Source organism: Phaenicophaeus curvirostris, chromosome 6 (genome assembly GCF_032191515.1).
Source record: "Phaenicophaeus curvirostris isolate KB17595 chromosome 6, BPBGC_Pcur_1.0, whole genome shotgun sequence".
Lineage (NCBI taxonomy): Eukaryota > Metazoa > Chordata > Aves > Cuculiformes > Cuculidae > Phaenicophaeus > Phaenicophaeus curvirostris.
In genome coordinates, this window is record NC_091397.1 from 36,733,427 (window position 1) to 36,855,322 (window position 121,896).

Consider the following 121,896-nt stretch of genomic DNA (forward strand, 5'->3'; position numbering starts at 1 on the left):
GACTGACTGAACATGAGCCAGCAGTGTGCCCAGGTGGCCAAGAAGGCCAATGGCATCTTGGCTTGGATCAGAAATGGCGTGGCCAGCAGGTCCAGGGAGGTTATTCTGCCCCTGTACTCAGCACTGGTGCGACTGCTCCTCGAATCCTGTGTTCAGTTCTGGGCCCCTCACCACAAGAAGGATGTTGAGGCTCTGGGGCGTCTCCAGAGAAAAGCAATGAAGCTGGTGAAGAGGCTGGAGAACAAGTGTTGTGAGGAGTGGCTGAGGGAACTGGAGTTGTTTATCCTTGAGAGGAGGATGCTGAGGGGTTACCTTTTTGCTCTCTACAACTACCTTAAAGGAGGCTGTAGAGAGGAGGGAGCTGGCCTCTTCTCCCAAGTTGTAGGGGACAGGACAAGGGGCAATGTCCTCAAGCTGTGCCATGGGAGGTTCAGACTAGATATCAGAAAGAATTTTTCGTGGAAAGGGTCATTGGGCACCGGAAGACGCTGCCCAGGGAGATGTGGTTGAGTCATCATCCCTAGAGGTATTTAAAAGACAGGTAGACGAGGCGCTCAGGGACATGGTTTAGGGGCAGATAGGAATGGTTAGATTCAATGATCCAAGAGGTCTTCTCCAACCTGGTGAATCTATGAGTCCATGAAAATGTCAGAAGCAGCTCAGCAGTCAGGTGGGAAGGAGGTAGACTGAACACTCCAGAAAGCCAGGTGTGCAGGAGAGTTTTCTGCCTTTAGCAATGAGTAAGGCAATGAGTAAGGCAATGAGAAATACTTCTAGAATCTCTACTGACCTGGGTATTTGTCGACAATTTCTCTTTATGTTTAAGCCAGAATATAAATACTGAAAGACGTTTGGCTATAGGGTGAAGATTTTCTTGGGTTATTGAGCTCCCCTACCCCCTTCTGTCAACCTCCTATGCATACACAATTTTCTTCTGGGAAAAAAAAGATATAGATAGCTTTTTAGAATAGCTATTCCATAACATCTATTTCAGAAATATCTAAGTTTAGAAAAGCCATGGGGATGTTTTCCTCTGAGGCCCAGCTCTGTGAGGTGCCAATGTCCCTTAACTGCTCAGCGTGTAGGAAGGAGGCTCTTCATATGCATCTGCATTGCTCAGTCTCTGTTTAATATACCACCAAGATACAGAAACAGCCTATAATTTCTGAGAAGCTGAAACAACAGAAGCTTCCTGTGGTCCTGTATTAATGTTTCAGAGGGAAAAGCTGCAGGTGGATGTTCACTCATTGCCCATTCTCATTCTCCAGCATGTGCCTGTATCAGTTATCCTATACACCTCTGTTGGCTGGAGATTTCCTGCTGTTGAACTTGACCTTGGAAGGTACTTTGTACACTGCTTTGCTTGGAAGAGAGGTCTTAGAAGAAAACACAGATGCTAATCTCAGTAAGCTTGTATTTTAGGTATTCATTCACTAGTAGACATGATTTCGTGCTTTAGAAGAAAACTTCCAAAGGATAATAGTGGTGTTTATTACACGTCAAAGTGATCAGTTTGATGCTAGACGTAGTAGTCTTTATGTGAGCAGAAATAAAGCAAGCAGGATGCCGCAGGAAAACAGGAAAAAAGATAATTATGACTGTGGCTATAATGGAACCTGTGCCCACCTGACTAACATAACCATGTGTTTGCAGCAGATGCAGTACAAATGGAAGGGTAAGCAGCACATAAGGAAAAAAGAAAACAGGGCTTGCTAAAGTAGTGCTGCACAGTGCCATGGGAGCTTTAACTTTCATAATGCTATTACGAGATCAGAAACTTAATTTTTGATCCACTAACCATGATGTACATAATTTGTTTTGTCAGTATTGCAAACAAGTGAATCTGGCATGTGACATTGAAAGCATGATATGAAGGATTCTGGAATTATTATTTTTTCATGAATTCTAGGACCATGAGTTTCCCCAAGATATCTTTGATATCTACATGAAATGTTTTCTCATCCATTTACTTGCCTGGGAGAATCTATTGCTCTACAGATTTAATTATATATTTAGAAAACAAGATCTCTCATTATCAGTTTTCCTTTGCTCAATCCAGTGATATGTTCAACACACCATGAACAAGAACAATACTGTACATTTTGCTAACAAAGCCATTTTTCCCCTGACATTAACATTAGAGATGCTTTTTTAATCCCTGATGATTTATTCAAGCTCTAAAAAATAAAGTAACCTTAAAGACCTATAGAATGAAATATTAATCCACTGAGTATTTTATTACCTTTTGTTCTGCTGCAAAGTAGTTGAAACTGATGGGAATGTTCTAGTACTTCTAACAGCATTGGATCATGCTCTTAAACATAACAAAAAAATGCCAAAATTTTACAAGCAAAAAATTCTGAAACAAGAATTTGAAGCAGAGGGGGTTGGGCCCTAATCTGAGCCCCAGCATGCAGAAGAGTTCGGTTATAAAGTTGGAATGTCACATTCTCCCCTGTACTTCCATCAGCTCAGATCTCACAAAAAGAAATGCACCCTTATATCATTTATGTGTATATTTAAACCAGTGTTATTCACTTAGGCGAAGTCCCCAAACTCATAAAATAAAAAAAAGAAAATTAAACAGGACAAGAAGAAAAACCCTCATGTTTACATAGCAGATAGACTAGGAAAGGATGTGCAGGATCAAGTCCGTCTCATGATATCACATACTATAACATATATTCCCAATTATAAATTAACTATATTTTACTGCAATCAGTTTTCTGGACTTAGCTTGATTAGTAATTAAAATTTGGCCCAGAAAAGGTAAGGACATGACTTGTGAATTAAAGTGTTTATGAGCAAGGTGAGATCCGAGATTCTACCTACTTCTAAATAAGTTATCAAGTTTGTGATACAGGCTCAATTAAAATTGTACACCCAAACTTATGTGGGATAGACAGTGCAGTTTGTAAGAGGACTGAGAGGCCAGGGAAGAGTGCACAGAGAACTTTGGTAACAGGGAAGCAGGATGAGAGAGAACACTGAAATTTTACAAGCATACTGGAATTGAGCCCAATAATCAAGCAATAGTTGTCTAAGTTTCTCCAAATAAGATAGGTAACAGACACAGAAAAGAAAGTGATCATGATTTGCCATTTATTACAAAATCTTGCTTTCAGCTTGGTAGTCAAGTACAAAAGATAGCAAGAAATACTTTATTGTGGGGTTTTTCAACAGCATCAGCAGTTTCAAACACAGTGTTCATCATCCTGTTCTGGCCAGAGCTCAAAAAATAATAAAACATCTAAGGCTCTGTTTTGATGTATAGTCCACATCTGCTTAGAGGGTATACATTCAAACCCATTGACTAGTATTGGATCTGGAAGGAGGGCTCCAGAAGAAATAGTGTTGGGCTAACTCAAACAATTCTCTAACAGCCAAAGTCCTGATGGAAGTAAACTGGAGTTTGTACTCCTGAGAATTTAAGCTGCTTTGTGATGCAAAATAACAACCTGGTATGAGAAGAGGAAAGAGAATTCTGGAGAATGGCCAGCTGGCATAATGCATTTTAGACGTAAATCTCTTCTGATAATCTCTGCGTATTTTCTATTCTAAAACTGAAAAAAAAAGAGAATCCAAGAGTTACATTATTTCTCATCACAGGAAGTTTTATAAAAATAAATGCAAAAGTTTCCATAAATGACTAAGCCACTTCTGAAGTGGTTAAGAAAGATACATAAATGTCCCCGTGGTATTAACCCCATTTAACAGATACCTCAGCTGAAGCAGAAAGAAGCTACATAGCATACGCAAGATGCAGGGATTATGTGGCATAGCAAGAACAGAATGTGTATGTCCTGGAACTATGACTGTAACCAGTGTGTGGATATGTCTGCTTTGCTAACAGCTAATTCTTTCCGCTCCCAATTATATAGATACACACACATACATCCTAAGAATGTGATATGTTACAGAAAAATGTGCTGAAGACAAGTAATGCCCCATCACAGTTAATAACCTTTGAAAGCTTTAATGTGAACAATAGCATGTGTCTGTTCTGCAGATTTTTTCATTAAAGTACATAGACCAATCTTGAGGAAAAAATTAAAAAGATATTTGAGGAAATAATAACCCAGAGGTTAAAAAAATATTGATTAGGAAAAATATTTTCTTCATAAAGATAATATTTCTCTTTTAGCAAAAAGAAGCTGCTTAGTCTCCAGGAAAAGAAAACCAAGTATGTTCTGAAGGAATCCATTTCATTTGTTGTGAGCTTTGTTGAATAATGAGCAAAACTGTCATTCGTCTTACAACCTTCTCTCACCTTACCTATCACACTGAAAGATTTAAAATTCTTCTGGAAAGTCTGTGCCATTTCATTTATTATATTGAAAAAGACTAAACACCAACTTCTAAATACTTTTAGCATGTTTTTTTTTCAGTCTAACTACATGCCCTTTGGTGCCTAATATCTTCTTAGAAGACATGACCTGGTAAATTTAGTACAGATTACAACAGACTGCATTTACTTCTAATGAGACATAGTTTCTCCTGATCTTTTTCATCTATCTTCAGAGAAAAAAGATAAAAAAAAAAAGCTTGTTTCTGTCAGAGTTCGTTCTTTGGTGTCAGAGAAACACGCTGGGTTTTTTCCTTCTCCATTTTCTAAGTTTCCACCTTGATCTTGTGAAATATTACAAATAATCCAAATGCATATATTGCACTGCTGCTTTGTAAATTCAAGCTGAATAGTCAAACAGTCAAAGATAATGATAATGATAATGATTACTCGAGAACATATTTTTCCATCTTCGAGAAATGCATTGGGTGGTACATTTCCAAATTTCAGGAGACTGGTGGGTGACTTGCAGACTAAGGCAAATGCAAATTAAGATAACTGAATCAAGGGCCTTCTCAGGACTTCAAAGGGCTTTGGATTGAGCCTCAAGTTCTTAGGACTTTTCATCTCTAGTTTTCAAAATACTTCACAACAATCAGTACATTTCATTACTTCTGTTTCATTGATGGGGAAACTGAGGTATTGAACAGTGAAACAATTCTCCCCCTATCTTTTAATGAATCTGTGGTACATCACAGGATAGCAGTCAGCTCATGTGACTTCCCCTTTCTGCCATCCCCATCAAGTTTTCTCACAAAGATTGCCTTAGGAAATAATAGGCTTGTTACTCTAGTAATTTTGCCTTCTGCCTAAACTCTGAAGTAACATGTCATGCATCACTTGACAGAGGAGATCTGTATCCTGATCCCCCAGGACTAGTGCTACATGTATTAGAAAACCTCCAAAATCCCAGTGTGCTGTGCCTGCCACCACCAACTCTCATTGTGGCAGTTCACTTGCATCTTTTCCTATCACCCTTTGATCCTCCCCATCTCTTACTAATCCCAGCTACTTCAAGGGATTAGACAGAATTCAAATGAGATCCTGTGTCGATTTAGAAGTCTGTTCTTCCAGACAGAAATTGTATCCTCTAATCTGTGTTCAAAAATAAGTAGCATTATCATCACCACCACAATATTAAATGGGTAATTATGACAAGGACCTGGATACTCATAAAATAAATAAAAAGATCTTTGAATGCCCCTGTCCTGTTTCTTCTAAATGGCATCATCTGTTTCATATGTTGGGGGCTGGACTGTCTACATGATGTTAAAAAAAGAGATGCCTGGCACTTTGTCATATAGCAGCATCTTTAATAGCTGCTGTTAAACCCATACCATGGGAAAAAATGGTTGTGAGTGCTTACTGGATGCGCAACAGCAGTTAACTAATAAATACTACTCCCAAGTGATTTACAAACAATGGAGTAACCAAAAAGAGCCATGTTAATTTCTATTCTGTTTTCAATCAGGAGAACAAAATCAATATTTGCTTAATGGAAAAGGACAATACTTGAGGCAGGACATCAGGGATGGAAGGGCTGTCCTGTAGGTTGGGAACCAGGAAACAGAGGTTTTGCATTTGAATTGAGTCGTTGTTGCTTTTTGCCTCACTTTCCTCACTTGAAAAATGGGAAGTTGCTGCTCCTGGGTTCTGCGTGAAGTACACGGATGATAAGTTTTGAAGCACTGTGGGTATTCTCTGGCCTGGCAGTGAATACTCTGGAGAAGTGTTGGTGGTGACCAGCCACCATCACTGCTGACAGCAATCCAGGCACAGATAAAACTGAGGCTGCTTCTTAGTACTGTATTAAAAATCTACTTAAATTAAATGGGAAGGTGAGGACTAGCATTCTGCTGCTGCTATGCACACTTAGCACGCAGTGGGTATAGCCTCTCAATATCCAACTCAATAGCTTGTAGAAGTATTATTATCCAAAAAAATACCTTTTTTGGAGACTAAAGACTGAGGAGAATGGAAAGAATTTATTTCAAATTAAAAAAAAAAGGCTTTTAGGGAGGATATTATCCTATTATTGTCATATGGCAACTGTATTTATCCACATTGATTGTCAAAAGCAATCATCTCATTAACATTTATATACTATAAACACATGCTGTAGGAATGCTGTGTAGCAATGCGATGCACCAGGTATAAAATCTATGTGGCCTTTTTCCTGTGAAATACTCATATATTTTAAAGCCTTCAGAGATGAACCAATTCCTTAGTAGGTTCCATTGACTTCAGCACGACTGTTAATGTTTCATTAGTTTTGTTTCTGTATCAGAGGTCAGTGGACTGTATGGCGTTTTGTTAAATCCATAGACTTTGGATAACTTAACATCAACAGCCATACATTTGAATTAGCTGAAATCTGCTGACACATTACCAGATCTAGGTCTGTTTCCCAAATCAAAATAAAATTCACTGCAAATGTATTTAACTATAAAGGTATTCCACTCCAAAATGGAGGGAGATAAGGGGAGATAAATAGTCTGTATATTACCTCAGGTACCACTCACTGGCACTGCGCTGCACCCCAGAGACCTGGATTTTGACTCTGGCATTGCTTCATAATCAAGGATTGTCCCAGGGTGAACTGTAAGACTTCAGCGACGTGGTCAAGGGTCAGCTCCTGAGGGCATGTAAGAGGATGGGAAAAGACGGCAAGGAAAATACAGCTGTGTAAAGAAGCAGGTAGATAAACACAGCTAAAGATGTAATGAAAGAAAGAACTTGTTTTTAAGAGTTTTTTCTAAACTAGGTTATTATTAGAGCATCAAATAAGAGAACACACAGTGAGAATTTTGCTTTCAGTTAATGGAGAGTTTGTGTCATAGCTACGGGAATTTGTGATTAAAAGGCCTGATAGTAATAAACAGATGGCCTGATTCTCAGTTACACTGAAGCCTGGTTTTGTTTGTATGTATGTTTGTTTGTTTGTTTGTTTGTTTCCGGTGAATGTAAAAAGAGGCTGAAATTTAAATTAATATTTGTGTTTACGTCATAAACAACTGGAAAGAAAGGGGTGTTCATTGAGACAATCAAGGGCTTGCTATGCTGGCCAAGATCCATTCTGCACCTCTTCTCAAACAGCGTAGTATCTTTGTATTGTGGTAGCACTAGTCAGAGGGACTGTACAGGATTGTGACACATTTCATTCAATGTTTTGGGCTGCAGGAAACTTAATTTGACATCTCTTGTGAACAAAATTTCAGGTTCTTTACCCAAATTAAGATGGTTCAGTTATGCTCTAATAACTCGGAACAAAGGCTTACATTATCAGAAAATAAATGGACATTTTATTTTTTTCTCTTGCATCCAGCTATGTGCCTCTAATTCCATGTGTTCCTAATGAATGTTTGACAGGGAATATGGAATATTTTGGTGAAGTCTTAAACCCTTTTTAATGAACAGCAAAACTCTTTTTCATTTTAGTGGAACCAGAATTTCATGTCATATCTGTCAAATGGCAGTATCTGTAGCTATCTGCTTTGAAAAAGTCTTATTGTGGTTTAATTTATAATATTTTGTTGCTCCTCCTCCCTTTTCATGTTTTCAGTTCTTTCATTCCTTCCACTCTCCAGATCCCATTAAACAGGATATATATATATACACAATGATGGCAAAGTTGAAAATTCACTTCAGAATGTAAGAGTAATATGTTCTACAGTTCTAACCAGAATATTATGCATGGAAAACATACAGTATTCCTGAGGTAGGAACTCTGATAACCTCATCAATCATTTCCTGGACGTTATGTACACTATTTAAGTAAGTGGAAAGCTAGGTATTTTTCCTTGAGGTTAAGTGTATGTCAAGAAGAAGAAGAAGAAAAGCGTTTTTCACTGTAAATACAAAATAGATTTTCCAATGATCTGTTTAACATTGACTCCATTAAAAACCCTCAGTAACAGAGCGGATCAGAAGAAGTGAGGGAAAATAATTATCAGAAATAACACTTGTGAAGAAAAGGAATAGGAGAGAGGTTTACCAGGCGTTGGTGGTTTGACTCCTGAGAGTGAAAGGCAAGATACAACACAGCTGTAAAGAAAATGGAATTTTCTGCATCTATATGGCAATATTTTAAATATTTATTTCTTTTGTATTAATTATTTGAAGAATAATTGCAGATATTTTGAAAAGAATAAAATATTGTTCTAAACTTTTTCCTAATGAAATCAATAATAAAACTCCTATCAGCTTCACTGGCAGCAGGGATAAGTGGCTACTTCTGAAAATATTACTTTATAGGTGCTTTTCATTTGGAGTATGGAGAGAGAGGCTTGTTTTGAAAATACATGTAATCGATAGTTTTTTCACCTTGAAATCATATAAAATAGGACAAGTTTGAAAAGAATATTGCTTTTGTTTCAGGTGGAAAAGACTTCCAAGAGGAAGGACATGGATCTGTTAGAGTGAGTCCAGAGGAGGGCCATGAAGATGGTCAGAGCACTGGAGCACCTCCCAGAAGAGAGAGCTGGGCTTGTTTAGCCTACAGAAGAGAAGGCTCTGGGGAGACTTCATAGCAGCCATCCAGTACTTAAAGGGGCTTACAGGAAAGCTGGAGAGGGGCTCTTTATCAGGGAGTGTAGGAATAGGACAAGGAGTAAGGGTTTTAAGCTAAAAGAGGGGAGATTAAATGTTAGGAAGAAAATTTTTACTGTGAGGGTGGTGGAGCCCTGTATCAGGTTGCTCAGAGAAGCTGTGGATGCCCCATCTCTGGAGGTGTTCAAGGCAAGATTGGATGAGGCTTTGAGAAACCTTATCTAGTGGAAGGTGTCTCTGCCTACGGCAGGGGTGTGGGATCTAGATGCTCTTTAAGGTCCCTTCAAGCCTAAACCATTCTATGATTCTATGATTCTATGAAAAGAACTCGAAGTCTTTGAATGAGAGTGAGAAGATGTGACATGAACTGATTAACTATGTCTTCACAACAGGGCAAGTGAGGCAGCCCAAGCCAAATACAGAGAAGCTTCATATTCCAGTGACAACTCATCTATCCACTATATATATAAATATACCACATTACATTTTCTTCATGATTGTATTTGATGAAAATGTTGTTATTTATGTAGGTGGTTGAGTCACCTTCCCTGGAGGTGTTTAAGGCACGGGTGGACGAGGTGCTGAGGGATATGGTTTAGTGTTTGGTAGGAACGGTTGGACTCGGTGATCCGGTGGGTCTCTTCCAACCTGGTTATTCTGTGATTCTGTGATTCTGTGATTCTGTAATCTGTTCCTTCACTGTTTTTGCAAAATTCTTCTCTAAGGTACTCGGACTCCTGACCTTTTTAATGAACACCTCTTAACTAACAATGGAAAGACCTTCATCAGGCACAAAATTTAAGATTAAAAGAGAAATGGCTTATATTCTATTTTTTTATACTGTATTCTGAAAATTCGCTTTTCTTTAGATTTGAATACAAGTAGATCACTTATATCCAAGGTATGCCTGTGTATCACTTTAATACAGTGTATGTAGAAGAATGGTACTAAGATTTGGAAACGAGAGACATTTGTGATGTATCAGAATAGGTAAGCTATTTTGAAAAATGCTTTTAAAATAGGTAGTCTTCAAAAGTAAACTCACTGCACAGAGTTACTGAGAAACTTGTTACAACATCATCTGCTGGTTACACATGATCAATATATCTGCAGCTGTGGCAGGTATAACTGTAAGCAATAGTATTATTACTGAGCTGATACATACAAATTCGTAACAGCCTAAGGAAAATAAGAGCAAAATAGCTGGGTAATATCACCTGTCTATAGATAGACCACAGGAGCACAAAATTTTTCTTGGTATTGGTCCATACTCCCGGTGTGGGTCACTATCTCCAGTGCCCCATTGCCCTTATCACCACAACTGTGCATATGGCTGGTCACATCCAGCCCCTGCTCTGTAGTGAGCAAACTGGTGCCCTCTATGACAGTATGGGCAGACCCCAGAGAGTGTGGCTTTCTCCTCTTGAGACAGTCCTCCAGTGCTATCCCAGAAGGCTTTATGCCTTTGCATGTTCCTTTGTGTCTCCATCCTGGACATGAAAAATCTCCATACAATGCAAAATACTCACCTGACAGGCACAAAAAAATATCTTCACATGATTTTAGGTACTTAGAACTAGAAATTCACAAGAAAACAATGCCTCAAGACGTGTCTGTATCAATCTCCTTGGGAATCAGGATTCTCTTGCTGATTCAACCAGTAACAGAAGTGTCTTGATAATTCAGTAATGTCAAGGACTTCACTATGCCAGTAATGTACATAGAATCATAGAATCATAGAATGACCAGGTTGGAAGAGACCCACCGGATCATCGAGTCCAACCATTCCTATCAAATACTAAACCATGCCCCTTAGCACCTCCTCCACCCGTGCCTTAAACACCTCCAGGGAAGGTGACTCAGCCACCTCCCTGGGCAGCCTGTTCCAGTGCCCAATGACCCTTTCTGTGAAAATTTATTTCCTAATGTCCAGCCTGAAACTCCCCTGATGGAGCTTGAGGCCATTCCCTCTTGTCCTGTCCCCTGTCACTTGGGAGAAGAGGCCAGCACCCTCCTCTCTACAGCCTCCTTTCAGGTAGTTATAGAGAGCAATGAGGTCTCCCCTCAGCCTCCTCTTCTCCAGGCTAAACAACCAAAGCTCTCTCAGCCGCTCCTCGTAATACTTGTTCTCCAGTCCCCCCACCAGCTGGACTCGCTCCAGAGCCTCAACATCCTTCTTGTGGTGAGGGGCCCAGAACTGAACACAGTATTAAGCCTTATTGTAAGGCAGATAATTTGTAAAAATTATCTTAACCTAGACTGAAGTTTTAAGAACTGGGATTCTGGATTTTGAATTTCAGATTCCAGAAATGTTAATAAAACTGTAAAACCCAAGAGTCAAGATTTGAGGCTCTACTTAAATACATGTTTTATTTTAAGAATTAATCTCACTTATGAAGATAGACAGCAGTTCTCAATACATACAAACAAGACCAATTACTAAAAGCTCAGAAAACCTAAATATGAACATGGGGATTAAATTTAAGCTTGTTCTTGAGACTTTTGGGCCAAACAGTATTTTAAGACTATTCTAACCATTATGTACTAATTTAAAATTGGATCAAATCCAAATGTTTAATGAAAATGCTCATTACTCAAATAATATTTATGTGTGACAATGGAATACGGCTCATACTAGAAACAAACACTAATGCTGCTTTACAAAGATGAAACTAATGAATAACCAGTGTTCTGGTTTGAGCTAAAGCAGGACAACTTTTCTAACTTTACAGCTAAGCGTCCCGTAACTAACTACATTTTCTGAGAGTTAATTGCATGTTTTTCAGACAGTGTTCATCTCTAGAAGCAATAAGACAGGGCATTGATGTGAAGAAAGCCATTGTTAATATTTATCCCTAGTGAGACCAAGGCCATAGTCAAAAGTTGGTGAAATGCCATAAGTGAAAGTAGCTAGAAAAGGCTGCACCTGCAGGGATAAGCGGACAGGACAGGTGACCCCAATCTGACCACCACAGTATTCCACCCCATATACATCATACTCATACATATACATCATACATATAAAACTGAAGGATCACAAGGGCCAGTCTCTCTTCTTTGATTGCTGGCATTCAATAAGAACTCTGTCTTTCTGCCCAGTGATCCTGGATTTGTGCATTCCTGAATCCATTTCCTGAGTCCAGGTCCCATCTGCCACTGTGTCTAGTCCCAGACCTTTCCCCATGCCTGCTCTGCAGCATCAGTAGAGATGTACAGAACTTGGTGAGGTCAATTTTATCTATTTGTATATCTTTTATTATTTTCTTATTAATTTAAAAGAATAGTGAGGACTCTACCACAAGACCACAAAACACAAAATATCCTTGAGGGAGAAATGAAAGCACCCATTATATTTTTATATCTATATACTTTCATTTTTATATTTGGTTTGAAAGAGAAAAAAATCAGTGGCAGTAACTGTACATTAAAACATAGGAATCATAAAAATGCATACTACAGGAAACAGGAAAAAAAGAAGTCAATGTTAGAAGAATTAAAGACAAGATCTGCTTTAACTCTATTAGGAAGAAGAAGTAATCCTAAAAGTGGAATGACAGCTGGAATTGGTAGAGCTATTCACAATAATAAAATAGATGTAAAAGTGGTGAGTATCTTGCATAAGTTTAACATAAATAGTCATGTACCACTAGGCACAAATTAAGAAAGATGGTAACAGACTGGAAGTGTAGCAGAGTTTTAGGATGTAAAAAATCTTTTGTGAAACAATCAGTATAATCTTTCTATTTAACTTAACAAATAATGAAGAAGTGATTTCATGTTAGGCTATGAGTACTCACATGGAGAACGGAGATCTTTTAATACAGAACTTTCAAAAGCTGCTGACAGATGACACCATAGTGGACATGATGGAGTAGCTCAAAGCTGAGGTAAGACAAATTTAAATTCACCATAGAGATACGGAAACCCCATTACATAACAAATCCTGCAATACTAGTACTAAATGGGTGCTTTTCAAAACTGTTAGGAGACCCATAGCAGAGCAGTTTAAAACAGGGAAAAAAATGAAATAATTTCTTTAGACAGCCGGAAGAGAATTTCTGGACTTTGTTGCCTCAAGAGATCATGGAAGCAAGGAGTGCCACCAGGTCCAAAAGGGGTAAATTCATCAACAGCATGTTTCACAGATGCTAGAAGGAGCAGTCAGAGATGTGCCTTCTAACACCCCTAATGCTATGCCTGTGGATGCTGGGGTAACACACCACTGTCAGGGACCAAGCACTAGACTAGATGAACCACTCTCTGACTTGGTAAGACATTTCTTTCGCGTTCTTTATTTTTATGGCAGCAAGTATAACTGCCCTTGGCATGACTTATCAGAAGTGCAGAGAATTCTGTGTAATTAGAAATGTTATGCCAAGGCATGTATTATTTTTAAAAAGTGGTACAAAGAGGAATTAATTCAGGTAGATCTCATGACCCATATTAGGGAGGAGATCAAATTAAATTACACTGCTATACTTGTCTGGCTCCTTAATCTATAGAGCTATGACATTTTCTCGGAGTATAATAATTTTCCAGTTTCACACTTGCTCCTTCTTTACCAGGCCCTTAATATTTTTAACTATGAGGTTTTTTAAGAGGGTCCCTTACTACCTCTCCTTTTATACATGGCCCTTGTTTATCTTTAATAAATGGATAATTGTACCGGCTTTACGTTGTTTACTGTTCTTCACAGTTTTTCATCTTCTCTGTATACTCTACCTAGCACAAGGAGGTACCTTTCAATAAAGATTGCCTGAGAGTGAAAATGAAGGAAGGGAGCAAGAAGAAACACAAACACGGAGTGAGGGTCAGAGGAAGAAAGAAAAGATTATGGGAAATTTTATTCCTGAAGGATTTGAAAATAATTCACTATAATTTGGGAAAATATTTAAATGTCATGGAATGTAGATCAACTATTTTAAAGAATTTGTAATAATCTTTCTGATATTATTACCACTTTTTTTTATTAAAATAGGTGATCACTTAATTTAAATGTGCTGCAGTGGTGGGACTTTTTGGTGATATGTCATATTTCATAGGGTAATCTTTAGCTCCAATTAAAGACAGCAGTTACTATGATGCTTATACGGTACTACTACGTTTAACAAAAAGAAATTTATTTATCCTTGTTAATGATTATCCTATGAATATTTGCGTATGAGCATGAGCTTAGCTTTATGAGCATGGTTTCTCTATCTTCAAGTAGTTAAAGAGTATTTATCTGGGTTTCTTTCCTTTATAATTGAAATGTTTTTCATAGTCATTATCTCAATACTTTTTTCAGGAAGATATGTGTTAAATACATTTTAGAGGTGGATTGAGAAGTAAAGAGTAAACAACTGCAAAACAATATAGAGCTAGCAGGTGAAATAGGATCTTTTTTAAAGTATGAAGTTCCTGCACATATTCAAGATTATATTTATGGAAGCTATGGTACAAATTGAAAGCATCTTCACAGAAATAATTCTTTGATAGCAAAGGAAAACAAAAAAAAGAAAAGTCTTTGCAAGTTTCTTTCTACAAACAAACAAACAGAAAGAGGAAAGCCTTTGAACTTCCATTGTTCTGACAACAATATTAGCTATGTTTTATCCAGCACAGTGTTTTTAAATGCTATTAACTTACAGACAACATCACTTTCTTTTTTTCTTTCTTTTTTAACTGAATAAGTGGTGGTGAGAGTGGCAAGAGATAAAGATAACCGAACTAAACACCTTGTTGGATGAATCAGTCCTACATGAAAGCAACTGAGAGCTCTTGGGGACTGAAATACAGTAATCTCCACCAAATGGTGTGGATACTTGTTACGTTTCACAGTACTTGGGGAGAAAGTGCGTTAAAGCAAGAGATAAAAATTCTAATGGTATTTAGAATCGGGTTGTTGGTCAAGGTCCAAGTTTCAATGATAATTCTGATTTCTGCGGCAAAGGATAAATCAGAAACTCCTGACAGACTTGAATTTTAGAAAGCTGGATGGGGGTGCCAGCATCCTGTTAGAAGTGTCCTACAGAATTCCCATCAGCTGGAAGCTCTGCATTAAAGTAGGCACTAGGAACACTAGAAGTATCATGGTATCAAGATTCATGCTAAAATCTATTTTAAAAGACTTGTCTAGAGTACTGGGTTTGTGAACAAAGTTAAAACAAAGCAATAAGGTAGTGCAAGCCTATCACTTGAGATGGATCTGAGCCAAAAATGCTCTACCTAAACTTCAAAGCTTTCATAATCTCACCAGGGATCCCAAACCTCTCCCTCTTGTACAACAGACTTAACCGACATTTCAGATCTACATGCTGGCAGACAGTGAGAAAGAGTAGTTTTTAAGATTAGGACACAATATCTGCTTCCCTTAGGCAGTGCTATTTTTCCACTTATGCTGGACTACGCTTAAGGTTTTTATCTCCAAAGGTTGACTGGGATGTTCTTAGGCCGGAGTCTGCAGGATGCCAAATGCTTTGCAGGAGATGCTGAAAGATTTTGAAACCCACTGACGTTGTTGCTTCTTGATGGCTTCCAGCACTTTTGGAGGGTGAATGCGAGAGAAGTGGCAGAATCAGATGCCAACATGTTAAATTTTCCTGACACAATAAAAACCTATAATCACGGCAGATTGAATTCACATCTTAAGTCTAAACAAGAAAAAAAATCAGTTTTATGTGTTTCTGCCAGAAATAAGTAGAACACTGTAAGTAAATCACATTGTTTATAACACTTATTCTATGTGCAATGAAAACAAGAACAGCTGTTCTTTGACTGTTCTGTTTATGACAAATGTGCACAGTTAGTTGTTATAATAGCAAAGTTTACAAGATCTGCCATCCTTTCCCTTACACACTGTTTTTCTTGGCATTTATAAAGCCAGTTATTAATATTCATTCCAGATTAAACAATGCCCAAAATGTCTCTGTTGAGGATAAAAAAACAAAATAAACCCCCCAAAAAACTAAAAAATACCCCTAAGTGTCTTTTTCTCCCTGAAACTGGGGGGAAAAATTGTATTGGCCAAAGTTTCCTTTCATTAGATATGCAATCTTCAAATATCAGATAAGACAGTTTGCACAGTACATATTACAGAACAAATCCTGGCTCCGTTGACAGCAATAATATTCTTTCTTATTGATTGAGGTGCTGAAGGGCATGGCTTAGTGATTGATAGGAATGGTTGGACTCGATGATCCTGTGGGTGTTTTCCAAACTAGTGATTCTGTGGTTCTGTGATTTAAACAGGACTAAGATTCAAGAAGGTCAGAACGGGACTGGAGTAAGTTCTCTGTGTAAGCAACACAGTTGTGTGCAAGCATCTCAGTCTCTTCTGTAAGTTTACTAAGTCTTGTCTTGAAATCTGTCAAATTACTTGCCAGTGAGATTCCTCTGCGGACCACACTTGTCTGACACATAGGAATCTACATCTCATTTCCAACCCAAATGCACTGAAAATAGCTGATACGTATTTGATTTCATACCTCTTACTTCAATAGCTCTTCTTCCTCTTCGGCTCTTTTTTATTTCTAGACTGCAGAAGCCAAGCTCTTCTTTTTTTTTTCAGTCTTCTCCAACAGAAGAGAGTCTAAATTTCTGTGATCCATTTATCCTTTGTCCCCTTCAAGTTTGAATTAATCTTTTTTGCAACAAAGGTGACTTGAAATTTAGCGCTACATCCAGATGAGATCTCAACAATGTTTTGCACAACAGAAATCAAACATCTCCTTCTCTGTAGATATCCTTTGACTTATATGGCCAGGATGACATTTATACACTCCTTTGCCACAGTACCCCAGTAGTCCATAGATGTCTGGTAACAGACCACAAAAGGAAGTTTTTTCTTATGTCAATGGCAAATGAAATGTATTCATGAGAGTTATATTGATATGTTCTTCTACTGACACTGTTAACTCTGAAAGCTGTGTCTCATCCCAGTTTTAACTTCTCAGTGTGATTTTAAAGGACAGTTCTAGCTCTTCTCAGTGAAAGTTCTGGCAATTAGATTGTAAACACAGGGCAACAATACACAATTTTCATACCCAAGGTAATACTCTCTGCAGTTAACTTTATATGTATGGCTTTATTGTCCTCCAGTATAATATTGTAAAATTTCTTTCTTATTACTAAAATTGACCTGCACATTTTTCAAATTCTCAGCTGTGATTCCAAAGGTAAATAAAGACTGAGTATATCAGCAGTGTAGCTCCACCTTACATTTCAAATAGCTCCAATGGCAAAACCCAAGCGATAAAAAATGCAGCCTATTGCTTTTTATCTCTTGTTGTAGTTTTAATATATAAAGAAAGCAATTTGGGAGCAAATAAAGCATTCAAACCTTGGTTTTGAAGTATTAAAAGACAAAATACAGCAGCTACAAAAACCATAGAAAGATATTTAGGCTTTCCAAAATCCTTTTCCAGACACTAAAAGTGAGTGAGCAATTTCAATATTTACCAATTAAGTAAAAAGTACAGAGATCAGAGGTTCCTCCACATCACACCAGAGAATCTAATGGAAACCAGAGCGGTGCTCGGCCAGGTGCTGCTCAGATTGGTGCCAGTAAATGGGCCTTGTCCTGGAGAACTGGCAGTCCAGTGTGCAACACTGTGGCAGGCATGGATATGCTTCAAGTGGCTTTTAGCTTCACCTACACCCAAACCTCTGCTAACCAGGGGGCACCACATCATTCACTATGGTGGCACCCTTCATCCCCATCACAGCAGGGTGTGCCAAGCCACTCTACCCCCAGAAAAGACCAACCACAATGACAACAATAAAGAAGCATCCTTGGCAAGTTTTCTGATGACACCAAACTGTGTGGCATGATTGACACACTGGAGGGAAGGGTTGCCATGCAGGGGGACCTTGACAGGCTTGAGAGATGGGCCTGTACAAACCTCATTAAGTTCAACAAGGCCAAGTGTAAGGTCCTACACCTGGGTCAGGGCAATCCCAAGTACAAATACAGGGTGGAGAATAGACTGGGAGTGCTGGTGGGTAAGAAACTTGACATGAGTCGGCAATGTGTGCTTCCAGCCCAGAAAGCCAAACGTATCCCGGGCTGCATCAGAAAAGAGACCGGCACATCGGGGGAGGTTATTGTGCTGCTCTGCTCTGCTCTTGTGAGACGCTCCCCTGGAGTACTCTGCTCAGTTTTGGAGTCCTCAGCAAAGGAAGGACATGAGTCTGTCAGAGTGAGTCCAGAGGAGGGCCACGAAGATGATCAGAGGGCTGGAGCAACTCCCATACAATGCCAGACTTAGAGAGATGGGGTTGTTCATCCTGGAGAAGTCTCCAGGGAGACCTTATGGCAGCCTTCCAGTAACTGAAGGGGCCTTAGAGGAAAGATGGGGAGGGGCTCTTTATCAGGGATTGCAGAGGTGGGATGAGAGGTAATGACTTGAATCTGAAAGAGGGAAGATTTGGATTAGACATTAGGAAGAAATTTTTCACTGTGAGGGTGGTGAGGCACTGGCACAAGCTGCCCAGAGAAGTTGTGGATTTCCCATCCCTGGAGGTGTTCAAGGGGATTGGAACTGAGTGGGCTTTAAGGTCCCTTCTAGCCCAAACCATTCTATGATTCTATGACTCTATGATTCTATGATTCTTTAGCCTGGAAAATAGAAGGCTCCTGGGAGACCTTCCAGTATTTAAAGGGGGCGAACAGGAAAGCTGGGGAGGAGCTCTTGTTCAGGGACCGCAGGGACAGGAAGAGGGATGCTGGTCTGAAGCTGAAAGAGGGGAGATTTAGATTAGATATTAGGGAGAAATACTTTCCTGTGAGAGTGGTGAGGAACTGGAACATGTTGCCCAAGGAAGCTGTGCATGCCCCATCCTTGGAGGTGTTCAAGGCCAGTTTGGATGAGGCTTTGAGCACCCTCACTCAGTGGAAGGTGAACCTACCTGTGGCTGGGGGTTTGAATTGGGTGGGCTTTAAGGTCCCTTCCAAACCAAACTATTCTATGATTGTATGATTTTTTAACCCAGAAAAGAGAAGACTCCGTCAACACCATAGAGCAGCCTCCCAGTACTTAAAGGGGGTCTACAAGAAAGCTAAGGATGGACTCTTTATCAGGGATTGCAGGGATGGGATGAGCAGTAATAGAAGGAGGTGATGGGAGGGAGATTTAGAGTAGATATTAGGGAGAAATTTTGTCTTGTGACAGTGGTGAGTCCTTGGAAGAGGTTGCCCAAAGAATCTGTGGCTGCCCCACCCCTGGAGGTGTTCAAGACCAGGCTGGGTGAGGCTTTGAGCAACCTGATCCAGTGGGAGGTGTGATTGGAACTGGGTGATTTTTAAGATTCCTTCTGTCCCAACCCATTCCACAAGTCTCTATGGAGGTTATTCTGCCCCTGTACTCGGCACTGGTGAGACTGCACCTCGAATACTGCGTTCAGTTCTGGGCCCCTCAGCACAAGAAGGATGTTGAGGCTCTGGAGCGAGTCCAGAGAAGAGCAACAAAGCTGGTGAAGGGTCTGGAGAACAAGTCTTACAAGGAGCGGATGAGGGAACTGGGGTTGTTTAGCTTTGAGAAGAGGAGGCTGAGGGGAGATCTTATTGCTCCCTACAACTACCTGAAAGGAGGGTGTGGAGAGGAGGGTGCTGGCTTCTCCCAGGTGACAGGGGACAGGACAAGAGGGAATGGCCTCAAGCTCCACCAGGGGAGTTTCAGGCTGGACATCAGGAAAAAAATTTTCACAGAAAGGGTCATTGGGCACTGGAACAGGCTGCCCAGGGAGGTGGTTGAGTCGCCATCGCTGGAGGTGTTTAAAAGACGGGTGGATGGGGTGGTCAGGGACATGGTTTAGTGACTGATAGCAATGGTTGAATTTGATGATCCAAGAGGTCTTTTCCAGCCTGGTGATTCTGATTCTATGATTCTGAGGAGGAAGGAGGACGCATCCCCCCATTCGAAACTACATTTCCCAGGGTGCCTCACCCACCGCCTTCCTTCCCCCCTCCGTCCCTCCCTTCCCCCGTGACGCTCCCGGCCGCGCCATGGCGGAAGCCGAGCCGCAGGTACAGCCCGTGGGGCGAGCGGGGGCTGCCCGGGGCGGGCCAGGGGGGCAACCAGCTCTGGTGGGGTTGGAGGCCAGGCTGGATGGAGCCTTGAGCGCCCTGACCCAGCGGAAGGTGTCTCTGCCCGTGGCAGGGAGAGGTGGAACTGGATGATTTAAGGTCCCTTCCAGCCCAAACCGTTCTATGGTTCTATGGTTGTTTAGCCCTGGAAAGACCGTAGAGCGGCCTCCCGGTACTTAAAGGGGGTCTAGAGGAAATCTAGGAAGGGGCTCTTTGGCAGGGATTGCAGGGATGGGACGACGAGGAATAGTTTTAAGCCGAAAGAGGGGAGATTTTGATTACACATTAGGAAGACTTGTTTTTGACTGTGAGGGTGGTGAGTCCGTGGCACAGGTTGCCCAGAGAACTGGTGGATGGCCCACCTCTGGAGATGTTCAAGGCCAAACGCACGAGTCTTTGAACGGCCTGATCCAGGGGGAGGTGTTGGGACAGGAGGGTGTTTAAGGTCCCTTCCAGCCAGGGAAGGTTGCCCAGGGAAGCTGTGGATGCCCTGTCCCTGGAAATGTTCAAAGCCAGGTTGGATGAGGCTTGGAGCAACTTCATCCAGTGGAAGGTGTCCCTACCCATGGCAGGGGCCTTGGAACTGGATGATTTAAGGTCCCTTCCAATCCATAGCATTCTATAATTCTAAAGTCTTCCCTGCCTCGACTGCTTCTTCCTGAGGGAAGAAAGTAGTAAAGTTCCCAGCCCTTCCAGAGACTTTCTCAGTGTTTCTTTGTTGATCTAGGACTCTGATGCAGAGCTGAGCTTTGTGGTGCTTGACCGCCTTGAATTTGTAAAGGTGGGAGAATCTTAGAAAGACGTCAATTAATTAGTCTCTTCAATCGGAGATTGGTGTCTTGTTTCTTCTTTCCCTGCTGTCAAGGGTTGGAAGAGGCTGGCTTCTTCCAGGGAGGCTTCATCCCCTGGTTTGGGGAGTTTTTAACTGTAGCAGCATTTGAAAGGTGTCTCAGGATAAAACCAGCTCCAACAAGTCTTCTTACCTTCTTTAATAATAATAATATAAGAGAGTAAAATAACCTGTGTTGTGCTCTCTTTGGACTACCTTAGAAAAGTTACCTTGTTAATTTCTGTTTATTTCCTGTGGGGAGCATGCACACCCCTACTGAAAGGGATGTGTATTTTGTGCCTGTAGGTTTCTTTGAAACCCAGGTTTCATGGTTTTCCCTTCCCAGCACCTTTAAGTTATGGGCCTGTATATACAGTGGATAGCATGTGATGTTTGAAAAGGCGGGGAAGGGAAAACCCTGTATTCATCACACTGGAAAAAGCCAGCTTAAGTATTTACTGAGTTGGATCTGCCGAGTGAGAGATTATAATGGTAAGAAATTATTTCACATTTCTGCAACTTCCTCATCCATGTACCCTTTCTCTGTACTTAGTCTGCTTCAGCAACAGCATTTACCACCTGGTTGAGGTGTACTGCTGATTTTCCCCTAGAGTCTGAGACCTACCAGTGACAGCTATTCCTACATGATTTCATATTCTGGTCATCTGCAAATCCCTATTGAGGGATTTCCTTTTCACGGTTACACAGCTACTAAAAGGTAGAAGTGGGGGATAATTTACTCTGTTCATGTGATTGGAGGGAGAGGAGAGGAACCTAACAAAACCCCATGGCAGTAATAACTGCAGTTTACTCTTCCAGTTTGCCTGCGTGAGCGGGAACTTGGGCAAAAAGCTTTACATAGTAAGCTGCTAGTGAAGCGATTTAGTAGGTGTCAATTCTAAGCACCTTCAGATAAGTTCTTTTCAGGGAACAAATGCAGTTCCTGCATTTCTTTCTGAAGCCAAGACTCCCTTGGAATTCTTGCATGTTATTTTCTTCAGTAAAACATGAAGACCATGAGGCATTTGCCTGAATTTGTTTCCCATTTGTGAATTTTAATAGCTGCAGTTGTAGCTTGTGAATGCAGTAGGGATACCAGGGTGTGTATGTGTCCTAAAGTAAAACTGATTATTTGAATCAGCTTCTGATGTGCACTGGTTTTTGTTGGCCAGTATTTTCCAAGGATGCTCTTGCACATAGCAACTTGCTACTCAGTTTAATCTTTACTAAGTGACTCAGGTGGCTGTAGGGATCAGCTGCTGTAGCAGCAAGCATGCTGTTACTCCACCCTGCACTTCTGTGAGTCTGTCTGTGTGGTGTTACATAGTGAGCTCATCCTGAAAATTATTGTCACTGGCTTTCCCTGCATCTGTGTTCCCCTGAATAGCCAAAGCAATGAGAACAAGTAGAGAGAATGTAAGCAGTATAGCTGCACTAGAAAGCAAAAATGTCACTTGCTGTAATTGCTTATTCTGTTAGGCAGAACAGATGATTTTTTCTTTGAGTCTCCTGTTGATGCAAACTATGTGAACTGTATCAAAATATCAAATTGTAGCACTAGTAGTTTTGATTTATTAAGGCATTGAGTATGCAACTCTTGGTGTTTAGTAGAGAAAAGGCAAGGTTTTTTATTTGGAATCTAATATATTTTGATATTTTGCATTGGAATTTGTTACTCTGTTCTGTCCAGTAGGCTGGCAGTGTTACACAGGCAGTATTTTAGTTCTCTCCTCATTTGGTTATTTTTAATTGCAATTTAAGGTGCAAAAAGTTTATATGTAACAATTACTATTTCCTGAAAGGTAACTGCATCTCAGGAGTAGAGCTCATGAGACTGATGGGCAAACAGTTGTACTTGCAAAGTCAAACTTAAGCTTGGAAAGATGCCAGGATTTCTATCCCTCTTCATCTTCCCTTGACTCCCCTGTTCTTTCTACTTGCAATTTCCCAACTCATGTCGTAATTATAGACGACACAGATAACCCTTCTGCAATATGTGTGGACCTGGCTGTATTGAGTAAAATGGAGAGAAACATAGGGCAATAATCATGGTAACACCTTGCAATGAGATTCAAGTAGCAAGCAGAAATGCTGCTTTTCTTCTGCCCTGTCTACTGTGATGGTCACTATGGTCACTAAAGGTGAACTTCCACTAATACAACAGAGGCATTTGCTTTTTGTCTAGAGGTCACAATCAGTGCATTTTATAAACAGGGAAAATAAATAAATGTGACAAACTAAGAATGACGCTAGTAGTCAGTGCATTATATTTTGTTCCCTATCGATTTCCCTTTAAACTGTTGGTAGCTGTCTTTCTTTTTCTCTCCTTTTTTTTTTTTTTTATGCTCTTCTCTTCTCTGGTGAATTCTGTACCTATTTATCTTACTGTCCAAATGCTACTTCATAAGATTTGAAATGCTGCCTTGTCTCTTCCTTGTTGTTTGCTTATATCATATTTCGTTGTTAAAATGCTTACATTCTCTGTCAGCGTATTAGTTGTAACCGTTTATTGCTATTGATAACCATAAATACGTTAAGTAAATCTTCATTTTGCTGACCTCTTTGAGGAGGCATTGCATCAGCAGATTTTCTCAGTGGACAGGTGAGAGATTAGGAGGAGATGACTTACAAAATTTTTTTGTAGGACAGTGAGAATCATTGTCTTACCAGGAGAGAGATGTTTTAAAGGTACAGTTGCTTCAAAAGCAAGAGAAAGCCACACAGCTTACATGGACATGGGATGGGAAGGGGAAGGTCATTAAGTGCTGGATTTCTGTGGAAAATAGATTGAAATTGTTTAAGTTTAAAATAAGCCTAATAATAGTTGAATAGTTGAGTACTAAAGCTGGTTTGTGAATTACTTGAGAATCCTGTTCTGCCTTGGAAGTCCAGACATGGGCAGTTGTTTTGCAAAACTTGCTCCCACTTCTGGAAGGAGGGAAGCTTTCACAGGGATAGGTTTTCAGATGATCCAGTCACTCTATCTTTTATGGTAACTGACAATAGTATCACAATCAACTGGTGCCAGTTGAGTGTCAGTGTGGCACTAGATTACCAGTACCAGCACAAATTGGGGATGAATGGAAAGGATGGAAACTGAACTTTGAATCACTTCCACTTTGTCTTCTGTTTCTTAAAAAAGGTTTAGAAAGTTCCTTAAAAAAGGGAAGTACTTCTCAATTATATTTGTACTTAGCTAATTTGCCATTTGTTCTTCATGTCATTTTCAGGAAACCAGGTCTAATGAGGAATCAACAGATGAATCTGAGGTAAGTCCACTTAAAATTTTTCATGCCCAAATCTGTACTAGCTATTTGTCAGTATGGAGGGAAAAAAACTACCTCATAGTTTGCTTTTGGAAGTTTTGCTGATACTGTGTAGCAAGAAATTTTAATCTGGGCTTAAATTATTAAAAAGGAGCTGTGATTTGCCATTAGAAGCCTTTTTGTATTTAGAAAAACCCCTCAATCGCCCCAATATAGTAAAATAAACGTTGAGAGACAAATTTAAGTGCATGCACTTCTGTTTTGATCAAATGAAAATTTAATTGTCAGTATAATTATATATGCAGTAATACTACAGTCAAGTAATTATTATTAAAATAACTTCATGGTTTAGATTTAATCATGTTCTGTAGAGTCTTCATTCTTGAAGTGACATTTTGTCAAAAATTGTCTCATGTTCTGGAGAGGTCTGCCTACCCTGCTGTAGATGCCAGAAAAAGTGGACCAGGGTTAAGGAGAGAAAGGGAGCTACAGAAGGTTCAAGAATTTGTCCCTCAACAGCAGTGTACTAACTCCAAACTTGCCATCATTGAAGGAACCGTGAGAGATCTGGAAAGAAATATTGATTTTAGTGTGGTGTGGGGTGGTTGAGCGGCTTCATTTGTGGCCACAAGCAAGGGCAGATAATACAGAACAGCATATTACCTTGACTGAGTGCTTTCACTCATTACCTGTTTAAATGAAGGTGGTTCCTAGGCTTCCAGTACTTTAATGGACTTGGTGTTAGGAAGATTTTCTGTTCTTTACCTAGGGACTAATCTTCATGCTTGGGATCTGGGCTTAAGCACTAATCAGGCAGAAATCCTGCTTTCCAAGACACTGAATACTGCAGTGATGGTTTCTGTAAAAAATATTTTTGCAGAAGATGGTGGCTCTGTTCCTCATGGGATAACTTTTTTTCCCCCCTGTCTTTCATGAGTGGCTGCCTGCCGTGGCGTTCTAGGGCATTCCTGGTGAGAAGCAGAGGTTTCTTTGGCCCTTTAAAATTGCTGTGTGGAACAGCTGCGTGGCCCAGACATTTTTTGCCCTGTGTGAAATAGTTTTATTCTGGATGTTGCTTTGTGATGTAAAGCGCATATAGACAATGACGGAGCAATAACTGAGTATTTAGTACAATAGTAATCTTCTCATGAATTGACATTTACAAGGTAGGGAACGCAGATAGTTACCTGCTGAGATGTTTTTATTTCCTTTAAGGCCTATTGCAAGAGAGAACTTGTTTTAGTGGTCTTTCAATATTTCAGCCCATATTAAATAAGTATTTACAGCAGAATTATAAATGGGTTCCAGTTTGTCAAGGTTTTCTTTGTTTTCACAATCTTAGTGTTTACATCACTCAGTCTATTTCTAATGATCATTCAGGTAGAAACCAAAAATAGTAGTAGAATTTTAAAGTCTAAATGTTGTCTATGTTTGAAGTATAGTCAGGGATAAGATTAAACTGATGGCTTCGCTCTAAGTCTTGAGATTGCTATATGTTATACTATGATGAAGTAGTAGTTTATCTAACACCACATTTTAATTCTCAAGAGAAAAACCTACTTGATTGTTGGGTAATTCTTCTGCAGTCCTGAAGCACAGTTATGTTCTTCTATCTGCTGGTTTTGATTGTTTTGTTTTGCTGGTTTTTTTAGTTATGTTTGTGAAGTATATTTGCTTTACTTCTCCCAGCCCTGTCTAATCATCAAGTGTGCTGCATTTGGGGCTGAGCCTTAGCAGGTTTGTTTGGTTGAAAAATCCTAGTACAATCTGGTTTCATTGGCCTATTTAATTTATGTTACAGCACCTGGAGCTGCATGTATGGTTTGTCAAATTTGATGAGATCTTAAAAATAGACAGCAAAGTGATCTGACTTTTGGCTGTTTGTAAATGGTGGAGGTAAAAAGATCTGCATAAATTATGTACAACCTGAATCCAAATTCCTGTTTTCAAATTAATTTTCTTTCATGCAGTGTGTCAGCATTTGTAAAATCTTGAGTTGAGGTGTTTGCTGTCCAGCACATACTTATATTTTGTTGGGTAATTACCAAAAGATAACACTAATGAATGTATAAGTACATAGTAAAGCTTTCTTCAGTAGGAGTGCAACATGATGGTAAGGTGAGATGCACAATGGTATTTTTCATGCATTCAAGTTGATGCTACTGATGGGCTTGTAATTTTGTCTTTGAAAGTTTTGCTTTTAATGAGAGAATCCTGTTAGATTACCTAATGGGCTGTTGTTGAGTGATATAAACAAATTTTTATTTTAATTTAGAACAAATTATCTTCTCTAATTTAAGACAAGGAAAAGTTAGAATACAGTAGTGCATATATTATGAAATGCACCCATAAATTGCTTGCATTCTGTGAAGAAAGGAACTGGTTTTGTATCTCTTAATTCAAAAGAAAGCTTGCTTAAGAGCTAACTTGAGTTTCCCTGAACCTCCGTGCTGTTCTGCACTGTGTTGCTGGAGAGTGCATTTGTTTACAGTGTGTTGTAGTTGCACAGTGTGGCACTTGCCATTCATTATGTACACTGTGAAATCTTGTGAGGTCAGGTGAATGTTATTTATGTTTTCACAGAATATGTAGTATATAAAACATTCCCAATGAGACTTAATTTGTATTGATAAAAGCATGTATTGCACCCTGGAAAATTGATCCTCTGCATAAATTACTAACAGTTATCTCAAGTAACTTGCAAGTTGCAGAAAAATGTTTGGAACCTAAAACTTCTGTCTCAATCTCAGTTTTCATATGGAGGTTAATTATACTCTGTTTCTGCCTGTGTGCCTCTGAGCCCTGTGCTCTCTCCTCCCATAAAATGGGGCAATAATTTGCTACTCTTGAGAAGTCAAGGCAGGTTTTCAAGCCCCATTTGTGATTGTGAGCTATTGATGAAATTAAAGTAATAATGTATCAAACCCCAGAACTTTCTGACTTCATAGGGTATCAGAGCTAAGTTGTAATCTTGGAATTTACTAAGTTATTGTTAAAGCTGTCTTCTGCTTTCTGATTTACTGTTGAGGCAATGAGCAGATTGCCCTGCTCCAGTACGTGTCTTATTTACAGGCATCACCTTATCAAGAACAAGCGTCACTGGAATCATAAAATGAGTTCTATGTGCCATGAAATGATCCTGTGACTATGTAAGAAATTTCACTGATTTTCTTGTAGGTGCTACACTACAGGGTAATTTTTTGTTTGTTTATACTGCTAAAGGAAATCACAAAAAGAAAGGGCAGGTGGGTGCAGATGTTAATTTTCTGGAAAAAGTTATTAATTTTTTTTTATTATTTTTTTAGAAAAGTTGCATTATTATGTGCATTGCTCGGGGTTTTTTTAATAGGTGCTTGTGTGTGTTAGTCATCAGTGTTGCATGCGTTTCCGTTCTAGCACTTCCATTTTTGTCTCCTGCTCTTAATATTTTTGTGGCCTATTTTCTGATCTTTTATTACTGATACTCTGTTAAAGGGATATATTTATTGATTAGTTATTTAAACACTATATTAATAAATTCTGTGACAGTTTGTAGACAGGAAAGTATTGTGGAAATTCTTGGTTAACCCAATGCTCAAAGAATTTGTGGTGGTTTAGAAGTATCCCTTACTGATACAGTTTTACTACTGAAATTGATAGCAGTTTCGTTCTTTAAGGTTTTGAAAACTGATCAGAGCAGGAGCACAGTAAATGTGTAAGCCTTAAAAAGAGGCAACTAAAAATCCTTCATGCTTTCTTTTCTTTTTCAGTGCATTCCAGACCTTAGTCTTGTAGGTTGGGTCTGGATTAGGTCAAAGCAATTAAATCATTTCAAGTAAATAAAGCATCTGGTAAAAAAAGCTCCTTGTCATACTCCGTTTCCATCAAAACGTTCTCTTAACATAGTGTGGAGCATTGGGCTGGAAGAGGTGAGTTCTGTTGAGGCGAGTAGCTTTTGAAGGGCCATCACCATTGCAACAAAAAACGCATGGTTGAAAAGTAGATATGGCTTGTGTACCTTAGTCCAACTTGCCATTTTGTGTCTCCTGTCTGACCTTTTGCAAAGTACTTTTCATCATGCCTCTTCTCCTTGTTATTGAATAGCTCTACGCTAGATTGCCATTTTTCTCTTCCAGTTGTTTAAAAATATAAAATGGGAGAAAAATATTTTAAAAGCATGTTCTGTTTCATATATGTGAGAAACATGGCAAGAGATTGCTTCCCTCTACATGGCTTTAAGTGAACTTGGCCTCTTAAATGCAGAGAATGGAAGGAAAAGATATGTAAATTCCAAGTAGAAAGTTCTCCTTATTAATGAGAAAATGTATCATGCAAGTAATTTATCAATTTGAGTCAGTAGGATGAGCATAGTAAATTATTTATTGAAGCTTAAATGAAATCTTTTCATACATTAATTTGAAAAACAAGTTTGCAGACACTAGTAACCAACATTGTAATATACATCGTCAGAGGATTGACTTGCAGGAAAAATGGATTATTGCTATATTCTTTTAATATCTTCTGGTTTTGAGTAAAAAGTATATACTTCATTTAATGAGCTATTAATATTAACCAGGAGTGCTGTTCTATCTGTGTGTGGTGGAATGCATAAAAGTAAAAATGCTGCTGCGCATGCTACATAAATTAAATGCAATTGCAAAGCTAGTGTGCTAACAGAGTATGCAAATGTGGCTTTTCCGAAATACTAAATCTATTCCTCTAAATGGAATAACACTCTGGGCTGGAAAAAGGAAACTAGCAGGGAAATCCACTTGTTTGCCATCTAGCTCTTCCACTGTATTGAGTGGGTGAAATTTAAAAACTATTGTTCCCAAAACTGCACTGTAGAGTTTTCTTATGCAGTACATCACGAGGTGGCAACCGGGCTGCTTGAGTAGTGTTCACAGGGGAAACAAATGTTTGCCCAAATTCCTTACTCAGCAAAAGGAAAATAGAAGTACAAATGCGTAGTTTCATTGAGATTTGAACCGTGTTTGGATTTTTCAGTGTTGGAATTGGATTTGGACATGGAAGATAAAACAGCCTATCTTGTGCTGCCTCTTGTGTTGTGCACTGGATGTGGATGGACTGATCCTGTGCTTTTGAACATTGAAGATTTGAAAGTTTTCAGGTGTGCTTTGACTGCACAAAACTACCAGTAAAATGAAACAAATTGATGACAGTCAAAGTGATACCAAATTGTACTGTGTGGACTTTTTGTTTTTTTTTTTAACATGCCTTTTATATTGATTGCTCACGTGCATCTTTGCATTACTTCTGCTTCACAACTTGGCTGGTCCTTAGCTCCTTCAGACCTGTAGGAGTGAGTCTTCAATTGGTGTTCCACAGATATAGTGTGACATTCTGTATACCACAACAGTTCTGCAAAGAAATAAAATGCCTTCTCCTTTGCCTTTCATCTGTGTGTCATTTCATTCTGTGAATGCAGCCCATTTTGATACATATTCACAGGCAGCCATATCATCTTAATTCCTTGCTCCCGGTGTGTATCTGCATTTTCCCAAAGAGGTCAAGGTATTAAATAAATCTCTGCAGAAAATGCATGAGAAGAACAGAAAACTGCTGTGTGAAATTTTAACATCCTAATCCATATTTGCCAATTTTACAGCCATATGCTGAAAAGTATTGGTATTTTGCCTTTTGAGGAATCATAAAGGAACTGGATGAGAGATTATTCACTTCTCCTCCTTTGTTGAACCAACATTACTATATTTTTACCATAGAATCAGGGCAAAATATTTTCAGCAGCCTGTCACAAATCTGTTTTCATGGTTTAGAAATCTCTACCTTCCTGCTTTTTGTTGTCTTGTGTAGCAGTAGTTGCAAAATAGAAACTAATTCTTGTACAGGCTGGAAACCCAAATAGGTTTTTAGTACTTGTTCCAAACAATTGTAACATTTATTCAAAACTATACGTACAAAGCATCTATTTGTATGGGGTTCAAAGCCTGCATTCTTTTGTGCTGTCCTGCAAGTGTTCTACAAGACTTAATCAGGTCTTTTACCAAGATAATGATGTATCATCCAGGGTATTTTCTCTGAAGAATTTGGGGAGTAGGATTTAGCAAACCTAGAGTCAGGTTCATTTATAAATCAGTGCTTCAGCATCTCTTGACCCTGACTGAAGGGAGATAGCTGGTTCCTGTCAAAGGTCTGGGATTGGAATGTGAGGAGGTAAAAACTGAAAACAATCATCATTTCTGTACCAGGCCAAAGGAGGCATTATGACACATGTGGTAGTGTTCCTAGGTGCACTAGTAAGGTGAAGGTTAAGTAAAAAAAAAAATAGCTGTAACTTCCGTTGGGTAGTACTTGTTTCCTTGTGGAAATCTTGCAGCAGTTATTTTAGTTTGTAAGGTGCTTGGTGGATCCCCTTGTCTGAACTGAGGTTTGCACAACCTTCCTGGTATGGTCCTGCCCTTGCAGGCATGGTGATTCTAGGCCATCTGCAAACCCTTCCTAAGCATCAGGCAGCAATATAAATCCCTGTAGAAGATGAATATTTCATGGCAGTGTGATTGGAAGTCACCCATTTCGCTTCTCAGTGGGGTACCAGATGCTTGGATAGGTACTTATTGTTCCTATGTCAATTAGGGGATTTGTAGAGAAAAGATTCTTCCCAACCTATTGTCCCACAGGCCCTTGATACCAAACCCAAGGCAACCAATCCGCCCCCCTGGTTAAGACATCAGTTCCATTAAAAAATTAACAATTGGAGATGGCTGTGCTTTTGATCAAGTCAAGGTGTCAGGACCAAAAAGGTAATAGGTGATCTTGGCAACTGAGTTCTGCTTGGTATTTTGCTTTACTTTGAGTTTCTGTACATAAAGAAGAGAAGTAATTCTCCCTGGACACAGCGTTCTGGGGCCTGAGGGCTTTTTGTGTTCTTATTTTATTGTATTTATTGTTGATTTTTTGTAATAAGTGAAGCTGCCCCCAGAAGAGCACTAAGGATTTGTTTTTGCATAACAGGGTGTTCTGTGAACCTATATTTTATCTCAGAACCAAATGGACTTGCTTTCTACTTGCTTTTGGTTCTACTGGAGATTTTAATGTTCTTTGTAAAGGAATAACTCTGGAGCTGTAACTAGTTTAATTTTTTTCTTCTGTGTGATAATGATGACTGTTTAAATAAGTTAAAAGGGTGATTTTCTAGAAGCTCGTACATGGGTTTCCAAAGATCTGGCCTGTATTAAATGTCAAGAGAAGCTGCTCTTTCAGATTGCTAAGTAGACTTTTTTTCACTTTTTAGCAGTAACAAGGCAGTAGAGTGGGGGTTTTCTCTTTCTTTTTTTTATTTTTATTTTTTAATAAAATTTCAGAGTGTCCTGGACATTATCTAGTCAAGTACACAGAGGCAGAGCACTTGTAATGGCCTTTAAGGAAATGAGCTAATTTAACGTTTTTCTTATAATCTCTGAAATCAACTTGGACTTGAAAGAGAGCATGGGAAGAAAAAGAAAGTTAGCTGTGGCTGGTTGGTTATTGTGTCGTCTTTTTTTCAAGCCATGACCTTTTAGGAAAGCCTGTGACACCAGGGCCTTGTTGCAGTGGGGTATAAGTGTAAGTGTAACTCCTTTGAAATTGCTTGAGTGATGGACCTTGACTATCTTTGTATTCAAGTTTAAATGCTTTTCAGGGTCAAAACATCCAGGCATAAACAAGGCTGGAATGGCCACCTATAGTAATTGGGATTCTAGCTGGGACTGGACAGAAGATGTGAAGCAAAGAGGAAGGGCACTTGCTAATGTGTGCACCATTTATTTCCTTAAAGGCTTTGAAAAACTTGGAGGGTAAATTGTGCAGGAAGGATGACACTTCGCTGTCAGTGCCCGTAACGTAATTAGAGTATCCACAATCAATAGAGCATGTAGTTCATGTGACAGGCTGTCCTGTGGGCAGATCCTCTGCTGCAGGAGCAAATATGGGCTAATGGAATAACTCCACAGATCCTATCTATGGATACCTTCTGGAAATTTTCACCTCAAGGACCGATTTCAGGTTCTACTCGCAATTCCACTGCAGTTGTTCCTGTAGGCAAAGCTGAGAAAGACAGGGCAGAATATCTGAAGAACGTTGCAAACCTGCATCCAGAAAGGCAGATGAGCAGGCCTCAGAGTGGCACTGGCCTTTTGAGAGCGTATTGCGCATTTGCAGCTCACCTCAGTTCTGTAAATCTGCTCCAGAGGAAGTGTTGGTAGCAGGTTTCAGACCTACTACGTGTTAAGTGTGGGAAAAAGAATTTGCTTTCAATTCATGAGTTCAGCAATGACAAATGGAAGAGCTCTTAGTTGGAATGGATTTGTATTAGTCTGACTGGTTAATTAGAGTACTATGTTCAATTGGAAATGTGCTTTCAAAGAAGTGTTTATGAAAACCTGTTCTTTACAGGTTCTTTACAGCAATTTGATTGTTGGCTTCGGAAGTAAAAGACAAGTGCTAAAGACTAAGACTAAATGGAATATTAGTTTCAGTTTATTGCCCCTGTGATTCAAAAATGGTCATTACTTGTTTTGCACTACCATAAAGATAGCTTTGTCCGGTCAGCAATATGGGTCTCTTCCCTTTCAGAATTTATGGCTGCCATGTGTGGACCACTTTACACATTTTGTGTGGTATATATTTCTTTTCCTGTTAATATATTTGTCAAGAATTTTGAAATTCAGTGTTGTTGGGCTTGCTTTGGTTTGCCTTTTTTTTTCTTAGGCAGAAAGTACAGAAGAATTGCTTAGAGGTGGGACAAGAAGCAGTACTAAAAAAATTATTTTCAAATGTTTAGAATCCTCTAGGATGTTTTAAAGGACTTGTCTTTAATTAAAAGTGCCATACGCTTAGTGAAAATCCATGTTTGTTGAGAAATTGATTTCTCCCCCTCCCTTGAAAAAGGAAAGCTGTGAGTTTTCTTGTATGGGGTAAATGTCACTCTGTTTATATCTTAGCTTTAGTGCAAGTCAGGACTTGTACTGTTCCTCTAGGTTGTCATAGAAACGCAGCTAACTGTCATTTCAACTCAGACTGCTGATGGTTTTATTTGTGGGTTTTCAGGATTATTAAAATTTAACAAAAATTATTGATTTGCTTTTTATTAACACTGGCTTCTGTTTACTTTAGAAGTTCAGATGGCATAAAAGGTTTTCCTGCTAGAAAAATACCTTTAAAATAATTAAACTCTGATACTCTGAATACACGATCATCAAATGAATTTAGTATATGAAGGCAATCTGAAGCAGTAGAGAAATCTTATGTTTGTGCAAGTCACCTTTTTTATTTAATTTTGTTTTCAACAAGGTTCCCCCACCCCATTTCAATTCACTTTTTAGCTTGACTTTCACTTAACATAAAAGATACCTGTCAAGAAAGTGTGAAATGGGTACATCATCGTGCTTAATATTTGAAGTTTTCATTTTATTTATTTTTTCTGAAGCCTGACAGAATGCTTCAGTGCACTGACTCTGTAAAGTATATATTTTTTGTATATGCATGTGCAGGAAAAATTACTTAGTTTTCACTCATAAATATCACAGGCAAATCTTATTTACAGTAACTTTATCTAATGGTCCATGGATGAATGCTTTTATGCAAACTACTTAAGAGACCAGAATTAACTTTTCACGTTGGTTGCACATTTGATGTCCAGACTCCTGCAACACGTGGGATCTTATAAAAACTAGATGACTGGAGTTCAGTTTTTAGTTTTATGAATTTACTCAATGATTGCCCATGCATTTCAAGTGTAATCTTTGTAAGCAATGCATAAAATGCAGTAATGTATTAATTGCTGTAAAATGGACACATGCTTCCTTATGCCCTTCTGCCATCACATGTGTGTCTTTTTCTTTGACTTTAACTCCTCCCTCTATCCTCTAGTCATTTATTAAGGACCTGTGGGCACAAGGAATTTGGCTGATTTATATACAGGTCTGTAATTTGACATTGTCATTCTGTCTAGTAACAACTTTGATGTTAGATTTACTGAATAAAATTGTTTCTTTGTGGACATTTTGACACTTCACTTCAGACTGCTACGTCATGGACTGTTGACATCCCTATATTAATCTCATTTGTATTCTGTCTTAAAACTCTCAAATAACATTTTAAAAAGAACTTTCTTTGCAGTATACTTACATAGTCATGGGGCTAACTATTGGAAGTTTCCATAGGTCCTGCATTGCTTTTATGTGTTTTCTATGAAGGTATATACATATTATCTTGTGTGATGGTGGTGTGCATAGTAAGTGGCTGTAATATTTAACTCAGGAAAGACTGATTTTAGTGCTCCAAAGGCAGTTGAAACAAAATTTGTTTTGTTAACATATCTCTCTACCATTTTTTTTTCATATCATTAGCTGCAGGAAAATGTTGCGCAAATATAGTTCTTCTGCCATAGGCTGTCACTGTGTGTTTTTATTTTCTACTCTAGGGATTAGAGGGCAGTGCTTGGTGGGAAGGTCCTTTACTAGAGCACTGCACTGGCATATCCTTGTTGCTTAGAAATGAAAGACTATTTATGTTGAGAATACACTCAATGTGTTCATGAAAACTGATAGTGAGTGTAGAAGACTATTATTGCAGGTGTACAGTTTTGCAGTGAAGACCAAGGAATACATACAGGTTTGTGTATGTCTACGCATGTAGAGTATTAACTGAGGCTTACTGAAGCATATGAAATCTCTTGTACTTCAGTAGACCATCCGTACAAACTGGCTTGCACCTTGGATTTCTTTTTTTTCCTAAGATATAAACATGTTGTGTGTTCTTTGATCAAGGAATTTGTTGCTTGTGTTTCTTAGCTCAATCTCCTTTTTCTTTACTCAAGTGCTATTGATGCATCCTTTGCATCTAAGTAGTTATCAAGTGATAATACGTAACATGCTTGAAAAGAAAATCAGAGGAAAGCTTTGACATTTACCAGGGAGTTACTAACATCCAGATGATATAGGTGATCCATAGGAATATGCTGTGTCCAAATCCTTTTCCCAAATAGTTTTGCAAAAACATATTTATACTCTTTTTTTTTTTTTAAACATAAACCCACTGGTGGGGTTTATACAATTAACTTATTGCTAGTGGATTCCTTTTATTTTTCACAGCATTTTGCCTCTATCCTTCCTACAGAGGTGCAGCATCTTGTAAAGGTTTTGAAGTTTCTTGTAACCTGCGTGCTTCAGCTTAAAGTTAATTGTGGCTACAGTGGCACTTTATTTTATCATCATCTGTTTTTTCACATCCATCCTTTTTATGTTTTTCTTCTAAATTGGGAATGACTAACTTTATGTAACAAAGTACACATGTACATGTTTTCCTGCTTTTTAGGTATCAACTGAGTGCCTCTTACAGCTAAATTAATATGCTGTTACACAGTCTTTGTTTGCACCTGGAATTTTGGAGTAAAAAGAGAAATAGCAAAAAAAGCACAACGCAAGCTCCTTCCATTGATAAAAATGTGAAAATTTGGCTTTTGATTGTAATGGCTGTTGAGAGATAGCAGTGATCCATCTTTGCTTGTTGCTGTATGGTGGTTTGGGGGTATTTGTTTTTTATTTGAAATAAACTTATAAATCTTTGTTTTTTCTCTTGCACCCTTTTCCTTACACTCATAAAAATTTAGGAAGATGAGAGTGAAGAAGAACCTAAGCTGAAATATGAACGGCTTTCTAATGGAGTGACTGAAATTCTCCAGAAGGATGCAGCCAGCTGCATGACGGTGCATGAAAAGGTATTACTTGACTGTGGCAGAGGTAGAACTTCTGCTTGGTTTTATGTATTTAACTGTGCTTATAATGCATTGGTGTATATCTGTGTAGGAGTGCTGCCAACTTTCTTTTATTCAGAAAGGAAATTGGCATATACTTCGCTTATTTGTACAGCCTGAGTCACTGAAGGTGGACTTGATCGTGCTAGGGGCTAGCTTAGCATATATTCAGCTGTGGAAGACAGCTAAGTTTCTATTAGTACAGTGTAATGGAATGTATTTACAATATTCCTTTTTTTTGGTTGTTTCTTTCAAGGGGATGTCATTTAGCTCTTCTCTGATTCAATATATTAAAAACAAGAAGGAAATGCACGTTCTGTGGTACTGGTTAGGTTTGAAACATACAAGACAATAAAAGGAGAAAGTGATGGTCAATTCAAAGTAAAGAAACTTTATGAAGAATATTTCTTAGTTCATACAATGAAGAAACTTCACGTGTTTCTTTACTGCTTTAAGCAATTGCTTTTTATTTTCTGAGTTTTCTTCTCATTTCAACATTTAAAATATTGAGGAATGCTGAAGCATCTGAAAATACAAGTTAATGATTTGTCAAGTAACTATTAATATCTAAAACATAAGAGCTGTTTTGTGAATGTATAATTTTTCACAGCTGGTAGTAGCTCCTTATCAGTTATTGTTGAGGGATCTATATTATTTGGCTGTATTTTTAGATTGACTTCTGCTGTGTTTCTTTTACTCAAAGGACTGTTGCCATGGCTCAAGAGGCTCTTAAGATGAAGCTTGTATTTTAACCGTGCGAATGAAAACAATAAGTCTTTTTAAAATGCTTTTTGACAACTTAGAATTGCACAGATATTTGGAAAATGGGCAGGCATTTCATGGTGGTCTGTGCCCTGTTTACGTTACCTTTTTTTTCTGAGCCACAGGTAAATTTTGAAAGCTGAGAGATGAATGGAATTTTTCTGTAATGATGCGCACAGATAGAGCTTTAGTACTATACTGTCAAAAAGAGGGACAATGCAGGACAGCTATTTAAATATCCCAGCACTTTTAGTTTTCCAGAAAACTAGATACACTGTGCATGAGAAGGATCAATATTGTTAGAAACCAGGTACTGAAGTCTTTTAGGAATAGATCTCATACAACACAGAGAGGTTGAAAATAAAGCTGAGTTATAGGTTTTATGAGGTTGTTTTCTGTTTTGTTCTGATTTGGTTGTGATTTGGTTATTTGTTGTTTTGTTGGGGGTTTTATTGGCCCCTGCAAGAGCGGGAAGAGCCCTGCTTAAGAGTCTTCATTGGCAAAATGATACAGTACTGTGTAATATATGCCTCTAATTAAAGCAGTTTGACTTTGCTGGGAATCCTAAAAATCTGGCTTCTGTATTCAGACTAATTTCCCTCCAGAATTATTTTTTTTTTCCTTTGCGCTGCTAAAGCATCATATTTTCACCAGGCTTGCTGTCTGCACTGGATGACTAATCGTCATGGCACCTGGTGCATTCAAGCAGGCCTGTGCAGTGGAATAGTCATACCTAGTTATGTCTGCACACCTGATGTTTTATTAACCAGTATTGATTTTTTTACCCGGGGGACTTTTTTCTTCCTGAAAAAAGGCAACCTTGCAGGAGTGAAAGGCATTGCAGGGGATGAATTTCTAATGAACCCCTTCTTCCCCTTTTTTGACTCCTTTTAATGTAGCTTCATATTTTAAGTGCCTGAACTGAAATTTCATTTTAAGCAATTCCATTTTGATAAATCCTTTTAAACCTTGACTTTCTGTAAGGTTATTTTTTAAAGATTGTGCTGCCTGACTGACACGCTTAGCAGTGCCTGTAAATTTGAGCATTTCATTATAGGTTGCAATGAAGCATGCTCACATGCAGTGAAATACAGAGAATTGAGGAGCCTAGACTATTTGAGTAATGCTGAAAGGAGAGAAGAATAAAAGAAACCTCTTGTCATAAATCAAGTAGTACCAAAGTTCTTCCTTTTCTATTTGGGTGTAGTTCACATGGTTCAATTAACAGCAGATTTCTCAGAATCAATTTCCTTCTTGTTTGTATCAAAATAAGTTTCTGATAGCATGTATTTGTGTGGAGATTTCTTTATTTTGCTACTATTCTTCTTACAATGAAACTGCTGAGATTTCTGGAGAAGAGTTTTTGTCTTGCATTTGATCAATGTAAGAATGTTGCTACATGAAGGAAAGCAAACCCAGTGGTTATCTGTGTGCTCAAATGCACTGTCAGAGACCTTCTGTAATTCAGAAGTATTTTACCAGTGGCTTGCTGGTGGCCTTTTGCTGTGTTTGAGTGTTTTGGTTTTATGTTAATGATGAAGGAGAATTTAAAATAAAGCCTAAAGGAAACCATTATGATTGAAACAAAGCTGCAGAAAGGATCCAGGAACCATTTCAGGTCTATGTTGGTCCTTTCTTTCATGCTGCATTTTTAATTTGCTGCCACAGTCCATCAGGCAGTGTGTATGGACCGCAGACACACCATTAGTTGTCAGTGGATGAGGATCCTCATGACTCATTCTGACAGCTAACTTGGGCTATCACAGTAATATGGGCTTGAAGGCCTGTTTTATTCTTTAGGTGCAGTTAAAATAAGCTTTGTCCATAGAGGGACTGAGTTGTTTTTTTCTTCAGTATTCCTAATCATTATTCGGCTAAACATTTAGCATCGCTGTACTTTTGGTTGTGGTGTCTTTGTGTTTGTGTAATCAGACTCTTTCTTTTACAGTTTTTGGCACTGGGAACACATTATGGCAAAGTTTATTTACTTGATGTCCAGGGGAACATCACACAGAAGTTTGATGTTGTAAGTATGATGTTATTCAGAATACTGGGATGTAAGAATGCCGTGATGTACTAAGTAAGAAATAAATCTTGCTTCACCTGTAATTTTACTAAAGCATTTCACGAACTCCCTCCCCATAATAAAAGAAGCCATGTCTGGTCCTTGCAAAAACAAGTTACCCTGGATAGTTTTGTGATGAGCATATCTCAGTCTACTATATGTAAACTTTCTTTGTGAAGACAGATGTGGAAATACATATTTATGACTGTAAATGGCTATTATTAATTATGTACCCTAGGGGCTCATGACTACCGTAAGGCGGTAGGTGACCATTGCTCATTAGGTGACCATTGTCAGTTGTTAGTGTGTACGCTATCATCTTATCAGGTTGCCACAAGTAATTGAAAATTGATTGATTGCCTTGCTGGTTCAGTTTATCTACTGCAAATATATAACACTAATATTTTATGTGAATGTTTGAAGCTTTGACTCTAAAGGGATTGTATTGATTGAAGGAGAAGAAGCAGGCATTTTCCTTTTGTGGCTCCTGATATTAGAGGATGAATGAAATGCAAAATTTAAAGCTCTGTTCTAGAGTATTTAGAGTTCCTTTTAATTGTGGATACTTGTTGATTTTTGTTTTCTTTTTCAATATCTCATTTTCAAATTCCCTGTCTTCCACAGGAGGTGGGAGGAAAAGAATTAGCAATTTTTTTTTTCCTCTGGCATTGTCACAAAATCTAGTAGCCAAGCATCAGTTTTTCATAGCAGTGTCAGCACTTGTCAGTGTATCCATCACAAGATGTTGGCATGTTTGCAAAGTGAACGTATGTTCTAAAGCTGATGCAGCTAGCTGCATGAGAGGGGTGAAAGGTTTTATTTTTGAAAAATCTAATGATGCAATTGTGCAAGCAGGAGAGGAAGTCACAGGCAAAACCTAGCCCCCTCGGCACCACATTTGGAGGAAATTTTATGTATAGCATTGGTCAGATTGACAATTACCACACTGGGTATTAATGGAAGTCAAGCTAATTATGTTTTTCTGCTCTTAACTTTGTATGTTCATCAGGTCCGCAGAGGAAATGCTGGCTGCATTTCAAAAGAGGAAACACTTTTGGTGTCTCCCTTACAGTTCCTCATATATGTATATATACACACACTATTAGCTAAAGATGCAGTTTCTTTCTCCCTGAAATAATCTATTTGGGGCAGTCCAGATTAAAGTGTACCTGAATTCTTCTCTTCCATTTCTGCATTAAAATCCTGACCTAAAGACTCACTCAAATAAAATTGAGATTTTCCATTTAGTCAGGCATTAAATGTCTTAGATTTGTATTTGTTCCACTCTGTGTCAGGTACTTGGAAGTGCTCATTTGTAGAACTGCCTTTTTTCCCTTAAGTGTATCACCAATGCCCTATTCTCACACACTGGTTTCGAAAGGCGAAATCCCCGTCTTTCTATAAAGACTTAGGTTAATACCTTGGTGCAAAGCAATGAACAAGGGGACCTTTTGTCTACTAAAGACTGTAAAACAAAATCTCTGCATCCTCTTTATACCCAGCAATGCAAATCTGCTATTCTTTGCTTTACTTTTCTTTAATAAAATGTCCTCCCGGTGCCTGCTGGGAGATTGGTTTCTTATGAGGGAGTTAAGGTTGGGCTACATAAGCCACCTTCTGCTATACAGTGCCTGCTTCGTTATCCCTTTCTCAAACATTACCTGATTCAGGATGAAAATTTTTGTGACATATCTTTTTATAGAGTTTACAATGATGTTTTTTAACCTTTTGTTTGGATACAAACTTTTTTTTTGAGATGGAGAACAGGAAAAAGAAATATTTCTTGGATTTTATTCTTAATGTTTCTGTCTGTTTTGGTAACAGATATGACTCCAGTGCAACAGATAAATTAAATCACGGATCAGGTGGAAAGGGTGCTTCTTTTTTTCTTTTTTGTAGTTTGAAGAAAAAATATTTTGCTTTAGGACCACTTGTGTTTAGAGGATAAGTTTTCCAGGAAACTACTAGGTGTTGTAGAACAGAAAGGGCCGCCAGTGTAAGAAACAAACCAGCTCAGTGATATCCTTGGCTGCTTAAACAGAGACATTTTCTGAATGAATGTTATCAGCTATTGAACCCATGGGCAGTTTATTCTGAATTGGGTGCTGTGTGTTAGAATATTTTCCGTCTAACCTGAACTTTTTGAGATCTTGGACTGCAGACTAGAGGCATTGCTCTCAAAATGTTTGGTGGGATCTTCCTTCTGTTCTATCAGCGCTTGTTTACTGTCTTCCCTTTTGGAAGATTTGCATTAGTGCATTGCCATGTTGTAAATCCCAGCCTTTCTTGCAAAGAAAGTGAGCTGCTTCCTGAGGGCCTACAGATGCAAAGCATTCTTTGTAAATGTGCTGGGGCAAAGAGTATTTTCTATAGTAGTATTTTCTCTGGTTCTTTGTTGGGTCCAGAATGAGCAAAGCCCTTCTGAGAAGCATTTGCACTGGTGTACTAGCAGATGTCATTCTACCTTGAAATTGTAAATAAGAGAAATATCTGTTGTTGCTAATTTCTGGAAATTTGTAGTGTATAAAAATTGTTCAAGGTAAATGAAGGAGTCTCTCATTAAAGAGCACGCAATTTTTAATACTGAAATCTCAGCATTGTTTGCAATAAACGGTGGTCCTGGGGAGAGAATTTTGCATGTTTTTCTTTTTGAAAGAGTCTTCTCAGTGGATATTTTCTGTCTTATGAGGTGGCAGAAATGAATAGTAAGGATATTAATGTGAAGCCCTTTGTCTGGAAGAAATCAGTTATGTAGTTCAAGAAACCATTCTGCATATGAGTCTTCATCTGTATTTTTCAGAGTTTGGGGGTTTTTTTGAAGTCAAATAAAGCCAATAAAAAAATTGTTTTTTTTAATTACCTGTAAGTCTATCAAACGTGTTAACAGAAAAAAAGATATACGCAGAAAACTTTAAAAGTTAGTAGATATTAATAGTGTTCATATGTAAAACAGAATAGATAGAGGAGTGTTTATTTTCACTTTTTAAAAAATTTCTTTTAATAGCCAGTTCATATTAAATATATGTAGAAAATACCTTTACTGCTACTGTAGTCCTCTTGATTCCTTTTTTTCCCTTATCTCAGATAACTATAATAAATTATATAAATGGTCTTATAAATTGAAGAAGTAATAGTTTTGGTTTTATAATAAATCGTTTATTTTCCGTGTTAGCTCACATCTGGATTTGAACCAAATTGTAAAGCAGAAATGGAGACTAATCTCAGTGGATTTACAGCATAATTACTTGATCATGTCTCCAGTTCCTGTGAACTTTGTGGGAGAAAAATTAAAAGTATGTTGCATAGTTGCAAAGTATCCAGAATGGCCAGATTTTCAATGTTGGTCCTTCTCTTGAAGGCTGAATGCATTTAACATATTAAATTGCTCAAAGCAGCTGTAAGAAACACTGAAATGTTGTGGCATCCCTAGAAGTTCTGCTATTCTGACATGGGGTTTTGCTAGGTCTTTTTTTTTAAAAAAACCCCAAACTTTTAGGACTTCACTCTGTAACGTCCGTAGCAGCAAAGCAATGTGGATATCCTAAATTGCAAATATTCATCCTAGTGCTGCAAAGATTTAATCATGTGCTCTCGAACTTCATAACTGAGTGAAAATGCTTTGGAACTGGTGTGGGAGACTTTTTGGTTTGGGGAGAATGGAGTGAAAGGAGTTTGGGAGCTTTGGCCTTGGGTGGTGTGGTACCTCAGCAGCCACGCTTGTGCTCTTGCATAATCCCCCTTTCCTCCTTGCCTAGCATGTTTTTAGCTCTCACCAGCATGGCTGTCTTTGACAATGTCAGCCGCCCAAGATTAACTGATATGCATCCTCAAATAACGCATGTTTGACAAACTGGTGTTCTCTTATATTAGGGTTCAGTGCATTGAGTGAGATGAAATGTGTCAAATGCACTGAAAATTATTACTAAAAGGCAAAAGCAGGCTGCTAATGCCAATGACAAAGGATGATGCAGGACTGATTCACAGCATGTTAATTTGAAATGCCTCTCCATCTTTCTTTTCTTCTTAGACTGTCTACAATTTATTAATATAATTATTGCTTCAACTGACATCTTGTGGATTAAGGACTTGTAGATATGAAGAAAGCTGTACAAACATGTTTAGTTAAGTAACAAATCAAAACCCTTTCAAAGGGCAAGAAAACCTGCCCCCATTCTGGTCTTCTAATAAACATCTAGCTTAAAACAGAAGTGGTAAGAAGTCTTGGCTGATGCCAGTGATATTCCGCAAGAAGGGGAAGCATCTATTTTACAAGTAGGAGGGATTTAAATGTTTAATGCATCAGAGTTGTTTCAGAGGTGATGCATGAGCCTAGAAAACCATGGAAGTAGTGTTTAAAAGCTTCTATTAGTGCAAAGAAATTGAAGTCCTTTTAGTATGCAACATTTGTAAACTCTTCAAGACTGCTGGAATTTCAGAAAGAATGAAACTTTAAGTAGTGGTCCCTCCTGGTAGCGTTTCTTTTTACCACTTATTTCTTGCCTTGCCTCACCATTTTTTTTCTAATTGTCTCACATCGTGTAATATTAAACATTTCTTTATTTTGTTATAATTGGAGTGGCAGAAATTCAAAATCACTAGGTTGTCTCTGCTACCTTGAAAAATTAAAGGAGAGTTCCTTCTACAATGTTACTGTTTCCCTTAGATCTGTTAAAGTTACAGCACTTGCCAGCCTCTGGACCAAGTGTGTTGCTTGCTTGAAGGTCAGTGGCCTGTTGGTTTTGCTGATACCCAGGCAGACAAAAAACAAAATGTCAGAGATTTCTGTGGACTTGATATGCTTTTGAAAGAGTTTAATTGCTCACAAGAAAAGCGTATTTCCTAATGAAGGAGCAGGTGTTGTTAAGTACTAAGTGCTGTTGCTGGAAAGGATGCAGAGCCGGCTGACTGCTGTGACAGATAATGCAGCATCTTTCAATGGGAAAGGTAACTTTTAGCATTTGATTGTATAATGAAGTTACTTTGAATGGAACTTTACAGGAGAGTTTAAGACTAAGATGATATAAATGTCACTTATTTTGACAGGCTACTTAAAATTCCCTGTTTATTACTTTAACTACATCATTTTAGTTGTCACTGTCAGACTATGAAAGAAGACTTAGTCAGGAAATGAAATGAAGCAACACAATTTAGAGTAAAGATCTGGGTAGCTGTGTGTTAGTATTTGCAGGGTGTCACTGCACCTGTTAAATTTGAAGCTGAAATCCTCTCTTTTGTACAAAACCAGGTATGCAGCTATAAATGTAGTCTCCAAAACCCCAAAATTAAGGCTTTGATAAGAGTGAGTGTCTATGTGGGGAACAGGCTTTCATCCCCTCCGTGGCAATTCCCACCCAAGTGGGTGGTCCAGTCCTGCAGCTTAAATGCTTTAAGTTAACCCGCAGCTCTGCCCAGGGGAAAAATCTGGAGAGAAGTTACAACCTTCAGGATTTTGCTCTTAAGACTTGGATGTCTACACCCAATTTAGAATCATAGATTCTTTTCAGGATTTTGCTCTTAAGACTTGGATATCTACACCCAGTTTAATAGCCTTTCTTGTACTTTAATCTACCTGTCTTTTTATCTTAACTGCAGATGATTTGGGAATCCAGAGTTTTTGCAGTAGCTGTGGGAGTAACTCAGATGGCCATTTGAGTTTTGACTTTTTGGATTTTATAAAGGCTTGAAAAGTATGTCTTATGATGCTTATTCTGTATTTGTTAAGTTGTTTGCGATAAGAAGTGTTTGCAATGAGAGCTGTGGAGCTATTGAAGATTAGAACTGTTCCTTTGCAGGAATCGTGGTGCATCTGGGTGTCTCTCACTGGGTGAGAAGTCAGGTAGCTTGCCTAGACCAGCAAAAATCGTGATGTCAGGGCTATTATTCTGTAGGTCTAGACAAGTTTCTTGTCTGACACGACTCTCGTAGATGTTTGGCACATCATCTTTGTATCCACTGTATCTAACTTTCCTTTGAAGAGAGCATTGCTTAAGTTTTTACATAAACAAAGAGATCATATGGATGTGGTAGGCATTTGTTAGTACTAGAAACATTGTTTGGAGCATGGAAGAAATACACTTAACACTTAAACAATGCATAATTCATTTTTTATAAGCTCAAAACCGAGGAAGGCATGACTGTTCATTCAGCTATTCTTTGAAGCTTGTACCTTGCACTAACTCTGTAGGTTAAAGAAATGTAAAAAGTTTAGTTGGAAGTATGATCTCAGCTACAGGAGCTCTTGTATGGTCAAGCCGTTTATTTCCTCGGTGCTGTTAATTCATACAAGTCCAACATGCTTGTGCAGTCACAAACAACAAAATGTATGCTCTAGATTATATTAATTTCATTTAAAGTATAAGGCCTAAGTATTTTTTTCAGCTGTTTCTGGGACTGCAATTGTTTCTCCTTCTCTTTTAAACTTTTCACTATGTTGCCCAAGTAGCTTCTTTCGAGAAGGATGTCCATCCTTAGACTGAATATCTCTGTAAAACTTCATAACTCTCCAAATGCATGTTGTTTTCCCTTTAGTTTTTTGACACAGAAGTGTAGGAAGAAGTTTCCTTTTTGTTCACTAGTATCAGTCTGTCAGCTGCATTTCCTGTCCAACTCTAAAAGTATTACCTTTAAGGTATATTCGCAGCCCTCTTCAACATCTCTGATTTCAGTAAGAGTTTGTACATGTCACCTTTTAATAAGGTAAAGGGCTGTGACTGAATACTGTTTCGTCTCAATCATCTAGATTCAGCAAATAGTTCTGTTTCTTTTGACTTAGTAGGATCCTATCATATTCTGTGTTTTCTCAAAAAAAATGAAATCTGGAAAATTTTAGAGGTATGGGTATCTCATTATTGGAGAATGCAAAACATGAAGGACATCCTACTGTAGTATTTAATGCAGCATTTCTGGTCTACGAAAGGGCAAAGTTTCCAATGTTTTGGGTTTGGGGTGGTTTTTTTTATCAGACCTTGTAGGGGTTCTGTGTCTATTTTTATGAAAGTTCAAGTAGAGGACCTTACTGTGATTCTGCTAAGTGAATTTACATGTGGCATTTTCAAACATTTTTGAATAAAATTATTTGTGACATTATGCAGAAACATCAAAATCATCAAAATTACTTTTTTTGTCCTTCTAGCTCTTTCACCATGCAGGTTTGGTAACATTTGTAGTTTGAATGCATACTACATCTTGTGATTATTTAGAGACTGTAATTTGTGTTTGTAGCTGTTACTGACCTTTTTTCTAAAAAATTGCCCTATGCACCATAATTTGACAATATTAGTTTATTTGCTTTTAAGAATAACACAGAGACATAGTTTCTAATTTCAAAGACATATTAAACAATCATGCATGATAATATGTTTTAATCTCTAATTTAAGCAAAAGATTACTTTTTCTAGAATGTAATTGGCTCTTAAAATAAACTCAAAAGGCTCCCAGCAAATTTCCAACAACTATTAAATATGGAACATACTTCTCTGTGCCTTCAAGGGGCTAAGTCCCTGACAGGAAAGACTAGATGCTTCTAGGTTGTTATGTCTTTTAGTACTGGTTGGTATTCAAAGAATCACAGATTCTCACCATCAGGGGTGTCCCTGCCTGCTGGGAACTTTCTGGTTTGACCAGGAAGTGTTGACTGACAGTCATTCGCCGTTTCCTTCTTCCAGTCATCTTGGAAGCATATTGTGCCACAACTGTCTCTGACACTCTCTAAATGCTCTTTGCTGATATGTAGCTGGACCACTAGGCCAAGTTGCTCTAGACTTTTTGTTAGCAGCAACAAAAAAGTTAGTTTCAGGTAGCACTGAAGAAGCCTTCTTATAAAAGACTGGTTACATAGATGTGCGTTTTCTAGACCCTAACCACCTTGAAAAGCATAGGGAGGGTTTGGAAAGATTTAATTCCTAAAATGGTTGTATACTGCTGATTCCTGGAGCTGTTTTCTTTTCAAGTGGTACATACCTGGATGGCATTTTCCTGTGTATGGAAGGCAGGCACTTGCGTGCACATATACAAAATAATAGCAGTTTGCTTGTCAGAATTATTCAGAGTTCTGGCATTAATAAAATATTATTTGCATTAGAAAATGTTTTCCTAGTTAGAAAGTCCAAAGCAACTGAGTTCTGGAGGACAGTGTTTTTTATACAAGTTGACATTAATGATAGAGCTACAGCCCTTTGTTTCCATTAACAATAAAAATGCAGCACTATTAAAAACACAAAATGACATAACAGGGGCATAATACGATGAACAGAACATGAAGGCAAAACTAAGTTTTTTTTCCCACAGGGACTAAGATATTATTGATAATTAACTTTGTAAATCTAAAAAAGATTCCTTTCTGAAGGATGAGACTTATTTGTCTTAAAAGACATGACAGTGTGTTTAGCAATTTTTTGTTGCACTCCTGGCAGAATGCTAGATGTGGACAGTTCAGATTTGACCAGTCGTGGGTGTTAATGTCCTCAGAGTGGCTGCTGACAAAAGTAGGTACTTTCAAGGTGACCATCTCCACTGTGATGCCACTGAGGCAGCTAGCTCCGCTCAGTGTCCTGTGACAGTGAAATAAACGTACAAGAAATTTCAGAAATCAGTTTTTTGGTGTTGGAAGGTTCACCACTGTAACCATAAACTGGCTGCTAATTGAAGTCTGTAGTTGTGGCAGATCTTGGCAGTTTTGAGCTGTGAAATGTGAGCAATGTAAAGATGGAGGAATGAACGAATCTGTTTGTTTACTTTTTTGATCTACTTTATTTAAAGTTTATTATAAGCAATCATATCTTCACTGGTATTGAAATAGAGCCTCTTTGTATGTAAATGCATTGAGGAAGTTGTACAGTATCAATTCATCTTCACATTTAGCTTTACCTGTCTAACTGTCACAGTGAGGATATAACACTTCGTGATTCATAGTTTCTACTTGTGTGAGTACTCTCCTCCCTCTCCTCCCATCTTTCGACTTGCAGATGTTTCTAGGATCTTGTCAAGAATCAGATGCCCAACATTGATCTTTGTTGAGTATCTCCAATGGATTTGTGCAACTTTCCCAGATAATATAATTGTAAATAGAGGGAATTCCAGAGTTGGTGTCCAAAAAGAATACAGTGCTTTCGGTACACAGGAAATGTATTTGTTATTGCATATAGCTCTGATTTATGCCAGTCTGTACCAGCATTGATACTTGAATGTTTACGTGGAAAATGGCTTTAGTTCTAGCTGTTGGCTGAACTTCAGCATTCATCACCTAGTGTAATATTTAACTGTGCCAGGAATATGACCAGTGATGTTGTTTTCAGCCAGGAAAAGGAGTTCCTTCCCTTACAATATTTCTGCTTCTGTCTGATTCCATCAGTGAGAAATGTTTTCACTGATTTCAGTAGCCATTGAGTTGGGATAATTGTCTGTAGTGGAATGGTTGACAGGCTAAACTAACTGGAAAAAATATTTAGTGAAGTTTTTGATGGCTGGAGCTGGTAGAAGGAAGAAAACTATGTAGTTGTGGAGAAAATAATGGCTACATAATTGAATGTATGGAGAAGCAGGGATACTAGGCTCCACGTGGTCATGTCCTCTGTACTGTGTTAGGTCACGGAGGGGAATGAGCATCTTGGCTGTTACGAAAACCATCCTGGAAATTATATTGGCACAAAGGTGTGTGACCCCTGAGAAGAATAGTCATGAGCTTTTTGCTTCTTTAAAAGTCGTTTTGTCAAAGCACCAATAAAATAATCTGTAAAAAGAATACCTATCCTGACAGGAACTTACACTGTATAACCTCGTTGGCATCTCATCAGTCACATCTCTGAAATGTGGCTTATTAAGAAATGGAGAAAAATCTCATACTTAGGGGGCAGAATTCTGCAAAATTCTGTGTGTTGATGACATTGGTGATGGCATTCTGTTAGAAAAAAGCTGTGAAAGCACTGTGGTAAGTTTCATCCTCAGAGGTTTAGGTATGTTTTTTTGGATTGTTCTTCAAAGTCTGATTTATAGTTCAGTAGCCTGAGTGGAAAGTTAATGCTCAATGATGAATTCTCCAAGTTCATTGTGCCTAGGGAGCTGTTCTTCAAAGGGAGCGGTTAGAGAAATCAGCGAGAGGTGAACCTCCAGATTGCCTAGTACAGTCTTCTCACATGCTGTGATGGGTCTTCCAAAAAAGGTGTGTGTAGTTATCTTCTGCAGCCCTTTCTCAGCCCCCCACCTACACTTCAGCCCTCCCTATGGGTGTGATAGGGAATATTGCTTCATATTCTCAGATTGCTTTAATACACAGATAGCAACAAAGAAGTAGAAGCAGTTTTAGGACATACCTTTATTGAAGCCCTGCAGTCACACAGTGGATGGCAAAATGGACCTGGGGAGAGAGGAAACAAGAGTAATTTGCTTACTTTGGCACAGAGCTCCCAGGAGGATATCTGCTCACACACCAGTGTTTTAATAGAAAAGAGTTTCTGTATTGGATCCATCAGGAGTTAGCTAACAGTTAAACTCTGCTAAGAGGCAGTGTAGGCTTTCAATACGGATTTGTTTTCAGTAATAGTTGTATCATTCCTACACAAGCATTTTGATTATCTAACAACTACTACAGACTTAGGGAGATCCCTTGTTAATTTTACGGTTTTTTTCCTTGAACATTTGGTTTGGTTTTTTTCCTTAATCCTTGTAGTTGACAAACAAGATTAAGGGATTCACTGATGTGGAAGATATTGAAATCACTACAGGCTTTTTGTCTATAGTCTGTGTCAGACTATATGTGAAAGACTCCTTTTCCTCGCATTCCCTTAGTTTTAGACAAACTTATGAGACCTTCCATTTTTTTCTAGGCAAGGTCTGCCTTCCTGCAGTCAAAATAAATTTTAATGTCATTATTGTTCAGTGTCCCAGACCTCATCACTCTCCTCAGCTTTCCCTTCTCCCTTTTCTTCTAACCAATGTAATCTTCCATTTTTAATCTGGAGAATGGCAGGTTCAAGAGTGTCATAGGAAGAGCTCTGGAGCAGGAATCCTCGCTTACCATAATTTCGCGGTCAGTATTGTTGAACAAAAATTCTTCAGTGTGCATATTATTAAATTTTCATCAAATTAAATTTTACGTGTTGTAAATTGAGAGTATACTAATTCTGTTGTAGGCAGTGGTGAACAGCTTATTCTGTAACTTTTAAACGGTCTTTTCCATTTAAATCGTTGTCTTTCTACATTATATTTCTCAGTTTTCTGTAAACACGTAGGTATGTATGTTCTTTTACCTTCTCATAGGTAAATTATGATACAGCATCAGAATTGGCTTTTCTGAGTTGCTTTTCCCTCTGTTGTATCAGTAAAACTCTACAAATACACAAAATATGCACAAGTCAGTGTAGCGCTGCAGCAACTGGGGCAAGAAAAGTGTGTGGATTCAATTTATGAAATGTAGCTGACTCTCATTATCACAGAATGACCTGAGTTGGATCTCACTCACAGGGATCATTGAGTCCAACTCCTCCTGTTCCTGCATAGGACAACCTCAACATTCACACCATGTGTCCAAGTGCATTGCCCAAATGCTTCTTGAATAGTGTTAGGCTTGGCACCGTGACTGCTTCCCTGGGGAGCCTGTTCCAGTGCTCCACCACCCTCTGAGTGAAAAACCTTCTCCTAATATCCAACCTAAACCTCCCCTCACATCTTACTGCTGTTCCCTGGGGTCCTATCATTGGTCACCAGAGAAAAGAGATAAGCACCTGCTCCTCCTCATTCCCTTGTGAAGAAGCACTCAAGCGCTATGAAGTCCCCCCTCAGTCTCCTCTTCTCAAGGCTGAACAGATCAAGTGACTTTAGCCATTTCTCATACGTCTTCCCCTCTAGCCCCTTCATCAACTTTGTGGCCTCCTCTGGACACCTGCTGGTAGTTTATATCCTTTTTATACTATAGTGCCCAAAACTGCACACAATACTCAAGGTTAAATGTTTGAGCAGTAGGTTAGTATTGCTGTACACTGGAGTTTCACATGCTTGTTTGTGTTGAGTTTCAGGTAGATAGAAGCGCATGAATAAATGAAAAACAGGCATTAGTAGGAGAGAGAATTTTTTAAATTTTCGTTATATTTCAAATTCTGTATACATACAATTTACCTTGTTATATAGATCCAGATTGATGATTATGTAGCAGAAAAGATCTATGGATGTTTTTTCCTTCTTTGGGTATGTATATATGAGTGTATGTATAGATACATACACAAATAAAAATGGGTTAATTTAGGAAAAGTTTCTGAAAATTCTTTTTAAAGGCTGGATGAAAACCCTGCTTAAGTGGGTTGTATTAGTGATAGGAACCTCTCACAGTAAAATGAGCTTTGCTGTGTGATCGAACACTGCTTTGCTTTTCACACTCCTAATGTATGTGTTGCTTGCCTGCTAACCGTGGCTAAAAGGCATGAAGTCATAGGCAACTATTAAAATGTTTAGTTTCCTAGCCTGTAAATATTGCATTTCTCATAGATTGGAGTGAAATCCTGTCTTACATTTCTTGTTCATCCACTTCATATCCATAGGGATGCAGCATTTGTGAAAGAATCAATTATCCATTTGTTAGTCAGAGGAGCTTTACAAATTATACATTAGCAGATTGATTTCTCGGGCTCACCATTGAGGGACTGGTAGTATAAGGTGGGTTGATGATGAGTGTCAGGGGAGAAGGAGTTGCCACAAAGAACACAATTAAAAGAAGCTTTCTGAGTGGCCATGAATTTACTCCTAATTGAAAAGCTGACATAATCCATACTAAGTGCATTTATTTCAAGCATTTTATATTAGGCAATTGATTATCACATGAGGTGCATTTGTTGGTAGATACTTGTTTTTTCCTTTAAATTTAGGATTTTGCAAAAGCCTTTGTTTAGATCTTTATGTGTAAGATGCCTGCTAGCTTTTTCTCCCTCTCCCTAAACTTTTCTTTCTTCCATTAAGGTAACATTTTTTTTGTTCTGTAGTGTCAGCTTGACATTATTGATTTTGAACAGTCAAACTTACTTATGTTGTCCAGAATTCCAAACATGTCTCCATCAGAAAGAAAACTGCAGCTAATGGAAATTCAGCTGAAGGCATTTCTTCCTTCCTTGCCAGAACTTCCACACTTTATGAAATTCTGAAGCTGCTCCCAGGTTAATCATTTCAGTGTATTTCCCTCCCCAACTAACAGAATCCTTCTTGACACCAGGTTTGAATTATGTTGCTTTAGAAATACTATTTTTGTTACTATTATTTATAAAGTACTGGAAGTATCATTGTGACCACAAAGAAATCGTGCATTTCTACTTGTTGGGCCTAACGCTAGGGGTCCTGATTAGGTTAAAAAAAGACTATCCAGTGTAGTGCTAATTAAATCATTATTAGTAGTTTCCTCAACATTGTATATGCACCTACCTATGGGTATATGGCATGGAGTTTAAGGTTAGATAGTCTCTTAATTGAGTAATATTTGCATGGATGATATGTTCCTAATTTTTGAGATTGACACTTTGACCTCAGATGGCTGTTGTAATTCTTAATTATGTTTTTTTAAATGTAATGCCTGTAAATTTCCCCACCCATTTAAAATATCTTCACAGCAGTCAGCTGACCAAACCCCAGAGTATAAACTGCTTCTAACTTTATCAAATTATCTGTCCTCCAGATTGTGATGAGTTAGTGACTACCTGTGTCCTCTTTAACCTTGAATGATTCTTTTATCTTTTGTTGACCTGTAGGTGTGGAATTTGCAGGAAGGGCGTTTATTCTCTCTGCTGTAAAACCCCAAAGCTGGGGTTTTTTTTGGCAGGCAAATTAGCTGGAATAAAGTTTTTAAAAAAAAAGATTTCTGAAATATTTAAATTATACACAGGGTCTTCTCAGGATGCAAAGAATACTAAATTTGAAAAGGTAACTAACTTTCCTAACTGGCATAGCAGTATGTTTATAAAACTAAACATTATGAGAAGATTAACTGGAGCTAATTCTAGAAGAAACACTTTGGTTTAGATAACATATGTACCAATTCTATCTGTGGTCTTTTATTTCTGATTTCCTGAGTTTTTACATACAAATCTTAAACAGCTTTCCACTGAAATGTAGTTCTGGAAATGGTAGGCTTGCCTGTTAGTCAGCTCTGAATGAGAAGATCCTTGCATTAGCTATTCTTGCTGGAACTTTACTTTAAAATGCATTTAATATTCAGCCTTAACTGTTTTTAAGTTCATAGTCTATCATCACTTTCTGAGCTCTGTGAGGTAAAGTCAGTGAATAGAGTAGTAGCGAATAGTGCCAATTCAAATTGAGTGCTGAACAAAAGATTACTGTGTTTGCTTTGAATTTATTTGTCTTCCCTGTGTAGTGCAGGCAACAAGAAAAAAAGGAGAAAGGAAAAGTTAAAAGCAACTGATGGAGGTTTGGGGCATGCGAAAGGCATGTAACAAGTTGCCAGTTATATACGGTGTTACAAAATACTGTATCATCAAATTTCTTCTCAACAAATACTTCTGAAGTATTCTGTGCAATTTTGATGTGAATACTGTGAAATCCCCTTTTGCCCACTGACAACGTTCTGCATGTGTATAAGGAGAGGGTTTGCCTTGCTAGGCACTGTTTTGTTACTTGAGTGCAATCACACATTTAATCTCCAAAGTTTGCCATGTGGTTTTCAAACCACAGCCTGACAGATAAATTCCATCATCCTGCTCCTCATCTTCAACTCTTAGGTGAGGATAACTTGCATAGTCTACATTGCCTACTTCCTGCGCTTCATTTTTTTTCAAAATCAAACTTTACCAAGGCTTTTTGGCTGCAAAATGGGAACAGTGCAGGCTGTAAGACTGAGCTGTCAACTCTTCTGTTGTGTCCTGTTTTGTTTCTTTTGTCTCAGGCTTTGTAGCAGTGGGGTGTCTCCAAGAAGGCCCATCACAAAGGAGCGCTGCTAGATCTGCTCTTGCTGTCATGTCAGCCCTGTTGGTAGATGTAGGTGCTGGAAAGATGAGAAGAATATGGCCAATTGAACACTGTACCTTGGCATGAGACCTTGTGTCAAGGTGGGGCTAATCAAGACGGACTTTTTACCTTTCTAATTACAGACTAGTAATAAAAGAAACTTTCTCACAAAGTTGTGGCAATGGCAACTTAGATGCAGCCTAGAATGAAAAATCATGCGACTTCCATGATGAGCTCAGGTGAACTTTCTGTGCTTGTCCTTCCAGAGGGCAAGAGTTGTTTCTTATTGCAGAGGGAACAGTGGAGATGTGCTGGCTTTTTTTTTTTTTTCTTTTTCTCCCCCCCAACCCTTTTTCCCTTAGACAGAGTCAAAATCTTCTCTTGCACCTTGATGAGGAGACCTGAAGTTTAGAAAGGCATTTTTACGGTAAGGCAGGAATAAAAGTTATGCTAGCAATTTTTATGAAGCTTCTAGAAAACGAGACTGACAACTGACATTTCTTGGCTTACTTAGCGTCCTGCAGACCTGGGAATAACCAACTGTGTATGTAGCCTCTGAGAAGGCTGTGTATGTAGCTTTCCCAAGGATGTGGACCACACCAGCAGGCAGATGGGTTGGAGCTGTGGTCCTCAGCTGACACCTCCAAATGTGTCAGGAGGAACGCAGCTGGAGAATGTGCACCAGCTGCCTGCACTGCTAGTGATGCGCTTGCTTCTGGCTTTGAAATGCAGCAAGTCAGCGTAACCACTCTGCGGCAAACAAAAAGACTTCTGGAGCACATAAGTCAAGGAAAATCAGTTAGACTTCTTCCTTGTTAGTGTACTTCTTAGCAAATAGCGCACAGCAGAAAGACCACTTTGTGATAGGCAGCAATTATATTATATAAATATTTCCGTATAGCATTTTGCAGTGACACGAAGTAAGACCAAGAATGATTTCTCCTGCACGCAAAGAAACAGGAAAGCAAAGGGCTGGCAGCATGCTTTTCCCAGCTCCTTTGGCAACTGTTGCAGTGCAGGGCTCAGTTGTTCAACCTTGATTAGAAAGAAGCTTCTAGAAAATGAAATGAGTTTTGGGCATATATTCTTTTCAAGGCGAGAGAGAGGAAAACTTCATTTCCCTGAGCTGGATTTTTTGTGTGTGTGAAAGAATATGGGGAAACATTTCCAAAGGCTTTGAAGACCTTAGTTAATCTCCTGTAGATTGTCCATTTGGACAGTATTTTTTTAAATAACTTTTTATGATGTAATTCCAACTGCCATAGCATTTGTAAGGACCTGTGATACTTTAGACACAGTTTCATAACATCTAATGTGACCCCATGACTCCAACATTATTCCAGTGACACTTTTCACACAAACATGCGATGAATTTCTCTTTTACCAAGCTCAGAGCCACAGAAGTGATCTGTTTTGTGGTTCAGTCTGTTCATAATTTTATAAGAGTAAGAAAAGTTGTTCTTAAACGTGTAAGAGAGACTTACTTGGGTGAAGATCCTTCAGTGATGGTTGAAATTATGAGATATTTGTTAGAGGGTGAAATCAGGATCATGGTACATAAGAAGGCTCTTGATACTTGAATATAATTGGATGGGGTTTTGTATGCAGCAGAATATGCATCACATCACCCAAATGATGTTATAAGTTAGTCGTCAGTACTTAAGGTAAGGATAGATATTTAAGCTAAAGGCAACAGTAACAGATGCTATATACCCTATAGATGAGAACCAATAGTGGATCTGGATATGGAAAGTAAAATTTATTACATTGGGGGACTCTTCAGGTTTTACTCAGTATTTGTCTACGAGCAAGTACACCTATGTTGCACTTTAATACTTTCTAATACTTCTGAGAACACTATTAGAGGTGGAAATAAAAGCGAAAGAAGGGAGTTGAAAGGAGAAATATTTACGAGTATAGTCATCAGACCAAGCCAGAAGAATTTTCAGTTGCCTTGATGCTTGTGTAGTCAACATGTTTTATGCTGAGTTTTGATAGCAGGAGTAGTTCTTAATTAATAGCTGTGGTGCACAAATGCTCAAAATTTGGGAGTCTGGCGCTTCATGAGAGCTCCAGAGGCCCAAGGTGCATAAAAAATGTCAAATTTCTGGTAAGCAAAAGGCTGGAAAGAAGGCTGTCTTTGGGCACTATCATAGAAATAATTATTCGGGGGGGGGGGGGTGTTGATTTGTGAAGCTAAACATTACACAGCTGTTAACACGTATGTCTCACAAAGTGTGGGGGCATGAAAGCATGTGGTTGGTGATAAACTTTAAAGTCAGCTTTAGAAGTCTGTCTTTCTTTTCTTTCCTCTCTCTAGAGCCCAGTGAAGATAAATCAGATCAGCCTGGATGAAAGTGGAGAACACATGGGTGTTTGCTCAGAAGATGGCAAGGTACATTTGTATATTTAATGAGGTAGCAGGTAGCCCTCGGTATTATATTTGAGATAATTGTGTTACCTGTGGAGTTAATTCCTGCTTTTAGCATCGCCACTTTGACCATCCGTTTTGAGAACTGGACTCACCTTTGAATATTCAAAATTAAAAACAAATATATTTTGTACAAATATGCCGTAGGAAAAGTAATTACGAGAATGTCAATAATATAACTGGTATTAAGCTGATTAACAGCTATGGCAGGAGGACATGTCACCTTAATCATTACTGCTGTGCCAGTTATACTTCAGTGACTACTCTGCTGTTCCTGCAAGACAGTAGTTTAATGCCTTTCTGCTATAAATCCACAAAATTGGATTTTGTGGGCATGATTTCTGTGGGCTGGTGGTTTTCATTTTCACACACGTTATGAATGTTTCTCTTGAATTATAGAATCTTTTGATAAGCAATCATAGTTTATCAAAAGAATAAAGTGTCTTACAACAACCACATTAAATAAATGTAAAATCAATATATGTACAGTTTCCTAAAAAACTGGCACCTACTTCCTTGACTGAGGACATATATCATTCGTGCAGTGTATAACTAACAATTATCAGTGCTTCTCTGGAATGTTGAGCTGTGACATTTAGTGGTTTTGGTGATTGATTTTCCACTTATAAGAATGTCTTTTTTGTTTTTAAGTCAATGGCAGGCTTTTCTAATGTTGGTTTGCAATGAAAAAATTCTAATTCACAGGGTATATTTAAGCTTCTTTTTTAATATAATGCTCGTATACAAATGCAGTGCATTAAAAATCCTTTAAATAATTTCTCAGTACCCACCTGACTTACTGAGGAGAACATTCTTACAGAGCACACTGGAGAGGAGGAGGAATGACTGTGAACTTAATGAATGCATAGAAGTTCTATAAATTAAAATTGGATTTTGGAGTAGGAATGGGGGAAACAACTCCTTTAGACTATATGGGCTTGAGTTTTTTCCTTCCAAATAGGTGTTTTTTTTCTTCAGCAGGCAGGCAGCCAGTTTATGTATCCAAGCCTTTTGTTTCACAGAGATATCTTGATGTCAGTATCTTGACACAGTAATTGGGATACTAGTGACTATCAAAGTGGGTTGTAGAATTTTATAGCCTGTGAGAAACACAGCAAGAGTGCCCTAATTGTCTAAGTAAGATAAGAAAAGGGTCAGTAATTGTGTAAGGTAATAAAAATGTTGAGCTAGCATTGTTGGTTTGGGTGTTTTGAATAGTGGGGGGAAGCAGGCAGTTGCTGTAAGAGCTCCTCAGATGTGACTGGGTAACTGACTTGAAGTACGAACATAGCAGTGTGAGACTACAAGCCGCGTGTGTTTTTCATATATTAAATTAATATTAAAATATATACTTTATTTAAGAAATCTTCAAAAATCCATAATCTCTATTCTGGTGTGGCTGTATCTGAACAGACTCCAATACTTTAAATGATGAATCTGTCTTCATTTAGTGAAATCACCAGTAGGTGACACGCCATACAAGTCAGTCTAAAGTCTGGTCCCCAAAACAGGGCTAATTCTGGTAATGCTTTTGGCGCAGGGCTGGGGTATCACAAGTACAATATTCATTATATTTGCATTCATATAGTCTGGGGACATTAATGCTTCATCATCTTCTGCACTGAAAAGCTGACTGGAGATCTGGAAGATCCATTGGGGTTAGAAGTTAGACTTTCCACTTGATACAGAAAGTCGTGTCTCTGTGAAAGAGTCCACCTCTAAAATGGGTGAAAACACATATTTCTATATTGTGTCACTGTATAAGAAAATGACATAAAGTTCTTGGCAAGATAATGTAGCACTTCCATGTTCTGGGTCATAACAAAATTGTAACATAACATTCCATATAAGTCTTCCCTTACCACAGTGGGAGCATTCATATTGTAAGAAGTTAAATTCTTATGCAGGTGGTTGCGAAGTCATTAACTCAGATGCATTTCAGTATTTTTACTTAGTTTTTTGTTTGTCTTTCACTTTTTCCCTTTTTTTTTTAGAAAAAAAAAAAAAGCTTAGTTTTCTTAAATCAGTTTTAAACAAAAAAAAATGAACATAATAAAAGGACCAGTAAATTCTGAGCCCACTGGGTTGATGCAAGTGTTTTCTGCCAATTAATGAAGATACGTCCTCTAGACAGTAGGTAAGGAGTGCATTTTCCCATATCAAAGTGGATCCGATATGAGGGAATGGAAACCATTTGTCTTCTCGAAGGAAGGCATTATGATTAGAACCCCCTCCTCATTTCTGTTCTGTTGTCTGATGTATTTTATTTTACTGCTTTTTTCTTCCTTTTCACGCTCTGAAACTAGACTTGGACTAGCTCCGTTTGCTGGGAGAGGGGCATAGCAGCACAGTGCAATTCTGACCCTCCTTGTGTCGGGCAGCAGCCAGACTAAATGTCAAAACCTGGCACCTGTATGTTGTACATGGCCAACAAGTGCTTTGGGAGCTACTTGAAGCTCTTCTGTGCTGCGCGTTTGGTTCTTCGAAAAATCTTCCTTGCCCATAGACTCAGCTGCAGCTGGACACCACTGGCATGGAAAGGAGCAGGAATCAAAAATACCACCACAGCTGGCCATTGGCTGGGGAGAATAGAGTGTTGAAATTCTAGGTTATAAGAGAAGAATTTTGGTGCTGAAATACATAGAAGGGGAAGCAGGTTCTTTTAAGTTACTTTTGTGCCAGCTTGTATGCTGTCTTGAAAAAATAGGATCTGACTCCAAATTTTGCTAAAGCTCTTTTATGTCAAAACACAACAGCGATATAACTTGCACTTTTTTTAGCTTGTAGCTTTCTTTTATGAAAAAATATAAATTATATTTAAATGCCACGTGCTTAACATGTTTTTGTGTCACCCTTAGTGCCTGCAACGATGTTTATATCAAGAATATCCATGAAGTATTACCTTGATTGTTTTTCAAGAAATGTGACTTGTAGAGAAAATGTTTGTTTTGTTGCCTTTTGATCACTGAAGGCTGGCTGTTTCTTCTGCACTTGGAAACAAAGAAACAGCTAAGTCTGGATGTAGTAGAGTGGTGGATTCTTGATATTTAAAATTGAAGAGGACTGGCAAAAGGTAGTGGACTGTCCTCATGAAATCCTTTTTCTGGCTACCCAAAACCATTATAAGCTGAGTGGGGACAGAAAGTAGAAATAGATAAAACCAATACAGGTTTGTAATATCAAAAAATCACTTTCTCTCTGAAGAATAAAAGACATTACGAAGTAATAAACTGTTACACAATGTCCCTAGAGTGAACATGATAACATGTATTTTATGCTGAGTTGTTTTTTCCTCTTTAGTTAACTGGCTCTTAAAGGAATATCATATTGCCATGTTCATTGCAGTATTATGAAAATGTTGAAGACACTATTGCTAATGTTAATTTTAATTAATTAGTTTTAATTTGAGAGGGGTGTTCTATCGTCTTTGAGGATTTTACCTCTGGAATTTGCAATGTTGTTTTTATGCTGTCCTTTTTCTTCCTCCTTTCTTCTCTCTCATTTTCTCTTTCCTCTGTTTCTTACTTTATTTAGTCTGTTTTGTTGGATATCCTGTGCCAACTGATGAAAACAAAAATGCAGAAAACAAAATCCTCTAGACATCAGCCTGAAGGTTTTCTAGGCTTACAGCCAGGCCCAACTCAAATAAAACCCTTTGGTTGGCTTACATAATCACAGCTTTGTGATGCATCTCACTGTCTCCAAATATTGATTTTCCAATCCTTTGGAGCAGTAGCTCAGCCCTACACAGCGCATGCAGCAGTATTTTGAAAGCGTGTTGTTAGAGGTAGTATATTCACTAATGAGTAATGGACAGAGCTGATAATGCTGCTTAGGAGATGTTTCCAGGAGACAAGCTTGAAAGGGAGATGAGGTGGTTTAAGATGTTTTTAACTTCACTGAGACTGCTGAACTTTGAGCCACTCTGAGGATGGCTTAGTTCCTCAGCAATGGCTAGTCTCTCTTGTAGTTTACCTGAAGTCTAATTTTTTTACTCTGTCTGCTTGACAGTCTGCAGGAATTGTGGGGCATCTTGTCCTCTGAACCGATCTTTTCAGAGCCATTAAGCTTCATTTTTTTTTTTGTGGCCCATTACTGGTATTTTCTGGCTCTGTTCTGCAGATATTTGTCTAGTGGGTTTTTTATTTTATATTATGATTATGTTTTGGTTTTCCCCCTGAAGGAGTCATGGTGGGGATGGGGGAGAGAGAGAAGGAAATAAGGTTAAATGATCTCTTAGATCTTTGAGTCCAGTGCAGAGTTACTGAAGGGATTACCTTTTCCAGAAAATAAGGATGAGTGACTAAACTTGTCTGAGAACCTTCTTAAGTAGATTTGCTGTCAGATACAGTTCTCCACTGACTGCTCCACAAAATGGTCTCTTCTGTCCCTTCTCACACCACTGTGTCCATCCCTGCTGGGGTGATTTTGTTCCAACAGCTTCTGGCATTGGGTGGAAACCTCTTCAAATCATAATGAAAAACCAAACCAGTTATTATTTGTGGAAATCATAATTAGTAAATCAATTACTAGTTCTTGGCCATAAGTCTTTGGCCCTATTTTACTCCTAAGTTCTGCATGAACTGAATTGTCAACTGTCTCATCTGAGAATTGGGGAAGGGATTGTTGCATGTTGAATGAAGAGACATAAACCCAAAAGAGAAACCCTGTTCTGTAGTCATAGCATCTAAGTCTAATAATATTTCTTAACACTTAATACCTCTGTGCCAGTTTTGTAAGTGAAGAAAACATTTAAATATGTTAATTCTCTTGATGGTAGGAACATACTTTGTTAGTGTTTTGGTTTCGGGGGGTTTGTTGTTTTTTAATGTTGGGTCTTCAGATGAATTAATTCTGATGGGCTATTGTTATAAATTCAGTGCTGACTGTTAAATGTACTGAGGCTTTTGAAAATGAAATGTACTTTTGAAAATGAAATTTGAAAATGTACTTTTTCTAGATGAAAAAGGAGGAATCTTAAGAGAAAGACATTTCCAGTGGTCATGGAACAAAACAAAATAGCACTGAATGTGCTTGGGAGGAGGAAAGGATGCCAAGAAACATATAGGACGTGGTTTTCAGACCAGTTTTTCTTTATTTCTTTTTTTCTTATGTAAACCGTGTATTGCTTGGAGGGGAAAAATTCCTGCAGTTCTTTCTCAGAAAGGAAGGATTTTTAATTTATCTTCCCCTGAATGTTATTATGTTGCTCTTACCTTTCTTAGATCAGTATCTGTTAAACAGTTTTAATCAGCCTAAAGCAAAAGAAACTTGTCATTTTTGCTGTATTTATAACAAAAAAAACCCAAACAAAACCCAAAAAACCAGAAAATTCACTTAAGTATTTTTGCACTGCTGCAAATACTTAGAGATATGCCACAACAGAAGCCCAATATGTCTCAATTAATTCTGAGCTCTTAAATATGACTTTTCTCTAGGAAAAGGATGAAACTGGTAGCATTCAAATTAATCTTGTAGTCATTAGTGATTTACATTGGCCTTTATTTGTCAAGTGATTATTAGGTAAATTTTTATTGTTATTTTATATACTTCTTTAGGTGCAGGTGTTTGGATTGTATTCAGCAGAAGAGTTTCATGAAACATTTGACTGTCCTATTAAAGTAAGTGGTTGTTTTAATCTTTAGTAATTGTATTGTTGTTGTCTTTAGTAGCACAAAGGTCACATTGAATCTAAATGAGAGAGAGGAACACCACTTCCTTGAAATGTTATTTAAGTCACTAGGAAATAGTTATCTATCTCAATATAAAAGCTTTAGACGCGGTTAGTCAGGAAGAAAGCTGATCTTGGTTTTGTAAGAAGTATTATTGAGTTTTTCAAATACAAAACGCAAAGTGAAAGAGTAACTGTCCTGTTTCAGCTTTTACCTGTCTCAACATATTTCTTTCTTTGTAGATCTGTGATACAAGTTCTGAGGTTTCTGGTAACTGTGTGGGCAATATTTTGCAACCAGTTCAGATCTCTTAAACCCATCTTGGGATAAGGCAATGGGTGGCAATGCTGAGGTATCCTGTCTGAAGGGAAAACTTGAGATATACTCTGCTTGAGAGACATGGGGCTGCCCAGCTCCTAAAAAGGACACCTAGTAGGCATGTGGGAAGATCTTGCTTTTTTAACAGATGTTTCATGCAGGAGGAAATGTGGTGTGGGCAAATGATTGCATTGTGCTGCTCAGGGTCTTCCATGTTGCAGCTGCTCTAGATGGGGAGAAAGGAATAAACTCATTAAGCTTTGCTTTTGCATTTTAATTCGCACATCAGATGCAAGTCTCTTGGCTCCTTGTTCCTTACTGTTCTTACAGCTGGATCTGCTACGTGTAGCATGTAGCACATAAAGCAAAGAGCTGTTAAAGGTGTGTTGGTGCTAACAAGGTTGTTCTGCAGCAGGGCTGAGGTGTGTGTGCCCTCTAGGTAGGTCCCAAATGAGACTTACTCAGGATAACCCTTGCTCGAAGCTGTCCAGTGCTGCACGGTCCCAACTCTGCTGCCAGCTGTGCAAAAAAAGTAGTTGCTTGGTGTAACATGGCCCTCAGTGTCAGGTGTGGGACTTCTTGTGTGCCTTACAATATGCAGTATTTTTGTCTTTTCTAGGAAAAAAAACTGAGAAGTCTGAAAGAACTAGGCTCTACTTCAGAGAAATAACCTTTTGCCAAATATGAAGTATTACAGCTGAATTATCTAGTTTAAAAAGTGATGTAATGCTCCTTGTGAACTCTTATTTAAGCCACAATCCTCTTGTTTTTTCATCTCCCTTACCTTCCTGCCCCATACTCAGATTGTTGCTGTTCATCCTCATTTTGTAAGATCCCACTTCAAGCAATTTGTAACAGGAGGCAAAAAGGTAAGCAATCATCATGTAACGAACTTAGGCTATCTTTAAACAGATTTTTAAAATGTGATTTTTAACTCCTAGAACAATGAATTCTGCTTTTTCCTTGTCCTTATGCATTGTATTCCTGAACATTATTAATTAAGATTATTTTGGGGGGAGGGTTTCACTTTTAGTACTAAAAACATGTTGCAACAAGTTGAGCTTCAGAGTACTAAAAACATGTTGCAACAATTTGAGCTTCAGAGTATAAATACTTCTGTCTACATAGTCTGGGAAAAAAGTGTCATTTGCATTTCCTATGCCAATTTTTTACATTCATTTTTATTTATTGAGGTGGGAGCAGAACTTAGACCTTAATGCTGGTCTTTGGCAATGTATGTTGGTCTTGATGTTTGAGATTTTTCTTTTGTGTTATCTTTGGGTGATTTTTAATTTTGTTGTTGTGGGTTTTTTTTGAAGTAAACAAACACAAGTATCTTCAGTAGTTCCTGTTCATGGTGTGGGGTGTTTTTATTTGTTTTGAAGTAATTCAGGGGAGCTCTTGGTAAAGTAGAGCTCCCAGTTTTTCAAGTATCTGTGTAGTTAGTCTTCTGCTAGGGGCAGTTGTTATTTTAGATGTGTGTTATGATCTCTTATTGATGTAGGGTGCAATTCTGACTTCCAGATTAGGGCTGCTTCCAGGTCCTACAAGTATTTTTTATCACATTGCATATTTTCAGTCAAAATACGAAAAGTTTGATTTGGAACAGTTTCTTGAATTCATGGAATTTTCCTGTTGCCTTTTCTTATGAATTAAGGATGAACAAGCCTTACTTATAGATGCATCAAACCGAATTCCCTAACTGTTACCAGCATGTGTACTTGAATACTGGTGAGACTGCTCCTCGAATACTGTGTTCAGTTCTGGGCCCCTCACCACAAGAAGGATGTTGAGGCTCTGGAGAGAGTCCAGAGAAGAGCAACAAAGCTGGTGAAGGGGCTGGAGAACAGACCTTATGAGGAACAGGTGAGAGAGCTGGAGTTGTTTAGCCTGGAGAAGAGGAGGCTGAGGGGAGACCTCATTGCTCTCCACAACCACCTAAAAGGAAGTTGTAGAGGAGGGTGCTGGCCTTTTCTCCCAGGTGACAGGGGGCAGGGCAAGAGGGAATGGCCTCAAGCTCCGCCAGGGGAGTTTCAGGCTTGACATCAGGAAAAATTTTTTCACAGAAAGGGTCATTGGGCACTGGAACAGGCTGCCCAGGGAGATGGTTGATTCACCTTCCCTGGAGGTGTTTAAGGCACAGGTGGATGAGGTGCTGAGGGGCATGGTTTAGTATTTGATAGGAATGGTTGGACTCGATGATCCGATGGGTCTTTTCCAACCTTGTGATTCTGTGTAAGAAATGCAGACTTCTAGTGCTGGATACAACTTAATTTTCATTAGCGTTTCAATATGTTTTGAAGCATAGTTGTGTTTTATTTTGCTTTTTAAGTAGTGTGTATGCTTGACAGCTTTTGCTGGCTGGTTGGAGTGGGTGTTGTCCTTAAATAACGCACAGTCAGTGTATGTCTTTGTCAGCCACCAGTTTGTGAAGCTTTTTAGTGCTGATAAAAGTAGTATGGAAAGAGAGAAACAGGGAATTAATAGAACAGTGTTCCACCAGGTGGTAAAAGAGCTTGCATTCACCTGATGCTGAACAGAAAAAAACATCAGGGAGTTAACACATTCTCTTTGGTTGTCTTTGATTACTTGACAGGTTGTTTTATATTCTGTCCTCTGGGGAACGGTATACTCGCTCTTAATGCATTCATTTTTTGCTGAGGAACTTTACTCTTCAGGAAAACTTTAATTGACATCTTAACATAAAGTATTTAGCATTGAAGTAAATGTCCCTCGACACCTATAATTTGATATTATTGATACATAAAACCAACAAATAAAACCTCCTAGCCTCATGGTAGAAATCTTTCCCCTTTTCTTCTTTTTTCCAAAAGGAGCATATGTACCTGGATAAAGGCAGCAACAAAATGCTTTGTGAAAATTCCAAAAGTTAAATTCCACGTACTTAATTTTCAAAGATTTTTTTTTTTTCTGAGAAGAAAAAGGCCTTGGAAAACATAGCTGATTTTTATTTACACCTCTCCTTAATATAAAGTCAAAGAGCTGTATGAAGGCAGCAGGCAACAGGGAGCTGGTCTTCAAGAGCAAGTGGGAGGCTGAAGCATACCATGTCTCTCACCTTGTGTCTGTGGGTTGTGTAGCTGGGTGAGCCCCTTCAGAGAGGGGGATGGAACCTCCAGTGACTCCGGAGATCTCTTTTAGCCTTTGCGTGAACACAATGACTTCATAGCTGATAGCAGGCAGTGGTGGCAGATATGCTACCTGTCTTCCCCAGCTGCATCAAGGCAGGGATACTAGTAAAGATGGCGATAAGGCTGTCCTCGTTATGAATCAAGCTTAAGAGAGGAGCTTTGATTAAGACCCTCATGCTATGCTCCCTGCCTGAGCTGCATAGTGTTAAGTGTATGAACTTTTCACCCAAAGGGTTGCATGGTCTGTCTTTGGTTATTGTTGTTCTGTGAGATGGTGACATAATGTAAATTAGCGTTTTAAGTGTTGGGATTTCTTTTTTTATTGTTTGCTAAGATAATTTGAGCAGATAAAAGAACCCAGAAAGAAATTTGGTTCCTCAAACCCCTCTAGTTGCATTATGTACATTGTTGTCTCAGAATATGAGAAAAATGTTCTTGATTTCCTACTTGAATTTCATGTTAAATTTGGTTTAAAATGAAACAAAACAAAGGCCCCACATATCATACAGGCAGCAAGAACTTGCCTCACGCCCCTGATCATGACACTCTGTGTTTTTTCTTATCTCAAAAATATCTGCTTAATTTTGTTTCCAAGCATCTGCCACAGTAGGATCCTTTATGAGTGGGTGAGGGAGCTTTAACTATAAATTACCACCTCCTTAATTTTTTGAGAAGTACACAGTTCTTCGTAACAACATAAAACATGTAAAAAATACACTTTTCAGTTCAAAGACCCACCACAAAGCATTCTGCAAATGTTCAAGGTGAGTAACAATCTCTTTTAAAAAAAAAGAAGAAAAGTCTATACAGAGGGAGGGAAACAATTTAAGTGATGTGCTTCAGGCATGTGTGGTGCAGGTCCTCACTTCCTGACACAGGTGGATGTTTGGAACTTGGGTGAGTTGCTGTGTGATGCTAAGATTTGCCATGTCTTAGAAGCTCAGCCTCACCTAAAGTTGACTTAAGAGCAGTGCTCCCTGGGGTAACTTTTTAAATCACTGCAGATTGTTGGAGGCTTAAATTTACCATGCATGTGGTTGTACAGTTGATTAACTAGGCATGTACTGGAGTCCTCTAGGAGTGATTTTCTCTAAACTGTGTTATGAATATGAACTGGTTTAAATTGTTTGCTTGCTAAAGCACTAGTTTTTAAAAGCAAAGAACTTTCATTAAACTTGAGATAATATCATGGCCTTCTTCTTTGGGCTGGAAAAGTGTTTTTTCATCGCTTTCTTTTTCAATGAATGAAAGTTATTTGCGTCTAGAAACGTCAGGTACTGTGGAAATATTGACAGGATCGCAGTGAGAAGCAATAGATACCATACTAAATAGGGGCACTTCCCTGCTTCCCTCCCCTTATCTCTGCAATTAACTACAGCACCATCGTGATGACTTGGCAGATGATGGTAACTCTGAAATAATAATACCGTATATTGTAAATAACAGGGCATTTCTGTCCCGAGAAGAGAGCAGAGCTTCAAAGCAAGAGAAAAGACAAATACTGTGCTATTGAAAGCCCTAACCTTCTACCTTTTAAAAAAGGGTCTAATCTTAAAAAATAACAGGGTAAAAGCCAGCTAAATGAGGGTGGTAAAGCTGAAAACAAGGTGTTGTTTATTTAACCATTAGAGTACTGGTCTTTCTCAACACATTGACTAAATGAACATTATTGCAAAGTTAGAGTATCCACTGAATCCTGAAGGTTAAAGAGTCTGAAGTAACAAAAAGAGCAGACTGAAGGATATTTCCATTCCAAAGTCAAGGTATCAGCTGCTGTATCTTATGTGAAGATAAATTAGGAGAGCAGGACAACCTGAAGTTTCTTTCTTGGCAGAAACATTGATGAGACTTCCTTTTTCATGTTTTGATTAACATCAATAACCAAACACTAAGGTTTTTGTAGTAAAATTCCTAGGAGAATGAATCCCCAGAACTGACTGAATCATTGCTATATGTGTAGTAATTAAGTTTTTTTGAGGGGTTTCTCCACCCAGCATGGTAGTGGGGTCCCAGCACGCTTTAGCAAATAACTTCTGGAGTCAATATAGAGTAAGATACTCAATATCTTAAAGGATTTGACCCTTCCTTTGCCTAGGACATACATTTTGTACAATAAGTTTTGATTTGAGTATCCAATCCAAAACATTTTAAGGGTAGGGAACTCAGATATAACTGAAAATTTACTGTCGGTAGTCACATCTTTATATTTATCTTTGTCTATATCTACTCCATACATTTATATTATATATATATGGTGGAAATAGGGATAAAACATATTTTTTAGTGGGATTGGTATTTCTTTTGCTGAAGGATGATTAGATACACTAATAAAACTGGTTTTCAGAAACAGATGTGTCTAAATGTGTTTGTCCTATTTATCCTCACAGAAATAGCATCTGAGGATATCAGTGCTTGTGCTTAAGCATTAAAGTCTCATCTCTTTGCCTATGTTATGAAAGCGGGGAGAACTTAGCGTCACCTGGGGCACATTTATTATTACATATAAAAAAAAAATCTAGAATACTATTTCAGAGTCCTGAGCTGGACCATGGTGTCTCCTGCCTGAGACATGAAACAAGTCAATCTAAATTCCTTTCCACTCCAGACAGAGCATTGTCATATACAAAGGAAGGATAGTGATTGTGAGCAGTGCTCAAGCAGGAAGAGAAATAGCATTCTTGAGGATCTGCAGCTGCTGTAATGGGTAGTGGAATTTGTATGTTAAAGTGAAGTCTGCCAGCGAATATCTCAGATTTTTTTTTTTAATTGTCTGGTTTTTAGTGTCAGCAGATGCACTTCACTTTCTGAGTAAGTAGATGACCTTTACCTCTGAACCCCATGATACGTACTTCATAATAACTGGTTGGACTACTTTGACAAATTATTAAATTGTCAGGATGCTGTTTGCAGCACAGTCCATTTTTAGAAAGCAGATAGTCAGCTGTTTGGCATTATGTTGGGTAGAAGAGTACCAGAGAAGAAAGGCAGATTGCTTTGTAAGCTATAAAATCTCAGTCAGTAAATACTCAAAGGTCTGGTTTAAGTGAAGAAAGAGTAAATACTGTGGCAATTTCTGTCCATGCATTCAATAATTTACCATAAGCAGGAAACAAACTGTAGCAGCAAGGAAAACAGGTCTGCAATTTGCTTGCCACAATAGATAATGCCTGGATGTATCCCATATTATTGACCATATGAGACTTTGATGTGTAGTGATGTGCTGTTTGCCTAATAAGCAGATTATTTGGCTTACATTTCTTCTTTATTATTATTTGGATGTGCATTTCTTCTTTATCCTGAAAAGCAAAACATTCTCCTTGTGCTGTACCAAACAAATGTGGTTTGTGTAAACACAGGATGAATCATAGTCCTGTATGTGTAATCTGTAGTTGTGTCTTTTGCAAATGTCTCTGTAGAAAACTTTTTTCATTGCCTGAGGTGGGAAGCAAAGAGGATCTAAATATATTAAATGTGTAAGAGCTTGTGTCTCTGCCTGTGAGGCTGCAGGACTTGCTTTCCAAGGTGTTAACTCCATAGCTATTTGTGAATAGGCGACAGATTGAATCCAACAGTTGAGTTGTTAAGAGTACAGATTAGTGAAAGTCCTATGGCATTTGTTTGGATTAGACTTCTCAAAATTTCTAGCTTCTCCGTCTATGAACTACAGCAGCAGCTTTTATTTCATATCTCACTGTTGCCATCACTTACTTCTCAGTGCTTTTCTTGCCTGCCACTGATTCCTTGCTTGATTTCCCTTGACTGCACATCCTGCCCTCCCCTCCAACCACACCCCAGCTCCTTAAACAACAGCATTTTGTGACAGTATTTTGAAAACTCATCTTCAGTTGAAAACTGGAGGCTTACATTACTCGCTGCCTCGTTTGAGCTCATCCAGTCCATTGCTGTTTCAAACAGAAGTGATAATTTTTTATTGTTGCTATATATTTTCTTAGGGATGCAGGATTAAACAGTAAGTCTTGATGTGGCATGCTGTTCTGTGTTACCCTCAGATATCTGTTAATCTTGGCTGTGCCTGTAAATGTTGTTTTTATGCTGAAAACAATAAATGTCTGTAGTGATCACTTGTAACCATGGCAGTAGCATTTTAGGTTTTTGTGGTCTTGCCTGGCTGAGAAGAGAATTGGTGACAAAGGTGAGAAAACCCAGAACAAATGTCACAGGTAGGCACATCTTCACATTCAGGCAAACAAAAAACAGGACAAGGAAAATACAAGGAGGTTTTTTTCATAATTTTTATTTTGTGAAACTAATCCAACAGTATTGCAATAGGGTATGGAAGGGTGACTCTTCTGTTACAAGTTGAAGTCTCAGCCCTTTTTTTCTGTAAAACTCCTGCAGGTCTTCACTGTGTAGAAACACAGTGAGGATGCTATGCTTCAATAATAGCATGTTCCCTTTGGAACTTTTCACTGTGTGAGCGTAGCCATCTTTTATTTCAGTGTTTGGAAGGTGGTATCGGTAGTGGAGTGAAACTGAATTTAATCACTTCACCATATTGACACTACCAAGCTGCAATCATTGGCTTCTTTGTTCAGAGGATTGAGAATTTCTGTACTCAGTTTAAAGACTAGGATTACATGTAATTAGTGTTCATGCTAATTGCACGATAGGGTCCATTAAATCCAAGCACTAGTATATTCTCTTCATTGGATGCACTCTAAAATGGCTCTTTTTGGAGGAGGTTAATCTCCTGGTAGTGAAAGATACACAGAGATGTATTCAGTAATCCAAGAGAATTATATCCACTTGTTTTTAAAACCACAGTGTCCTGCGCCATCCTCTTGTCTCATGCATTTCAGTGTGTCTTTTTTCTTAAAGATCCAGTGGATGAGCGTGAGCAGTTAAGAAGACTCACAAAATAGTAAGCAGTGAAATATCAGAAGTTTGCAGTATACTATGAAGAACTGTGGCTGGAGATCCTCAAAGTCAAATTAATTTTTATTTTATTTTATTTGAGCTATATTATCATGTTGCAGTACAGCAAGAGATGCTGAAAGTTTGTTTTAAGCAGAACTGTATTGTAACAAAGGACTAGAATGATTTACCAGAGGAAATCTAAAAGGAGAAAATACAAAGTGTACTGCAGAGAATGCAAGAAAGTATTTTTTGTAGGTGCTTTTGAAACATAAGTACTGTGAATGCTGACTGACAAAATGTGGGATTTATGGGAAATAAAGCTCTAAAATATTTTCACCCTATCAAAAAGAGAGAGGGAGGTGGTAGGAGGACCCCCTCCAGACTTTTGTTATGTGCCTTCACTTCTCTTCAAATTCTAAATGGCTTTCTGGTGTGATAAATATTTCAATATGAAGATAAAAAGGAAGACTGAAAAATAAATTAGGCTGCTTATTTTGAGAGAGATGCATTCAGTGGATAGTGGTTCCAAAACACACAGCTAAGTTCTGGGTTCAGTAATTCAGCTTCCAAGTGTCGTTGCTCTAAGAAATAAATCACAATATGTATATCAATAAAATGCAGATAATTGCAGTAGATAAATAAGTAAAGCATGTTTTGAAAAAAATTGTTTTGAAGCCACAATGTTGAGTGTCCTTTGGCTTCAACATTGAAGCTATTGCGCTTGCTGATATAAAATGGGGAATTCTGAGTGCTGTAGTGATTCAGATTCACTTTCCATCTTTATTGCAGGCTGCTTCTGCTGCAGCAGAATTTAATTAAGAATTAAAGAATTTAAGTCTGAGAATTTAATTAAGCATGTGCTTAGAGTTGAGCACAGACTGAAGCAAGAATTTTTTTTTTGTTCTTTCTCAGGTCATTTATTTTCTTTGTGGTTTCTTATGCAGGAAGAGGGTCATGAAAAAGCATGATGCTCACCAACCATGAACACTAACAAAATAGCTGCAAAGTGTCACTCCAAGCTCACTCAGTATCTTGTGTGTAATAAATAAACTTAAATCACAATTCAGTCACAAGCAGAAAAGATTCAATGTTCAGTTAATATAATTGACATCAGCCTGTCTTAGCATTTCACGTCATTCGCATCAGTTTTTGCAGCCTTGTCCAGTAAGTGCAGATGCAAATACTGTGTATTATGCTACTGTCTTTATTGGACGATATTGAAAGAAGCATCCAAGTGACAGTTCTTTTTCCATCAATCCTCTCTTTAGGAATTTGTGAACTAGGAGAAACGTAATTTTCCTGTCTGGATCAGCACAGCTCTTAGTTTTTAATGACATCCTCAGCTTCTGAGTGGAAGTAATTAGTTTTGACTGAGGGCTACTCCTGTGTTTCACATCCACCTTCCAGCCTGCTAATGGGAATTCCTATATACTGCTCTATGAGTGTTACCCCTGCTTTCAGTGTCTTGCCTTAGTTGCAATAAACTGACATAGTTTATATGAGATTTGTTGAGTAGCCTTTTCATATGTGGAAAAAAAACCCTAGGCTATTTAAAAGGTGGGCATTTATGTGAACTTTGTGAAGGACAGAGTCATTCTTAGTGGGGTTAAAGTGGAAAGATACGCTTGAGTGAAAAGTTTGATGTCTGGAGCACACTTCACACAGAAGTTTCCCATAAACCATCCTACATAGCAACTGCTTTCAATTTTTTGAGAAAATATTTGTCATTTGGTGCCATCTTGTGGCTTCAGGAGAGAAAAGCAGTCGGTTCTTGATGTTAAAATACCTTTCGTTAAAAGACTTTTTTTTTAAATATTGGGGTCTTAGTATTTCATGTGTTTGTGTAACTACAGGCAGGAGGAAAACATGCATAAAAGCATGTATAGCAGGATCTTAGGAAATATTAGCATTAGAGGTGCTCAATTTAGGTTTTAGTATGATAAAAGTCTTTACAGGCAGCAGTTTTACACCTCTAACAGGCATTGTGCACTCATGCAAGCTTGAGATCAGATTTTGCCTATGTCTGTACGTGGAGGTACTCATGTAGTCACTGGCAGGACTGGTACCTTGGACTGTGATCTTTGTATATGCTTCAGCTTCTTAGGTGGCCTCCAAGCGCTGCACTTCGTATCGCTCAAAGTGAATCCATGTTACAATCCTGTTAAATAACTTCCTAAGCCTATATGGGAAGTAATAAAAAAGCAGCTGGGTTTTTCTTGTTGCTGCGAACTGTTTTGTAACATCTCCTATGCATTTAGATATTCTAAAATACCTTCCCAGTTTGCAGAACTTGGTATTCCCCCAAGTTTTACAATTGGAAGCACTTGTGGTACAGTGCAGTTTGCACATGTAGGACTCACACATAGCATCTCTAGAGCCCTGTAGAAGGCCATGTAGTACCACATGGGGCAAAGCAAAAGACCAAAGATTTGAGTGTTTCTGGTAATTTTCTTTGAGTACACAAAGCCTATGGGATGCTTTTTCTATCTCCTGTTTTATGGTGGGAAGGAGCCTATCACCAGTTCAGTGGATGGCTGTGAAGAAGCCTGGTTTCTTCACCAGCTTTCTGAATTGTTGTCACTAGTGCTGTAGGCCTAAGTTCTCAAATTTCTTAATTTCTTTATACTTAAAATGGAAATAAATATAATTACTGTTCTCTGGAAAAACTCAATGGAAGCGCTGCTTATAAATATTATTATTAAATAGCTTGAATTCTGTAGTATGCAGGGTTCTTAATGTATACGTAGTATATGCAAATGTTTGATCATATTTGCTTATGTTTTGTGATAAGTGTGTACTTTTCATTGCCCTTGATAATGAAGCAAAAAATACCTCCCAGTTTACATACAGCACTGTGTGACAGAAGTATCTCTTGTGCTTCTTCATAGTTGCTGTTATATGAAAGAGGCTGGATGAATAGATGGAAGCCTTCAGTTTTACATGAAGGGGAAGGAAATATAAGAAATGTGAAGTGGAGAGGACATTTAATTGCTTGGGCCAATAATATGGTAAGCATTTGTCACTTTTGTTAAATAAACAAAAATACTGCTGCATTACACTGATATATGACATGTTTAAATGTTAATTGCCAAAATATTCAGTTGAAAAATGGTACATTTAAAGAATTGAGGATAAAAGCTATTGAAAAAATGGTGGTTTAGATCCCATTTCTTCTGGTGTTTCCTGCTGGCCAGTCAGCATTCTCCATGTGGTTACCACTTCTGAAGAAATTAAGAAAAGTAGCTCTATATAAGACTGTTACGGATGGGCACTACTGTAAACTCTTGTATAGCAGAGTTCCGACCAGTGTAATTTATTGAAGCAAACTGTCTGAGGAAGAAATGCCAAGGAAACTCTCCTTTATATAAAAAAACCCAGAACATAACGACCACCCCCTCCTAAGAAAAAACCCAAACTTGTCTGGATTTTGTAATTTGTACTGAAGTGACATTATCATATGCACTTCTAATGATGCAGATTGTAAAAAAATATGGTAATTATTTCTTATTTTGGTAGAACACTAGAAAAGGCTAGACTTAGGAGAAAATAGGCCCTTTAATTCTAAGTGTAATTCATATTTTAAAGGGAAACATTGCTTTCATGCTGAGCGTTGCATTTCACCGGTCTCTGTATATCTAATTGATGGGTCAAGGTCTGTGTTTTAAGGCTCAGCACAGAGGGATATGTTTTAAGTGTGTGTCATGTCTAAACTCCAAAGTTGTCATTTAAAATGTGGTGAAAGTACTTCTGAAACATTAGCTCTTTTCCTTCTGTTGTTTTTCCGTCCTGAAGGGAAGCATTTATTAAAGTATTTTTAAAGCCATTGTAATTTTATTCCTTTAAAAGCCAGTTTGATATGAAATCATTAGAGGTGGACTTCTGTTTATTTTTGCTACCCTTTAATAACTGCATTAGAATTGAAACTTCAGCGAGTGCTTGATTGTCATCATAACATTAGCTCTTTTGAAGGCTTTGTTCTTTTCAGAGCCATACAATTAAAATATATATTCTAGGTGAATCTGCTGGGAATAGATAGGACCGTTGAGGAGAGATATCCCTAGAGATTATGTGCCACATCAGAACACAGAATACTAATAAAATGTTGAGAGCCATCTGTCAGAGACAAAAAGCCATGGTCAGGGCCTATCTTTCAATGAAAAATGAAATGACACTTGCCCTCCAAAAGATTAATATATTTGGTTATTGGCCTTTCTCTTCCCGCTTTACCTTTTTGAAAATTTGTCCATCCTCTAGCAAGGCTTTGTGTTCCATTTTTTTTTTCTTTCAAAGTCAGGGAAAATCTTTTATAGCCTTTTTTCTTACTGTCTGTGCATGGCTACTTAGTTTTTATTCTTATGCCTGTTGTTGGGTTTTTTTTGGCATAATGTATGTGAGCTTGTTGGACATTGGATATTCTGAGATGGACTCCAGGTTATTTAGGCAAGGTCTAATTCTGCTTGTTTGTTGCTCAGGTAACCCATGTTTGGTATGTGCCCTCTTCTTCCTCTGTAGCCAAGAATTAAGTTTTATGAACAGCGACACCTGAAGACCGTATCCTTAGAGGCATTAGGCTGCCTAACTCCCATCTGAACAGGTTCAAAGCTCCTTCATAATAAGAAGTTCACTCTGAAAGTTGTTTTGGTTCATGATGCAAATGGAATAGTTTTAACTATAGGCTATCCTACTCTATTGATTTGAAAGGTGCTTTAAACGTAAGCTAGTCTATCCCATGTAGGATTTGCCACCTTGTATTAAAACAGAAGGTGTGATGTAGGACACTTATCTGAAAATAATCCCTGAAGACAAAATGGTAGATTAAGAAAAGACAACTTTTTTAAAATGCAGTTCAAGCAAGATTGCAAATTTTATCAGAGGAGCTTAGCAAACACAAAGCATAACCTCCTTGTTTATGTTACCCAGAGATCTGAGCTCTGTAAGTTGCAGGTGCTGGGTGCAAGTTTTTTCTGAAGCCTTGATGGCTATTAACCTGAGACATGCCAATAGGATTGCATTCCACGCTCACAGATTTTCAGTGACAAAGAGCACTGAAAAAAAAAAATCCCAGCCCACCCCTATGGCACTTACTGCTCCTTGTGATTTTTTTTATAAAAAGAAGGTGTAAAACCTGACTTAGATCGTGGTCCCCATGTTTAGACTCTCTTACTTAAAAACAGTTGAATCTGTGCAGCTGGGGACATAGAAACTCGCAGTGGAGGGGAACAGAAACAGGCAGGCGAATCTTTTAAATCAGTTTTGTCACTAGAAAAATCTTAACACAGAATGGCATCCTGGATGTTGACCTTTCAAGGTCCCTTCCATCCCCTTTTCTGTGATCATGAAAGTTACTTTTGCTGTTCACTGAGCTTAAAGGAATACCTACTAAAATGCTTTGTTTTATTTTGAGGATTTTTGGTTTTAAATTACTAAGAAAAGTCATTACTTAACATGAAATTAATCTCCATTTTGGTATTGGAAGAGTTATAGCTCACCTTTTCTAAATGGCATGGAAAATTAATAGCTTATTTTTTTCTCTCCTCTCAAATGACTTTAATCTTCCTTTCTTTAGACTTCTTATTCTGTTAGTTTTGGAGATATCTAGTGGACGCAGTGAAAATTCACAGCTTGCAAAGCCAAGCATCATTTAAATATGCTTGCTTTTCTGTTGCAGTGTAAAAGTGGAAGTACATTTCTGGAGTAGTACAAGTTGGCTTCATTTATCTTAATGAGTTGTTGCTTCACATCTGTTCTTTTCCCAAGATGGAAATTTCTGCTTCCTTACAGGGGCTTTTATGGAAGAGCTGGGATTTTTTCATTTCTCCAGCAGCACCAGCCCAACCAGATGAGCCAGTTCAGGACTGGAGTTGCTAATCTGTCACTGATTACCTTACTCTATCTTTCATTTGGCATGTGAATTTAAATTATGTAACTTACTCTAAACCTTTCATTCCTTCTGTCACCTCCTGGGGTAGATGGGTCTCTATATCAACTGCTTTTTCTGTTGGCACGCCCAGTCCTACCCTGAAACGTATGCCATAAACTGCTATGGCTGCCTTGGCATACAAAATAATGTGGGATGTGGTGAGTAGGAGTTTGTCATACTGAATAAAGTTCTCTTGTGTTTAAACTTTCAGGGTGTGAAGATACTTGACATGATCTCAAAGCAAAGAATTACCAATGTGCCTCGAGACGACATAAGCCTTCGCCCAGATATGTATCCCTGCAGCCTTTGCTGGAAGGATAATTTAACGCTGATTATTGGCTGGGGAAATTCAGTAAAGGTGCAATTACCTGTCTTTGTAATAAATGCTTGCTGTTATCACAGACAAACAGAGGATTATTTCTGAAAAGCAAAGACAATCGAAAAAAATAGAATTTGGTTTGACTACAGTGTGCAGAACTCCTGCTGCTATAGAAATGTCATTGGACTGACCCTCATGAGGAGGAGGAGTGATAGACACCCAGCGGTCAGACAGATCTCTGTGTGTGAGCACGCAGCGAATGTAATCCTCAGGGACACTTTTCTCCTCTGTGCCTTGGAGAGATTTCCTCTTTTGAAAGCTTTTAGTGGGCTCTTGAATTCATTTCTTTTGATTAATATTAAGGAAGAACAATTTACTGTGAGGTATTTTTGGAGGGGCTGAGGAGTCAACCATAGGGAAAAAAAAAGGAGGGGAGGGACAGGCTTCTTGGGGTTTTGTTCTGCTTTCAGCAGGAAACTGGCATTTCTAAACTGTGTGTGCTGCAGACTGACTGATTTGCCAAGACTGACACCTGACATGAGTTTGTTACAAACCTGTTACTTGTTTTCTAATAACAGACTGCTACATCACTGCACGGTGGGAAATTAAAAGTGCTCTGTAGGAGTAGATGGAAAGGGAGGGTAAAGTGAAGTAGGTGAAGCATAAAAAGCTTTTGGAGCTTTAGAGTTTTACAAATGAGGATGTTGGTCATAAGTTTGGCATCCGTCTTCCCCTTTGTGTTGTGTATCCTTCACAACGTTTGGTACTTGCATTTCTTTATATGTACATACTCTCCTCTTGCTGCCAGGAGTTGCAATTGCATATTCTTACTGAAATTGTGACATGATGAGACACAAAGTGTGAGACAATACCAAAACTGAACTCACAAATACGCTACTGTGAAGAAATCGTGGTGGGCAGACGTTTTCAGATTTGTCTGTTGTGATCCATCTTCCTTCTCCTCTCCCAGTGTATTAATAAGGCTGTGGACTACAGTTACAACTTCTCTGTCTGGTTTTCTTATTCAGTGATGCCTCATCACTGTTTTATAGCCTGTGTTTTTCAAAATAACTCAACTCAAAAAGGAGTTTTTGGGAAAAGTTTGTTTCATTGTAGGAATTACAGTTTGTATCATAATGATCCAAATTTCTGTTTCCTAGATTTGCTCAGTAAAAGAACGGCATGCCAGTGAAATGCGTGACCTTCCAAACCGCTATGTGGAAATAGGTATGATTGTATGAATGCGCTCTTCTTCAAAATTACATAAGCTTTAGAGGTCTGTTTTCACTTTCTAGCCTCAGAAGGCTATTACAGTTCAGAGTAGTCCTTATTAGTTGATGAGGTTTTAATAATGTCGTCCTGCATAGATGGGGGCTGTTTGGCCCTGCGTAGGGCGCTGGTTTTGTAGAGAGTCTTCAATTCTGTGATCATTTAAAATTAGAAAACCTCGTGTGAACAACGGATGTCTTAACTTTCCTTTTACTCAGTTTCTTCCATAGAACTTGGTTTTTCATCTTGGCAAAATGATGGTCAGTGTGTTAGTAAGGAGAAAATAGATACTACTTTATTCAATTATGTGTTGTTTGACTACACTGCTCATAACTCTTATTTTATTTTAAAAATTATCTCATTGCTACAGTGCTAGAAAATTGATTTGAATTTCTTTTTGTTGACTTTTTGCTTTTTCATGTTCTGTTCTCCTTTGCTTTCTTATTTGTTTAGTTTAGGTAATATGATATATTTTAGTATTGCTGATTATAGCAAATATCTTGACGGAACTCACGTATTAAGTAAAGTGGGATTCAGAGGAAATTTGGAGGGAAGACGGGGTATAAACAAAATGTCACAATTGACCCCAGAAGCTTCTTCTGGTGTAAGGAAGTACCTATGAAGAGGTAGTGCTGGGAAGAGAAACAGGGCCTCTAGGATGCTGCAGACCAGAGTGATGAACAGTCTGTAAACTTTGGTGCTTTCTTGTCTTGACTGTAATGACTGACTTGAGTCAGATTAGAATGGCGCATAGTATAAGTGTGTATTCTGCCTTTTGATTTCAGAAAAAAACCTGGGTTTAAATAGCTTCTGAAAATCAACTGGGAGACTTGTTAAACTGTATAGGAACTCTGGATACTAAGAGACTGTGGCGTGCCTGACAGTTAACTGCGACCTGAAAGCTATTTGTTGTTTAAGATTATGTAGTCCCTAACACAATAATTAGCTGTGGAATTCTATGATATTTTAGAGAATTTTGTCAAGAAGTTGTTCAGTCTTGAATTTTAGCCTCAGATCTTCTGTATAATCTTGTCTGTACCTGTAAGTAGCTTTCAGAAAATAATTAAATGGTGTGACGAGTGAACAGAGGCAACGTCTAGTTCAGCTATAATGTGTCTCCGTGGAGAGAGCCAGTCTCACATCACTGTCTGTTGGAACTTTGTTTAAATACAGAAAAAAAGCTATCATCAGATAATTTAGGTGCAGACCTGAAGGTGGAAGTAATTTTTTCATCTCACATTTTTAGCCTAATATCTTCTCTGTACTCTTGAGGACTGGTGTTTTATCTCACTTAAAATGTTAATGACGTGCTTGAGATTTTTCTTTCTGGTTTCAGGTCAGAGCAGTGAAACAGCTCTGCCAAATGCAGCAGCATTCATTGGACTGTGGGTATTAAATTGGGAGGGAAAAAGAGAGAGACGTTATTTGTTCAATTCTCAATATAAATTACAGTAACTTTTGATGTAGTCATATAGGAGGTCTTCTTGCGAGCTTGTGTCATGCCATGGCACCTATTTCAATTTTATTTCAACTTTACTTTTAAAAAGTGTAACTGGAAAGTCTGATATTACTAATGAGCAGACCAACAATCAAAATAGTCTTTTTGCAAGACCATTGAAATCATAAGTGGATGCATAAGCTGATACACTTTCTTAATTTAAAGAATTCGAAGATAGCACCCTTCACTGGCAGGATAGCTGGATATCCTTCAGATGTTTTGACTCATAACATCTTGGAAAAATCTTATGAAAAATGAAACCCATGAGACAGTATAACTTCTGTCATGTTTAGTGGTGTAGGGTTTGGGGTTTTTTTTCCCCCTCTTCTGCTTTTAGAGTTTTGCACCTGGCATGAAAACCAGGAGTGGAGTAGGGAACTTCATACTTGCTTCTCTGCTTGTCAAGGTAGTGCACATGAAGTCTGTGATACTACAGTGTTTTCTCATGTTTCAACAGTGTCAACTTTATGCTCTTTTAGAGCCCTTCTGAGGGCCTCCAAGTCCCACGGTAGCGTATAGTAAACTGTGATGGCATTAGTGTATCACAAATGTTTTTTCAGTGGTTTGCAGCCCAGTGAATAAGGAAACTGAGAATTTCCTGCATTGCAAATTAGGTACATAGGATCCTGTGTAACACTGTCCGCCTCATCTTCTGATTCTGTCTTGACACATAGCTATACTTACTGTGAGGCAGGAAATAAATATCATGTTTACCATTATGCTAAACCAGATGGCCTCTAGTGTTGGAAAGTTACATCACTGAACTGTGTCTAGCTGTTTTATTTTAAAGAAGATAATGCTGTGATTACCTGAAAGAGAAATCAAATGAATTATACAGGTCTCACGCACTAAGAGCTGTATGGCATTGCTAGTTTTATTTACATCTTTCAGTATATTAATGGTGCTTTTCTTCAATAATCCTTTCCATTGTCTCTGGCTATACGTTACAGTTCATTGCCTCTGTGGGTCTTCATTCGGTGTTGAAGATAAACTCCAGAGAAATGTTTCTATTTAGGTTTAAATGAATGTTAGCTGAGCAGATCCTATCAGTTTAGCTCTGTCAGCTACTGCTGTGAAGTAGTGTATTGATTAGAAAGTATTGGTATTGAATTACAGGCTTAACATGGACTAAATGCCATTGTGATCCTTCTTAAAGAGTGCTTGACCTCTGTGCTCGCTCCTGATGCGTGTACAAAAGCTGTAATGCTGGACAACTTCTGGTCTGAACAGGGAACCCTTCCTAAATGGGAGCCCGAGAGAAGGCTGGTTGCTAATGAACAAATTTCCTCGTTGCCTTTTCAAAATGAAACACGTCATCTAGTCTTCGGTGGTCCAGCGGCTTGGGATTTAATATACTTCTATGGAGAAGTACTTTATCTCTGCCTCAGTCACTCAGACTGTTAATGATAATGGAAAATAGAGATTAACACTGGAAGGCAGTAAAAGACTTCACGTCAGTTATAAACTTCCTATTCAATTTATTTTAACAGAAATTTTATGAGAGGAGTCTCAGCTTAATTCCTGGTACCAACCAGACAACAATTCCTCTTGAGCTCTAGTCTCTCCTCTGCTTTCCTCTGAATTGCCCACAAATTAGAATTTCAGTGAAGCAAGTCTGCTGCACTCTGAGAAGCAAATTGCCAAAAAAAGAGGAAAAAAACACAGCTCATTTATATAGCTGATTCCACTTAAACTTTTGCTCACCTTGTTTTACCACAAGCCAAACCAATCATTTAAAATTTCTTAGTAAAATTAGTGAAGACTATCAGGCTGCTGAATATTTTCCCTGTTGGTTATCAAAGTTTTCTTAGTTCAATTGGTAATGGACAGAAGAGTTTTTCAGAAAATGAGCTTTGAAGTTTGAAACCTAAGCTCCTGACTTTCCAGGTGTCATCAGGATTCCACAGGATTTCTCTAAAGGTTGTGTGTGTCTGTAGCTAGAGAGTTGGAAGGGCAATTTCTGTATTTGTAAAGGTGATTTTTATTGCTATGTGAGATGGCACGTGGGTAAGATGATTTCAGCACCACGGTAACACTTTTATTTTACACGACCTGACTGCAGGTAGAAAAGCGAACTGTAACAGTGCTTACAGTAAGCAAAATATTTTTCTAATTTAAATGAAAGAGTAGACCTCACCACGTGGGTGATTACTGGCATGATGAGGTAGTGGACTTTTTTCCTAATGTTTCTGATTAGCGTAATGCTGTAAGTGAGATAAATTGTTTTGTTGCAAAATACTTGCTCTAGTCCATTCGTTACTGCGAGCAATTATTTAGACAATAGCTTTCAGTGACAGAGGCTTTATAGAGCTTTGGGTTTGAATCTAGCTGGTGATTTTTATTCAGTGATCATGTCAATTAACAGTATCAATTTCATTGCCCGGCTTTGCTTTAATGAAAACACTCATGCTCTTTGCTGTGTGGCATTCAAAGTTATATATAGAATGGTTGCTAAAGTGGTTGCTAAACTTGCTTTAAAACTTTTCTGAAACTTCAACATTTGAACAAAATTAAATTTAAATATGACTTTTCCAACCATTTTCATTATAAATAAATGATAGAGGACATGAATTCCAAGTTCAGAAACATCAAGTTTTGCTAATCATTGATGTACAGGACCTGACATTGATTTTAGTCTTGCTCTTCCTACTGAAATTCAAGGAAGGGTAGTCCATTAAAATGCCATCGCAGTATGTGTATGATCAGGTAAATAGTTGCTTGATTTCACAGCTGGCAGTACAGGTAGAAAATTTGCAGGGACCTCTAAGGATATTTGAGCCCAAATAAAGGACCTTCACGTGGGTTACTTCATGGCTCCTCCACAGAAGTTTACAGTTCCTTCTGAGACATGGTTGACATTTCTTTAACTGGGCAGATCCTGAGCTTTCTTCTTGGGCCTCTAATCAGAGGTAGGTCTGCCCTGGAAAGCTGAATATATGAAGACTGTTGTGGAGTCTTATGGGAGATAGAAATCATTTGTAAGGAAATACTTAAATGCCGGGGCAGGTGTTCGTACATGAAGATTTTAAGAGAAAAGTACAAATATAGAAAAAAATAAGATTTGTGTTTTCTTCAATTCTTTCATTTCAACAAAAATATACCATGCATATTCATTTATGCTTTGTGATTTGCTTCTATCCATCTAAAGACAGTTTAAGTGTTACTTATATGGGACCTTTTCTGACCCTCTAGCTGGAACTGAACGCACATACCGTGGAAAAAAAGTCTTTTTATGTTTTATATTAAATGCAGCTGCATGAACATGATCGTAGCTATGATGTGTACTGAGGTGTACTGAGTTTTTTCTGCATAAATAACCTAGCTCGGTAAAAGCACTGGTCAGGGAGATACCATATTAAAAACAAGGATATGCTGTACTGTGACGTACAACAATGACTGCAGATTTTGCAAAAGCACCTGAAGTAGCTGGCTAAAAGGTAATTTTCGAATGTATAATGGCATCATCCCAAGAGCTAACAGTGCACCAGAGTTCTAGGTCAGCCGGGGCAGTTTGTGATGCTTTGTGGCTCTGATGATGATGATACATGAGTGGGCTACCTAAAAATTAGCTTGTGCACTGGCTTTTCCATTTCTTTCATAGAATCATATGGAATTAAAGAAAACAGAAAAAAAGACTCTTTCTTTTTCTCTGTGCACTAAGTTTCACTTCAATTCTCTGAATTCTGGTTCTGCTTCCTGCTTACTTTCTCAGAAGACAGAGTTGAAACCTTGACCCCATTGAAATCATTGGCAAAAACCTCTGGCTGTAACTAGAATTTCACTCTCTAAATTTGAAGTGGAAAAGTAGGGGGGAGGCGGGGTGTTTTTTTCAAATTTGATTAAACAAAATAAACTTCTTTTAGTTTCAGTCCACTACATGTGTGTGGATCTTTTATTCCCAGAGAAAGTTGCTTTGTAGGATTTGGGTAAATAGTATAGCATATATTGTTTTATGTCCCTAATGTGGTGTGTATCATCCATTTTGTTTAATGAACAACAAAAATGATTTACAGGCTTCTTTTTGCTTCCTGGTGATTTCTTTGACAGCTGTACATAGAAGCTGAACATAAAGTAGGTCCACTGTCAGCCTGTCTTTTATCTTCTCTTATGGCAGGCATTCGTGACATGTGGCTATACTTCGGTCATTCCCATTTACTTCGATACTGCATTTGTTTTAATTGTTTTAGATCCTTTTCAAATTAACAGCATTTTTGCAATACCTCTGTGTTGGATTTTCTGGGGGGTTTGCCCTTGATTACAACGAAGTGTCCAGAGACCAAGTCAAATTAACCTACTAGTGTTCTGTGCAGCTGTAACTTCTATAATTTTTTTCAGCAAAGCATTTTTGATTAGCTGCATCAAAGGTTTTTTAGTAGGTCAAGAAACACTGTCTATGCTAGCTATTCTTTGTTCAAGTCTGTAGCAGCAGAGCTGAGCGTTGTGTTTCAGTGAGGCCTCTTGAAGAGGATGAGCTGAGAGAAAGCTGAAAGTGAAACCAAGGAAACTAAACTCTATTTAAAACCAAAATTTGAAGTGATTATTATTACATGTTTATTTATTTCTGTCTCACAGAACAGTACTACTGCTTGATCCTAAAGATGCCATTACGTGACATTGCAACCATTTTCATTGGCAGATGAACTAAAGTTCCAGTGAAAGTCAAAGAAATACATGTGGTTTTATAAAACTGTCCCCATAATGTTTATAAATGTACCATTCTCTACACTGTTTTCCTCTGCAAATTGAAACTACAATGTTCTTTATGCCTCCTCTTCTCACTTTTTAAAGTTGACACAAAAGTTCCTTTGCTTGTCCTTCTAGCCAGCATTATGTATTTAACTTTGTATTTTCTTTTCCATGTTTTTCCTTCTGCCTTCCATATTCTTTTAAAATGCAAAATACTAAATTTTAAACTGGGAATAAAATATATTATGTAGGTGGTTTTGATGTCATTTGTTTAAAATCATCTCACAGTAATCTCATCAGTCTTGCAGGCTAGAACTAAATAATTATGTACATCTCCCCTAGAAGAGATTGAATGCTTTACCTTGTGCCATGCATTGCCCCTCCAGTGATGTCAAAGAGTCAGCAGTCATTAAGAGAAGGCAGTATTTGTTTATTCACTGAGAGATAGGTGCCAAATCTGTAATTTACTTTGCAGCCTTTTTCTCCCCTTTAGCGGGAGAACAAGCATTTCTCCTGTTCCTTATTAATTACCCTAGCTAAAGAAAATAGCTTTATTTTTAGTGTCATCATGCTGTATTTTCTGTTTGCTTTACTAAAATAATTAGTAACTATTTTAGTAAAGAGTGGATATTAGTAATGTAGCGTGCTAAGCAGTAAGCAAGGAAACTTTCTTTTTTTTGCCTACTTGTGCTTATATTCACCAAAACCCATGTTTTGAGAGAAAATGGTGATGTATCTGATATTTTTGTAAAAGCTTGTAGGTAAAAGCTTTACTAATATAACCACTTGTATGATTCCTGTCTTGGGCCTCATGAGGGGGGAACTCACAAGAAGGGCTTCCCAAGTGTTGAATGCCTGCAGTGTAAATCCAACAGATTAAAACTAAACAGCTATTTCTGTGGCAGAGATCAGCTTTAATGAGCCTGTTTGTAAATACGGTTCAGCACCCTCTTATTTTCTCAAAATATTCATGACATAAGTGTTTGATTTCAAGACCAGTTTTAGGAAATTACATTTCCAGTTTTATGAATGAGAAAAGGGACTATTTAATTATATGTTTTCTTTGTAATGAGAGTATCTGTAAATCTTCCTGTGACGTTTAAGGTGATGATAAATAATGATCCTGTATTTTCATATGTCATACCAATAGGTGTAGCAGGTGTGATTATCTTATGGCTACATGAGCTTGCTGCAAATATGAAACCAGTGAAGGTGTTCCGGTTATTACCTATTTTATTAAGTTTTTTGAGTTTGCTTCATTTCAAATGTTTCATCTCTAGCACATACTGGAGCACAAACATTTCTTCTTGCAAGCTTTAATGGAATTTAGTCTGTTAAATGTAGTTTTTCATCTCACTAATCCAACTGGGAAGTCCATAGGTTTGTTATATGTATTGAGTCTTCGTTTCTCTGAGGTGACACTGCATGCTGTTGATTGCCACTGAAAATCAGTTGCTTGTTTTTCTTAAGGAGTAGTTCATACATACTCATTTATTTAACAATCTGTTGTCTTTCTGTTTTTTCAGTTTTCCAGTTCGACACAGAGTTCTATATCAGTGGACTTGCACCTCTCTGCGACCAGCTTGTTATACTTTCATATGTAAAGGAGATTTCTGAAAAAACGGTAATTGTTTTTATGTTGCAGTTTCTTCACAGCACTAAACTACCCTGTGAGCTGGGGCTTAAACTAGACACACAGATCTGATTATCTCTGAAAGAATTTGCAGTGAACAGTGATAGTGAACAGTGCTTGAAACTTCTCTGACCTGTAAGATAAGGTCAGTGACGGTGATGTTGAAGACTGATATACTTACCTTTCACAAGTCCTGCCTGAGTTCCTTTGTTTCTTGCAGGAAGCAGAGGAGGGCTCTACCTAGTCTTTCTCTTTCCTTTTTAATTCTGTTTTTGTCCCCATTTCTTTTTCTCTCTTTTCTCTGTATTTCTTCTGGTGCAGAAATAGCAGAAAGAAAAGGGATCTTTTAGAGCCATAAGAGGGGCTTGATGACACTGCATCTTAGAAGGAGTGGGGTGGGCATGATTGCAAGCAAGTGGCATCATTGTCTCTCTTGCTTCCAAGACCTTTAGTCACGTACACCCAGGCAGGTGTGTAGATGGGTAGAAATTAGAATTCATGTCAGCTGTTTTTACGGCACGCGGGTGAGTTTCGTGTCTGTCTCCGACATTTATTTCATATTGCCAAATAAAAGGCAAGGCAATGGAGGAAATCCTTGAAGTTGCAGTGTGAGAATGGCAGATGCTCTTGATCATTTCTTTGATAGTATGTCTGCATCAGAAAACCATCACCATAGTAACCTTAAGCAACTGGGTGCACAAGTTGCTAGGCAATGAAATGCTGTAGGTTCAAACAAATGCTCAAGCCTGCTGAAATCAATAGGGTTAGCTTTTAGCACTGCTTCAGGATGTAAGATTATTATTTCTTTATTTATATTAAGGAGAAAAATAATGTCACAGCAGTGTTTCCCAAGAGAGCTGGTAGTCCTCTAGTGCAGGTGAATCAGTGAAAGAACAAATGGGATAAGGAAGGGGGAGGAAAAGATAGGTTGAAATGCAAGGGAGCAAGGAAATTGGGAAGCCACTGTTAATGAAGAATTAGCATTGGAAAGGAGGTAGTGACTGATAAAGTTGTTCTAACTGCTCCAGAAAAGAAAGATGAAAGAATTTCAGGTGGTATAATGGTAATAAATCACAAGGAAGAGTTGGGGGTTTTTTTCATGTATTTGCTTTTAATTAGCCTTTAAAAAAAAACTTTGAATGCTGGATTTCACTAAGTTCTCAGTCCTCTAGGTAACTCTAGCGAGGAAACAGAATTATTCCCCTTCGTTTGTGTCTTGGCTCTTTGGAGCCCGAGCTGAGTTTTACACAGAAGTGCTGCTTGCTACAAATGCTGTTGGGTTTTGAGGAACACTGTTCTTCCTACGTTTGAATTCACAGCTTTCAAACTACAGCTTCCTACTTGTTACAAACTGGATCAGAATTGAATTCATGACTTGTTCTGATATTTTTTTTTCCCCACTTGCACTGTAACAGTTAAATTGATAAAAGACCCAAGTGTTGCTGCAGCTGAGTGGGTAGGATGGTGCTGTATAAATCCACTTTGTATATCTCCTCACTCTTTCATTCCGTATTTTGTTACAATTCACAGCCAGAAGTAGAAAATAAAGGATTATTTTGGACTTCGACTTCATTAAAAATACAGCTAGTTGAAGACAGTGGTTTCCCTTGGATAGAAGATGAAAATCCATGATGTCATCTTACCATAACCACCTGCATTGCGCTTGAAAGTTTATATTACTCAAAGATAATCAGCACAGGGAGGCTTTTAGATTATTCTTTCCCTACTGGTGCTGGACACCTTAAAATGCAAACTTAAATACCAGCTAAAAAGTTCAGAATATCATTGATTAATAGAGTTCTGTCCTTTGGGGCCTGTGCCCAGCTGAGAACGTGTCTTAAATTATTCAGTTGCTTGTTTGAATGCAATGATTAATGATCATTTGTACTTCTGTGACCAAGAGCAGAAAATTAGTGAACAAACTCAGGGGAAGGGTTAGACCTAAACGTCATGTCTTGCCTAAACCTCTTTCTCTGTGCTGATCTGTTCAGGAGAAGGAAGCCAAGAGCAGAAATAGCTTTCCTTTGTGTTTCAGATGAGGTTACACCTACTCTGTGGAGCACAGCTTTTCACAGCTGAGTACCCAGTACAACGTACTGGACTTTGAGAATATCTGCAGCTGTTGAATTTCAGCCTTGTTTGTAGATGGCCATTGCTTGGCATTGATGAGGTAAGTCATGTAGGATGCAACTAAGATGTTTACATTTTTCTAGGAAGTGGAGTGTTGTGCAAGGCCTAGACTGGATATTGTACAACCCCTACCTGAGTCCTGTGAAGAGATCTCTTCTGATGCGCTAACAGTACGAGGATTTCAGGAAAATGAATGTAGAGATTATCATTTAGGTAGGTGTTCTTAATACAGTTTTGTTTTATTTTCATAACTTGGTTAAAAAAGACTTGATTTGGGAGGGCTTGCCATCCTTTTTCATTTTTATGTCTTCTTGAATAATTGTCTATAACTACGTATGATACTGAAGTGTGAAATGGCAACCTACAAGAACCAGTCTCATGAAAGAAAACAAATGTGCATTTTTAAACACCATGATTTGTAATGCCATCTATTTATTCAGACATACGGGGGAAGGCAGAAATATAGATCTCATTTAACGTCCAGGATCATGGAAGGCAGTATTTTTGATGGAGATATATTCAGGATGTGATCCGTAGGAGCTCTTGTGTCTCTTTGGACACCCAAGAGCTTTAGGAATAGTAAAGCAAGTGATACAGTCTCTGGAAAAGCTGCTTAGAGACAAAGATGGAATAAATGTTGTTTCAACAGCAAGATGCACCTGCATCAACTTAAAAGGGCCACTAATACTTAGCTTCCCTGTACTGACCAAGCTGTCAGCATAGAACAGACCCCAGAACAGTAAAATTTAATGAATAGAAACTGGAGTTTAGCAGGTTCAGCTTAGTAGATAGATTTAATTATGTAACAGGCAGAGATAGTAAGCCCTGGCACAATATGTACCACTCTTTAAAATAAGATGGGATGGTTTTCTGATATATGTGTTGTAGTTAGAAAGATGCATGGCAAAGCTGATGCAGAATTCCTCGGTGAAGATTATGTAGCTGTGTCATACAGAAACATTCCTTCTGGCTTTTAAAATCCGTGAATCTGATTTTTAAGTATCTTCTCTGGCAGCATGATTCATATCATAGGCTTGGTGGGCCTCTTTGTGTACATCAATGCCCTTAAGCCACTAGAAATGTAGTATATCTCCTCCTTATCTCCCAAACATCTCTGCAGCTATCGATAGAAGTGGGATTTTCTTATACCTGTCCCTATGCAGAACAGTGATGTGCACAGTTGTAATTCTGTGCTTAATGAATATTCTAGTTAATATGACAAGTCTAAATTTTTTGATGGCTTTAAAACAAGAATTATTTTGTGAATTGCTTACTAGTTCAGGTATGTGTGTATAAATACAGATAAAGGCTGAGGAATTTTTTTTTCCTGCACCTACAAAATATTGATGACGTTTCTTCATGGGTTCTGTGGAAATAATAACTATTCTGACTTGTCTTCTGTGTTTGATTTTACCTATAAGTACATTTTTACTTTGAGCTTACTCAAAAATAAAGGCTTATGGTATAAGCAAATGCATTATATATATAACCTTAACTTATAGCATTGAAAATGCATTGCTGTGATGATGTGCTGTGTCCCCAGAGGTTATGGCATCTATCATTTATGCTCTTGATGGCCTTGACCTTGATGGGGAGGATAAGTTTATTGCAGGCTATGTAGTGTAATAGTCCTCTAAAAGTATAATAATGTGTTCTAAACCGTCATAAACTTTACACATAGTGGATGAATCAGAATTGGCAATAAGCTGTAATGATTTTATTTTGAAAGCTATTTTGCCATTTAAACCAGTTTTAATTTATTGGAAAATACAGCTTTCCAAACAAGCATTTTTTGCAGGAGTAGCCTTGCTGTCTTCCTTGCATCTCCTCTTTTTAAATTCCCCTCAAGGGTGTACTAAAAAGCAGAGCTTTACTTAAGGAAAATATAATAATAATAAAACTGTGTATGCTTTTGCAGAGTATTCGGAAGGTGAATCACTTTTTTATATCATCAGCCCAAGAGATGTGGTTGTGGCTAAAGAGCGGGACCAAGATGACCACATCGACTGGCTTCTTGAGAAGAAGAAATACGAAGTAATTTTTACAACATTCTTTCCTTCAGGCTTTCTTGGTTAGAAATTGGAGTGGGACAATGAACTTTACTGGACGATTTGAATTGGATAGTTTCTATTCCTACAGTCACTGACTAAATGCTTGTAAAGGGTAGGAGTTGACTATACATCTCTCCATCTCTCTGGAGAGTTAGTCTTCCTACTGAAACAACTGAACTGAATTGCACCCAAGTGAGGTAGCTGAAGTAGATGCAGTGGATACTGCTCTCAGCATCAGATATGAAATGTATTAGCTGTCACTTAAAATTATTAAAGCTGAGTTTTGGCTTTAAAGGAGCAGAATAATTAACTAATGAGCTACATGGGTATTTTTCTAGATATATCCCAACTAAAGAAGGAAGGGAAGTGGCCTTGGTAGGCAATATTAGGTTTTTCCTCTTCTATATTGCTTCCACTATAGATCAAAAAGGTCGTGTTGGGGTACTGAACCTTGCTCCGTGTTATGTACCTTCAGTTTTGAAGTTTTTAGAACTAAAATCGTATGGGCTTAAACTTTAGGTATTGGTCCTGAAAGTAGTGTTACTCACAAAAAAGCAGAGCCAATATGAAAAAAACAAGAGTATACAGTTCCCCTGGAAAAAAGCTGCTCAGTATTTGGTTGTGTAAATATTTGTGTGTTTCAGCATGCCTATCTAAACACGTAAAACAGTAACAATAAGATCTTGCAGACAATATCAACATGCAGCCAATGTTCTGGCTTCTGATATCCTGTAGTTAATGACTTAGAACACTTGCTATGATGTGTAAAGTAACTTGCAAACTCTTATTTATGTGTTATTTGTTGGACAGCCATTATAAGAAAAAAAAAGTGGGAAAGCCATTCAGCACACTTTCCTTTCGTTAATGCAGTCATGAAATTCCTTATGCAGATTTGTTTAAATCCTTGTGGATGTATTTGCATCTGAATAGCAAACTCCTATGATGAGTGCAGTTTTGCAGTTTATGTAAATCACAGCATTTGGTCCCTGAAGAGTCCAGTAATTTGCAAGTGACAGCTGTGTGTGCGCCTTTATGGAAGCCTTTCAAGGTAGTAGATGGCTTGAGTGTTATGATATATATGTTAAAGGTTTCATTTTGTTTGTAAAAGTGCCAGCTTTGTTTCTGTACATTTGAAAGAAGTAGAAGGACATCAGATGACACTTAAATTTAAATCATCCTAACCAGAGATGACTTTTGAGCTGGGGAAAAGAAAGGTAGCGTTCCCCCCATCCCCTTTCTTGATGATTGTTTCACACGTTTTGGTAGTGAAGGATTCTCATTTGAAAATGATCCAATGCGATTGCATTGTCTGTTTCATTGTAATCTTGCGACTTGATCCTAATATAGTAATGTGGAGTGAACCCAGATGGAAACAAAAGTAGTTTTCTCTTTGGTTGACTGCTTTTGTTTGAGTATGAATTCAAAGCTGTTCATCCAACCATGGCATTAAAAATTCTTGTGTTTCAAACACCCTGCGCTGAAAAACAGTTGATTTATGCAGTTCTAGAACTTCCTGTATTGAAAGTTTGTGTATTTGGCTAGTATCTCTCCTTTCTGCTTTTTGAATATAGGAGGCTTTGATGGCAGCTGAGATCAGTCAAAAAACCATAAAAAAGCACAAGATTTTGGTAAGTTTCAAAAATTCTATTCAAAACAAAGTCTCTGATTTCTCTGAGAGTGCTGTGAGATGCTACAAATACATTCTCTGTTCTGTATTGCACCAAACAGTATCTATTAGGCCTACTCCAACTAGCATTCAATTTCTTGGTTTCAGCTGCAGAAGGGAACAATAGTGTGTGAAATATGAAATGAGCTGGATTTTATGAAGGTGCTGTTGACATTAAAAAGAAGAAAATTCCACTTCTTTGCTAGTGGGGTTTTTGTTTGCTCTTACTTTTGTATTAAATTTTCTGTTGTTCAAGTAACAAACAATATTACAATGTTAGAGATTGTGAGGGAGGCACATTTCTCTTTAGCTTTTACCTTGTACCTGTGATGGGGTTTTGGCAGGTGCTTAAAAAGTGCAATTGGAAGACCTTTTAAATGATGTTGAAATTCAGTTGCAGTTTCACATCTAGTTTGCTCTTGTTGCTTTGCAATTCTCATTATTTTATATAGTTAAGCTCCTTTTCTCCTGTACAGGTATTTCACATATTTATAGTCCCTACACAGAACAACAAAGCATATTGATGTTTAAGAGAAAAGGAGGATAATGTAACAGCCACAAAAGCATCACTAATTTTAGCTCTTGTTCGTTTAAATTTACCTCCATGTGAATACTTCAGTATTTCATTAGACTTGCTGCTGCTTTAAATAGAAGTTTGTATTTTAGTAGTAGGTGTTAGAAGATGCTAACTTTTAGCCAGATTACTGGTATGATAAGCTCACTCTGTATCAGTGTGGCTGCTCTGAGACCCTTGCAAAATATGTAAACAATTCTTCTGTCCTGGCAATACAAAAGGACTAAATAGAAGTGTGTGGGGAGGAAGAGCTTTTCTCTTGGTTTGCGAAATTTGCTCCCCTAGGATGAAATTCAGTGGGGGTATATACAAGCAGAGCTGTTGAGTGTTTGATCGCTAACACAAAACCCATGGAACGTGTTGAGGGAAAAAATGTTGACATCAAGCTCTAAGTGAAGGATTAGTGATACAGGGATTTGAAGTAACTCATGCTCTCACTGCCCAGCAGCAATCAGACCAATGATACTCCACTCACACTACCTGATAAGTTTAGTAGTCTTGGAGATTTTTTAGGTTGCAGTCATGATCACTGTCCCTCTGCACCTCTTGAGCAGAATGCAAGGGTCCTAAACACCTGCAGACACAGAGCTCCTTTCTGTGTACTCTCTGCTCTGCTCACTGGGGAGCTGGCCTTGATTTTGATGAAAAATTTTATGTTGTACCTCAGAAGACCCAAACAGTTTCTTTTGTAAGAAGCAAGGACTTTTTTTTTCCTTGTACATCCTTTTTTTGTTTGTTTGTTTTTCCCCTGGAAACAATGTGCTTCTAGTGGTGTGCTTCTTAAATTATGCAGTGAGTACACTGGACTGTGTATACTTTGACACCTGCATTGAGATTATGCAGAAGGCATGATAGTTTCACCAATTTTTAGTGAATTGAATACCTACCAAAATAATTTTACAGCTGACCTGTGTGATAAATGCTGGAGAGGGTAATTTAGTATGTAATAATATGTAATAATCTTGCTAAATTCTCAGTAATTCCTTTACGTTATGGAGCAGCACTAGGATTTATTTTCTCCATCAGCATTTTTCAGCCCTGCAAACTTTGTGTTGACAAAGAAGGTGTCTCGTACGATGGCTGATGGTTTTATTTTTGAGATAACTAATGCAGGCACTAACTGATCAGCTGTGTGTTTTAAGCAATCCTTAATATGCAGAGGTAGCACACTCTTCCCATTGTCAGTGTTATGAGAATTATCTAAAAGAGCATCTTAATTTGAACCTGTGAGTGATGTAGGCAAGTATTTTTTTTGTTGACTGATATGCGGACTCAGCATCTAAAGGAGAACTGAGGGTACCCACTTCGGGCCTGGTGCTTGACTTAACAGTGGTGCATATAGCTGGAATGATGGTTATTGTGGCAGTCAAGTAATTAACTTGCAAACATTTATAACTAATTCCTTATTTTTGTTTTCTTTAGGACATTGGCTTAGCCTATATAAATCACCTAGTGGAGAAAGGAGAGTATGACCTGGCTGCTCGGTAACATATTAAAGATTTTCTTTGCTAGCTAAAATGTCTCTATGTGAGGAAAAAGTGAAAGCAAGTTATTGATTCAGAAGTATTTTGTGATGTTGATTTTTCTGTGTGTTCTGGAGTTTCTAAAGATTCACAAGATGCAGATGTGTTGCTGTGCTCTGTATTTTCTTGCCTGTAGCAACCTCAAGGTTACTGAAATCTTTATAAAGTTTAAATAGAATTGAGACATGTATTTTTGAAAGTAAGCCTTGATTTCTTTCAGTCACACTGGATATTCAAAACTGAGGTTTTCTTTGGATGTGGATAATCCTAAGTTCATTAGTGTGTCATTACTTGTAAAACCATTGGAAAATAAATGGCAATTACATGGGTGTAAACAAAAATGTCAGATTTGGATATCTAAAGGATCAGAAATTAACTGTCATTTGTATTTTTGTGTATGTGTGTATGTAAGCATATATTTTTAAGTGCTCACTTTTACTCAGTTAAGATTTAAAAATTTCTCTCATAAAATTAATATGGCCCTGATCAATAAAGGGGAATGTATTGTAAGTAGTCAAGTCCTCTTGGATGCAAAGAAACTAAGATCTGAAAAGTGGAGTACCTGGCTTACACTGCTTGAAGCAACATATGCCAAAATGCATGACCTTTGAAAGTGTCTTGAGAGGGAGCAGAAAGGAGAATGGAATCCTTACAGTAATGCTGTCACATTTGTATCATTCTGTATACCTACTTTTGTTTTCTTTTCTTTGATCTTCCTTGCAGAAAGTGCCAAAAAATTCTCGGCAAAAACATAGAACTCTGGGAATTTGAAGTTTACAAGTTTAAAGAAATAGGTCAGCTTAAGGTAAGTTAATTTGATTCTCTGAACTCAAGTAATTGGCATGCTGTATTATTTCCTGCATGTTTTAACCAGCTATGTAAAGGGTTATATTTAATGACACTAGTTTGGGAGCAGGACATAATGCTGCACTTGAAATTTCTACACCAAAATCTCTAGTTGTACTGTTGTCATTCAAATTGATATGGGCATGTTAACAAGCTTCAAAACAGAACTGAAGATATATCACATCCAGGTACTCAGCTACCTATTTTTAACTTGTTGACAGCTTGCAAGTAACAGACTCACTCTCAAGGCCTTCACTTTCAAAGATGCTTACAATGAAGTACATCTTTCCCATTTACTTATCACTCCATTCCAGCATGTCCTGAAATATTGTACCCCTACTCACAAGGAAAATATCCTCTGTAGGTGCCAGCCTCTCCTCGAAGTCCAAGTCCCTTGCAACAGACACACAGCTTTAAGTGTCAAAGAATAGTTAAATTGCAAGGTGACAAGGAAAATCTATGCAGTGTGCTAGGAAGTGAAGCAGTCTGCCCTGTCTTGCATTTTCCCCCGTTAGCTACCTAACAGCACACTTTAAATGTGAGATTCTCAGTTAATAAATTGCCCAGGACATAAGGCTGTAGTGCTGTCACTGCCAAACCAGTAGAAAACATTATTGCACACTCCCTTTGGTAATGCCTATACGTTTGTTTCTGAATTTTATGTCTTCCTATTCAAACTCAATGAGCCAAAAAGGACGTATTATTAAGATCTCACAGTATGCAGTCTGTTCCTCGTTTTCAGCTGTTTAATTCTGTTCAAAGAGCAAAAGTGTTTCAGTATTACAGTTTTCAGAAGTGTCTGGCTTTTGTTTTAGAGCCACGCCAGTGTGAGAACAGCCTTATCTTTTGTATGAGTTCTTAGCATTTCAGTGCACTGTCACCTTGAAAGATGAGAAGTCATGTTTCTGTCTCTATTTCAATCTAATAAAGGACCTGAGTGCAGGTACAGGTGAAATTCTGATACTGTTTTTCTTAGTCCTCTTGGGTTTATTTTGTTTTTCAGATGCAAGTGTCTGGAATGGATGTTTTTCTTGTCTCCACTTATATCATCCAACAGACTGTAAAATATAAAAATATTTGCAGGTTTGCTGCAAAAACATCTCTGCTAAATTACTGCCTTTCTAAACAGTTGGTTGTTTTCAAACCCTTGAAAGAGGACTTAGAAAAACATAAGATATAGTCTGTTACATTACTCATCTTCAAGCTGCAGTTCTAGAAGATGCTTTTCTTATTTTGCTATTTGAATTTCATGTAACTTGTCCCAGGTTCCTAAAGGTATCTGAATATCATAAAGGATGAACTAATTTAAGCCAGATCTAAATGAAGTGATTTTTGAAATGCTTGGGTTCACTTGAATGCTGTGTGAAATTTTTACCTATTTACCTAACCAATGTGTATTAAACACAATAGCATAACTGGGCTAATGGCTTTAAGTCCTAATAAGGGGAACCTGTTTGAGATTTGAAAACAAATTCTATATTGAAAGGGGATTTTCTTACAGAATTTGCACTGCACATAAGCATTTGCCTGAAATCTGATGTTTCCAAGGGTGGTTTTGAGTATTCTGTGCTGAAGATCCTTTTTGGCAAACAGAGGCTGCATTTTGGTGTCTTGTTGTCTCTCTTGTCTTCATTAAATGTCTTCAAACAAACCTTGTTACGGCAGTTTCAAGATTTTTGAGCCTTGCAATGATCTCTTCCTCTCTTTGTCCAGCAATGGTGGCTTGATGGAGTTAAGTGCCTGTGCTCAGGTCACTTAAGCATAAGATCCAATGTCTTAGCTCGAACAGCTGAGGAAGGTGGATTTGAAGGAAGATGCCAAACTCTGCAAGTGCAGAGGGATGTGTTCTGTTCTGTTAACAGCAATGACTTTCAGCTGGGATGCAGAATGATCAGCAATGGGGTACAGGTGGCAGCAATGCATTAATGACCAAAATGTAGGCCAGAGAATACATGAAAGACTTCACCTGACTGTAGTGGACATAACATAGAGCAGCATTAACCAGACTCTCATCTCATAGTTATCCTTTGACAAATAAGTAATTGTAGTCCGGCTTGTTGGTGAGATGTTTTAGGCTATCTCGTATCAACTTTTATATGGGTTTTCTTTTGTATGCCCTGTCCTTATACCTATTGATCAAAAGTCAGAAAGCAGGTCCTAAGAAGAAACAAAGGAAGAAAATATTTGTGTATAGTGTCCTTTTTTTCATTTAAAATTGCTTTCCCCATGTGGTTGTGAAATTAGTACAAAGGCATTGTGATTCTGGACCTTTTTTTGTCTGACTTCACTACTTAACTACTGCTTAAAAATAAAATAGGATGAGATTGCAACCTGCAGCATGGGTTTTAGTTCACCTTTCTGCCTAGGCTTAAAAATTACTTGGATACTGGTCCCAGGAGCCAAACTGCAGGAAGTGGTTGAGCCTTTCCTTCAAAGCAGTGCGTCTGGGAGCAGGAGAATTTTTCTTCCCAAGACAGCCTGGCCCTCGTGCAAGGAGGCAGCTGCACCACTCCACAGCTCATTGAGTGGCCGAACCACAGCCAAGAGTTACAGCAAAGCCTGTCAGGCAAGGCTGTTTATTTAGGAGGTGGCAGGAAGGTAGAAAGTTGGTATGAAAACAGCTGTTGGAAAATGTCCTCTGTCTTCAGTTCTCTCACTGATGTCCAGCTTGCTCTTCTTATGGTATGAAGAGGCTTTTTTTAGAGGACATTCAGGAATATGATTCACCAGGGCGGCTGGCAAGACTATACCCTGAGTTAGCTATTAATGCTGTGACAGATGGTGGGAGCTGATGTTGGCAGTGCACTACATTTGAAAGACTAGCCAAGCTCAAACAGTGTGAGGAGAGAAGAGGTCTCCTGTGAGCAATGAACTTTTAACTTTTGCAAAGTCATTGACAATATTTTTCTTATTGGTCTTTTATTTTTACCTCCTTTTTCTCCTGTGCATGGAAGACTTTAATGGAATATGTAACTTAGGCAATTGTTTTGATTTAAATACTAGGAGAATTTGTAGTGAATAGTCATTGCTGTCTGTAAAACTGCACAAAAATTATGTAGTCAGATGTTACTTCTGGTTTGTTCATGCAACTTCAGTAACAAAATGCTACTGCACCATGTACTATGAGTGAGCAACAGGCAACATCTCTGAGCATTCAGAGCAATTTCATCAGTGTTAGGCCATCAGCTACAAATCCCGAAGTCCCAACACATCTGGAAGTGGTAGAGTTTATTTTGACAGGCAGTAATAGCTTTGGCCTCTAGTTGCTAGGAATAATAGTGCTAATAAGATGCTGTGATGAAATTCCAGGGTATGAGCCAGTTGAGTCTGGCAGGTTCTCGTCTCCTGCCTGCGAGAATGAGGTTCCTTTATGCAAGGAACTATAGAGCAACAGATCACATGCCTTCACCCTTTTCATGGAGAGATATATTCTCAAAATAATTTTCATTTGGATATGTAAAAATAATTGGCAAAGCAGAACTCTTCATAAAATGCAGGGACTTCACAGTAAGTCATAAATCAAAAGTATGCATTTTTCAGCTAATGAATTCTTATACCTTTTCACAACATATAAGATCAAAACTGGGAAAAATGGATTTTGAAAACCTTCTTCTCAGGGGTCTTTTTTGGGTTTTCTTTTCTAAATGACTAGCAGTAAATATTCAGTCTTAGAACTCTTAAGAGCAACGGCGGATTCTCCCATTCTAACTAGTATCTTACCACTGTCTTTCTAATGTAAATTCTTTAACCGAATTTCAATGTGGGCAATCCTAAAGTAAATAACTTTAGGATACTGCTTACAAATACAAATATACCATGCTTCCAGTGTTTATCAAGAACCATATTTTGCACGTAGCTTTGGGGGTTTTTTGTTTCACAACAATTCGTTCTATCACCAGTGTATCAGCATATGTCATTACCCTTCTGACGCTTTATTCTCTTTGTTCCTATAGGCAATTAGTCGTTACTTGCCTAGACGGGATCCAGTTTTGAAACCTCTGATATATGAAATGGTCCTACATGAGTTTTTGGAGAGCGACTATGAGGTACTGCAGCCTGACATGCCCACATGTAATAACTGTTGCCAGCAAAACACCCACAGCAATGTGGAATTGTCATAACGAGTTCTCTCTTGTATTCAAACAGTTTTGCAATGGACAATTTAATGATAATGATATTGATAAGAGTAAAAAGGTGAATTGGGGTTTGGATTTTAATAGAATAGGTAGAGTGTTCTTCAGAGCACACAGGTACTATGAGATCAGTTACTGATTATAAATACTATTATTTTCTAGTTTGTTTAATGTAGCACTAGTGGCTGAGGTGCTGCACAAAGCCTACAGCACCTGAAAGAGTGCTTCATGAATATTAATAACATTGCCTTAAGAAGGAAAATCTGTGTTCTGTGTGTCTGTGGGCATGTGAAAGTGGCTTTGAGGTGAAGCACAGCAGGTATCATCTCAGAGGCTTAGCCAAAGCTTTGAAGTTTTGCAACATTCCTTAGGCAGTTCTTTCAATTTCTGTTACAATCTCTTATACTTTTAGGGGTTTGCAACCCTGATAAAAGAGTGGCCTGGAGATCTCTACAACAACACAATCATAGTTCAAGCTGTAGTGGACCACCTAAAGAAAGATCCACAGAACAGGACTTTGCTCCAAACACTTGCAGAATTGTGAGTACAACTTCAAACTCCTGTTACAAAAAGTAAGCTTGAAATAGTGTAATATATTGTATAAATATTTGCCTTACTCTCGTAACAGAAATATATTCTTTGCAGCATTCTACAGAGTATTGGACTTCTCAGCTCTCCTCTCTACTGACTGCATAGCTTGGCAGTTCTTTTCCCTTCCGTATAAAGTGTATGCTGATTATGAAAGCAGAGAGTTTAGTATAAGACTGGATTTGCTACTCCTTTTTGTAAAGCAAACAGCTAGCATTTCTCTTTATGCTGTCTGAGGAAGCCTTTTTTGTGAAGTATGCATTTCAGAATTACCCACATGAAAATAAAATGGTGGTTTTCCCCCACTGTTTCAAAAGTAGTATTTTTAGGTTTACTGCCTGGCTGGAATTATGTGACTGGAAAATGTGTCAGAACTGATCTGGTTCTAGGCTACTTCGTGCAGGCATAAAACTCTTTGGTTTTCTCAGCCTGATTCTCATGTTAAGTTCTTTCCATACTGCTTGCTTTGAAAAAGCAGAGCTACTGTTTATTGCTATGTAACAGTCTGTCCCAAAGTTTTAAGAGAACAATGTTTTTTTTCATCTCTGAAGAGAGTTCCAATTAGTTTCCAAAAATAGGAAAGCTAGGGTTTTCTGTGGCTTCCCCTGTGGTTTGAAAATGCGGAAAATGATAATGCAGAGAACTACAGGTCAGAACACAATTGTGATGACTGATGTAAATTAACAGAGTTGCCCAGTGTTCTATTTCCTTTTACCAAAAGTGAATCACCACAGCCATTTAGATATTTATGAAATCAAGTAACATCCTAACAAGCTTTACATCCTAGAGTACACTTGTATTTTCCTTCATAGGTAATTTTCCTACACTTCAATATGTAAGATCACATGTATTATAATGTCGTATATAACACATGTATTATAACGTCGTATTTTATCAGGTATACTTATGACCAGCGCTATGGCAGAGCCCTAGAAATTTACTTAACTCTGAGGCATAAGGACGTCTTCCAGTTGATCCACAAGCACAATCTTTTCAGTTCTATCAGAGACAAGATTGTTCTGCTCATGGATTTTGATTCAGAGGTATGGTGATCTTAATGATTTTGTATTCACTTTCCAACGGAGCTATTTTAGCAGATTAAAAATAAATGAGCTGAAGACAGCATTGAGGCACAGAGTGTGTTTGTTGTTTATGCTTACATTCTGGGGTAAGGAAGAAGATATTCACCTACACTGCAAAATTAAAACAGGACTTTCCCCTTGTGTGCCTATCGTGACTGTGGCTGATGACTGCATTATTCTTTAAAAGTCTTTTGATACTACCAAGTATGATCTCGATAATTTTTCTAGGTCCTCTGTTAAATAGATTGACACATCTGTTCTCACCACATGGACTTGTGAACATTCAGCTCGTCCTTTACAATTTCAGTGTCCACAAATGGAAAGTCACTGTTTCCACTCTTATCATCCTCCAGCTCAGGGAAGCAGGCAGCACATGATCTGTCAGTATTATTAAAGACTGATGCAAAAAATGCTTTGCATGCCTCTGCTTTTTCTCATCCCTATTAGTAGATGACCATCTTCAACAGGTATCAGTCCAACATTTTCTTCAGATCTCCTCTTGCTGGTAACATATTTGAAATTATTAACATATTTCGAAAAGCACTTCATGTTATCTGAAACAACACTGGCCAGTTTCAACCCTTAAATGAGCTGGTCTTTTGTGTCTTCTCACTGTATATATGAACCACAGCTCTACACTCTTCCTGCAAAGCTTGACCTTGTCCAGAGATCATACGATTTCTTTTTCCTCGTGACTTTACATGGAGATCACTGTTCAGCCAAGATGGTCTTCTGCCCCTCTTCCTTGACTTAGGACACAGTGGGGTTGCCTGCTTCCTGTGCTTCTGAATGATGGTTGTTAAACACTGGCTGGCACTTGTGAACTCCTAAGCCCTCAAAAGCAGATTCCTGGGGTACTTTGCCAAATAGCTCCCTAAATACCTTAAAGTTTGCTGTCCTGAAGTGCAGGGTAGGAACTCTGGTGTTCTTTTTCCTTATTACAGTGTAAATTTTAAGCTTCACCATTCCGTGATAACTGTGGCCAATACAGCAACCTACCATCACATCTCCCATGAGTCCTTCTTTACTCACAAACAGCATCACAAACAGATGACCTAGGAGGTCATCTTTCCTTGTTGCCTGACTGAATACCTACAACAAGAAATTATCTCCTACAAACTTCATTTATTTCCAAGACTTGCTTGTTAACAGCAGTATGATATTCCCGGTTCATGTCTGGGAAGTTGATATCTCCCATAAGGACAAGGGCCCTAACTGCCTGTTGAATAACTCATTAGTGCTTACATCCTGGCTGGGCAGTCAGTGGTAGACACCCACTACAACATCTCCTTTGTTTTTCGTCCCCTAATCCTCAATCAGAGGCTCTCAACCACATCACTACCAACTGCAAGGGTTGTACAATCAAACGTCTCCCTTACATACAGTGAGATGCTTCCACCTTGCCTGTGCTGCCTGTCACTCCTGAACAACCTCTATCCCTCCAGCACTCCAGTCATGGGACTCATTCTACCAAGTCTCACTAATACTAGGGACGTAGTAGCTCTGTGAACTTACTAATGCTTCCAGTTAATCCTGTTCATTTCTGCAGGGGGTGTGTACGAGTATTTCAGATATGCTCCCAAGCCCTCCATGCTCCCAGGAGCAGTGTAAATGTTTCCACTAGCATTACTACCCTCAGAGGATGCCATACCAACACTTGGCTTACCTACTGCAATCCTTTTGGTGTCCCCTCACCCCACTGTTTCTAGCTTAAAGCTCCCTTGATCAGATCCTGCCAATTTATGACCAAAGACATGCTTTGCCTGTTTGGACTGGTGGATCCCAGCATCCCTTGTTTCTTGAAGGCTCTTCAGTGGTTTGAAAACCCAAACTTTTGGTGGAGGCATCAGTCCTGGAACCAGGTTTTGGTATCCTGGGCTCACCTGTTTCTGCCAAAGTCTCCTCTTTTTACAGGGAGAATTGAGGAAAACAAAACCTGTGCTCACAATTTTCTTTTTTGCTTCTGGAAGTTTTCAAGGTTGTTAACCTAAATTAAAAAAAAAAATAAAATATGTGTTTTGGCTGAATTCAGTCTTCTTTCTTCCCACCTGGCTACAAAACCTCAGCAAATGAATTTTGGTGAGATTCTTGGGAGGGAAATCAAGTAGACCTCCTTTTTCAGTGCACTGGTTATTTAAGCACCAAGGGTAAAATATGGAGCCACCTGTACCAAAGATGATCTTTGGTATGCCTATTCTAAACTATGGGGGGGGTGGGGAAGAGTATAATTATTTTTTTTATTAAATAGAGTAAATCATGTCAGAAGTCTGGGTTTGTATATTTTGAATGTGAAGCGAAATTTGCTCTCCTAAGAGGAAGCAGAACCAGAGTCCCAGTGGCTACTCTGCTTACAAGATCTTGTCTTCTTGTTTTACGGTATCTGTGTGCAAGTAGTTTGTAGGAATCCAGTTGTAAGGCAGTTTGACTCATTTGTTTCCTATGCATTCATCACCCTGCAGTTCCCTTTTGCAGTGGGACAAGTGTTATTTCTTCATCATTTGACAGTGGCCTTCTGTGACCTATGATTTGATGGACGTAATTCACCTGCAATATAAGTGTGCGGTATTGATTGCTATTAGCATGGAAACATAAGAGAAGTATTCTGGAAGAATATATTACATGTTCTCCTATAATGCTGTGCTGTTGAGGCATGCTGATGTTATGCAAGCTGCTCTCTGAATTACTGTTGTTGAAAAGAGTAGTTCTGCAATATCCATCTGATACACATCAATGAACAAGCATAATACTATAAAGAGTGTGAGTAAATGTGCATACCTGTTTCTTAGCTGTTTTCTTTTCATTTATTTTAGAAAGCAGTAGACATGCTTTTGGATAATGAAGATAAAATTTCTGTGAGTATAACAAGTTCATGACATGACAGTCCAATGCTTCCTTGTATTGTTTGTCCTTCTTTCAGTCCTGTAAATGTGATGTTCATCACAGGTTTGCTAATCTGTTGGATTTTATTTGTTTTCTTTCAGATTGACAGAGTTGTTGAAGAACTAGAAAACAGGCATGAACTACAGCATGTGGTAAATATTTCTCTATTCTCTTGGTTTCAGGTTGAGCTGAATAAACTCTTTGCTGGGCACACACTTTACAGATGTGTTTATCTTGTTGAAGTGAACATGACACTAAAATGTTACAAATCATCAGAGCCAAAGTGGCTGTTTGCTAATCCAGTTTTTAACATGGTAGGGGGGGTTGGAATCATATGATCTTTAAGGTCACTTCCAACTCAAACCTTTCTATGATTCTAGTATGGCCGTAGCATTTTTACAATAGTAAAATAAATGTAAAATGTTTTCTTGTAAGAACTTGAAAACATACTGCTTACTTGTTAATGTACCATCAGGTGCTCCTTAAGGCATTCCAGACACTTGTCTTCTCTGGTCAATTATTTCTTGCTTGTATACATCTTCTTTCTCTACACAAAAATGGGCTTGGATGGTGGGTGCGGCTCTGAAGCATGTTTTGCCAATCCACAGAGACAGTGAAGTGCTTGTCTTTCTGGAGCTGTAACTTCCATATGCTGCAGGATTGCTCTTGTGCAGAATGACAATAACACTAAGGCTATAGCTCCATGTTGCTATTCCAAAAGCATCTATTTGGCTTGAAGGTGCTGTTATTGGAATACATAACATGTGACCATGGGCTTGGGCCATATTAGGGAGGGAAGTTTGACTTGCTGCTGTACACATGTGGGGTGCAGGGCATCGATCTGGTGGAGGGCAGGTTTATGTGTTAGAGATCTGATATAGGAAACAGCTCTATAAAGTGTGAGACCCACAGCCTCAGAACTTTGTAAAGATGACTGACTATGATTTTATGGAAGGGATGCATCAGTTTCAAAGTGTGAAGCCTCCTCCCCTTTGAATAAAAGTGACCCTCATGTTTATTCTTAAGGCTTTTCCGTGCTCAACAAGGGAGGAGAGGAGGGAGCTTTGCCACAGTATCTGTACTTCCACAGTGTTTTGGTTAAAACATTTCATGTGGTAAAACTTGATGTATAGTTATCTGTAATGGTCAGGCATATCTAAATAGCCAGAATGTTTCATTTGACATATTTTTCATAAAATTCAAAATCCAGTAGTTTCCTTGAAGGTTAAAGGGCAGTTACTTAAGTGTTGCTGAAAACCTGTTTTACAGAGCTGGTTTTGGAGATTGCTCTGACGAGGGCACTTCATAAAAAATGTAAAGTTAGTCTTTTGTACCAGAATTTAATCTCTATGCCTTTTAGTATGTGTCAGCACATTCCTGAGAAAATCAGGAGGAGCTTTTTATTACTGAAGAATGAATAAAAGTATATAACTGCATTTGAGTTTATATTCTCTTTTTTGATCCCTAGTATTTGCACAAGCTTTTCAAAAGAGACCACCATAAAGGCCAGCGATATCATGAGAAACAGATCAGCCTTTATGCTGAATATGATCGTCCAAATTTACTACCATTTCTCAGAGACAGCACGCACTGTCCACTAGAGAAGGTAAGCACCCAAAATCTAAGGACAGATTCTCGATTTGTATGCCTGTAGCTTGTATGGTGATGAATTTGTAACCGAGTCTGGTACTGCCCTCTACTGCCAAAAGGAGAGATCCTTCCTCTCAGCTCACAGGGCAGGAATTGGTAAATTTTTAATGCAGAAGTTCTGAATTCACACTTGATGCATACCTATAGCATATTGACACATCAGTTTCTGACTGAACAGCAGGTGGTTGTTGCAGGAAATCAACATCATTTTGCCAAATCTAGGAGTAGTCGGTGTTAGGTCTTGAAAAATGAGTAGCTGTAACTCGATTTTTTCTAGCTGTGTATTCTCAGGTCCTAAGTTGTTTCCAAATAATATACACAATGTAACTGTCACTCAGCTAGCAGAGCTGGAAGTATTTTGTCTTTGTACTTCTGCTAGTAGACTTGGGGTTTTACAGAGGACCTTGTTTCCACTTTCTTTAACCTTTTTGTGTTTTCCTTCCTTTCACTTCCTTGTTAAAATAATAAATAAAGGGAAGCCTTGGGGTTTTTTTTCCCTTGATTGACTTAAAGTGAATAAATGGAAATTTTAAGTTTTTCTCTTTAGTTGGGTCAGTATTTTATTATTTGTATTTGTTGTTTTAATGGCCAAGCAGAGCAGACTTTGTGAAAGGATGCTTCTCTGGGTATAATTACAATGATGACACCAGTGGAGTAGTTTTCCATATAATATCGAATATTGCATTTTACATGGTTGACAGTCTAATGATAACTAGTATTGTTCCTGGCACCTCTCTTATTTTGCATGGATTTGTCAACGTTCCTGTGCAACAGCAGGAAACTCTGGGAAATACTTTTTTAGAGTTGCAGACTTGGTCTTTGTTGGAATTGTCACATGAAACTGGGTTGTCTCAGTGGTCTTTTTTAGGCAATGAGCCTGAGAAGTTTCCAGCCAGAGACTTTTGTCTATCATGGTGGCTTATTTGGTTTTAACTCTCCAATTCTCTCTTAGTTTTTGCCTTACGTATTATTTCCGTGATCATGGCTTTATCTATAAAATCATACCTGCCTCGCAAATTACCTTTAGTTATTGCAGATCTTGCCACCTGTGTTCAGTGATGGGCAGTGCAGAAAAGTGCTTTATATAAATGATGCAAACCCATTGCTGGCACTGCTTTGCAGAAGTTATAGGCTGTGAGCAAGAATATGTAAAAGAGCCGTGAGCCTTTGGAAGGCGTGGTGCAATAATCACTGAAATGGGAGAAAAGGATGTTAGAAGAAGTGTCATTCCATCCTTATGTGAAATGTTAATATATTTCAGAAAGAAGCTAAGGAAGAGAGGAAAAATACCAACACTGTATAAAACTTAGTTAAATTTACTCTCACTTCTACTTCTGTAATTATATTTCTAAACATAATTATCATACAGTAATACTTTTTGCCATGTGCAAATCTTTGTTCTAAGGAAATAAAAGTGGACCAAGAATTTTCCAGGTACCAGTATTTTCAGTTCCTGTTAGTCAGATTCCAGTGCAGTGTATAAATTTGAACAAATATTTGAACAAACTCATGCTTACTATTGCTTTAAAGAAATTATTAATCTGACAGGTAGAAATATTTCTTATTGTTTAAAAGTACACCACTTTTAATTCAAGTGCAGTTTGGCAAATGTTTTAGATGAACTGAATCACAGAATCACTAGGTTTGAAAAGACCCTCAGGATCATGGAGTCCAACCATTCCTATCAAGCACTAACCCATGCCCCTCAGCACATCATCCACCCGTCCTTTAAACACCTCCAAGGATGGTGACTCAACCACCTCCCTGGGCAGCCTCTGCCAGTGTCCAGTGATCCTTTCCGTGAAATTTTTTTTTCTGATGTCCAGCCTGAACCTCCCCTGGCAGAGCTTGAGGCCATTCCCCCTTGTCCTGTGCCCTGTCACTTAGGAGAAGAGACCAGCTCCTTCCTCTTTACAACCTCCTTTCAAGTAGTTATAGTGAGCAATAACGTCTCCCCTAAAAAAGACGAGTGAATGGTCCCTTTTTTCCTCTAGAGGGAGCATGACAGTCGTTAAACAGAAATTCAGAACTACTGAATACCTGGTACTTTGTAGTTTAACTTCTAAGTGGAGAGGAAAAAAGGCTGTCAGCTGTGTTTATAATTCATTGGTATTATTCATACATTCATTCCCCTGAAGTATTTGCTCACCCCTACTCAGAAATTCATTTTCCATATCTCTGATCTCCATAGTAACCTATTTGAATTAATTTGAGAATGGAAGGAAAAGTTAATTCCTACCTACATCTTTAGCTGTCATTGTGTCTTATGCATTTATAGTTTTGATTTCCAGATGTGAAGATATTTATAGGTGACCCGTTGTCTTCACAGGAGTGCCATGAATCTTGCTTTCTGCTTCCACATTGGAAACAGACATAGCATTGTTTATGGCATACCAGCCCTGACAGTTTTCTATCACTAAAAACTTATTGGTAAGCAGTTCAGTAATTTTGCTCAGTGTTTATCAAGTGCACACATATTCATTAACTCCTCATGGTATTTAGCCCTTGAGTTTTTAAACCAAATTTACAAGAAATGCTTCCTTCTTATTCTTTCGTACTTGGGTTGGATTATTTTTTTCAAATTTTTTTTTCACTTATTTTTTATCTCCTTGGAGATCACTGGTACAAAATTTGAAGGGCACTCTTCACTTCCCAAAAATATTCTGTTCACCCCAAGGAGAACTACATGGTGCCATTATGAGTGAATATCAAGTAGACTCCATCACTAGAGGCCTCATAATTCCAGCCACAGGAAGCAAGTCTTGACAGCAGATAACCTTAAATGCTTTTAGATTAACCAAATTTTGAAGCAGGAGAAAGAAGTTGCCAACAGATTTTAAGGGCAGAGATTGGCATAATCCAGACTGAAATACCTGTCCTGTCCCCAGACATTTCATCTTGTACAAAAAATAAAAAACGAAGCCATAGAATTTCTCCTCTTAATTAATCCCAGAAGACCTGATAGTACCTATGAATGGAGCTGTACTCTTGTCAAAATGAGAGACACTCCATGGAAAAGTGTCTTTAAGCCTCTTGCAGCATTTGTGATCAATAAAATATCATGTTACATGGTTCCCTGTATTCTCTTTCCCTCCTCCCTTCCCTTAAATTCAAGGCTCTTGAGATCTGCCAACAGAGGAACTTTGTGGAAGAAACAGTCTACCTTTTGAGTAAGTAGCACTCAGTGTGATAAATTACAGTATGCTTTAAATCTTGTCAGAGTTCATGCTGTGAAAATATATAATATATTGCCTGATGTTTAGCACACTTTCCCAGAGGCAGGGTTGGTATACAGTCGCTAGGACCAAATAACAAAATTTATTTATTTAAAAATAAGCAAAAGCACTGGAGTTATGCAAGTGATGTCTTAACTTCATATATTATGTTACTGCATTTCTGATTTAGTATTTTTCTGTGGGTTCAGAGGTGTTGCAGCGCTATGCAGTACAGGTTAGTGTAGGGAGGCATTTTTCAGACAGTCTTGAAGAGAAGGGTAATACTGTCAGTTTGAAGAGTGAGGGGAAATAAAAAGAAGTTGTATTCAGAATACATCTCAGGATGTTATATTTTGCTGGAGTGGAAGGTTTGCTTATGTTGCCTCTTTTTTTTTTTTTTCTATTTTATTCTTATTTTTCTTTTTTTAGTAAAATTAATTGCAAATTAAGCCCCTCAGCAGGAATTTACCTCTGAATGGGAGGCATTGTAAGACTAAGATTTCTATATATGTTCACGCATTAGTCATGAACGAAATAGAAAGCATTTTTCAGTTAATCTTTATTTTAGTAAGACAAATGTTTCGTAAACTGTTTCAGAGTAGTGTAGTAATTTCTCACAGGTTTATTTGAAGAATAGTTCAATGTTTCTGTGATTTCTTTGGTCTTCCTTGAATTTTCCTTGGGTGTAAGCTGTGCTATACTTACTGCAAATTAAGAGTGTCCATGTGGGCTCTAAAAGGGAATTTCATGTCATATTTTAATACATAAACATACACACATTCCCCCTTACATTAGATGTTGCTGCAGTTCAGAACACCTAATATGACCAACACATCCTTAAGAAAGGCTCCAGGTCCCAGTCCAGCAAAGCGCTCGAAGCGTTTGTTCAAGTTATACTCAATGCTCTGGATTTGCATTCCTACATCAAAGTAAATTAGATTTGGTCTTGGTTGAATTAGTCTGATGCAACTTCACACTTGCAAAATTCATATTGAAAGAGCTCTTAAAGTACTGAGTATCGATAAACTTTTAGGATTTATAATCTCTTTACTTATTTTTTCCTTTTAGGCAGAATGGGAAATAGCCGCAGTGCCTTGAAGATGATTATGGAAGAATTGCAAGATGTAGATAAAGCTATTGAATTTGCCAAGGAACAAGATGATGGAGAACTTTGGGAAGACCTCATTTTATATTCCATTGACAAACCACGTAAGCAGGATAGTTTCTCAGAAGCCTTGTATGTGTATTTTTTGTGGGATTCTGTTGCAATTAAAGGATTGAATTATCCCCATGCATGTTAGAGAAAGTGTTTAGGGATGGCCAGGCAGGTGTTCAGGTTTGTAGAGCACAACACAGCTGTCCTGTGCATTAAAACTTCCAGTAAGGTAGCATGTGGGCATGCTACAGAATGAGTACTTGGGGATTAAATATTTGACTAAGCTTTGTCCTTAGTGACAAATTAAAGGGAGAATGGTGCTTTTAATTTGTCTGAATGAGGCTTTCCTTTTAGACAGCCTCAAAACAGTCTGCAGGCTTGATGAGGATGTTGTGTAGTATGCTTATTGCAGTTGCTTCCCGTTAAAATTCTGAAAATGAAGAACCTACACCTTTCTGCCTCTCAGCAGAATAAGTAATTAGTTTTGGTTTTGTGCCACAAAGGTAAGATCTGTAATAACAAATGCATTTTGCCTTTCATCCGTTATCTGAAGAGCTACTCAAGTAGCTCAACCACTCAGGGGCTTTAAATCATGGCTTGAAAGTTTCTCTTGGCATCTCTTTTCCAAAGGATTTAATATCTTGTAGAATTAGTGTCAAAATACGTGTCTTAATCTCTTGTCCACTAATTCTGACAGGAAGAAACAAGCAAAATCTGTCATTTCTTTAAAAGAATGGTATTTTCAAGTTACCCATACTTCAGTGCATTTAATCACTAAAGAAGATGCTACAGCCAGTGACATCTTTACAGCAGATGGAATTCAAAGAATATAGAATTCTTTCAGGTCCAGCTGCCCATATGCAGAGCTCCATAACTCCAGTGATATTTCTCAGTCTTGAGGGTTGAAGAAAACACACAGCTTTGAGGTTCATCCTTCTAGTATTTTGTTTAACCAGGTGCAATTCAAAAAGCAAAAGAATTTTTTGTGTCACTCACCACTGTTTAGAAAAACATTCCAGTTAGGTTAAGTGCTTGAAAATTTGTTTATAAACCCTGGAATTGGAAATGGAGTAGTGGCATCATGCAGTTAATTTTCTGGCTCTGTTTTCTTGAGTGCCCTTCTATTGAATTGAGTTGAATTGTGTTATTGTGGCTTCGTGATGGATGGTCTGTTACCCCTTTTCTACATATCCTAGATCTGGGAATTGCCAAACTGTATCTTCTTCTCTTAGCCAAAGGCCTGTATAAGAGTAAATAGAGTCGCAAGAGACATATGAAGGCTATATAAAGAGGCTTAGTGTTATCTCTTAATGGAAAACTGTCACAGAATCAGCCAAAGCATGTAGCTTGTCACCAAAGCATCTCTTAATCAGATATTTTGCTGGATTTTTTTTCTTAATTTCTTTGTCTCTTGATTTTCACAGCTTTTATTACTGGTTTGTTGAATAACATTGGAACCCATGTGGATCCCATTCTTTTGATCCACCGCATTAAGGAAGGCATGGAGATTCCTAATTTGAGAGATTCCCTAGTGAAAATTCTTCAGGACTACAACTTGCAGGTAAATGTTGCATTCTTCTTCTGATACTCCTTTTCAGAGAGACAGCAAATAGCTTTGCTACTAAACAGCACAAGGAATGGCTGACATGAACGTTTGTTGATTTTGTTCAGACATGTTGTCATTGATGCTGTGAGTTGGTACAATACTATGAGAAAAAGGGTAGAAATTTGTCAAGACAAATAGTCTCTTCTCTTGATGGCTTCTAGCACATCTAAATCTCTCCCGTGCTGTCATAAGACTAGTGGGTGAGTAGAACTGGTAAGGATCTTGGGTGATTTTGACTATTTTATAATACCCAACTGTCCAGTATTGGAAAGTCTCATGACCAGCTCCTTTCATTCTGTTTCCTATACAAGGAGGCAGAACACAGCATTCACTCACTTAAACATTCACCGGATCTTACAGCTGTATGTAAAGTGCCATACTAATTAAAGGAAGGTAAACTTTTAAAACTTCATGTCTGTTTTGCAGAATGTGTTGATACCTATGCATTAAAAAAAAAAAAAGGTGGGAAAAAAAAAAAAGCTCTGCTTATTGGATTATGAGAGTTCTTGTCCCAGCATAATTTTACAGATATGTGCATTTCCCTACATGGCTGGTTACTGATGCATGTTTGTAAGAACTTAGAAGCCGTGTGTGCTTCTATATTCCTAGAAGTAGCAACAGAGGGAGTTTCATTGCATACTTAAAATCTCCATTCTACCAAAGGAGACCCAAACTTGAGTTCTCTGGGACGCTGCTCTTCACCTTACTACTGAGAGACACAGCATACCGAACAGTTAGAATGCTTCCAGTGTGAGTATGGAGGCTGAAACTCCGATTTTCTGAAGCTCATAAACATTTGTTTCCCACCTGCTATTAGTCTTTGGACATCCGTAGCAAATAGATGGGCTTGACAGTTTTCAGTGAGGTCACAGTTGGTCTCTTACGAGGCCAGATAAAGTGTATATCTGCTACAGCATTCAGTGATGTCAGAAAGCCTTTTAAAAAGTTAGCATTTAAGCCTTTCCATATTTTTCCATTATTTTATTATCATACGAGCTTTAAATTATGACTTTCAATAATTCAAAGAAGCATTTTACATGCTGTCTTCTCTTGATACTTGTTATGTGCAAGGTGATACCTCAGATAAACAGCTACATGTTTGCATCTAATGCATGTTGTAACATTACTTCCAGTTTTTAATTGACTTCATGAGATACTAATATCCTTCCAAAATAATACTAAGTAAATAGCATGCTGCATTTAAACAGTTGCTTGTTAATCTTGCTGCTGCCAGTACCCTGCTGCTTGCACCACTGATCCTACTGTTTCTGCATTCGGTTAGACTCGAAATGCAATTTTTTTGAGTGTCTGTAGACAGACTGAGAAAGTGCTATGTGCATAGCTGCAGCTTTACACATACATAAAGTATATTGAGTGGCTTCAGACATGTCTGATGACATCATTTGGTCACGTTTTGGGGAGAGAAGAATCATTTTGTCTTCAAATACCTTTTAACAAAATTACTTTGGGATTAAAAGGATGTATTTAACTTTCAGAGCGATATCTAAAATCATTTGCTGTTAGCATTGAAGTGCTTCATGCATTTCAAATTAATTCGTTTTGAAGTAGATTTGGATAGCTCTAGGGCTAAAATTTAGATCTCGTAGGAATAATGGAAATTAGGGAATCTTAATATAATTTGTGCTTAGCTTGCTTGTATGACAGAAAAAAAAATGTAGTAGAAAAAAAATGGGGACTTTTTCTTAAGAGAAATGTAAGCTATAGCTTAAAATAAGGCTGTTCCTGAATATAAAGGCAGTGTGAAGTGCACTGTTTATGAACAGATGGTGTGTCTACACTGAGATTTAGAGGTGTAGTCATAGCTTTTGGGGACTCACCTAAGTAGCCTTAGATTGGCAAACTCAATTTTTTATAGCAGGACTGTTTCTGCATTCTGTGTGTGTTTCAGGACATGGTTGGGACTTCAGGTAAATGCCTGACCAGCCTGTCATTGCTCTGGACAATTCTGCTCTAGCTTCATTGTCACTGCTGCTTCAGATTAGCTGTTTTAAAGCTAGCTTTGGTATGTTTGTGTGACGCTTGGTTACACCTTCACATTATTTTGTGTAGATTCATGGTGAGAAGTCTGCATACTCTATTCTGGCCTGGCACAGCTCTTTGGATGTTGGTAAAAAACTTCCTGATTTGTATCACCTAATGTACCAGACATCTTGAATTCATGCATAAATCCAGATTTCATTGGCAAGGACTTCCTGTAATTTCATCTCGTCAGATCTCAAGCTCTATATGCACTTAAATGTTATTATTCCTATTTTCAAGGCAAAAAAGAAAATCTTGTGCCAAGATTCATAAAGGAGGCACACAAGTGAAGTCAGAACCTATTGCTAGGCTTGTAAGTCACTACCTAAAACAAAAACTGTGCTGATCTTTTCAAAACATTGGGTCCTAAAAAGGCATTACAGCTGTGCTGTTACATTTTTTAATTGTGGCCTCCTTTTGCAACCCCTGATAAGATTGTTTTATGCTTATGGAAGCATGCGGATGCAGATTTCCTATAATGCTCCAAAATTTCCATGGCAGTATACTTTACATTAGATGTGATTTGAAATACGGGTAGGAGCTAAAAAGCAGCATCTTTGAAGGACTTTTTCTTTTTGAAAACAATTTTAAGTGCCAACAAAACCAAGTGAAGCAAATTGAGTGGCTGCTAAAACATGCCATATGTGGCTTACAGTGTGCATTAGAGAATCCAGCCAGGAAGTCTATTAATGCAAAAAAAAAAATGTTGTAGGCTTGTTTTTTTTTTTTTAATCTGGGACCTTCCCTGAATAATTTAAATTTCTGTTAACGTTGGCATATCACAGACTCATTGCTTCACTTTAACAAATCACCACCCATTAGACAAACCACTGCAAGCGTTGTATGTTCTACTCTAAGCTCACTTCAACTCTGAAGTAATGTGAGTAATTTTACCTTTGAAAAGGAGTTAATGTCTGTTTGCTAACAACCAACCACATGTGGCACTAAGACACAATTAGGTATTCTACTGGCTAAAAATAAAATGTAGATTACACGAGACTTCATTCTTAGGCTGAAGTACTACTGTACAGCTGAAGTAGTATTTCAGTTAAGTACTACTAATTTACTTTTGCTTTGATGTTACAGCTCTGTTTTGTGAGTAGAGATCTATTAAGCTGCCTTATTATTCTTGGAGAATATCTATTTTTATTTTCCAACTTCATGAAATGCAGTTCTGCCATAAACTAAAAGCTGAGCACCCGCTTATGTATTTTTACTAAACAGGAAAAGATTTAAGTACTAATTTAAGTGGTTTTCTGAACTGGGGTTAGTACTCCAAGTGAATGGTTGTGTTTGTTTTTTCCCTCCTGAGAGTCAGTTATTATAAAATTTTCTCTTTGTCATTATCTCAGTTAATGTTTTGAAAATATAGTAGATAATTGATTTATTGTAATGATTAAAGTTTATTTACTACTGAAATGATTCTGCTTTCAGTGTTTCTATACAGTAACATTCATAAGCAACAAAATTATGAAGATACAGGCACATAGTTATAGCTGTCTGAATTTTAACAGGAGTATATATCAAGGAAAGTGTAGTCTAAAACTTTTATATTTTATACCTAACTCCTGAAATCTAGTTCTTTAATGTCATAAATTTGTAGATAAAACAGACCACAGACTGCTTCCTTTGTATTTATAAACTCCTGAAGATGTGTTGTCATAAGGAGGAACCTGCTTATTGTTTAGAACTGATACATTCCTAGCACAATTTTTATTTAATTGCAGATAAATCACCGTTCTTCAGTCAAAATTCTCAACATAACCAAATACAATTAAAGTCTCTGGCAAGCTAACCAAATTGAGCCTAGTCATATTGATACCCTGACAAAATTTGAATAGTTTTCATCCTTACTGCTTGCATTTAAAAGTGTTATCGAAGACACAGAATCAAAACTTAATTTTACCTCCATACAGGTGAGAAGTTGGTGATGGTGTGACTTGAATTTGGTTTCCACACATAGATATTGATTCTCTGAGGCTTAGGCAGAGCCTTGCTTCCATTAGGAGTTCACCAGTGCAGTTATCCTTTAAAAAAAAAAAAATCCCTTAGCCAACACAGTTAGGACAGTGATTCTCTTATTTGAAAATTGTAGTATTGCTGTGCAAACTATTATTTTTTTCAGTGAAACTAGTGCTGCTGATGTTTTTATACAAGTTCTTCAGGCTGAAACTCCTCAGTTGTACAATGGTTTTATCTTAACAAAGGCCTTCTTTCTTGAAGCCTTGAACCTTGTATTTGCCTTCTATAGTCAGTTATCTGGAAATTGAGTTGAAAAAAATACAATAAGGTTCCCAAATGTTTAAATTTCTGGTATCTGATTACACGTTGGTCTTAATTCATGAATGAGGAATGCAGGAGCCTTTCTTAAAATTAGTCATGTGATCATGGTCCAGGTTTCTAAAGCATTCTATCACACATTTCGCAGAGAAGGCTGATGGAAAGATCCCCTTATTTGTGCACTTTTTAATTAGTTATGATCCTGTTACACTTTCCAAATGTGTAAACACAGGTGTCTTTTCAGCTTAAAAGAGATTTTAATACCTCCCTCCTTTCAGAAAGAAACACCTTATTTCTCACCCTTATATGACAATTGTTAGAGGACTTCAAAAGATTTTGACGTTCTAAGGTCTTTCCTTAGCTTTAGAATATAAAAGCAATTTATTTAATTGAACTACCTCTAGGTTTCAGGGATTAGCCATTTTACCCAAATGTTGACTTATCAGTTTAAACTTCCATTGAACCTGCAGTAACTCTGATGGATAACAGAGATTCTTCCACTCAGGGCATTCACATCCATACATTCATTACAGAGGTTCTGAACTAATGGACCCCAGTGATAGTCTAATGAATGCTGCTTGGAGCAGCATCTGGAAAAATTGTTGGTTTTTGCTCATGAACATGAATAAGCTGCTGTTGAGACACCATGGAGGGCACTAAGGGACAGGTGGCAGCTTGTATCATGCTCCCTTCTTCCCCTTGTATTTCTGCTCTACTGCTCTCATTTAACAAGTTTACTTTGCTCCCTTTACTTAAACATAGGATTTCTTATCTGCTTGTGCTGCAAAGACTCCAGTGTATAGACAAGACCTCACCTGCTCTAAGTTATTTACCTATACTTTAGATATAGTTTTCTGACTGAGAATATTTTGAATCAGAGAAATACTCATTCTGAAAGAGTCTGATCTGTTGTCCTTGCAAAATAAGTTTATAGTAATGTCCTCAAAGCTAGTGACATTTTTCTGTATTTAAAACAGAACTTACCATTCTCCATTTCCCTTGAATAAAGCTGGAAGAGGAAGAACATAGTTGGATAGTTCCTGAGATTATCACAGATGAAAATGTTTGTCTTGTTGAGCTGCATTTGATTTCTGATGCTCTGAAATGTTTTATAGCTCAGTGTGTCTAATACTGGAGAATGTCATTTACCCACTAACGTGCCCAGTTTGATATGTTTAAAGTGTTATTCTTTTTTTTTTTTTTTTTAAATGAATTTCAGATTTGCCATCTTAACTGTGTATCGCTCATGGCAGTGCATCCTTATTATTTCAGGATGTGTATGTGAGAAGATAGGGTTTTGGGCAGTGTTCACCTGGCTGTAGTCTCTGTTAGTATATTTCTTTTTAGATATTTGCATAAGTTGTATCTCGCACAATTCTAGAATGCACAGTATCTTCTGTAATGCTAATAATCAGGAGAAAGGAATAGACGTTGCCTCTTTTTACCACTTTTTCTTTTTTGGTAGAGTTGTTCAGCTTAAAATTGATTGAGAGCCTATTTTGAAAGCAATTTTCAGAGGAGTTATTGTTTTGGAAAATGAATTTCCAAACATCAATTCAAGAGGAAGAAGAAAAATTTACTTATTTGGGTTTGTCATGTTTTCATACTTGCTTCATTATTTATTGTGAAATAATACTATAATTTTGACGCCCTGTATTCCTTTTTGTGTTTCATGACTTTGTTAGTCAACGGCATGTCAATCAAACGGAAAAAAATTAAATTAGTAGAAAGAGGGCTGAGACTTTTGCTAAAGGGGAATGAACTCTGGATCTTTGGTTAGTTGCATGGACTGCTTACTAAATGACACCTCAGCAGGAAATACGTTTAAACAAAATAAAAAAAGACTTGGATTGCTGTGTTTACTAAGGTTTTATGACTTATTGGATGCCTTTCCTAAAGTAGACAGGAAAGATATGGGTGGAAGAAGTTTTGAAATGATTTGGAAAGCAATTACAAGTGACACTGTAAATATCCCTCTCCATTGTATTTTGTGAAGACAAGGTTATAGGAAGAAGATCATAATTTAGGACAGTAGTATATATTTTAAAATTTGCTTTTTTGAGGTGGAGTTTTTGTTGATTTTTTTTTTTTTTTAATCTTGTGGGTTTTCATTTAGCTAGATGTGGTGGTAACAGAAGGTTCCTCCTTTCACTCCTTTAGAGTAGCTTAAAAAGTGTTAAATCATCCCTTGTGCTTTCTATGGCAGCACAAACCCAGTGGAGACATGTCAAGATAGTTGATGTGGCCGTTTATTTAACAACCACTGTATTTTGTGGTTTTGTGTTCTTTGCACAACAGATCTTGCTGCGCGAGGGTTGCAAGAAGATACTTGTTGCTGATTCTCTTTCTTTGTTGAAGAAAATGCATCGAACTCAGATGAAGGGTGTTCTAGTAGACGGTGGGTTAAGAGGAAATGTGGTGATGTTCAAGGTTTTGAAGTCTTTTACTTGGTTTATATACCCAAACCATATGATGATCTACTTTGGAAGCTGCCCAAAAGCCTTAATATTGTACTGTGTTTGTAGCGTGTAGTAGAATGCTAGCTGCTTTTCCCTTTGCAAAGGAAGCACTTGCATCTCAGAAGCTAAAAGATCCAGCATGCAGCTTTTCCTCTTGAACAGTCTCTTATTAGCCAGTCATGTATTGTGTCCTGCAGTTTGTCTGTACAGGTCAAAAGTGCTGTTCAGTGCCGACACGGATAGTCAAATAGTAATAATGTACCACCAAGGCAAAAGCTGCAAGATAGATTTTAGAAATAGTTAGTATTTTGCAAGGTGCTCGTGATGCATGTGAGCAGTGCTGTAATTCACACCAGCTAAGAATTAATATCAAGAGGCAAAAGCTGGAGGAAGGACAGAGGATCAGAGCTTCCACTACAAAATGCTGCAGAGAAATCAAGTATCCATCCTATGCTCCTTTTTTCAGTTTGCCTTGTGCCTCTGCAGCACTGACCCTAGACAGCCTCATTCCTGCAGTTCTGCCATCATAAGAATCAGAACATCTAAACGTTTCTTATGCTGTTAATAGAAATGCTGCTTCAGTATTGCTCTTCAATTTTTAATAGGCACTGTTAGGCATTTTCAGTAAATACTTGGAAGACCAAGCTCCATTTCTGTAGCAGCATTATGTTCATGCCTGCTTTATAAAAGAGTAAACATGGAGTTTGTTAACAAAGCTGTTACAAGTTTGTTTTGTTTTGTTTTTCCAGAGGAGAATATTTGTGAATCATGCCTGTCTCCAATACTTCCTTCAGGTAGGATGCTTTTCTGGAAGAGAAAGAGGTTGTCTATTTATTTTTATTTTTAGAGGAACTACTGTTTGCTTTTATTCATAGAAATGTGTGGTATTCTTCCTTGGTAATCACTGTATAAATGTCAGTCTCCTGCACAAAGCTTGCCTATGAATTCTGACATGGGAGTGGAGTTTAAGTTGAATATTTTTTTGTTGCAGTAAACCCAAATTTTCTTTCTTATTCATCTTGGACTTAATTATTAGGTCCTGTTTTGAAATACGTGGAATGGAACACATCTTTTAATTCCATCAACATAGATATTCCCAAAGATTATTAGAATTGTAAAACTAAGCTGTTGCCACCGGATCATGTCCAACTCTGTTGTTTAGGCTGAACCTGTAGATTATGAAGTTTTATGGAATACACCTTTTGTCTGAGTGGTGGAAAAATTAGCTTTGGTCACTGCTCTCATATTTGAAACCAACTGTCATCTTGAAACATCTTCTGAAGTTACTCTTGAAACTAGAAATTCTGGATATTATTATGAAGATGTACATTCTGCAAGGCAACTATAGTTCAGAAATACCAATATAATCACAGAACATCTTAATAAGAAATAGTTTTACCAGGAGAGTATCTGTCATGGCATCTTCAAACAAGAATACGTATGACAAAGTGTATGTATGGACCTACTTTTTTTGTTTGCTGAGTGTGCATAGCCCAATAGACTCACATACAGCTTTTTAATCTGGTTTCTACCATTTTTTTTTTTTGCATAAAGAAATAAAGAAATAAATAGATAGCTGTACTACAATCACGTGTACCAACATACAGACCACAACAGTCACATGGTGATAGAAAACCTGGCAAAGCTGAATGTGTTAATGCTTTGAGGTATGTGTGTCGAAGGAAAGGGAGCCAAGGAATAGAATTTGGATGATGGTGATGAGTGAGATGATTATTCTTTGGATATGTGGATGTTGTATGTAGGCTTTTAATTGGGCAAAATATTCATGTGGGAATTGAAAGACACATTGTGCACTTAGGTAGCTTCTTGCCAAATTTCAAGATTGTGGTGTGAAGTGTAGGCGCCGGAACTGCTTGATGTTCTGATTCTCTCCCCACTAGTGCAAGAATTGTTTTGCTGGCTTTTCTTCAAAATGACTGAAGTATTTGGTGGTAGTTTACTCCTTTCCTTCCCCAGATTTAGCCCATAATGACATGAAGAAATTTCTGTTGAAAAGATATACAGCATTTAAGCCCCAGAATAGTTGTTTTGCAGCTCCACCATTGGGATACATTACCTGAAAGCATCACTCTGCATAGTTTCTATAAACGAGCCAGGATAATTTGAAAATTAATTTGATAGAAAAATATTACTTTATAGTTCCCTGTGCGTAATGGAATACGAGCTTATATTGCTGTAGCCACTGAATCATTTGTTTCAGTGCCCTGTTGTAAAGAATTTACTTTTCTCTTTCCCAGATGCATCCAAGTCGTTCAACGTGGTAGTGTTCCACTGCAGACATATGTTTCACAAAGAGTGCCTGCCGGTATCTAACACAGTAAGGAACTAGCTTAATCCCTCCGAGATCTTTGCCAAATATAGGAGGACAAATTGTTTCCTTTAGTCAACTGTGGAGAAGGGCATGGAATTACATTATCATTACAGTAACTATTTGTGGTAATGCCCCGTAGTAGTATGTGACTACGGAAAGAGCGTTCATGGCACCTGCAACTAAAATATATCTCCTTTAGAAAGAAGTTGCCACTCTTGGAGAAATATTTTATCACCTTCTGTGATGTGAATATGCAGTGCAGCTTTGAGACATACAGAGAGTATGACCTATTTAATTTTATTATAAATTCTATTCTGTTTCAGGTTTCATTTTAAGTAGGTTTAATAAAGACAAAAATAATGATATTTTCTCAAGTGAAGCATACTAAATTATTACAGAAGAAAAAAAACCCCACTCATTTTAGAGTGAATATTTAAATATCATATTTAAATATTTTTGTAATCATCTTTATGTTCAGGACATGTTTTTTTCTTCATCAGGGAAATCTTCTCCCCACTCAGTGAAAACAAACCAAAAAAGGTAGCTTCTAAATATACCCAGCTTTGAATTTGGGAATGAAGGCATCATAATAGTAACAAAATCACAAAGAAAATGGAATTTAAGCTTTTCTGATTCTGTATCTATCTCTGAAAATGAACATCTATTGAAAAAATAACTGTGGTGAATCAGTTAATCTGCAAGTAACCAAGCAAAGTGCTTGTTGCCATATGGTACAGCATGTATACTTAAATATAGTATGGAAATCTTAATGAGTTGGATCATTTGCACAAGAAAGCCCAACAACTAGTAAATATTTATTCAAACAATGTGTACCACAAATTTTGTTATTTGAGAAATACTCTGAGATTTATCTAGCATTCTCAGTTTGCTGGGACAAGGGTGGAACTGGTTAACTTGTCAGGTGGGATTTTCTAAATGTGACATGGATATTACATGATGTATATCCTAAAGTACATATGAACAAACAGGTACCTGCATATATTTGAGCCAAATTCTTCACTGCTACAGTATGTCTTGGCCTTAGGTAACCAGTTCTGTTGATGATATTTAGTTACTGGTGACATACTGGAAGGAAAGGAATGCATACATAAAGCATTGCACAGAGCTAAACACAGGAGTGGCAATAAACATATATTTAATATCAAATGAACAGTTTCTGGCTGTGTTGTCAGCTGTTGGAAATCTGTAGAGTGCTATCTAAAGACAGAGCTGTGACCAAGACATGTAGTGTTCAGTGGAGACGACCAACTGACTTACTCTCCTCCTTATCTATGAAGATAATCAGTGATATTTTTGACTATGTGTTTTTCTTTTTTGTTATGGAGGCAACTTGACCTCACTTTACCAGAGGGTGGTGGCAATACAACTGGAGTGAGTGGTGAGGTGTACTGCACTCTGACTCCAGAATAGCCTGCTTTACCATGTTCCACTATATTGCATCCCAGCACCTAGCCATGAAAGCATCTATAGGGAACAGCCTGACTGTGGACAGTAACGTCAAGAAAGGCATTTTTCATTCATCTTCCTACATTCTAACTTGGATACATCTCTCTGAGAGATTCTTGTTTTCTTTTTAATTTCTAGGTATCTCCTGTCCAGTTCTGCAACATATGCAGTGCCAAACACCGAGGGCCAGGAAGTGCAATCCTGGAGATGAAGAAGTAGCAGTCCCCTAGTTCTCCATGCTAGTCTGCAACACCAACTCTGTTAGGATGAAACAGAGCCACTGAAGTTTCTGTTAGTCATCATTTCTGTATATAATTGTGATCGGAATGTAAAACTTATTGAGCATTATTGGGAAAGAGAAAATGTGAAAATCTGTCTCTAGTAAGTCTTTGTCATGCAATTCATATTTCACTGTTTCTTTGCTCAGCTTGTTACTTAACTCTGAAAAGAGAATAAAATGGGAATTAAAAAAAAAACAGAATGGTTTGGAGATTTGTTCTTTTTGCCAGCTGGTGTGCTTTACCATTTGGAGCTATATCAGATTCGTGGTTATATGTTGTAAGGAAAGATGATTTACTGTGAATTCAGCTCACCAAACTACTTTAGTCCCGATATAGGCTATTAGTGAACTGTTTAACTTGAGACCTGTGAAGATTCTGATTGCTTCTGTACTTGAAGCTGGCTTATGCTGAATCATACATTAAATTAACAAAGTCGTTAACTGTTAATTCCACGCATTGGTAATTTACTTGGGTTGTATGGTTACTTATTCATAGTTTGGTATGAACTGGTTATTTTCTCAATTGATCTTCACATTGCAGTAAATTAAAGTGGGATTTCCTCATGTTAAACTCATCTAGAAACTTTATTGTTAAG

At 38.0% G+C, this 121,896-nt stretch overlaps 1 protein-coding gene across 2 annotated transcripts; it reads left to right on the forward strand.

Annotated features, from left to right (window-relative positions):
* Nucleotides 1-19,867: 19,867 nt before the first annotated feature.
* On the forward strand, nt 19,868-121,501 carry VPS41 (VPS41 subunit of HOPS complex). Of its 2 annotated transcripts, none has more exons than XM_069859794.1 (29): nt 19,868-19,898; nt 24,018-24,056; nt 35,662-35,769; nt 38,516-38,593; nt 55,887-55,961; nt 61,556-61,618; nt 62,791-62,856; nt 72,906-73,025; nt 76,149-76,295; nt 77,417-77,483; nt 85,236-85,333; nt 87,556-87,685; nt 89,391-89,506; nt 91,095-91,151; nt 93,186-93,247; nt 94,010-94,091; nt 98,086-98,178; nt 98,678-98,805; nt 99,752-99,896; nt 102,746-102,787; nt 102,917-102,967; nt 104,284-104,421; nt 107,581-107,635; nt 108,749-108,889; nt 110,261-110,397; nt 117,061-117,160; nt 117,971-118,015; nt 119,480-119,559; nt 121,159-121,501. In XM_069859794.1, exons 1-29 carry the CDS (start codon nt 19,878-19,880, stop codon nt 121,237-121,239), a joined length of 2,565 nt encoding a protein of 854 aa, XP_069715895.1. In that variant the 5' UTR covers nt 19,868-19,877; the 3' UTR covers nt 121,240-121,501. The 2 variants fall into 2 exon arrangements, with proteins under 2 accessions (XP_069715895.1, XP_069715896.1); XM_069859795.1 differs by lacking the exon at nt 19,868-19,898 and adding an exon at nt 21,258-21,279.
* Nucleotides 121,502-121,896: the final 395 nt, after the last annotated feature.

Excerpts from the sequence above, each read along its gene's own strand:
- VPS41 (XM_069859794.1), top strand. The coding sequence starts at position 19,878 with ATGGCGGAAGCCGAGCCGCAG. Across the intron at positions 73,026-76,148 it reads TTGCTTGGGCCAATAATATG|GGTGTGAAGATACTTGACAT; the intron begins GTAAGCATTTGT and ends TTAAACTTTCAG. Across the intron at positions 77,484-85,235 it reads AAACCGCTATGTGGAAATAG|TTTTCCAGTTCGACACAGAG; the intron begins GTATGATTGTAT and ends CTGTTTTTTCAG.